The sequence below is a fragment of the Lytechinus pictus genome, chromosome 8 (assembly GCF_037042905.1).
Source record: "Lytechinus pictus isolate F3 Inbred chromosome 8, Lp3.0, whole genome shotgun sequence".
NCBI lineage: Eukaryota > Metazoa > Echinodermata > Echinoidea > Temnopleuroida > Toxopneustidae > Lytechinus > Lytechinus pictus.
Genome location: NC_087252.1, coordinates 12,132,555 through 12,254,387, shown reverse-complemented (window position 1 = coordinate 12,254,387; position 121,833 = coordinate 12,132,555). Strand labels below are relative to the sequence as shown.

Genomic DNA, 121,833 nt, shown 5'->3' with positions numbered 1-121,833 from the left:
CATCCCGAAGCGTATATGTCATGACAGTTCTCTGGACACCTTCCAATCCATTGTATGCTCGGTTAAGCAACCTCGACATCAAACCGGCTATGGGAAAGAGCACACTCTCTATCGTCCGAACAAAGGCAGCTATATATTTGATAAATGAAATATCGTACTTTCATTTTCGACCGCTGACACCCTAAGACATTAAGACGTACATGAGATGTGCTTATCGGCATAGGCTAGCGAAAGTAAACGAATAAATCTCACCGTCATCATTATTACATCAATGTGTTTGATACACATCGGAAATGTCTTAAAAAACAAATTGTCTCACCTACTGCAACTATCTTACATTTTGATATTGAATGTTTCTTTGTTGCCAGGATTATTGGATTGGATGTTATCACTCTGATCTCAAATGGCGTACCATATTTGGTGCATGTTTGCTCTTCTTGTTTTTGGCAAAGGTATGTCGAATTTGATTAAATTTGAATAAAATTGAATCTATACATATTGGCTTGTAGCCGTTTTTTCTTCTTCTCTTTGTAAAGGTAGGCTGCTAATAAAACAAGGAATATAGAAAGTATGACTTCCTCCGTTACTATATGATTATTTTCAGTGAGTTTAAGGCCAAAGCAGTCTGCTGGCCAAAAAACAACATGTTTTCCCATTCAAGCTTGCCATCAGCAGGATCAGAAAAATATTGTCTTTCACTTAATTGCGTTGTTCACGTCTGTCTCGGAATGCGATTCCTGGGCATATATGCATCCAAAGACCATGGACTGTGTTACGCATTTAAGGTGCACGAAGGGTGTTATCCTTCGCAAAGTGGTACAACCTGCAACAAAACTTGAACAAATGCGACTTTTAACCCTTTTGATATGTTTGGCATGTAAAAAAATCAACGCAAATCTTTGAATGATGCAACTTTTCACTTTTCAGTCTAAAATAGATGCCCACCCTGTAAAGTACTATGAAGAAGCAATACTTCTGCTATCACTAATAATTGACAATATTCCTACACAATCCATTTGCAGGCTCCCCCTCTACCATGTCTACAACCACGATATCTTTTCAACCAAGGCAGTTCATACCCGTCAAAGGAGAAGATTTTACGATGAAGTGCACCTATTTCCCTCCTTCGATTGTTCGCATTGTCAAGTGGAAACACGAAGAAACACGAATTGCGTCTGAGTGGTGCACAACTGCGAGTGAATGTACACCTAATATTTCTAATCCTTCAAAGTACAAGTTATTGGGAGATGACCGCAGCACATCCCTTACAATAATCAATTTGAACACTGGTGACGATGGGAGATACACATGCAATGTACATAACCTACATGGAGAACGTTCAGCGACTGAAATACTGGAAGTACTAAGTCAAGGTAAGAACAAATGAGAGGTTTGACAGCATGGGTGACATTTCATTCCACCTAGCTAAGATTATTTGTATTTTTTTAAGCGCGCGCGCTATTTTGGGGGCGCATTACATTATTTTATCCTTAGGAATTTCTAAATTACGACCATTTTCCTACAGAAAGATAGAAACCCACTCCCCACTAAGTATGTGCATTGACCATCTTATGTCATATTTATCATACTATGTTGTGAAACGGATATCAATAAATCAAATCAAATCAAATCAAACCACAGTGAACAGGATGACATACAAAAAAGTAAATATATTGACAAATGCATACCCATCCAAAATTGTCACATCATTCTCACCCACTGAAAAGAACATCGAAAGTCCTAACCCTTTTTAACATGTCAAAGATGATTTGTGAGTCGACATTTTAGCTATAGGCTATTCTCTGTCCCAACCTGCTTTCTGTATCATTTCATACAAGTGAATATTTTGCGATTTCATGATGTGTCAGTTGTAAGAGGAGGCGCAATAGCCCAGTCGGTAGAGTGGGTGACCCAGGTTCGATTCCCTTTTGGTGTCGTTTGGTAAGGCAGTTTAATCCTTATTTCGATGTGTCTTAGAGAGGACTTCGAACCGTCGGTCTTCTTGGGTGCTTGCTTACAGCCATTCATGCTTTCTTAGCAATCAGGCAAAAAATCACTACCATTTTATAAAAAAAGAAATATAAATTAATATTTGCCATTGATGAGGCATCAGCGTATTATCAAGATTATAGAAGAGCATTGTCAGATGAGCAACTATATCATGAGTGTTTTTAAACTTTTGAATTATTTGTTTATTGAAAAATTTGCACGAGTTCTTAATCGTCAAAAGATTGCCAGGAAATTATTCAGTGATTAAGGGTTGAAGCACTTGCAAATTTAAATTGTAACATATCGTTTAAGTTGAGGTTGACGGTTCGAATATACTGTGTTTTTTCTCCAGTTCCACCGTCGCGAGTATTCGTGACTGATGTCCAATCGGGCCGGCAATACTTGAACAACGCAAATATAAGTATAACTGGTGGAGAGTCGTTTAGCATCACCTGTGGAGCAAATAGAGCAAGGCCTCCCGCAGCACTGCAATGGCTAGTACCAGAAGATGTGACCGTTGTTCATCAGGATCAATCTGATGTCATTCAAGACGGATCTTACATCTCCCGGAAAACTTTGACAATCACACCCACCAGAGATGACCACGAAAAGATTCTCAGCTGCATCGCATCACACCCGGAAATACAAGGGAGTCTTAGATCCTCAGTTCTTCTGAATGTTCATGGTAGGTATCATTCAGGGAATCATTACGTGAACACGTATTGATATCAATCCTAGATTTTCAGTCAAAGCAAAAGTTTCTAAAACTCAATTCATCCACAATAGCTTAAACATTGGACAAAATATGCCAACACTTTACGTCGACTTAAGCTCCATTTCAGTATCATTGCATGCATATCTACATAATGACGAACCAGTTGTTTCCAAGCATCATTCCGCAGTGAACACGATTTTTCTTATTTCTTACTTTTTTAAATTGAGATCATCCCTTGTTTATTTCCACGCGGTATCATTAAGTTACAAAACTGCTTTTCATAAAGGGCCTGTCCGAATATAAAACAGTGCTTCCTTCTTGGTTCTACTACTTTCTTTTACGATTTTTTCTCTGGTTTGCCATACCTACAGTTCTACCAACCAGTGTGCTGCTCTTTCTAACTGGAGGTAACCAGTCACAATCAACAGTCCTATACGTTCAAGAAGATTCACCGACTTCAATCACTTGTAAAAGCATCGGGTCATTCCCAACAACTGAACTATCATTTTGGTTAGTTGGTGACTTTGGCAGGACTCCGATCCATGCAAATGTATCAAGTTATAGGAGTGTTTCAGACGAAACCTTGTTTGACACTGAAAGTACCATAACCATAAGACCAGATGCCGCGAACCATGGAATGCAAATTGTATGTTCATCGTATATGGACGACGCTTACTTTTTTAAAATACTAACAGCAAGACTAGTTGTTTGCGGTGAGTTTGTTTCCCTCAGTGATTTTAGAACCGAAAGTCAATATTATTAATGGTAGAACTGATAAAAGATTATCAATGAAAATTCTTCTAGAATAACCTTCCCAAACCTGAAAGAATTACAAGTTGGCTACTCCTGTACTTTTATAGAATTAAATCATTGTTGTTGTTGTAAGTGATGATTTCAAGTTATTTTGTTCGATTCCCAATATACTGCCAAGGCTATGTTAAAAATAAGTGCTTCTAAGGGCGAAGTTTGACAATGACCAATAGCTTTTTAATGTTTGTCTAAAGGTGTACCAAACAATGTCGTAATGATTGTCCCTGATGATGTGCTCGAAGGCACAGATACCAACATAACATGTACAGCTCTTAATGGATACCCTGCTGCTCTCATTCACTGGTATATCGGGTCAAGGAACGTCACAGGAAATTCAACCTTGAAGACATCCATCAGCAGCGCAGATCGATATGATGCCGAAAGCATTCTGACCTTCGTACCAAATAGGTTTGACCATGGCCAACATCTTCTCTGTCAGGCAGTTCAAACTACTTCATCCACTGTGTGGTCCGTGAATCACACAAGGGACAACGAAATTTCCACAGTTACAATCGACAATGCCTCATCTCGATGATTGAAGCAAGGTTTATCATGGCCGTACCCTTTTTTTCCAGGGAGGGGGGGGGGGTGAAATTTCTTAGGAATGCTTTTCAAAGTAATTGTTTTCTATTCGCACAGAAGCTGATCATGCCGTTCTAATCTTGAATATTGTTCCAATCAAACTTTATATTAGTACTGCAAGTACTCCAGTCACAAATTGTAAATGAGGATTAATAGTTCCATATCACCCTCTATGCACTATACTGACGAGTTAAACTATATATACGACAATGTATAATATTAAATGATCAGTATATTAGTGTTTAGTTGTGTAACTTTATTGTAAGAGTGGTCTATGCATATGTATATGTGATGTGGCGTCACACTTTTTTATCATATTGTTGGATTGATTTAGCAAAAATAAAAACCGAAAGGTATATTAAAATAAAAACCTGTTTCATATTTTTTGGTTTGTATAATGTCGTGGATGAGCAGGGGTAATAAGAATGACTCAAATACTATGAAGCGACTGCGTGAGAACGTGTTCATGGAAATAAGAAAACGTTTTAAAGTACCGTTTTCAAAATATTCATAGAAAAGAATAATGTGAACATTCTTGTTAACAACTTAAAAAAATATCTTGCTCCAGATAAAAAAAGTTAGTGAAAAATAGATTGGCGTATAATATGAGAGTTTTTGTTGATTGGGAGTAGACCCAATGTTTTATAGGACCTAATGTAGTACAAAAAGTAACATAGCATCAATGATTATACCTCGACTGTAATAATACACGTAAACAGAGTTGTCAGAGATGCGCCAGTTGCAGATTAAAAATGCATGTATGAAAATTTAAGGCATCAGCCTCCAAGACGTAGCCCCGATGACGCCAATGCACAAGGTCTTTATTAAGTTAAAAAACAGGTGGTGTGATAAGTCAATTCAAAGTTATGGGGAGATTCCGACGAAGACAGCCTTAATTCTTATAGTGTCAGGTTGGTTGCAAGTTGATAATTTGTTGTGTATTGTTGATTAGGATTAACATGAGTTGAGGAACAGTTTCACCAATTTACCTCTGATTGTGTTCGTTCTGGTACCCATCCCGAAGAGTATGTGTCGTGACGGTTCTCTGGACGCCATCCAACTCCATTGTTTGCTATTAGTCGGTTATGCAAACCTCAATCTCAAATCGGATAGGAGAAAGAGCACACTCTGTCGCCAGATCATTGAAATGCCGCAATACACTTAATATAATTAATATGCATAACGTCGTACTTTCATTTTCGACCGTTGACAACTTTATAAGACATTGGGTCGTACTTTCGTAATGTGCTTTAACGGCATGGACGATTGAAAGTAATTGAACACATTTCATTGTCATCATATTCCTTCAGTGTGTTTGGGACACATCGTGGATGTCTTCTAGAAACGAAATTTGTCTCACCTACTGCAACACTCTCATATTTTGATAATGAATGCTTCATTGATACCAGGATTATCGGATTGGATGCTATCACTCTGATCTCAAATGGCGTACCATATTTGGTGCATGTTTGCTCTTCTCTTTCTTGGCAATGGTAAGTCGAGTTTATAAGATATACTGTATATCCGTTCATGTTGGCTCGCAGCTTTTCTCTTTGTAGTAAATATAGGCTATGAATAAAATAAACAATATTACACGAGGACGTCGTCCGCTATTCTGTAAGATAATTTGAAGTGAGGTTATGGCCCACTACATTTAGACTGTCTGTAAATGGTTGCTTCCCCCCCAAAAAAAAAAAATAATAAAAATAAATAAATAAAATGCTTTCTTCCATTCTTACTTCTGATATTTGTCTCAAAATGCGCTTAATGAGCTTATGAATCTGGAGATGACGTTTAAACTGCATACAATACATAAACATTAGGTTCACAAAGGTACAATCCGAAAAAAGTGCAATGTACATGATAATAATATATATATCCTCTAACAGGGACCAATTTTAAGCCTGTTTTTTTAATTTGTGCTCATGATTCATAATCTAGAGCTGAATAAGTTTTTCTGTATAAGGATGTAAAATACCTGAATAAAGAAACTTGCAGCAAAAACTAAAACAAGTGAGAATTTGCACCACTTGAGTCAAAATATCCGTGCGAATCTTGAAGAGCGCAACTTTGCACCTATTGATATTCTAAAACAGATGCCATCTTGTAAAGTACTATGGATAATCAACGAATTCATCATTACAACGATTGTTAAAAAAAAAATCCTACCCAATCTATTTGCAGGCTCCCCCTCCTCCTTGTCTTCAGGAACGATTTCTTTCCAACCAATGTTGTACCTACCCGTCAAAGGAGAAGATTTTACGATGACGTGCATCTATTCGCCTCCTTTAAATGATCGTACAGTACATTGGAGACATGATGGCATCCAGGTAGCTTATGAATCGTGCAGTTCTACGAGTAGCTGTAAATCTACCGTTCCTAATCCTACAAAGTACAAGATATTGGGAGATGACCGCAGCACATCCCTTACAATAGTCAATTTGACCACTGGTGACAATGGGAGATACACATGCGATGTTTTTAACCTAGATGGGCAACGTTCAGCGAATGAACATTTGGAAGCACTAAATCCAGGTACTATGAAGGTTGAAAACCATATTTTTCATAACCAAATAAAAATAAGTTTCGAAATCAAATTCGACCACTCTTTCAGGATTGTTCTGATTATACGTTTCTCACCAATGTAGATTTTAGTGTATTTCTACGCTTATCCAGACAGTCTATTACTTCAGAAATCTGATCATCCTCATCTCGCCTGTGTAATTTCATACAATGGCCATCTTACTTATTAGCTCGTTATAATAAGGTTATACACACGTTTACATTCTTGGTAACGTTGGCTATACATCCCTGTTGAGAGGTTGGTTTATGTATGAGACTTCACAGATTACCAATACATGAAATGCTAAGACATATCACTCTATGTTGACATAGAAGTAAACTTCACTCTCTATAATATATATGAAAAATAAAATATGAACAAGACAGAAATCGAAAATTGCAGTGTTTACACAATGCAAATGACATTCTTTAATAGTACACGTAGTTTGTGATAAGAGCAATTTAGGAGGGTATTCTAGTAGCATTACTACTGCCCATGCCAAGGACAACGTCAGAGCAATGTAGTCGTAGGTATTTACTATCTACTGAAGATAGCTATTGGGATCTATTCATTGAGCTGTTAGATGTCCCTAGTATCAAATAAAACTCGGAAGTTATACTGCAAAGGACACGCAAAAGAAGCTAATTAAGATTGCAAGAAAACCAATCAATGATATTAATAACTGAAGCATAAGAATAGGAAAGTTAGAAAAACTGTTACACTTGGATTTTAATCCTGAATAAGAATGCTTTCTTTTCCTCCAGTTCCACCAGCAAGGGTCTTTGTATCTGATACTCAATCGGGCTGGCAATACTTGAACTACGCTAACATAAGTATAACTGCTGGAGATCCGTATAACATCACCTGTGGGGTAAATAGGGCAAGGCCTCCTGCTGTTCTGCAATGGTTAATACCAGAGGATGTGACCGTTGTTAATCAGGATCAGTCTGATGATATTCAAGACGGATATTACACATCCCGGAAATCTTTGACAATCACACCCACCAGAAATGATCACGGAAAGATCATCAGCTGCATCGTATCACACCAAGATCTACAAAGGACTATTAGATACTTAGTTACTCTAAATGTTCATGGTATGTATTTTTCATGGGAAAACTTTCATACATACACATGATGTTGTCATCCCTAGATTGGCAGTACTTGCTGTTTTTTGTAATACATTTTCAATCCAAAATAGTTTGAATAAGCATCATTTAGCAGATCTGTGATACTGAGTACATTCATTGACTATACATGCATATCATCTTCTGATTTTTTTTATTACCAGGGTATCATGAAGTTTCTAAACTGCTTTCCAAAAAAGGGCCTGTTGCATATCATACAAAACTTCTTTCTATATTTCTCCCTCTTTCCCTCACCATTCTTTTCTAATTTGCCATGCATACAGTTCTGCCAACCAGTGTGCTTCTCTTTCTAACTGGAGGTAACCAGTCACAATCAACAGTCCTATACGTTCAAGAAGATTCACCGACTTCAATCACTTGTAAAAGCATCGGGTCATTCCCAGCAACCGAACTATCATTTTGGTTAATTGGCGACCTTGACATGACTTCGATCCATGCAAATGTATCAAGTAATATGAGTGTTTTAGACGACACTTTGTTTGACACTGAAAGTACCATAACCATAAGGCTAGATGTCACAAACCATGGAATGCACATTCTGTGTTCCTCCGATAAAGACGATGCCTTATTTGTTAAAATGGTGGCAGTGAGACTGATTGTTAACGGTGAGTTGTTATCCCATAATGATTTTAGAAGCAAGTAGTAATATTGGAAAATAGAACTGATAAAATAGTAAGACTATTCAATAACAATTCTTGTAGTATAATTTGACAAAGCTGACGAGAATTGCAAGGTAGTTGTTTACTCCAATGCCTAAATGAAACGAATGATCATCATTGTTGTTATTGATGATTTAAACATACACTCTTAAAAACGTTGGGCAACATACGGTCCACACAACAATTGGTTAAAACTTTATCAAATTCTGAGTAGCTTTAAACCAATAATGTGTGCTTTTGGTGAAAACTACACAGTATTGGTTGAAAACTACCCAGAGTTGGATAATGTTTTAACCAATTGTTGTGTGGACCGTATGTTGCCCAACGTTTTTAAGAGTGTAGTTCATTCGATTCCCCAATAAACTGTCCGGGCTCTGTAAAAAAACATGGTTATTTCTTTAGCTGAAAGATTAATTTTCAAAAATGGTTTTATGCTTCTATGAAGGGCTACAAGACGAAGTCGTAATGACTGTCCCAGGTGATATGCTCGAAGGCAGAGAGACTAACGTAACCTGTAAAGCTCGTAACGGATACCCGGCTCCGCTACTACATTGGTACATCGGATCAAGAAATGTCACGAATAGCTCATCTCTTAAGATCTCAGTCAACAGCGCTGAACGATATGATGTTGTAAGCACTCTGATCTTCATACCAAATAAGTTAAATCATGGGAAACGTATCTTCTGTCAGAGAGTTCAACCTATGTTATCCACTGTGCCGTCCGTGAATAACCCATGCGAGCGTAGGAGGCCGTTGGCAGTAATGACACATTATTCATGGCAGATCATTCAGGAATTACAAAAACGGAGGAATGAAAAAAATATCGACAACGAAATTTAAATGGAATACAACAGTTCCAATCAACCATGCCTAATCACCATCCTTAAGGCACAGTTTATCATGGCAGTAAAGGATGATTTTTTTTCCGGGGAGGGAGGCAAGACTAATTTTTTTGGAAAAAAATCGAAAGAAGGGAGGAGGCAACTTATCTTGGGAAGGTTTTGACACGTTTAAAGTAAAAATGAAGGATTTCTTGCACAATTTTGGTGATGTTTATGAAAAATATCATTAAGAAAATTTAGGTTTTCTAAAGTTAATGGGGGGAGGGGGCAAATGCTTCCATTTCTGTGTACGGTTCTTAATATGGTAAACATAATTGCTAGTGTTACGCAGGGTGCCTTACTATCATATTGAAAGGTTGCTTTGGGAGAGTAGTTCGAAAATTCCAAAGTGCATGTTTGTACCGATTATTCATTACTGTTTTGTAGTTTTTAACATTAACGTTAATAACGACGTGAAAATATACCTTTAGGCTCTGCCCTCTAGGTCAGAAAATTTTACAGAAGAATGTCTGACACTCAAAACTAACATATATTCAAACGGTTTATTTATTTTTTAAAATTTTACTTGTGTAAACAAAATAACAAAATGTTGAACTTCCAACGTATCATTATTTCAATTATTTGATTTGTAAGTTTGTGTATCCAATTTCTCAACAATACTGATCAAAGTAATTATTCTCTATTTGCACATAATCTGATAATGCTGATAAAATCCGTAAATATTTGTCCAATCAAACATGAGATATTATTTTGTTTAATGAGTACCCCTACCAATTAATAGGAGGTATGATACTTCTGTGAACTATTCACCATCTATGCGGTGAACCCTATGCACCTATTAAAAATTATATATCTAATATTAAATGTAAGGTATGTACACATGCAGGTTCAGCATATCAGTGTTCATAATACAATTGTAGTCTCTTTATTTCAACAGTGGTCTATGTATATGCCTATGTGACAAAATATTACTCAGTTTGTTTCTCATATTGCTGGATTGATAATTAAAAAAATAAAAACAAGAGTATTAAAACCATGCACTAGCAGGGCTATAAGTGACTCAAGCACTATGATGAGAATGCAGGAGAATGTGAGAATGTGTTCATAGAAATAACGAAACGTTGTAAGTACCGTTATCAAAATATGAAAGGAAAATAATAAAGTGAACACTCTTGTTAACAATCTAAATGGTGATCTTGCTACAGTTAAGAAATTGTTAACGAAGAATAGACTGGCGTTTAATATAGAAAATCGTGAGTTTGGAGAAGGCATCCGATTGTTAAAACAGATAGAACTACCCAATTTTACTAGTCCTTATATAATCAAAAGAGTAACTCAAATGAAATACTAAAGAATTATGATCATATTCCTTGGTACTGGGGCAAGCATAGAGAAAAAGCTTAAACAAGACGTCACTTAAACAGTACCTTCTGAAAAGAATCCGACTACATTTATAAGTAAATCACAGCGCTGATATTTTATCACAGTTTGATTCAAAGCATGTTTGATTACTGTGATGCAATTTGGAAAAACTTAGGAAAAACCTTTAGTAATAATATTTCAAAACTTAAAAATAGATCCTTTGCTTGTATTTTACATAGATGTGGACTGAATTTATATATCAAGTTAAAGGAATAAACGTCGCTTTGAAATGTAGCAATGATGAACTTTGGACTTTGGAAGCGGATTGCTATGAATACTTTTGGCAAAAATACCTGGGGTCACAAAGAAAATTATTATTTCACACAATCCATCTTAGGAGTGTTGCATTCGTAGATAGGGATGTCGGGGAAAATGGGTGATCATGTCGCATCGTTAAAATAGACGTTATATAATTTACGTCACAATCTCATAGCTCCCTCCCTTAGAGGATATAAGCAATACACGTAAACAGAGTTGTCAGAGATGCGCCAGCTGCAGAGCAACAACGCATATAAAGCAAATTCATCAGCCTCTAAGAAGGCGGCGCGCCATGACGTCAATGCAAAAGGTCTTAAGTTAAAGGACACGTCTCAGATTGGTTGTAGATCTAACATATTTATTTATTTATTTATTTATTTATTTATTTATTTATTTATTTATTTATTTATTTATTTATTTATTTATTTATTTATTTATTTATTTATTTATTTATTTATTTATTTATTTATTTATTTATTTATTTATTTATTTATTTATTTATTTATTTATTTATTTTTTTTTTTTTTTTTTTTTTTTTTTTTTTTTTTTTTGGGGGGGGGTATTATTTTGTGCCGATTGGCTATAGTGGCATGTTAATAGTTAACGGTGTTGAATAGGATCAATATGAATTTTTAAAGCAATAAATGCTTTAGGAACGAACAGGTTCTCTGAAGTATCTCGGATTGATCGCGTATTGGAGCCCATCCTTAAGAGTATTTGTCGTGACAGTTATTTGCACGCCATCCTCAAAGCTCAACTTCCAATATGATAGGAAAAAGAGTACACTCTGTCGCCAGACCATGGAAATTTAGCTTTATACTTAATATAAATAACATCGTACTTTCATTTTCGACCATTGGCAACTTAAGACATGCTATCGTAATGTGCTTAACGGCATGGACGATTGAAAGTAATCGAACAAATCTCATCGTCATCATTATTCCTTCAATGTGTTTTGAACACATCGAGGATGTCTTCGGAATTTTATTTCTGTAAGGTCGATTTCTCGTTCGCTCGCTCGCGTCGCTCTTCCCTGACCTTCAAAGAATCTGTGCCCCGTACGCCATATTCATCATCTACTGCCGCTCATATGTTTTGACTTATTTTGTCCCACCCTCCGAATGTGAACTGCCCAGTAACATTCACTGACAATACGAATATTACGAATATAAAACAATGTAGAGGTTGCTTTAAGTTCACTATTTATGTCGAGAACATGATAGACGTTGATCATTAAAAGTATAACCATCTCCTATCCAAAAGTCCAAACATGGATACCTATCTGATCCCTTGTAGTTTAAACTGCAAATGATAATGATCAGGGACCGCTGAAGGGTTTTGGAAGTTGGGGGGGGGGGGGCAACCATGCAAAGAATCATAATCAGATGGTAATTTTTACGTTTTTGTACACGGTTTTGGAAAAAAATGCGGGGGCTGAAGTCCACACAGCCCCTCCCCCGTTTCCGCGGCTAGTGATGATGATGTTATTTCTAGTGTGTGCTTCATATCAGATTGTAACGTTGAAAAATTAGTTTATCACCAGCGCCAGCTGTGAACGTGTAACTCGAGCATTTTGAAATAGCAGTAATCTTTACTATCCTGCTGCGAAGGGAAATGGCGACCTCTAGGACCACGCATGCTCTAGATATTACTCATTAATGTTAAATAGCACATCGCGAAACCGAATCAGGAGTTGAGAAGGAAACCAGTAGCACTCGTTTGACACAATACCAGCGATTTTTTCCCGGAGTGTACAGCATCTGGGAGCCTCCTACAAGTTTGACTTTACAAGAGTTTATTTGCCATTGTTGGATTTCATGTCGTTCTGAAAGCAAGTCTTCGTACAGCCAGATTCGACATGATGACAAGTGCTTGTGGATATGCTGTGGTTGTTCTTGTTCTAACGATCTTCAGTCATGTCAGTTGTGGTAGGTTTACGTTGCTATATTTATATTTGACCCATTTTACGTTGACGATTACACGAGCACCGTAATCAATAAAAGGTTCACTGTGTGTACATTATAAGTACATTTATATGACAATATTATATTGCAACACATCTTCATGCGCTCACATTCCATATGCAAAGTGGCTTACTGACATATTTTGTAGAACAGAATCCTTCGATTCCGTAAGAGGATGACCAAAGGACAAAAACATTCCCGGTCATGAGCATCTGGTAATATTTACAACACTCCATCCTTCTGAATAGATACCCGTGGCCTCAATTAATAAATGTATAATGCATTATAACGTTTATGAAATGAATAACTAGTGAAATAAATAATGAACTAAAATATTAGAAAGATTGGAAATAAAAGAAAATGAAACATTGAATGAGCAGTTATATTAACAAATGAATAATTTATAATGATGCCCCTGCAAACTCACTGGAAGCAAATAATTTTCATTGCATTAATTTGGGAAAAATTACGCCAGCCGAAATATCTTCATTGGCAAAATATTGTCTATCAATCTCGCAGAAACAGAAGGATTTGATGTGTCAATCAAGAGAGGCAAGTATCTTCCAGTGATTGGCGAGGATTTTACATTGGTCTGCACGTACACACTACAGGCCAAAAATAGGGAGATCACGTGGCAGAAGGATGGTGAATCACTCGCAACATGTGATTGTATGGAAGATTGGACCTGTAGGTTTACTGTTCAAGACCAATGGAAATTCAGCTTGTTGGCAGACGACTCCAGTGCTAATCTTACGATAAAACAGCTGGTTGGTGACGACGGCGGTCATTACAGATGTGCTGTCCGCCAAACTGCCTTTCCCGACATTACAGTATCAAGGGGAATGCACGTAACACCATTATTATCAGGTTCAGTAATTGTTTCAAAAATAATAAATATTCAATTGAACCCCATTGGACATTGACAAAAATTGACTAGAAATAGTACACAGTACGATATTTATTCATGGGTATATTTAGAAAAGAATTAAACATAAAGTTTATTGAAGTATGTGAAACGTGATTACTCGCTGCTCAACCGAACGCTAAGAAAGGAAATAAACTAATAAACAAAGCTAAACAAATTCATCAGCACACAACCATAACAACCATTAAATACTTTTTATTATACAATATTAGGAATTCAAGCTTTATCGACATCCATAAATGTACTTTTATTCAACGTACATGTAACATAGATAACAGATAATAGAAAATGAATGATACATATGGCGTAGAAATAGAATCGCATATTCTAAAAGGAGCGTAGCTCTCAAAAATGAAAGAAAAAGTCAGACTTTTATCAGTGCCCATGATGTGACAAAAAATATAATTCATAAATTTGTTTCGGAAACAGTAGTTGAAAAGACGTTTTTTTTTAAAGCATCCGGATTGTGAAGCCTACCTTTCTAAGAAATCAATAAACACGCACACCTGCACACACATTGAACTTATAGTGAATAATTGTGTATAGCTGTAATAGTGCACTCCTCACTAATTTTCTATCTTTCACAGCTTCGCCTACAGTAATCATAGTTACCGATAGATCAATCCGTCTTTGCTCCGATAACACCCCTAGAACGGTAATTGCAGGAGAGCCAAATGTTTTAACATGTACAGCATCGCAAGCAAGGCCTGCTGCAGTCCTTAACTGGGTTGTACCAGATGATCTTATTTCCAACCAACAAGATCAGACTAACGTGGTTAAAGGCAACATCTACACGTCTCGGAAGGTTGTTACCATCACGCCCTCTGCGAATAATCAAGGAAAGGATATCAGCTGTTTTGCGTCACATCAAACACTCCAGAGTGATCGTCAGTGTATTGTTTACCTCAATGTTAACGGTATGTCAACGTCATTGAAGGAAAATAAAAGTCCAAAGTGTCTGTTCCAGTATCTAATAGGGCATCAAAGGGCAAGAAAGAAATTTTCATTACCTTTTAATCCTCAGTGTGGGGTAATACTGTTTATAGATGAGTCTGTGTTTTTCATGTTCCACTAAATGTTAATCCATAAAATCTAACCCATGTAGTTCGTTTGATATTGGTTGAATTATTCGATGTCAAAGTGAAGGTTTGATTCTCATCATTGCACAAGTCATAAAATGTTATTAGTTGACTGTTATAAACCAAGACAAATTCAAATTGACATACATTATACCCTCTTCCATCTTTATTTCACCTTTCCTATAAAGTTCTTCCATCAAGCACGACAATCTTTCAATCTGGAAATGACAAATACCACCAGACATCATCTACAGTTATTTACGTACAAGAAGGTTCTACAGCTTTGATCACCTGTCAAAGTATTGGATCACGACCGGCAGTTGAACTGACATGGATAATTGACGACCTTGGTATTCCTCCTGGAAGTATTAGTCTGTCGAAGACTCAAAATCCTGTAGACGACAGTCTGTTTGATACCTTTAGTACTTACAAGTTGCATCTGTATAGGAAGTATCAAGGGTTGATTCTCTGGTGCTATGTATATCTGGGTGAATATGTTATCGAACGACACTATGTTACAATATCAACGTATGGTAAGTGTATATTTCATCTCAATTATATATAAATTTGTGTATGTCTCTGTTGGCATTTTAAAGACGTGTCTGGGGCAGTTAGTTACTAATACGTTGCTAAGCTATATAACCAGGGAGGTGTGTGTGAGTGGTATCTATTGCTATAACAATTGGATGTCTTTTAGTTGTGGTTGATATATTTATGATCTTCTAGAATGGGCGTTTGGGAAAGCAACATATGTAATAGATTAAGCCAGCATGTTTATTTTTCTGAAAAAAAAAGCTTCATCAAGCAGACCACCCATGTCCGCTAATGATTTTGAAGTTGTAATAGAACGTGTCGCTTTTTGCATTTCTCTTAACCGTTTACAGCACCACCGGATGAGGTCGTTATGTCTTTCCCTGCTGAATTAAAAGAAGGGATAAAAGTCACCGTGATCTGCAAGGCTGCTAATGGGTATCCAGCTCCTCGCATTAACTGGTACATAGGATCAAGAAATATGACAGGTCATTCATCCCTGAATATTAGTGAAAATGATGCAGGTCGACATGATGCTGAAAGTACTTTGACTTTCATACCAAAGAGGTTAGACCATGGGAAACATCTTCTGTGCCTGGCAGTTCTACCTACATTATCCACCACATGGTCTGCGAATGATAGCATGGTTCTAAACATAACAGGTGCCTAGTTATTCTGTATCATATCAATATGATTTTCGACGTTTTCAAAATTATATTTTTGAAGCAAGGAACTCCATAGAATGATGCATAATTCTAGGATATGTTTGTAACTTTTGTGTAGTATCTTTTCGGGGAATTGGTAGATTTTGTTGATATCTATAGCTTATTTATGCAAAACAGAAATGTTTCTTGGCCAGCTCAGTTATCGTCTTTTGAATTAATTCTTAATTGAATTTTATAAATGAGATAAAGATAATCCACCTGTTGTGTCAATAGACTTACTTAGATAAGCTACTTTGCTAACTATCAATTATTTTCAAAATTAATTAACTTTACACTGCAGTTAGACCCGATCCACCTTCTTGGTTCATCGTCAATCAACACCAGATGACATCTACGTCTATCTTCGTTGCTTGAAAACCTAAATGCACCAGAGCTGGACATGCAGAAATAATGTCGGTAAGTCGAATCAGATTTCATTTTATTGTCATATTTCACAAAATAAATAACGGAATATCAACACAATACAAAACAATGCATTTAATGATAATAATACAGAATACAGTGTGTTAAAATAATGAATGACTGTATGTGCTCATAACAATAACTGAGTTGTGAACTGTGAAGGAACCTTCATAAAAAGCAGAGCTTGTAAAAACTGCAGATTCTTTGAAATATTATGAAATCGGCAATCATGGGACACACACACATAAACAAATGCAGACTACATTATTTTGGGAAAACCAAATATAAGAAGGCAATAGCATGAATCAGATTAACCAAAAAGGCATGATAGGATATGGGCTTTCTACGTCTAGTGGATTTAACAACGGATCACACCACGATATATTGACGGTATTTTTATTTACAAATATAACCGTGGATGTATTGCTATGTGGAATTATTTATTAAACATCATACCTGGCAATACATTTTACATTATGTATACATTCTAAAGAGTGAAACCCATTATTCCGAAGCAAATTGGATAACAAAGCAATTGAAAACATCCGATAGAATTGATAGGATTATCATCCAAGAGACTTTACCTCAGTTTAATATGGGCCTACGTGAAATTATCCTATTACATGCACATGAGTCATATTGGTGACATAAATTTTGTTGTAACCATGATGATAATCATAACAAATGAAAGTAACCTTACTGGGCATTGTAACCTGAAACTTGGCGATCGGTCTTGGGAATTATCTATTTACGTTTTACCATTCACTAAAAACAATGCAATCATTAAAATAAATCAGGCCAACGAGCAGTCAATAAGCTTTTCGCTCAGAGGCAATGATGAACTACACGATGAACATTTTCTTGGACAAAAGGAGCTTGTCGCCATCACAGCCTTTACAAACTAACCAGAAGAGGTACAAAGGCACGGATTGAGGTCATAATCACACTCTGATACCTCATACTTCACAATGATCCTTGCCTGATTGATATTATCCGAAGAAACCTGATCAACTACGCAATTATTACTCGCCCCATCCCTCTGGCTAATGCAGAGTATGTAGAGAGTCTCTGTGAGTTTTTCCATGTGACTACGTGCATACAATCAATCAGCGCAGTGCATGACATCTTTTTCCTTCCCTTATTGTGAAATGACAGTAAATTCATCCAAATCCGACTTCACAACGATATCACTTGTTGGCAAGACGTGTATATAAGATACTTTCTTACTCTGTATTGTGATGGTACTTGGTATTTTCGAATCGGTTAGGCTGATAATGCAGATATTGTATTATTTGGCTTGATTGGTGGGGATCATCCTAGTTATGTCAACATCAACGTACTGGCAATTATTACTAGCAAAACTGTCATACTTTGGAAAGGAAGACCTACCTTTACTTTTTAGAAGCATTATCCTATCGATTATGAAATTCAAACGAATTTCAATAGTTCCAATCGACAATGCTTCATCCAGGCTGTCCCCTGGTTTCCACTTTTCACAGACTACCACGTCACTGTTTATTGGAGGTAGCTGATGATTAATGAGTGATTCCTGTGATATCTGAAGCATACATGACGTTACTGTCCTCGTCCACGTGAACACCTTATCACTGATCGATCCACGAATCCCCTGTTTCTCGACGACCAGCGGAATATGGATTGGCTTGACAAGTCTCCATTTACCGATGTACCCTTCAATTCTACCACAGTATTATCCACAAAATTATCCTTTAACAAACTTTACCCTCTCAACTTCATGATGTATTCGGTTAAAGTTGTCGCCAGCTTCTTCACTCACATTCAAATAGGTTTCATCAGAGAATGTTAGTAGCTGAGGAGTTTGATTCACCAATGTTTTATCGCGTATGGTAATTTGTATGACAGTCGATTGAATATTCTTCAATGTATCAATTTTATGCATAGTTCGGTTAGTAATTTCCTTGATCCTTTTAGAAATGATTTCGCTAATTGCCATCACATCTGAAAGGAGAATTTCTTCTCGGTTTTGATGATTATCTCTCGCTTCGCTGTTTCAACCTTCCATATGTCGACACGTTCTTTCCTATTACCTCTTGTATTAGAGATTTCCAGCTCCTCTTTATCGTTGATCACGTTGATCATTCTATTCTCTTTGTTCCGTGGAAAATTAACTCCTCCTTGGAAGCAACCTCAAAGTCATCATTGACTGCCTGGAGATGCTTACTTATCGAGGCCTCTTCGGTCGCGATCGTGGATTCAACGGTTTATAGAATGTGATTCTGCTTCTTCGATCTTGTGCTGTTTCTTACTCAAATTGTTCCTGCAGTCGGAAGTTAAATTCTGGATATTCTTTACCTCTCATGTTTTTTTAGTGATTTGCTGTAGTGCATAGACGGCAAAAAGGAATTTCATGTTGTCTGCAGTAATATCTAATTGGTTTATAATCTCTATCGTATATCCAGATCTCATCATAATGTTCCCCACTTCTTTTCTTTTTTCTCTGCTGGTACTGGAAGCCATCGCAGCCAGCAAGTTGTAGAAATAAATAAATTAATTCGGTAGGAATAAAAAAAATTATGTTTCATATTAGACAGAATGACTGGTATGCATTTGCGCTTAGCTAACATTAAGGGGAGATGTGACTTCCCCTGATCGAACTTTCAGGGGTCACCAAAATGCAAAAAAAAAAAAAAAAAAAGTTTCGATAGAAAAATCGAAATAAAATGAATGAGATCCTATTTACAATTTATCAAAGTCATCTCATAAGAATCGCATGTGTCAAACATTCAAACAATTGTTGGTTTTATTGTTTGCGTCAGCTGAAGATCAACAAGGCATTTAAGGCTAAGCCCTCTAAGATGGCGGTGCGATGATGTCATTGCCTAAGGTCATCCCGAAGCGTATGTGTCGTGACAGTTCTCTGGACGCGTTCCCAATCCACTGTATGCTCGGTTAAGCAACCTCGACATTAAACCGGCTGTGGGAAAGAGCACACTCTATCGTCCGAACAAATGCAACTATATATTTGATACATGAAATATCGTACTTTCATTTTCGACCGCTGACAACCTAAGACATTAAGTCGCACATGTACTTTTGAAATGTGCTTAACGGCATAGGCTAGCGAAAGTAAGCGAATAAATCTCACCGTCACCATTATAACATCAATGTGTTTGAGACACGTCAGAAATGTCTTAAAAACAATTTGTCTCACTGACTGCAACTATCTTACATTTTGATACTGAATGTTTCTTTGTTACCAGGATTATTGGATTGGTTACTATCACTCTGATCTCAAATGGCGTACCATATTTGGTGCCTGTTTGCTCTTCTTGTTTTTGGCAAAGGTATGTCGAATTTGATTAAATTTGAATAAAATTGAATCTATACATATTGGCTTGTAGCCGTTTTTTCTTCTTCTCTTTGTAAAGGTAGGCTGCTAATAAAATAAAGAATATAGAAAGTATGACTTCCTCCGTTACTATATGATTATTTTCAGTGAGTTTAAGGCCAAAGCAGTCTGGTGGCCAAAAAACAACATGTTTTCCCATTCAAGCTTGCCATCAGCAGGATCAGAAAAATATTGTCTTTCACTTAATTGCGTTGTTCACGTCTGTCTCGGAATGCGATTCCTGGGCATATATGCATCCAAAGACCATGGACTGTGTTACGCATTTAAGGTGCACGAAGGGTGTTATCCTTCGCAAAGTGGTACAACCTGCAACAAAACTTGAACAAATGCGATTTTTAACCCTGTTGACATGTTTGGCATGTAAAAAAATCAACGCAAATCTTGAATGATGCAACTTTTCACTTTTCAGTCTAAAATAGAAGCCCACCCTGTAAAATACTATGAAGAAGCAATACTTCTGCTATCACTTATAATTGACAATATTCCTACACAATCCATTTGCAGGCTCCCCCTCTACCATGTCTACAACCACAATATCTTTTCAACCAAGGCAGTTCATACCCGTCAAAGGAGAAGATTTTACGATGAAGTGCACCTATTTCCCTCCTTCGATTGTTCGCACTGTCAAGTGGAAACACGAAGAAACACGAATTGCGTCTGAGTGGTGCACAACTGCAAGTGAATGTACACCTAATATTTCTAATCCTTTAAAGTACAAGTTATTGGGAGATGACTGCAGCACATCCCTTACAATAATTAATTTGAACGCTGGTGACAATGGGAGATACACATGCAATGTACATAACCTACATGGAGAACGTTCAGCGACTGAAATACTGGAAGTACTAAGTCAAGGTAAGAACAAATGGGAGGTTTGACAGCATGGGTGACATTTCATTCCACCTAGCTAAGATTATTTGTATTTTTTTAAGCGCGCGCGCTATTTTGGGGGCGCATTACATTATTTTATCCTTAGGAATTTCTAAATTACGACCATTTTCCTACAGAAAGATATAAACCCACTCCCCACCTAGTATGTGCATTGACCTTCTCATGTCATATTTATCATACTATGTTGTGAAACGGATATCAACAAATCAAATCAAATCAAACCACAGTGAACACGATGGCATACAAAAAAGTAAATATATTGACAAATGCATACCCATCCAAAATTGTCACATCATTCTCACCCACTGAAAAAAGACATCGAAAGTCCTAACCCTTTAAACGTGTTAAAGATGATTTGTGTGTCGACAGTTTTAGCTATAGGCCATTCTCTGTCCCAACCTTCTTTCTGTATCATTTCATACAATTGACTATTTTCCGATTTCATGGATGTGTTTGTTTTAAGATGAGGCGCAATAGCTAAGTCGGTAGAGTGGGTGACCCAGGTTCGATTCCCTTTTGATGCCGTTAGGTAAGGCAGTTTAATCCTAATTTCGAGGTGTCTCAGAGAGGACTTCAAACCGTCCGTCTTCTTGGATGCTTGCTTACAGTCATTCATGCTTTCTTAGCAATCAGGCGAAAATCACTACCATTTTATAAAAAAAAGAAAAAGAAAATATGAATATTTGCCATTGACATGATGAGGCATAAGCGTATGTATCAAGATTATAGAAGAGCATTGCCAGATGAGCAACTATATAATGAGTGTTTTAAAACTTTTGAATTGTTTATTGAAAAATTTGCATAAGTTCTTACTCGTCAAAAGATTGCCAGGAAATTATTAAGTGATTAAAAGTTGAAGCACTTGAAAATTGAAATGGTAGCATATCGTTTAAGTTGAGGTTGACGGTTCGAATATACTGTGTTTTTTCTCCAGTTCCACCGTCGCGAGTATTCGTGACTGATGTCCAATCGGGCCGGCAATACTTGAACAACACCAATATAAGTATAAGTGCTCGGGAGTCGTATAGCATCACCTGTGGAGCAAATAGGGCAAGGCCTCCTGCTGTTCTGCAATGGTTAATACCAGAGGACGTGACCGTTGTTCATCACGATCAGTCTGATGAAATTCAAGATAACTTTTACATCTCGCGGAAATCTTTGACAATCACACCCACCAGAGATGACCACGGAAAGATTCTCAGCTGCATCGCATCACACCCGGAAAAACAAACGAGTATTAGATCGTCAGTTTTTCTGAATTTTCATGGTATGTATCATTCAGGGAATCATTACGTATAAATGTATTGATATCAATCCTAGATTTTCAGTCCTTACACATTTTTGTAATAGTCAATTCATCCGAAATAGCTTTTACATTGGACAAAATATGCTGACACTTTACGTATATTTACGCTCCATTTCAATCTATTTACATGCATATCTACATAATGACGAACTAGTTGTTTCCAAGCATAATTCCGCAGTGAACACGATTTTTCTTTATTTCTTTCGTTCTTATCGAGATCATCTCCTGTTTATTTACACGCGGTATCAGAAAGTTATAAACTGCTTTCCACAAAGGGCCTGCCGCATATCATACAAAACTTCTTTCTATATTTTCCCTCTTTCCTTTACCTTTTTTTTCTAATTTGTCATGCTTACAGTTATACCAGCCAGTGTGCTCCTCTTTCTAACTGGAGGTAACCAGTCTCAATCAACAGTCGTATACGTTCAAGAAGGTTCACCGACTTCAATCACTTGTAAAAGCATCGGGTCATTCCCAGCAACTGAGCTATCATTTTGGTTAGTTGGTGACTTTGACAGGACTTCTATCCGTGCAAGTGTCTCAAGCAATAGGAGTGTTTTAGACGACACGTTGTTTGACACTGAAAGTACCATAACCATAAGACCGGATGCTATTAACCATGGAATGCGCATTGTATGTTCCTCGTACATGAAAGACCATTTCTTTGTTACATTCCTAACAGTTAGACTAATTGTTTACGGTGAGTTATTTCCCTCAGTGATTTAGAACCGGGAGTCAATATAGTGAACGGTAGAACTGATAAAAGAATAATTTTCGAAATCTGAAAAAGAAATGCAAGGTAGTTACTCCAATACCTTTCAAGAAACAAATTCATCATTGTTGATATTGATGATCAATCGTCATTCTGTTCGATTCCCCAATTTACTGTCCGTGATCTGTTCAAAAAAAGAGAGAAAAAAATTACTTCTTTACCTGAAAGCTTAACTATGAATAATGGCTTTATGTTTCTATGAAGGGCTACCAGACGAAGTCGCAGTGACTGTCCCAGGTGATATGCTCGAAGGCAGAGAGACCAACGTAACCTGTAGAGCTCGTAACGGATACCCGGCTCCTCTCATAAAGATTCATAAGAATTTTAGGATATGTTTGTTACGTTTGTGTAATCCATTTTCGGTGAATTGGTAGATTTTGTTAATATTTATAGCCTATTTATGCACAACATAAATGTTTCTGGGCCAACTGAGTTATCGTTTTTTGAATTAATTCGTAATTGAATTTCGTTAATGAGATGAATGTTATCCACCTGTTGTGTCTATATAGTTACTTAGATAAACTACTTAGCTAATTATCAATTATTTTTAAATTAATTAACTTTACACTGCAGTTAGACCCGATTCACCTTCTTGGTTCATCGTCAATCAACACCAGACGACATCTTCGACTATCCTCGCTGCCTGAGAACCTAGGTGCATCAGAGCTGGACATGCAGAAATAATGTCGGTAGGTCGAATCAGGTTTGATTTTTTTTATTGTCATATTCCACAAAATGGATAACAGAATATCAACACAATACACACCAATGCATTTGATAGTGATGCTAAAGAATACAATGGGATAAAATAATGAATGACTGTATATGTTTATGACAATCAATGAAAATCTGCAATGAAGGAGACGGGACACACATATACACAAATTCAGACCACATTGTTTTGAGAGAGCCAAAGATAAGAAGGCAATAGCATGAATCAGATTCACCAAAAAAGCATGATGGGAGCCAGCTTACCCTGTATGCCCTCTACTTCTAGTGGATTAAAGAACGGATCACACCACGAGATATTGACGATATTTGTATTTACAAATATACAGTGCATGTATTGCTATGTGGAAGTATTCATCAAACAACATACCTGGCAATACATTTTACATTACGTATACATTCCAACGAAAGAAATCCATTATTTTGAAGCAAATTGGATAAAAAAGCAGGTGAAAACATCCGATAGGAATGATGGGATCTAACGTATCATCAAAGAGACTTTACCCCCGTTTAATATGTGCCTACGTTGAAATCTTTTATTACATACACGTTAGTCATATTTGTGACATATATTTTGTTGTAACCATACGATGATGATCATAACAAACGACAGTAACCTTTCTGGGCACTCTAACCTGAAACTTGATAATTGATCGTAGGGCTGATTCTTGTGTACGATTCACGATACACTGAAATCAATGCAGGCATTAAAAGATTTTTTAGAAACAGTTCAAATACCTTTAAGCAAAATCTCAAGTGAGAAAAAACAATGTATTATCATGGGGGATTTTAATGTTAATTTGATGGACCTAGATTTAATGTCATGTAATCATGATTTTGTTAATATTTTTTCTACCTTTTCATATTTTCCATTAATTAATAAACCCACAAGGATAACAAGTAATTCGGCAACAATATTAGATAATATATTTTATAACCAACCTGAAAGTGTCGTAGAAGCTGGTATCATTACAACAGATGTCAGTGATCACCTAACCCCTTTCGTCATAATTGAAGGTCCTTTAATCTCTAATAATTCAAAGACCCATTACCCTATAAGAGACTTCTGTGAAAAAAATATGATTACATTTTGTAGAAAATTACAGTGTGTTGATTGGACATGTTTAAACAATACAGAAAACGTTGATGACGTTTATGATATATTTTTAGACATTTACAAAAAACTATATAATGAAAGTTTTCCAATAACAAATGTTAAAATAAAAAAGACATCTACAGAAAGGTCATGGTTTAATACGGATATCAAGAAAATGTGCAAACGAAAATACTTTTTATATAAGAAATTTTTAAAGAACCCAACTTCCTATAGAGAGAATGTATATAAAAGTTACAGAAACATGGTCCATAGCTTCATTCGTAAAAAGAAGCGTGAATTCTATCATCATAAATTTGAAAATGTAAAACACAATTCTAGAGCGACATGGAAAATAATAAATAACATTTTAACAAAAAATAAGAATAGAGATGTTGATTATAGTATTGAAAATAATGGAGAAGTGACCGATAATCAGCAAGAAATTGTAAGTGTATTTAATGATTTTTTTAGTAGTATTGGTTCTAAAATACATGAGAGTACTAGAAATCTATCTCAAGAAAATAACTTTAAAAGGTTTATGAAACACAGTATTTGTCATTCTATGTACTTTACGCCAGTAACAGAAAGAAATATATATGATGTCATTTTGAAATTGGATGCGAATAAAAGCGCGGGTTACGATGATATTAGTCCTAAGGTAGTTAAATATTAAATTCATGCAATAGTTTCCCCTTTATGTAAAATCATTAATATGTCTCTTGAAAATGGTGTGTTTCCGAACTCTTTAAAACTTGCTAAAGTAACTCCTGTCTTTAAGAATGGTAATAAAACACTAGTAACTAACTACCGACCCATATCAATTTTATCAGTTTTCAGCAAGGTTTTTGAAAAAATAGTATATGACAAATTGATAGCATTTATTTCAAAACACAACATATTATATAACAAGCAATTCGGTTTCAGAAAGGGATACAACACTGCTCATGCATTAATTGATTTAACTGAAAAAATAGCTAAGGAATATGAAAACAAAGCAATAACGATTGGTGTATTTTTAGACTTATCTAAAGCATTCGATTGTATAGACCATAATATTTTAATTGATAAGCTATCATCATACGGGTTTAGAGGGACAGTATTGAAGTGGTTAATCAGTTACTTAAGAAATCGAAAACAATGTGTATGCATCAACAAAATTCATTCAGACTTTCAGGACATAAGAGTAGGGGTACCCCAGGGGTCTAACCTAGGCCCTCTTCTTTTTATATTGTACATCAATGACCTGCAACATGTAAGTAATATTTTAACTACTACCTTATTTGCAGACGATACAAGTTTATTTTTATCTGGTAAGGATCCCATTCAATTAAATAATATTTTAAATTCTGAAATGGAAAAAGTTCACATGTGGTTCCAAGCCAACAGACTACAAATTAACACTAAGAAGACATCTTTTATGATTTTTAAGCCTAAAAATAAGAAAATTGAAGAAAACTCCATAAAATTATATATAAATGATTTTGAAATTCAGAAAGTGCAATATACGAAATTCCTAGGTGTCACAATTGACGATAGCATGAGTTGGAAAGAACATGTAAATAATATTTCTATGAAGATTTCTCAAACCATTGGTGTACTTAATAGAATCAAAGGTGACTTACCATTGCATATTCGTGTTCAATTGTACAATACAATGATACTCACGCATCTCAGCTATTGCAATATCGTATGGGGGGACTGTGCAAATTATTTAAAGCTACAATTATTTCGCTTACAAAAACGGGCAATAAGAATTATAACAAATTCCCCATATTTAGCTCACTCTCATCAATTATTCCGTAAATTAAAGATTCTAAAAATTTATGATATACATACCCTTCACACTGCAATTGTTATGTTTTCATACTACAAGAATCAGTTGCCTGACACATTTAACAGTTATTTTCAAACAAATCGCAGTGTAAACAAATATAATACGAGAAATTCTGATAATTTATACATTCCTTTTTTACCGCTTTTCTTTCTCAAGAACAGTCATAAGTTATAGTGGACCACTCATATGGAACAGTTTGCCCCCTGAAATAAAAGAAAGTCCTTCGCAAAATTCATTTAAAGTAAGATGTAAGTCTTACCTTCTAAATATGTATACTTCACCATGTTCTCAGTGAATAAGCTTGCTTGCTTTTATGTGTATGTTTTTTAAACATATTTTTTTGTAATGTAGTTGTTATTTTTTTTCTTCAAATTTTTCATTAGTTTGTTGATTTCGTTTATTTTGAAATGTGTGTTTCTTGCAATCTAATCAATTGATTGCAGGATGGTCTTTTTTCGGTAATAAATGTTAATCAGGGAATAGCCTAGATAGGTCTATTTGGCTTTTGCTATTCCCCCACATCGCATTCATTACCCTATGTATTTTGTTAATTTTGTTAATTTGTCATTTTACAATATTCGTTACTCCTTTACTCCTTTACTATGGAATCATTTTGATTGATCTCGATATATTGTATCTTGTATGTTTTTTACAGATGTGAAATAAATGAATTTGAATTTGAATTTGAATTTGAAATCAGACACATGTTCAATCAATAGGCTTTTCGTTCAGAGGCAATGGTGAACTACACGATGAATCTTTTATAGGAGCTTGTCTCCATCACAGCCTTTACAAGCCGACCAGAAGGGGGTATAAAGACACGGGTTGAGGTAATAATCACGATCTGATTCCTCATTGATCTTCGCCTGAATGATACCATCAAAGGAAACCTGATCAACTACGCAATTTTTACGCGCCCCATCCCTTCGGCTAATGCAGACTATGAGAGAGTATATGTGAGTTTGTCCACGTGACTATACGTGCATACAACCAATCATCGCAGTGCATGACAACTTTCTGTTCCCCTGTTCGTTAAACGACAGTGAAGTCATCCAAATCCGACTTCAAAACGATATCACTTGTTGACAAGACGTGTATTTCACCAAATACTTTCTTACTCTGTATTGCGATGGTACTTGTTATTTTCGAATCGGTTAGGCTGATGACATATATATTGCACTGCTTGGGTTGATTGGTAAGGATCATCCAATTTTTGTCAACATCATCGTACTGGCAATTATTACCAGCAACGCTGTCAAAGCTTTGGACAGGTAGACCTACGTTGACATTTTTAGTAACATTTGTCTTTCTGTAGTAGAGACTGACGCATTAAAAAAAACTGGTTAATGAAAAAAAAAATGCTATCGACAACGAAATTCAAATGAATTTAACAGTTCAAATCGACAATGCTTCATCCAGGCTGTCACCTGGTTTCCACTTTTCACAGACTACCACGTCCCTGTTTATTGAGGGTACTGATGTGATATACATGCTCCGATCTTCATGAACGATTAATGAGTGATTCCTGTGCTGATATTTGTAGCATACATGGAGTTTCTGTCCTCGTCCCACACGAAAGCTTCATCATCACTATTAATCCACGAATCCCCGGTTTCTTGATGACAGGCGGAATATAGATTGACTTGACAAGTTCCCGTTTACCGATGTACCCATCAATTCTACCATATTATTATCCACCAAATCCCCCCTCTACAAACTTCACTCTCTTAATTTCACAAAGGATGTGGCCAGCGTCTTAATACACATTTAAAGATGTTTCTTCAGAAAATGTTAGTACCTGAGGAGTTTGATTCACCAATGTTTTATCCCGTTTGGTTATTTATATAAATGTCGATTGAATATTATTCAATGTATCTATTTCATGCATAGTTCGGCTATTAAGATCCTTTAAATCATTTTAGAAATGATTTCGCTAATTGCCATCACATCTGAAAGAAGAATTTCTTCTCGGTTTTCGATGATTCTCTCTCGCTTCGCTGTTTCAACCTTCCATACGTCGACACATTCTTTCCTATTACCTCTTGTATTAGAGATTTCCAGCTCCTCTTCATCGTTAATCATTTTGATAATTCTGTTCTCTTTGTTCCGTGCTCTCTTTAACTTTTCTTCGGAAGCAACCTAAAAGTTATCGTTGACTGCCAGGAGATGCTTACTTATCGAGGCCTCGGCAGACGCGATCGTAGATTCAACGTTTTTTTTAAGACTGCGCTTCTGCTTCTGCTCTCTTGAAAAAAAATCATGTTGTCTGCAGTAACTTCTGATTGGTTTATAATCTATATCGTATATCCAAATCTCACCTTGATGTTCCCGAGTTCTTTTCTCTTTTCTCTGCTGGTACTGGAAGCCATTACAATCAGGAAGTTGTAGAAACTTATGAATTCGGTAGGAATGAACAAAAAAAAACCCACATATATTTTAGATTAGACAGACTGACTGGAATGCAGTTGCGCTTATCTAATATACAGATAGATGTGATCTCCCCTGGTCCGATTTTAAGGGGTTCACAAACTGCAAAAAAGGAATAGAAATAAAAAAAATGTTTCGGAAGAAAAATCGAATTAAAATGAATGAAATCCTTTTTTTAAGTCTATCAAATTAATATCATAAGAATGCATGTGTCACATATTCAAACAATGGTTGGTTTTATGGTTTGCGCCAGTTGAAGATCAACAAGGCATGTAAGGCAAAGCCCTCTAAGATGGCGGTGCGATGATGTCATTGCCTAAGGTCATCCCGAAGCGTAAGTGTAGTGACAGTTCTCTGGACGCCTTTCCAATCCATTGTATGCTCGGTTAAGCAACCTCGACATCTAACCGGCTATGGGAAAGAGCACACTCTGTCGTCCGAACAAATGCAGCTATATATTTGATATATGAAATATCGTACTTTCATTTTCGACCACTGACAACCTAAGACATTAAGTCGTACATGTACTTTTGAAATGTGCTTAACGGCATAGGCTAGCGAAAGTAAGCGAATAAATCTCACCGTCACCATTATTACATCAATATGTTTGAGACACGTCAGAAATGTCTTAAAAACAATTTGTCTCACCGACTGCAACTATCTTTAATTTTGATATTGAATGTTTCTTTGTTACCAGGATTATTGGATTGGATACTACCACTCTGATCTCAAATGGCGTACCATATTTGGTGCATGTTTGCTCTTCTTGTTTTTGGCAAAGGTATGTCGAATTTGATTAAATTTGAATAAAATTGAATTTATACATATTGGTTTGTAGCGATTTTTTTCCTTCTCTTTGTAAAGGTAGGCTGTTAATAAAACTAAGAAAATAGAAAGTATGACTTCTTCCGTTACTATTTGATTATTTTAAATGAGTTTAAGGTCAAAGCAGACTGCCGACAAAAAAACACGTTTTCCCATTCATGCTTGCCATCAGCAAGATCAGAAAAATATTTTCTTTCACTTAATTTCGTTGTTCACGTCTGTCTCGGAATGCACTTCCTGGGCATATATCCATCTAAAGACCATGGACTGAGTTACGCATTTAAGGTGCACGGAGGGTGTTATCCTTCGCGAAATGGTACAACCTGCAGCAAAACTCGAACAAGTGCAATTTTTAACCCTTTTGACATGTTTGGCATGTAAAAAAATCAGCGCACATCTTGAATGATGCAACTTTTCACCCCTTGAGAGTCTAAAATAGATGCCCACCCTTTATAGTACTATGAAGAAGCAATACTTTTGCTATTACTGATAATTTACAATATTCCTACACAATCCATTTGCAGGCTCCCCCTCTACCATGTCTACAGCCACGATATCTTTTCAAGCAAGGCAGTTCCTACCTGTCAAAGGAGAAGATTTTACGATGGAGTGCACCTATTTCCCTCCTTCGAATGTTCGCACTGTCAAGTGGAAACACGAAGAAACACGAATTGCGTCTGAGTGGTGCACAACTTCAAGTGAATGTACACCTAATATTTCCAATCCTACTAAGTACAGGTTATTGGGAGCTGACAGCAGCACATCCCTTACAATAATTAATTTGAACACTGGTGACAATGGGAGATACACATGTAATGTATTTTACCTACATGGGGAACGTTCAGCGACTGAAATACTGGAAGTACTAAATCAAGGTAAGAACAAATGGGAGGTTTGACAGCATAGGTGACATTTCAATCCACCTAGCTAAGATTTTTTTTTTTACACGCGCGCTATTTTGCGACGCACAACATCAGTTTAATCTTAGCAGTGTCTAAATCATGACCGTTTTTGTACAGAAAAATAATAAAAACCCCTCTCTACGAAGTATTTGGATTAACCACAATGAGCACGATGACAAAATTAAATGTTTACGAATACGTAGGCCTACTCATCCAATATTGTGCCACCTTCTTACCCAATGAAAAGACATCGTAAATAAAGCCCTAACCCATTTTACCTAGAGCTCGTGACTATTCGCAGTTTAAAACAGTTTAAAAAAAGTGAAATATAAGGGTAATGACGATTTTTTTAACACGTGTGAAACCAAACTAGAATCACGAAGGCTAATCACAATCACGAAGTTAAATTCTACTCCAGAGGGAAATTCCATTAAAATTTCATCCAAATTACAGTACGAATCTTTCTTGTAAAGTTCCGGTGATTCTAAAGACGAATCCAAGATTAACGCGTGAAAAGGCCCATGATCAAACTGCAATATTCTATCGACGATACTTTTTGCTCACCAAACATGTGAAAGGTGATTAGATTGTAGATATTTTTAGCTGTAGGTTACACCCGTCCCCTCCTGCTTTCTGTATCATTTCATATAACGGGTTCTTTCCCACGTGTTATTTGTAAGAAATTAATGAATACAAATAATTTTGTCATTGACGGTATACATGTATATGGCAAGATTATACATAATATAAATGATATTATGACTGTTTTATTAAATTTTACTATTTATTTGTTTATTTAGCCCATTGACAATTTGGCATGAGTTCATATTCGCCAACAAGAAAATCATTCAGTAATTAATCATTTTAAAAACTGAAATAGTAAGGAACTATTTGAGATGAGGGTGCTAATTTCTAATGTACTGTGTTTTTCTCCAATTCCACCCTCACGGGTTTTCATGTCTGACGCCTACTGGGGCCGGCAATACTTGAACAACGCCAATATAAGTATAACTGCTGGAGAGTCGTTTAGCATCACCTGTGGAGTAAATAGGGCAAGGCCTCCTGCATTCCTGCAATGGCTAATACCTGAGGACATGACCGTTGTTCATCAGGATCAATCTGATGTCATTCAAGACAGATCTTACATCTCCCGGAAAACTTTGACAATCACACCCACCAGAGTTGACCATGAAAAGAGTCTCAGCTGCATCGCATCACACCCGGAAATACAAGGGAGTCTTAGATCCTCGGTTCTTCTGAATGTTCATGGTATGTCTCATTCAGGGAATCATTACGTGTACACGTATTGATATCAATCCTAGATTTTCAGTCCTTGCAAAATTTTGTAACACTCAATTCATCCACAATAGCTTAAACATTGGACAGAATATGCTAACACTTTACGTCGATTAAAGCTCCATTTCAATATATTTACATGCATATCTACATAATGACGAACCAGTTGTTTCCAAGCATCATTCCGCAGTGAACACGATTTTTCTTTATTTCTTACTTTTTTATATTGACATCTCTTGTTTATTTACACGCGGTATCATTAAGTTTCAAAACTTCTTTTCACAAAGGGCCTGTCCGCATATCATACAATGCTTCCTTCTTTGTTCTACTACTTTCTCTTACGATACTTCTCTTGTTTGCCATACCTACAGTTCTTCCTTCCAGTGTGCTGCTCTTTCTAACTGGAGGTAACCAGTCTCAATCAACAGTCATAAACGTTCAAGAAGATTCACCGACGTCAATCACTTGTAAAAGCATCGGGTCATTTCCAGCAACTGAGCTATCATTTTGGTTAGTTGGTGCTTCTGACAGGACTCCGATCAACGCAAATGTATCAAGTTATGGGAGTGTTTTAGACGACACTTTGTTTGACACTGAAAGTACCATAACCATAAAACCAGATGCCATTAACCATGGAATGCACATTATATGCTCATCGTATATGGACGACGCTTTCTTTGTTAAAATACTGACAGTTAGACTAATTGTTTACGGTGAGTTGTTTCCCTCGATGATTTTAGAACCGAGAGTCAATATTGTTAATGGTAGAACGGACAACAGATCATCAATGAAAATTCATCTAGAATAACTTACCAAACCTGAAGAAAATTACAAGATAGCTACAACTGTGCCTTTTTTATAAATGAAATAAGTTTTGTTGTTAGTAATGATTTAAAATTATTTTGTTCGATTCCGACTATACTGCCGGGGCTAGGTAAAAAAAAAGGCTTCTACAGCTGAAGTTTGACTATGACCAATAGCTTTTTATGAAGGTCTACCAGACAATGTCGTAATGATTGTCCCTGGTGATATCATGGATATGCTCGAAGGCACAGAGACCAACATAACATGTACAGCTCTTAATGGATACCCTGCAACTCTCATCCACTAGTATATCGGGTAAAGGAACGTCACAGGTCATTCATCTGTGAGGACATCCATCAACAGCGCTGATCGATATGATGCTGAAAGCACTCTGATCCTCATACCAAATATGACTGACCACTTTATCCACGTCACAGTCCTTGAATAAGACAAGGGTATTAAATATATCATTTAAGTCTAGATCAGGACGATGGCAGTAATGAAAACAAACATCGGCAGATTATTTTTTTTTTCAAAAAACCCTGGTTAATGAAACAAATGTTGACAAGGAAATTTCAATGAATTTCTAAACTTCCAATCGACAATGCCTCATTTTGATGATTGAAGCAAGGTTTATCATGGTCCTACCCGTATTTTTTTCAGGGAGGGGGGGGGGGGGCAAAACGCATGAAAGTTCTTAGGAATGCTTTTCAAAGTAATTCTTTTCTTTTCTGACGGAATATAATCATGCTGTTATAATCTTGAATATTGTTCCAACCAAACATGTGACTTCATATTGTTTTCTGAGTACTTCAAGGACTCAAGTCAAAAGTTGTAATGAGGATTAATACTTCCATAAATAATGTACCCTCTATGCACTAGGCAGATGAGTTAAATTAGATGTTTATTAAAATGTATAACATTAAATGACCAGTATATCAATGTTAACAATACAGTTGTTGCATATTTATTTTAACAATAGTCTATGTATATGTCTATATGATGTAATATCACGCTATTTTTCTATTGTTGGATTGATTCAGCAAAAAATAAAAACAATACGGATATTTAAATAAAACCCGTCTCATAATTCTGGTTTGTCTGTTGTTGTGGATGAGGAGGGTTGACAAGAGTGACTCAAGTAGTAAGTACCATTTTTAAAATACACATAGAAAACATGTGAACACTCTTGTTAACAACCTCAGTGATGATCTTGCTACATTTAACTAAAGGTTAGTGAAGAATAGATTGGCGGTGAATATAGACAAATGCAATTTTGTATTGATTGGGAGTATACTCGATGTTTTTTATAGGACCTAATATAATCAAACGCATGTATTAAAAGGTAAAGGTATCGACCTCTGAGACGGAGCTGCGATGAAGTCAGTAAATAAGGTCTTAGTAAGTTAAATGGCAGATGATGTAATAAGTAATTCCAAAGTTGTGTGTGTGTGTGGGGGGGGGGGGTCTGACGAGGAGTTACCTAACTCGCAAATTGTCAGATTGGTTACAAGTTGATAATTTGTTGTGTATTTTTTAGTGCCGATTGGCGACAGTGGCATGTTAAGAGTTAGCGGTGTTGATTAGGATCAATATGAACTGTACACACAATAAATGTGTTATGGAACAGTTTCAATGAGGCACCTATGATTGTGTACGTTTTGGAGCCCATCCTGAAGAGTATTTGTCCTGACTGTTCTCTGGAAGCCATCAAACTCCATTGTTTGCTATTAGTAGGTCAAGCAAACCTCAACTTCAAATCGGATAAGAGAAAGAGCACACTCTGTCGCCAGATCATTAAAATGCAGCAATACACTTAATATAATTAATATACATAACATTGTACTTTCATTTTCGACCGTTGACAACTTAAGTCGTACTTTCGTAATGTGCTTTAACTGCATGGACAATTGAAAGTAGTCGAACAAATCTCATCGTCATCATTATTCCTTCAATGTGTTTTGGACACATCGAGGATGTCTTCGGAATTGTGTTTCTGTAAGGTCGATTTATCGTTCGCTCGTTCGCGTCGCTCTTCCCTGACCATCAAAAAATCTGTGCCTCGTACGCCATTTTCATCATCTACTACCGCTCATATGTTTTGACTTATTTTGTCACACCCTCCGAATGTGAACTGCCCAGTAACATTCATTGACAGTACGAATATAAAACAATGTAGAGGTTGCTTTAAGTTCACTATTTATGTCGAGAACATGATTGACGTTGATCATTAAAAGTCTAACCATCTCCTATCCAATATTGAAATCCAAACATGGATACCTATCTGATCATTTAAAGTTTAAACTGCTAATGGTAATGATCAGGGGCCGCGGAAGGGTTTTGAAAGTTGGGGGGGGGGGGGTGGCAACCATGCAAAGAACAATAATCAGATGGTCATTTTTACGTTTTTGTACACGGGTTTGGAAAAAGTGCGGGGGTTGAAGTCCACACAGCCCCTCCCCCGTTTCCGCGGCTCGTGATGATGATGTTATTTCTAGTGTGTGCTTCATATCAGATTGTAATGTAAAAAAATTAGTTTATCACCAGCGCCAGCTGTGAACGTGTAACTCGAGCATTTTGAACTAGCAGTAATCTTTACTATCCTGCTGCGAAGGGAAATGGCGACCTCTACGACCACGCATGCTCTAAATATTACTCATTAATGTTAAATAGCACATCACGAAACCGAATCAGGAGTTGAGAAGGAAACCAGTAGCACTCGTTTGACACAATACCAGCGATTTTCCCCAAAGTGTACAGCATCTGGGAGTCTCCTACAAGTTTGACTTTATAAGAGTTTATTTGTCATTGTTGGATTTCATGTCGTTCTGAAAGCAAGTCTTCGTAGAGCCAGATTTGATATCATGACAAGCGCTTTTGAACATGCTGTGGTTGTTTCTGTTCTAACGCTCCTCAGTTATGGTAGGTTTACGTTGCTATATCTACATTTGACCCATTTTCCGTTAACGATTAAACAAGCACCGTAATCTATAAAAGGTTTATCGTGTGTACATTATAAGTACCTTTAAATGACACTATTATATTACAACATATCTTCATGTGCTCATATTTCATATGCAAAGCGACTTACTGACATATTTTGGAGAACAGAATCCTTCGATTCCGTAAGAGGATGACCAAAGGACAACAATATTCCCAGTCATTATTAAACGGTGAGCATCTGGTGATATTTACACACCCCATCCTTCTGAATAGATACTCGTGGCCTTATTAATCAATAAATGATGCATTATAACATTTATAAAATGAATAAAAAGGGAAATAAATTGATAAGTGGATTAGAAATAAACTAAAATAAAATGAATAAATGAGCAAAGATATTGACAAATTAATAATTCATATCGAAACCCCTTACAAACCCACTTAAAGCAAATCATTTTCATTGCATTAATTCAGGAGAAATGACGCCAACTGAAATATCTTCGTTGGCAAAATTTTGTCTATCAATCTCGCAGAAACGAAAGGATTTGGTATTTCGATCAAGAGAGACAAGTATCTTCCAGTGATTGGCGAGGATTTTACATTGGTCTGCACGTTCACACTACAAGCCAGAAATAGGGAGATCACGTGGCAAAAGGATGGTGAATCACTCGCAACATGTGATTGTAGGGAAGATCGATCTTGTAGGTTTACTGTTCTTGACCAATGGAAATTCAGCTTGGTGGCAGACTACTCCAGTGCTAATCTTACGATAAAACAGCTGGTTGGTGATGACGGTGGCCATTACAGATGTTCTGTTCGCCAAACTGCCTTTGCCCACTTTACAGTATCAAGGAGCATGCTCGTAACACCATTACTACCAGGTGCAGTAATTGTTTAAGATATAATGATCAAAGCCAGGTCAACCCAATTTCAACAATGAAATTTTAAACTAGAAGAACAGTACGATATTTTATCACGGCTATATTTCGAAAAAAAAAATTAAACATGCAGATTATTGAAGTACGTGAAACGCAATCAAGAAACAAACTAATAAAGAAAGCTAAACAAATTCCTCAGCACACAACCGTAACAAACATGACAGAAAATGCAAAAAGAATAAAACATTTCGTTCATTATTCATTTTGTTTACATACACCGTCGATCTCACTAGTTAACTGGTAACCAATTACACTTGTTTTATGAAAGAAATACCTTTTTATTATACAATTCTAGGAATTTGTTCATTCATACATGTAATTCCGTTCATGCTTTATCGACATCCACAAATATGCATACTTTTATTCAATGTAACATACTCTAAAAATATATAATGAATAATGCATATGGCGTAGAAATAGAGCCTTAGATTTTAAAAGGAGCGTAGCTCTCAAAATGAAAGAAAAGGTCACACTCTTCGTTAGTGCTCATGATGTGACAAAGAAAGAAAAATAATGTCTGGGGCAGTTAGTGACTAAAAAGCTGCTAAGCTATATAACCAGGGAGGTGTGATATAACAATTGGATGTCTTCTCGTTGTGGTTGGTATATTTATGATCTTCTATAATGGGCGTTTGGTAAAGCAAGCTATGGTAATTGATTAGGCCGACATGTTTATTTTTCTGTAAAAATAAAACTTCATCAAGCAGATCACCCATGTTCGCTAATGATTTGATGCTTTAATAGAACGTGTCGCTTTTTCATTTTCCATAACATGCTACAGCACCACCGGATGAGGTCGTTTTGTCTTTCCCTGCTGAATTAAAAGAAGGGATTAAAGTCACCGTGATCTGCAAGGCTACTAATGTGTACCCAGCTCCTCGCATTTACTGGTACATAGAATCAAGAAATATGACTGGTCATTCATCCCTGAATATTAGTGAAAATGATACAGGTCGATATGATGTTGAAAGCACATTGACTTTCATACCAAAGAGGTTGGACCATGGGAAACATCTCCTATGCCTTGCAGTTCTACCTACATTATCCACCACCTGGTGTGTGAATGATAGCATGGTTTTAAACATAACAGGTGCCTATTTATTCAGTATCATATCAATATGATTTTCGATGTTTTCCAATCATATTTCTGAAGCAAGGAACCTCATAGAGTGATGCAAAATTTTAGGATCTGTTTGCAACTTTTGTGTACTAGTCTATTTTCGGTGAATTGGTAGATTTTGTTAATATCTATAGCTTATTTATGCACAACAGAAATGCTTCTGGGCCAGCTGAGTTATCTTCTTTTGAATTAATTCGTAATTGAACTTCGTTAATGAGATGAATATCACCCACCTGTTGTGTCTATAAGTTACTTAGATAATATACTATTTAGCTAACAATCAATTATTTTATAATTAATTAACTTTAAACTGCAGTTAGACCCGATTCACCTTCTTGGTTCATCGTCAATCAACACCGGACGACATCTTCGACTATCCTCGCTGCCTGAGAACCTAGGTGCATGAGAGCTGGACATGCAGAAATAATGTCGGTAGGTCGAATCAGCTATTAATTTATTTAATTAATATAAGTCCCCCTCTATAAACTTCACTCCCTTAATTTCACAAAGAATGTGGCCAGCGTCTTGATGCACGTTCAAAGATGTTTCGTCAGAAAATGTTAGTACCTGAAGAGTTCGAATCACCGATGTTTTCTCTCGTTTTGTTATTTGTATGATAGTCGATTGAATATTCTTCATTGTATCAATTTCATGAATAGTTCGGCTAGTAAGATCCGTAATCCTTTTTGAAATAATTTCGATAATTGCCATCACATCTGAAAGAAGAATTTTTCTCGGTTTCCGTTGATTTTTCTCGCTTTGCTGTTTCAACCTTCCATGCGTCGACACGTTCTTTCCTTTTACCTCTTGTAGTAGAGATATCCGGCTCAGCATCAACTTTGATCACGTTGATCATTCTATTCTCCCGTGGAAAATTAACTCCTCCTTGGAAGCAACCTCAAAGTCATCATTGTCTGCCTGGAGATGCTTACTTATCGAGACCTCGGTCGCGATCGTACATTCAACGGTTTATAGAATGTGCTTCTGCTTCTTCGATCTTGTGCTGTTTCTTACCCAAATTGTTCTTTCAGTCGGAGGTTAAATTCTGGATATTCTTTATCTCTCATGTTTTTTAGTGATTTGCTGTAGCGCATAGACGGCAAAAAGGAATTTCATGTTGTCTACAGTAATAACTGATTGGTTTATAATCTATATCGTATATCCAGATCTTATCATAATGTTCCCGAGTTCTTTTCTTTTTTCTCTGCTGGTGCTGGAAGCCATCATAGCCAGCAAGTTGTAGAAATTAATTAATTCGGTAGGAACAAAAAAATAATGTTTTATATTAGACAAAATGACTGGTAAGCAGCTGCGCTTAGCTAACATAAGGGGAGATGTGACTTCCCCTGAACAAACTTTCAGGGGTCACCAAAATACAAAAAAAATGTTTCGATAGAAAAATCGAAATAAAATGAATGAAAACCTATTTAGAATTTATTACATTAATCTCATAAGAATCGCATGTGTCAAACGTTCAAACAAGGGTTGGTTTTATGGTTTGCGCCAGTTGAAGATCAACAGGGCTTGTAAGGCATAGACCTCTAAGATTGCGGTGCGATGATGTGATCGCCTAAGGTCATCCCGAAGCGTATGTGTCGTGACAGTTCTCTGGACGCCTTCCCAATCCATTGTATGCTCGGTTAAGCAACCTCAAAACCAAACCGGCTATGGGAAAGAGCACACTCTGTCGTCCGAACAAATGCAGCTATATATTTGATATATGAAATATCGAACTTTCATTTTCGACCGCTGACAACCTAAGACATTATGTCGTACATGTACTTTTGAAATGTGCTTAACGGCATAGGCTAGCGAAAGTAAGCGAATAAATCTCACCGTCACCATTATTACATCAATGTGTTCGAGACACATCGGAAATGTCTTAAAAAACAATTTGTCTCACCTACTGCAACTATCTTACATTTTGAGACTGAATGTTTCTTTGTTACCAGGATTATTCGATTGGATATTATCACTCTGATCACAAATGGCGTACCATATTTGGTGCCTGTTTGCTCTTCTTGTTTTTGGCAAAGGTATGTCGAATTTGATTAAATTTGAATCTATACATATTGGCTTGTAGCCGTTTTTTCCTTCTCTTTTGTAAAGGTACGCTGTTAATAAGACTAAGAATATAGAAAGTATGACTTCTTCCGTCACTATATGATTATTTTAAGTGAGTTTAAGGCCAAAGCAGACTGCCGACAAAAAACATGTTTTCCCATTCATGCTTGCCTTCAGCAGGATCTGAAAAATATTTTTTTTTTCCACTTAATTGCTTTTTTCACGTCTGTCTCGGAATGCGCTTTCTGGGCATATATCCATCTAAAGACCATGGACTGTGTTACGCATTTAAGGTGCACGAAGGGTGTTATCCTTCGCAAAATGGTACAACCTGCATCAAAATTTGAACAAGTGCAATTTTGAACCCTCTTGACATGTTTGAGTAAGAAATTAACGCAAATCTTGAAGGATGCCCTTTTTCCCCCCGTTGAGAGTCTAAAATAGATGCCCACCCTGTATAGTACTATGAAGAAGCAATACTTCACTAATAATTAACAATATTTCTACACAATTCATTTGCAGGCTCCCCCGCTACCATGTCTACAGCCACGATATATTTTCAACCGAGGCAGTTCCTACCCGTCAAAGGAGAAGATTTTACGATGGAGTGCACCTATTTCCCTCCTTCGAATGTTCGCACTGTCAAGTGGAAACACGAAGAAACACGAATTGCGTCTGAGTGGTGCACAACTGCAAGTGAATGTACATCTAATATTTCTAATCCTTCAAAGTACAAGTTAATGGGAAATGATCGCAGCACATCTCTTACAATAATCAATTTAAACACTGGTGACAATGGGATATACACATGCGATGTATTTTACCAACATGGAGAACGTTCAGCGACTGAAATACTGGAAGTACTAAGTCAAAGTAAGAACAAATGGGAGGTTTGACAGCATAGGTAACATTTCAATCCACCTAGATAAGATATTTTTTTAAACAAGCACGCTATTTTGAGACGCATAACATCATTTTAATCTTAGCAATGTCTAAATCATGACCGTTTTCTTACAGAAAGATAATAAAAAACCCTCTCTACGAAGTATTTGGATTAACCACAATGAGCACGATGACATAAAATTAAATATGTACGAATGCGTAGGCCTACTCATCCAATATTGTGCCATCATTCTTACCCACTGAAAAGACATCGTAGTGAAAACCCTAACCCATTTTACCTAGAGCTCGTGACTATTCGCAGTTTAAAAACAGTACAAAAAACAATAAGGATTCCAGTGAAAAATAAGGGTAATGACGATTTTTTTTAGAACGTGTGAAGCCAAACTAGAATCACGAACGCTAATCACAATCACGAAGTCAAATTATACTCCGGAAGGAAATTCCAGTAAAATTTACGGTACGAATCTTACATGTGAAAGTTCCGGTGATTCTAAAGAGGAATTCAAGATTAACGTGTGAAAAGGCCCATGAACAAACTGCAAAGATTATATTGACGATACTATTTGTTAACCAAACATGTGAAAGGTGATTTGATTGTAGATATGTTTAGCTGTAGATAACCCCCGTCCCCTCCTGCTTTCTGTTTCATTCTATATAACGGGCTCTTTCCGACGTGTTATTTGTAAGAAGTAAATAAATATAGATACAAATAATTGTTTGTCATTCACGGGGCATACATGTATGTGGCAAGGTTATACATTATATAAATTATATTATGACTGTTTTATTTTTGTTATTTATTTGTTTATTTAGCCCATTGACAATTTGGCATGAGTTCATACTCGCCAACAAGAAAATCATTCAGTGATTAATTATTTTAAAAAATGAAATGGTAAGGAACTATTTGGGATGAGAGTGTTTATTTTTAATGTACTGTGTTTTTCTCCAGTTCCACCCTCACTGGTTTTCATGTCTGACACCCACTCGGGCCGGCAATACTTGAACAACGCCAATATAAGTATAACTGCTGGAGAGTCGTTTAGCATCACATGTGGAGCAAACAGGGCAAGGCCTCCCGCAGTACTGCAATGGCTAGTACCAGAGGACGTGACCGTTGTTTATCAGGATCAATCTGATGTCATTCAAGACGGATCTTACATCTCCCGTAAAACTTTGACAATCACACCCACCAGAGTTGACCACGAAAAGAGTCTCAGCTGCATCGCATCACACCTGGAAATACAAAGGAGTATTAGATCCTCAGTTCTTCTGAATGTTCATGGTATGTATCATTCAGGCAATCATTACGTGTACACGTATTGATATCAATCCTAGATTTTCAGTCCTAGCAAACGTTTGCAACACTCAATTCATCCACAATAGCTTTAACATTGGACAAAATATGCTAACACCATACGTCGATTTAAGCTCCATTTTAATCTATTTACATACATATCTACATAATGACGAATCAGTGTTTCCAAGCATCATTCCGCAGTGAACACGATTTTCTTTATTTCTTACTTTTTTATATTGAGATCATCTCTTGTTTATTTACACGCGGTATCATCAAGTAACAAAACTGCTTTTCACAAAGGGCCTGTCCGCATATCATACAATGCTTCCTTCTTGGTTCTACTACTTTCTCTTACGATTCTTCTCTTGTTTGCCATTCCTACAGTTCTTCCTTCCAGTGTGCTGCTCTTTCCGACTGGAGGTAACCAGTCTCAATCAACAGTCCTATACGTTCAAGAGGATTCACCGACTTCAATCACTTGTAAAAGCATCGGGTCATTCCCAGCAACTGAACTATCATTTTGCTAGTTGGTGACTTTGGCAGGACTCCGATCCATGCAAATGTATCAAGTAATATGAGTGTTTTAGACGACACTTTGTTTGACACTGAAAGTACCATAACCATTAGGCCAGATGCCACGAACCATGGAATGCACATTGTATGTTCCTCGAATATGGACGACGCTTATTTTTTTAAGATACTGGGAGTTAGACTAATTGTTAACGGTGAGTTGTTTCCCTCAGTGATTTTTTAACCGGGAGTCAATATTGTGAACGGTAGGACTGATAAAAGAATAATTTTTGAAATCTGAAAAAGAAATGCAAGATATTTACTCAAATTCCTTTCAAGAAACAAATTGATCATTGTTGATATTGATGATTAATCGTTATTCTGTTCGATTCCCCAATTTACTGTCCAAGATCTGTTACAGAGAGAGAGAGAAAACAAAATTACTTCTTTACCTGAAAGCTTAACTATAAATAATGGCTTTATGTTTCTATGAAGGGCTACCAGACGAAGTCGCAGTGACTGCCCAAGGTGATATGCTCGAAGGCAGAGAGACTAACGTAACCTGTAGAGCTCGTAACGGCTACCCGGCTCCTCTCATCCACTGGTATATCGGATCAAGAAATATTACAAATAGCTCATCACTTAAGATCTCGGTCAACAGCGCTGATCGATATGATGCTGAAAGCACTCTGATATTAACACCAAATAGGTTTGACCACGGCAAACGTCTTCTCTGTCAGGCAGTTTAACCTACTTCATCCACTTTGTGGTCCGTGAACAACACAAAGGTTTTGAAAATATAATTTTAGGCTTAGATAAGGACGATGGCTGTAATGAAAACCAAAAATCGGCAGATTATTCAGTTATTAAAAAAAGACAACGAAATTCAAATGAGTTTCCACAATTCCAATCGACAATGGCTAATGTCGATGATTGAAGCAAGGTTTATCATGGCCGTGCCCATATTTATTCGGGGGGAGGGGGGGGGGGGTGGGGGGGGGGGGCAAAACGCATGTAATTTCTTAGAAATGTTTTTAAAATTAATTATTTTATATTCGAACAGAAACTGATCATGCTGTTATAATCTTGATTTTTTTCCCAACCAAACACATGACTTTATACTGTTTACTGAGTACCCCAAGTACTCCAGTCACAAATTGTGAGTGAGGATTAATACTTTCATGAATAATTAACCCTCTATGCACTATAGAGACGAGTTAAACTACATATATCATAGTGTTAACAATACAGTTGTTGCATCTTTTTTTCAACAGTGGTCTATGTATGTCTGTGAATATGTCTGTGTGATGTGATATCACGCTATTTTCTCTTATATTTTACTGGATTTATATAACCAAGAAATAAAAGCAAAAAAGATAATGAAATAAATTCTGTTAAATACCTTTTGATCTGTCTGATGTTGTGGATGGGCAGGGTTGATAAGAATGACTCACGTACTATGAAACGATTGCGTGAGGACGTGTCAATGGTAATAAGAAAACGGTAAGTACTTTTTTTTTATTGAGGGAGAGTGAAAATACTCTCATTTCTTTCTTTAAAAATATATACATGTAAAAACATACAAATATCATACATCATTTTGAACATAAATACAGAAATAAAATCATGAAACATTAAGATGAGATAAAAAAATAATGAAAGAAAAAAGTATCCCAAAAAGCCTCAAAGGCTTGAAAAAAAGGGAAACCAAGAATAAAACATAAGAATGATCATAAAAAAATATTAACAAAATTATACACAACAAAATAATACATAGAAAATAATGTGAATACTCTGGTTAACAACATTAATGATGATCTTGCAAAAGTTATCAAAAGGTTAATGAAGAATGGATTGGCGTTGAATACGCGAGTTTTTATTGATTGGGAGTAGACCAAATACTTTTATAGGACCTAATGTAATAAAAAATAGAAACTCAAATGAAAAATACCTAGAAATTATGATTATACCTTTACTGGAATAATACACACTGAACCAGGGATATTCCTGCCTGAACGGAGATGTCAGAAATGCGTCAGCTGCAGATCACCAACGCATGTATTAAAAGGTAAAGGCATCAGCCTCTTTAAGACGGAGCCGCGATGATTTCAGTACATAAGGTCTTAAGTTAAACGACAGTTGGGTGTAATAGTAATTTCAAAGTTGTGTGTGTGTGTGTGGTTGTGGGGGGGGGGGGGTCTGAGTAAGAGTTCCTTAACTCTCAAAGTGTCAAAGCAAATTGGTTGCAAGAGTGATAAAAAAAAATTATGTGTTATTTAGTGCCGGTACTATTGGTAGGTTAAGCAAACATCAACCTCAAATCGGATAGGAGAAAGAGCACACTCTTTCGGCAGATCATAGAAATGCAGCAATACAGTTAATATAATAGACATAACATCGTACTTTCATTTTCGACCGTTGACGACTTAAGATTAAGTCGTACTTTCGTAGTGTGCTTAACGACATGGACGATTGAAAGTAATCGAACAAATCTCGTTGTCATCATATTCCTTCAATGTGTTTGGGACACATCGTGGATGTCTTCTAGAAACAACACTCTTATGTAACACTGCAACCGTCTTATATTTTGATAATGAATGTTTCATTGTTACCAGGATTATTGGATTGGATACTATCACTCTGATCTGAAATGGCGTACCATATTTGGTGCTTGTTTATTCTTTTCCTTGGCAATGGTAAGTCGAGTTTATAAGATATATATCCGTTCATGTTGGCTCGCAGCATTTATCTTTGTAGTAAATATAGGCTATGAATAAAATAAACAATATTACACGGGGACGTCATCCGCTATTCTGTAAGATAATCTGAAGTGAGGTTATGGCCCACTACATTTAGACTATCTGTAAATGGTTGTTTCCCCCCCCCCCAAAAAAAAAAAATAAATAAATAAAAAATAAAATGCTTTCTTCCATTCTTACTTCTGATATTTTTCTCAGAATGCGCTTAATGAGCTTATGAATCTGGAGATGACGTATTAACTGCATAAAATACATAAACATTAGGTTCACAAAGGTACAATCCGAAAAAAAGTGCAATGTACATGATAATAATTTATATAACCTCTAACAGGGACCAATTTAAGCCTGTTTTTTAATTTGTGCTCATGATTCATAATCTAGAGATGAATAAGTTTTTCTGTATAAAGATGTAAAATACCTGAATAAAGAAACTTGCAGCAAAAACTAAAACAAGTGAAAATTTGCACCACTTGAGTCAAAATATCCGTGCGAATCTTGAAGAGCGCAACTTTGCACCTATTGATATTCTAAAACAGATGCCATCTTGTAAAGTACTATGGATAATCAACGAATTCATCATTACAACGATTGTTAAAAAAAAAATCCTACCCAATCTATTTGCAGGCTCCCCCTCCTCCTTGTCTTCAGGAACGATTTCTTTCCAACCGAGGTTGTACCTACCCGTCAAAGGAGAAGATTTTACGATGACGTGCATCTATTCGCCTCCTTTAAATGATCGTACAGTACATTGGAGACATGAGGGCATCCAGGTAGCTTATGAATCGTGCACAACTACGAGTGAATGCACAACTACTATTCCTAATCCTACAAAGTACAAGTTAATGGGAGATGACCGCAGCACATCCCTTACAATAGTCAATTTGACCACTGGTGACAATGGGAGATACACATGCGATGTTTTTAACCTAGATGGGCAACGTTCAGCGAATGAACATTTGGAAGCACTAAATCCAGGTACTATGAAGGTTGAAAACCATATTTTTCATAACCAAATAAAAAAGAAGTTTCGAAATCAAATTCGACCACTCTTTCAGGATTGTTCTGATTATACGTTTCTCACCAATGTAGAATTTAGTGTATTTCTACGCTTATCCAGACAGTCATTACTTCAGGGATCCGATCATCCTCATCTCGCCTGTGTAATTTCATACAATGGCCATCTTACTTATTAGCTCGTTATAATAAGGTTATACACACGTTTAAATTCTTGGTAACGTTGGCTATACATCCCTGTTGAGAAGTTGGTTTATGTATGAGACTTCACAGATTACCAATACATGAAATGCTAAGACACACCACTCTATGTTGACATAGAAGTAAACTTTACTCTCTATAATATATATGAAAAATAAAATATGAACAAGACAGAAATCGAAAATTGCAGTGTTTACACAATGCAAATGACATTCTTTAATAGTACACGTAGTTTGTGATAAGAGCAATTTAGGAGGGCATTCTGGTAGCATTACTACTGCCCATGCCAAGGACAACGTCAGAGCAATGCAGTCGTAGGTATTTACTATCTACTGAAGATAGCTATAGGGATATATTCATTGAGCTGTTAGATGTCCATAGTATCAGATAAATTTCGTAAGCTATACTGTAAAAGACACGAAAAGGCAGCTAATTAAGATTGTAAGAAAACCAATCAATGATATTGATTGATAATAACTGAAGCATAAGACATGTAAAAATAGGAAAGTTAGAAGAACTGTTACATTTGGATTTTAATCCTGAATAAAAACGCTTTCTTTTCCTCCAGTTCCACCAGCAAGGGTCTTTGTATCTGATACCCAATCGGGCTGGCAGTACTTGAACTACGCTAACATAAGTATAACTGCTGGAGATCCGTATAACATCACCTGTGGGGTAAATAGAGCAAGACCTCCTGCTGTTCTGCAATGGCTAATACCAGAGGACGTGACCGTTGTTGATTACGATCAGTCTGATGACATTCAAGACGGATATTACACATCCCAGAAATCTTTGACAATCACACCAACCAGAAACGATCACGGAAATATCATCAGCTGCATCGTATCACATCAAGATCTACAAAGGAGAATTAGATACTTAGTTACTCTGAATGTTCGTGGTATGTATTTTTCATGAGTAAGCTTTCATTCATATACATGATGTTGCTATTACTAGTTTTTTAGTACTTGCTGTTTTTTTGTGTAATACACTGTTAATCCAAAATAGTCTGAATATGCTGACACTTTGCATCGAACCAGGTGCTGCTTCTAAGCACCATTTAGCAGACCTGTGATACTGAGTACATTAATTGACTAATCATATCATCTTCTGATTTTTTTTATTAGCATGGTATCATGAGGTTTCTGAACTTCTTTCCGAAAAGGGCCGGTCGCATAATATATAGTACTTCTTTCCAAATTTCTCCCTATTTCTCTCACCCTTCTTTTCTAATTTGTCATGCATCCAGTTCTACCAACCAGTGTGCTCCTCTTTCCAACTGGAGGTAACCAGTCACAATCAACAGTCCTATACGTTCAAGAAGATTCACCGACTTCAATCACTTGTAAAAGCATCGGGTCATTCCCAGCGACCGCACTATCATTTTGGTTAGTTGGCGACCTTGACAGGACGTCGATCCGTGCAAATGTATCAAGTAATATGAGTGTTTTAGACGACGCTTTATTTGACACTGTAAGTACCATAACCATAATGCCCAACGTCACAAATCATGGAATGCACATTCTGTGTTCCTCCGATATAGACGATGCCTTATTTGTTAAAATGGTGGCAGTGAGACTAATTGTTAACGGTGAGTTGTTATCCCATAATGATTTTAGAAGCAAGTAGTAATATTGGAAAATAGAACTGATAAAATAGTAAGACTATTCAATAAAAATTATTGTAGTATAATTTGACGAGCCTGACGAGAATTGCAAGGTAGTTGTTTACTCCAATGCCTAAATGAAACGAATGATCATCATTGTTGTTATTGATGATTTAACCATAGTTCATTCGATTCCCCAATAAACTGTCCGGGCTCTGTAAAAAAACATGGTTATTTCTTTAGCTGAAAGATTAATTTTCAAAAATGGTTTTATGTTTCTATGAAGGGCTACAAGACGAAGTCGTAATGACTGTCCCAGGTGATATGCTCGAAGGCAGAGAGACTAACGTAACCTGTAAAGCTCGTAACGGATACCCGGCTCCGCTACTACATTGGTACATCGGATCAAGAAATGTCACGAATAGCTCATCTCTTAAGATCTCAGTCAACAGCGCTGAACGATATGATGTTGTAAGCACTCTGATCTTCATACCAAATAAGTTAAATCATGGGAAACGTATCTTCTGTCAGAGAGTTCAACCTATGTTATCCACTGTGCCGTCCGTGAATAACCCATGCGAGCGTAGGAGGCCGTTGGCAGTAATGACACATTATTCATGGCAGATCATTCAGGAATTACAAAAACGGAGGAATGAAAAAAATATCGACAACGAAATTTAAATGGAATACAACAGTTCCAATCAACCATGCCTAATCACCATCCTTAAGGCACAGTTTATCATGGCAGTAAAGGATGATTTTTTTTTTCCGGGGAGGGAGGCAAGACTAATTTTTTTTGGAAAAAAATCGAAAGAAGGGAGGAGGCAACTTATCATGGGAAGGTTTTGACACGTTTAAAGTGAAAATGAAGGATTTCTTGCACAATTTTGGTGATGTTTATGAAAAATATCATTAAGAAAATTTAGGTTTTCTAAAGTTAATGGGGGGAGGGGGCAAATGCTTCCATTTCTGTGTACGGTTCTTAATATGGTAAACATAATTGCTAGTGTTACGCAGGGTGCCTTACTATCATATTGAAAGGTTGCTTTGGGAGAGTAGTTCGAAAATTCCAAAGTGCATGTTTTTACCGATTATTCATTACTGTTTTGTAGTTTTTAACATTAACGTTAATAACGACGTGAAAATATACCTTTAGGCTCTGCCCTCTAGGTCAGAACATTTTACAGAAGAATGTCTGACACTCAAAACTAACATATATTCAAACGGTTTATTTATTTTTTTAAATTTTACTTGTGTAAACAAAATAACAAAATGTTGAACTTCCAACGTATCATTATTTCAATTATTTGATTTGTGAGTTTGTGTATCCAATTTCTCAACAATACTGATCAAAGTAATTATTCTCTATTTGCACATAATCTGATAATGCTGATAAAATCCGTAAATATTTGTCCAATCAAACATGAGATATTATTTTGTTTAATGAGTACCCCTACCAATTAATAGGAGGTATGATACTTCTGTGAACTATTCACCATCTATGCGGTGAACCCTATGCACCTATTAAAAATTATATATCTAATATTAAATGTAAGGTATGTACACATGCAGGTTCAGCATATCAGTGTTCATAATACAATTGTAGTCTCTTTATTTCAACAGTGGTCTATGTATATGCCTATGTGACAAAATATTACTCAGTTTGTTTCTCATATTGCTGGATTGATAATTAAAAAAATAAAAACAAGAGTATTAAAACCATGCACTAGCAGGGTTATAGATGACTCAAGCACTATGATGAGAATGCAGGAGAATGTGAGAATGTGTTCATAGAAATAACGAAACGTTGTAAGTACCGTTATCAAAATATGAAAGGAAAATAATAAAGTGAACACTCTTGTTAACAATCTAATTGGTGATCTTGCTACAGTTAAGAAATTGTTAACGAAGAATAGACTGGCGTTTAATATAGAAAATCGTGAGTTTGGAGAAGGCATCCGATTGTTAAAACAGATAGAACTACCCAATTTTACTAGTCCTTATATAATCAAAAGAGTAACTCAAATGAAATACTAAAGAATTATGATCATATTCCTTGGTACTGGGGCAAGCATAGAGAAAAAGCTTAAACAAGACGTCACTTAAACAGTACCTTCTGAAAAGAATCCGACTACATTTATAAGTAAATCACAGCGCTGATATTTTATCACAGTTTGATTCAAAGCATGTTTGATTACTGTGATGCAATTTGGAAAAACTTAGGAAAAACCTTTAGTAATAATATTTCAAAACTTAAAAATAGATCCTTTGCTTGTATTTTGCATAGATGTGGACTGAATTTATATATCAAGTTAAAGGAATAAACGTCGCTTTGAAATGTAGCAATGATGAACTTTGGACTTTGGAAGCGGATTGCTATGAATACTTTTGGCAAAAATACCTGGGGTCACAAAGAAAATTATTATTTCACACAATCCATCTTAGGAGTGTTGCATTCGTAGATAGGGATGTCGGGGAAAATGGATGATCATGTCGCATCGTTAAAATAGACGTTATATAATTTACGTCACAATCTCATAGCTCCCTCCCTTAGAGGATATAAGCAATACACGTAAACAGAGTTGTCAGAGATGCGCCAGCTGCAGAGCAACAACGCATATAAAGCAAATTCATCAGCCTCTAAGAAGGCGGCGCGCCATGACGTCAATGCAAAAGGTCTTAAGTTAAAGGACACGTCTCAGATTGGTTGTAGATCTAACATATTTATTTATTTATTTATTTATTTATTTATTTATTTATTTATTTAATTTTTTTTTTTTTTTTTTTTTTTTTTTTTTTTTTTTTGGGGGGGGGGGGGGGTATTATTTTGTGCCGATTGGCTATAGTGGCATGTTAATAGTTAACGGTGTTGAATAGGATCAATATGAATTTTTAAAGCAATAAATGCTTTAGGAACGAACAGGTTCTCTGAAGTATCTCGGATTGATCGCGTATTGGAGCCCATCCTTAAGAGTATTTGTCGTGACAGTTATTTGCACGCCATCCTCAAAGCTCAACTTCCAATATGATAGGAAAAAGAGTACACTCTGTCGCCAGACCATGGAAATTTAGCTTTATACTTAATATAAATAACATCGTACTTTCATTTTCGACCGTTGGCAACTTAAGACATGCTATCGTAATGTGCTTAACGGCATGGACGATTGAAAGTAATCGAACAAATCTCATCGTCATCATTATTCCTTCAATGTGTTTTGAACACATCGAGGATGTCTTCGGAATTTTATTTCTGTAAGGTCGATTTCTCGTTCGCTCGCTCGCGTCGCTCTTCCCTGACCTTCAAAAAATCTGTGCCCCGTACGCCATATTCATCATCTACTGCCGCTCATATGTTTTGACTTATTTTGTCCCACCCTCCGAATGTGAACTGCCCAGTAACATTCACTGACAATACGAATATTACGAATATAAAACAATGTAGAGGTTGCTTTAAGTTCACTATTTATGTCGAGAACATGATAGACGTTGATCATTAAAAGTACCCATCTCCTATCCAAAAGTCCAAACATGGATACCTATCTGATCCCTTGTAGTTTAAACTGCAAATGATAATGATCAGGGACCGCTGAAGGGTTTTGGAAGTTGGGGGGGGGGGGCAACCATGCAAAGAATCATAATCAGATGGTCATTTTTACGTTTTTGTACACGGTTTTGGAAAAAAATGCGGGGGCTGAAGTCCACACAGCCCCTCCCCCGTTTCCGCGGCTAGTGATGATGATGTTATTTCTAGTGTGTGCTTCATATCAGATTGTAACGTTGAAAAATTAGTTTATCACCAGCGCCAGCTGTGAACGTGTTACTCGAGCATTTTGAACTAGTAGTAATCTTTACTATCCTGCTGCGAAGGGAAATGGCGACCTCTAGGACCACACATGCTCTAGATATTACTCATTAATGTTAAATAGCACATCACGAAACCGAATCAGGAGTTGAGAAGGAAACCAGTAGCACTCGTTTGACACAATACCAGCGATTTTTTCCCGGAGTGTACAGCATCTGGGAGCCTCCTACAAGTTTGACTTTACAAGAGTTTATTTGCCATTGTTGGATTTCATGTCGTTCTGAAAGCAAGTCTTCGTACAGCCAGATTCGACATGATGACAAGTGCTTGTGGATATGCTGTGGTTGTTCTTGTTCTAACGATCTTCAGTCATGTCAGTTGTGGTAGGTTTACGTTGCTATATTTATATTTGACCCATTTTACGTTGACGATTACACGAGCACCGTAATCAATAAAAGGTTCACTGTGTGTACATTATAAGTACATTTATATGACAATATTATATTGCAACACATCTTCATGTGCTCACATTCCATATGCAAAGTGGCTTACTGACATATTTTGTAGAACAGAATCCTTCGATTCCGTAAGAGGATGACCAAAGGACAAAAACATTCCCGGTCATGAGCATCTGGTAATATTTACAACACTCCATCCTTCTGAATAGATACCCGTGGCCTCAATTAATCAATGTATAATGCATTATAACGTTTATGAAATGAATAACTAGTGAAATAAATAATGAACTAAAATATTAGAAAGATTGGAAATAAAAGAAAATAAAACATTGAATGAGCAGTTATATTAACAAATGAATAATTTATAATGATGCCCCTGCAAACTCACTGGAAGCAAATCATTTTCATTGCATTAATTTGGGAAAAATTACGCCAGCCGAAATATCTTCATTGGCAAAATATTGTCTATCGATCTCGCAGAAACAGAAGGATTTGATGTGTCAATCAAGAGAGGCAAGTATCTTCCAGTGATTGGCGAGGATTTTACATTGGTCTGCACGTACACACTACAGGCCAAAAATAGGGAGATCACGTGGCAGAAGGATGGTGAATCACTCGCAACATGTGATTGTAGGGAAGATCGGACCTGTAGGTTTACTGTTCAAGACCAATGGAAAATCAGCTTGTTGGCAGACGACTCCAGTGCTAATCTTACGATAAAACAGCTGGTTGGTGACGACGGCGGTCATTACAGATGTGCTGTCCGCCAAACTGCCTTTCCCGACATTACAGTATCAAGGGGAATGCACGTAACACCATTATTATCAGGTTCAGTAATTGTTTCAAAAATAATAAATATTCAATTGAACCCCATTGGACATTGACAAAAATTGACTAGAAATAGTACACAGTACGATATTTATTCATGGCTATATTTAGAAAAGAATTAAACATAAAGTTTATTGAAGTATGTGAAACGTGATTACTCGCTGCTCAACCGAACGCTAAGAAAGGAAATAAACTAATAAACAAAGCTAAACAAATTCATCAGCACACAACCATAACAACCATTAAATACTTTTTATTATACAATATTAGGAATTCAAGCTTTATCGACATCCACAAATGTACTTTTATTCAACGTACATGTAACATAGATAACAGATAATAGAAAATGAATGATACATATGGCGTAGAAATAGAATCGCATATTCTAAAAGGAGCGTAGCTCTCAAAAATGAAAGAAAAAGTCAGACTTTTATCAGTGCCCATGATGTGACAAAAAATATAATTCATAAATTTGTTTCGGAAACAGTAGTTGAAAAGACGTTTTTTTTTAAAAGCATCCGGATTGTGAAGCCTACCTTTCTAAGAAATCAATAAACACGCACACCTGCACACACATTGAACTTATAGTGAAAAATTGTGTATAGCTGTAATAGTACACTCCTCACTAATTTTCTATCTTTCACAGCTTCGCCTACAGTAATCATAGTTACCGATAGATCAATCCGTCTTTGCTCCGATAACACCTCTAGAACGGTAATTGCAGGAGAGCCAAATGTTTTAACATGTACAGCATCGCAAGCAAGGCCTGCTGCAGTCCTTAACTGGGTTGTACCAGATGATCTTATTTCCAACCAACAAGATCAGACTAACGTGGTTAAAGGCAACATCTACACGTCTCGGAAGGTTGTTACCATCACGCCCTCTGCGAATGATCAAGGAAAGGATATCAGCTGTTTTGCGTCACATCAAACACTCCAGAGTGATCGTCAGTGTATTGTTTACCTCAATGTTAACGGTATGTCAACGTCATTGAAGGAAAATAAAAGTCCAAAGTGTCTGTTCCAGTATCTAATAGGGCATCAAAGGGCAATAAAGAAATTTTCATTACCTTTTAATCCTCAGTGTGGGGTAATACTGTTTATAGATGAGTCTGTGTTTTTCATGTTCCACTAAATGTTAATCCATAAAATCTAACCCATGTAGTTCGCTTGATATTGGTTGAATTATTCGATGTCAAAGTGAAGGTTTGATTCTCATCATTGCACAAATCATAAAATGTTATTAGTTGACTGTTATAAACCAAGACAAATTCAAATTGACATACATTATACCCTCTTCCATCTTTATTTCACCTTTCCTATAAAGTTCTTCCCTCTAGCACGACAATCTTTCAATCTGGAAATGACAAATACCACCAGACATCATCAACAGTTATTTACGTCCAAGAAGGTTCATCGGCTTCAATCACCTATCAAAGTATTGGATCACGACCGGCGGTTCAACTGACATGGATAATTGACGACCCTGGTATTCCTCCTGGAAGTATTAGTCTGTCGAAGACTCAAAATCCTGTAGACGACAGTCTGTTTGATACCTTTAGTACTTACAAGTTGCATCTATATAGGAAGTATCAAGGGTTGATTCTCTGGTGCTATGTATATCTGGGTGAATATGTTATCGAACGACACTATGTTACAATATCAACGTATGGTAAGTGTATATTTTATCTCAATTATATATAAATGTGTGTATGTCTCTGTTGGCATTTTAAAGACGTGTCTGGGGCAGTTAGTTACTAATACGTTGCTAAGCTATATAACCAGGGAGGTGTGTGTGAGTAGTATCTATTGCTATAACAATTGGATGTCTTTTAGTTGTGGTTGATATATTTATGATCTTCTAGAATGGGCGTTTGGGAAAGCAACATATGTAATAGATTAAGCCAGCATGTTTATTTTTCTGAAAAAAAAAGCTTCATCAAGCAGACCACCCATGTCCGCTAATGATTTTGAAGTTGTAATAGAACGTGTCGCTTTTTGCATTTCTCTTAACCGTTTACAGCACCACCGGATGAGGTCGTTATGTCTTTCCCTGCTGAAATAAAAGAAGGGATAAAAGTCACCGTGATCTGCAAGGCTGCTAATGGGTATCCAGCTCCTCGTATTAACTGGTACATAGGATCAAGAAATATGACAGGTCATTCATCCCTGAATATTAGTGAAAATGATGCAGGTCGACATGATGCTGAAAGTACTTTGACTTTCATACCAAAGAGGTTAGACCATGGGAAACATCTTCTGTGCCTGGCAGTTCTACCTACATTATCCACCACATGGTCTGCGAATGATAGCATGGTTCTAAACATAACAGGTGCCTAGTTATTCTGTATCATATCAATATGATTTTCGACGTTTTCAAAATTATATTTTTGAAGCAAGGAACTCCATAGAATGATGCATAATTCTAGGATATGTTTGTAACTTTTGTGTAGTATCTTTTCGGGGAATTGGTAGATTTTGTTGATATCTATAGCTTATTTATGCAAAACAGAAATGTTTCTTGGCCAGCTCAGTTATCGTCTTTTGAATTAATTCTTAATTGAATTTTATAAATGAGATAAATATAATCCACCTGTTGTGTCAATAGACTTACTTAGATAAACTACTTTGCTAACTATCAATTATTTTCAAAATTAATTAACTTTACACTGCAGTTAGACCCGATCTACCTTCTTGGTTCATCGTCAATCAACACCAGATGACATCTACGTCTATCTTCGTTGCTTGAAAACCTAAATGCACCAGAGCTGGACATGCAGAAATAATGTCGGTAAGTCGAATCAGATTTCATTTTATTGTCATATTTCACAAAATAAATAACGGAATATCAACACAATACAAAAAAATGCATTTAATGATAATAATACAGAATACAGTGTGTTAAAATAATGAATGACTGTATGTGCTCATAACAATAACTGAGTTGTGAACTGTGAAGGAACCTTCATAAAAAGCAGAGCTTGTAAAAACTGCAGATTCTTTGAAATATTATGAAATCGGCAATCATGTGACACACACACATAAACAAATGCAGACTACATTATTTTGGGAAAACCAAATATAAGAAGGCAATAGCATGAATCAGATTAACCAAAAAGGCATGATAGGATATGGGCTTTCTACGTCTAGTGGATTTAACAACGGATCACACCACGATATATTGACGGTATTTTTATTTACAAATATAACCGTGGATGTATTGCTATGTGGAATTATTTATTAAACATCATACCTGGCAATACATTTTACATTATGTATACATTCTAAAGAGTGAAACCCATTATTCCGAAGACAATTGGATAACAAAGCAATTGAAAACATCCGATAGAATTGATAGGATTATCATCCAAGAGACTTTACCTCAGTTTAATATGGGCCTACGTGAAATTATCCTATTACATGCACATGAGTCATATTGGTGACATAAATTTTGTTGTAACCATGATGATAATCATAACAAATGAAAGTAACCTTACTGGGCATTGTAACCTGAAACTTGGCGATCGGTCTTGGGAATTATCTATTTACGTTTTACCATTCACTAAAAACAATGCAATCATTAAAATAAATCAGGCCAACGAGCAGTCAATAAGCTTTTCGCTCAGAGGCAATGATGAACTACACGATGAACATTTTCTTGGACAAAAGGAGCTTGTCGCCATCACAGCCTTTACAAACTAACCAGAAGAGGTACAAAGGCACGGATTGAGGTCATAATCACACTCTGATACCTCATACTTCACAATGATCCTTGCCCGATTGATATTATCCGAAGAAACCTGATCAACTACGCAATTATTACTCGCCCCATCCCTCTGGCTAATGCAGAGTATGTAGAGAGTCTCTGTGAGTTTTTCCATGTGACTACGTGCATACAATCAATCAGCGCAGTGCATGACATCTTTTTCCTTCCCTTATTGTGAAATGACAGTAAATTCATCCAAATCCGACTTCACAACGATATCACTTGTTGGCAAGACGTGTATATAAGATACTTTCTTACTCTGTATTGTGATGGTACTTGGTATTTTCGAATCGGTTAGGCTGATAATGCAGATATTGTATTATTTGGCTTGATTGGTGGGGATCATCCTAGTTATGTCAACATCAACGTACTGGCAATTATTACTAGCAAAACTGTCATACTTTGGAAAGGTAGACCTACCTTTACTTTTTAGAAGCATTTGCCTTTCTGTCGTAGAGACTGACGCATAAACAAATTAGTTAATGAACAAAAAAATCCTATCGATTATGAAATTCAAACGAATTTCAATAGTTCCAATCGACAATGCTTCATCCAGGCTGTCCCCTGGTTTCCACTTTTCACAGACTACCACGTCACTGTTTATTGGAGGTAGCTGATGATTAATGAGTGATTCCTGTGATATCTGAAGCATACATGACGTTACTGTCCTCGTCCACGTGAACACCTTATCACTGATCGATCCACGAATCCCCTATTTCTCGACGACCAGCGGAATATGGATTGGCTTGACAAGTCTCCATTTACCGATGTACCCTTCAATTCTACCACAGTATTATCCACAAAATTATCCTTTAACAAACTTTACCCTCTCAACTTCATGATGTATTCGGTTAAAGTTGTCGCCAGCTTCTTCACACACATTCAAATAGGTTTCATCAGAGAATGTTAGTAGCTGAGGAGTTTGATTCACCAATGTTTTATCGCGTATGGTAATTTGTATGACAGTCGATTGAATATTCTTCAATGTATCAATTTTATGCATAGTTCGGTTAGTAATTTCCTTGATCCTTTTAGAAATGATTTCGCTAATTGCCATCACATCTGAAAGGAGAATTTCTTCTCGGTTTTGATGATTCTCTCTCGCTTCGCTGTTTCAACCTTCCATATGTCGACACGTTCTTTCCTATTACCTCTTGTATTAGAGATTTCCAGCTCCTCTTTATCGTTGATCACGTTGATCATTCTATTCTCTTTGTTCCGTGGACAATTAACTCCTCCTTGGAAGCAACCTCAAAGTCATCATTGACTGCCTGGAGATGCTTACTTATCGAGGCCTCTTCGGTCGCGATCGTGGATTCAACGGTTTATAGAATGTGATTCTGCTTCTTCGATCTTGTGCTGTTTCTTACTCAAATTGTTCCTGCAGTCGGAAGTTAAATTCTGGATATTCTTTACCTCTCATGTTTTTTTTGTGATTTGGTGTAGTTCATAGACGGCAAAAAGGAATTTCATGTTGTCTGCAGTAATATCTAATTGGTTTATAATCTCTATCGTATATCCAGATCTCATCATAATGTTCCCCACTTCTTTTCTTTTTTCTCTGCTGGTACTGGAAGCCATCGCAGCCAGCAAGTTGTAGAAATAAATAAATCAATTCGGTAGGAATAAAACAAATTATGTTTCATATTAGACAGAATGACTGGTATGCATTTGCGCTTAGCTAACATTAAGGGGAGATGTGACTTCCCCTGATCGAACTTTCAGGGGTCACCAAAATGCAAAAAAAAAAAAAAAAAAAGTTTCGATAGAAAAATCGAAATAAAATGAATGAGATCCTATTTACAATTTATCAAAGTCATCTCATAAGAATCGCATGTGTCAAACATTCAAACAATTGTTGGTTTTATTGTTTGCGTCAGCTGAAGATCAACAAGGCATTTAAGGCTAAGCCCTCTAAGATGGCGGTGCGATGATGTCATTGCCTAAGGTCATCCCGAAGCGTATGTGTCGTGACAGTTCTCTGGACGCGTTCCCAATCCACTGTATGCTCGGTTAAGCAACCTCGACATTAAACCGGCTGTGGGAAAGAGCACACTCTATCGTCCGAACAAATGCAACTATATATTTGATACATGAAATATCGTACTTTCATTTTCGACCGCTGACAACCTAAGACATTAAGTCGCACATGTACTTTTGAAATGTGCTTAACGGCATAGGCTAGCGAAAGTAAGCGAATAAATCTCACCGTCACCATTATAACATCAATGTGTTTGAGACACGTCAGAAATGTCTTAAAAACAATTTGTCTCACTGACTGCAACTATCTTACATTTTGATACTGAATGTTTCTTTGTTACCAGGATTATTGGATTGGTTACTATCACTCTGATCTCAAATGGCGTACCATATTTGGTGCCTGTTTGCTCTTCTTGTTTTTGGCAAAGGTATGTCGAATTTGATTAAACTTGAATAAAATTGAATCTATACATATTGGCTTGTAGCCGTTTTTTATTCTTCTCTTTGTAAAGGTAGGCTGCTAATAAAACAAAGAATATAGAAAGTATGACTTCCTCCGTTACTATATGATTATTTTCAGTGAGTTTAAGGCCAAAGCAGTCTGCTGGCCAAAAAACAACATGTTTTCCCATTCAAGCTTGCCATCAGCAGGATCAGAAAAATATTGTCTTTCACTTAATTGCGTTGTTCACGTCTGTCTCGGAATGCGATTCCTGGGCATATATGCATCCAAAGACCATGGACTGTGTTACGCATTTAAGGTGCACGAAGGGTGTTATCCTTCGCAAAGTGGTACAACCTGCAACAAAACTTGAACAAATGCGATTTTTAACCCTTTTGACATGTTTGGCATGTAAAAAAATCAACGCAAATCTTGAATGATGCAACTTTTCACTTTTCAGTCTAAAATAGAAGCCCACCCTGTAAAATACTATGAAGAAGCAATACTTCTGCTATCACTAATAATTGACAATATTCCTACACAATCCATTTGCAGGCTCCCCCTCTACCATGTCTACAACCACAATATCTTTTCAACCAAGGCAGTTCATACCCGTCAAAGGAGAAGATTTTACGATGAAGTGCACCTATTTCCCTCCTTCGATTGTTCGCACTGTCAAGTGGAAACACGAAGAAACACGAATTGCGTCTGAGTGGTGCACAACTGCAAGTGAATGTACACCTAATATTTCTAATCCTTCAAAGTACAAGTTATTGGGAGATGACTGCAGCACATCCCTTACAATAATTAATTTGAACGCTGGTGACAATGGGAGATACACATGCAATGTACATAACCTACATGGAGAACGTTCAGCGACTGAAATACTGGAAGTACTAAGTCAAGGTAAGAACAAATGGGAGGTTTGACAGCATGGGTGACATTTCATTCCACCTAGCTAAGATTATTTGTATTTTTTTAAGCGCGCGCGCTATTTTGGGGGCGCATTACATTATTTTATCCTTAGGAATTTCTAAATTACGACCATTTTCCTACAGAAAGATATAAACCCACTCCCCACTAAGTATGTGCATTGACCTTCTCATGTCATATTTATCATACTATGTTGTGAAACGGATATCAACAAATCAAATCAAATCAAACCACAGTGAACACGATGGCATACAAAAAAGTAAATATATTGACAAATGCATACCCATCCAAAATTGTCACATCATTCTCACCCACTGAAAAAAGACATCGAAAGTCCTAACCCTTTTAACGTGTTAAAGATGATTTGTGTGTCGACAGTTTTAGCTATAGGCCATTCTCTGTCCCAACCTTCTTTCTGTATCATTTCATACAATTGACTATTTTCCGATTTCATGGATGTGTTTGTTTTAAGATGAGGCGCAATAGCTAAGTCGGTAGAGTGGGTGACCCAGGTTCGATTCCCTTTTGATGCCGTTAGGTAAGGCAGTTTAATCCTAATTTCGAGGTGTCTCAGAGAGGACTTCAAACCGTCCGTCTTCTTGGATGCTTGCTTACAGTCATTCATGCTTTCTTAGCAATCAGGCGAAAATCACTACCATTTTATAAAAAAAGAAAAAGAAAATATGAATATTTGCCATTGGCATGATGAGGCATAAGCGTATGTATCAAGATTATAGAAGAGCATTGCCAGATGAGCAACTATATAATGAGTGTTTTAAAACTTTTGAATTGTTTATTGAAAAATTTGCATAAGTTCTTACTCGTCAAAAGATTGCCAGGAAATTATTAAGTGATTAAAAGTTGAAGCACTTGAAAATTGAAATGGTAGCATATCGTTTAAGTTGAGGTTGATGGTTCGAATATACTGTGTTTTTTCTCCAGTTCCACCGTCGCGAGTATTCGTGACTGATGTCCAATCGGGCCGGCAATACTTGAACAACACCAATATAAGTATAAGTGCTCGGGAGTCGTATAGCATCACCTGTGGAGCAAATAGGGCAAGGCCTCCTGCTGTTCTGCAATGGTTAATACCAGAGGACTTGACCGTTGTTCATCACGATCAGTCTGATGAAATTCAAGATAACTTTTACATCTCGCGGAAATCTTTGACAATCACACCCACCAGAGATGACAACGGAAAGATTCTCAGCTGCATCGCATCACACCCGGAAAAACAAACGAGTATTAGATCGTCAGTTTTTCTGAATTTTCATGGTATGTATCATTCAGGGAATCATTATATAATGATAAATGTATTGATATCAATCCTAGATTTTCAGTCCTTACACATTTTTGTAATAGTCAATTCATCCGAAATAGCTTTTACATTGGACAAAATATGCTGACACTTTACGTATATTTACGCTCCATTTCAATCTATTTACATGCATATCTACATAATGACGAACTAGTTGTTTCCAAGCATAATTCCGCAGTGAACACGATTTTTCTTTATTTCTTTCGTTCTTATCGAGATCATCTCCTGTTTATTTACACGCGGTATCAGAAAGTTATAAACTGCTTTCCACAAAGGGCCTGCCGCATATCATACAAAACTTCTTTCTATATTTTCCCTCTTTCCTTTACCTTTTTTTTCTAATTTGTCATGCTTACAGTTATACCAGCCAGTGTGCTCCTCTTTCTAACTGGAGGTAACCAGTCTCAATCAACAGTCGTATACGTTCAAGAAGGTTCACCGACTTCAATCACTTGTAAAAGCATCGGGTCATTCCCAGCAACTGAGCTATCATTTTGGTTAGTTGGTGACTTTGACAGGACTTCTATCCGTGCAAGTGTCTCAAGCAATAGGAGTGTTTTAGACGACACGTTGTTTGACACTGAAAGTACCATAACCATAAGACCGGATGCTATTAACCATGGAATGCGCATTGTATGTTCCTCGTACATGAAAGACCATTTCTTTGTTACATTCCTAACAGTTAGACTAATTGTTTACGGTGAGTTATTTCCCTCAGTGATTTAGAACCGGGAGTCAATATAGTGAACGGTAGAACTGATAAAAGAATAATTTTCGAAATCTGAAAAAGAAATGCAAGGTAGTTACTCCAATACCTTTCAAGAAACAAATTCATCATTGTTGATATTGATGATCAATCGTCATTCTGTTCGATTCCCCAATTTACTGTCCGTGATCTGTTCAAAAAAAGAGAGAAAAAAATTACTTCTTTACCTGAAAGCTTAACTATGAATAATGGCTTTATGTTTCTATGAAGGGCTACCAGACGAAGTCGCAGTGACTGTCCCAGGTGATATGCTCGAAGGCAGAGAGACCAACGTAACCTGTAGAGCTCGTAACGGATACCCGGCTCCTCTCATAAAGATTCATAAGAATTTTAGGATATGTTTGTTACGTTTGTGTAATCCATTTTCGGTGAATTGGTAGATTTTGTTAATATTTATAGCCTATTTATGCACAACATAAATGTTTCTGGGCCAACTGAGTTATCGTTTTTTGAATTAATTCGTAATTGAATTTCGTTAATGAGATGAATGTTATCCACCTGTTGTGTCTATATAGTTACTTAGATAAACTACTTAGCTAATTATCAATTATTTTTAAATTAATTAACTTTACACTGCAGTTAGACCCGATTCACCTTCTTGGTTCATCGTCAATCAACACCAGACGACATCTTCGACTATCCTCGCTGCCTGAGAACCTAGCTGCATCAGAGCTGGACATGCAGAAATAATGTCGGTAGGTCGAATCAGGTTTGATTTTTTTTATTGTCATATTCCACAAAATGGATAACATAATATCAACACAATACACACCAATGCATTTGATAGTGATGCTAAAGAATACAATGGGATAAAATAATGAATGACTGTATATGTTTATGACAATCAATGAAATTCTGCAATGAAGGAGACGGGACACACATATACACAAATTCAGACAACATTGTTTTGAGAGAGCCAAAGATAAGAAGGCAATAGCATGAATCAGATTCACCAAAAAAGCATGATGGGAGCCAGCTTACCCTGTATGCCCTCTACTTCTAGTGGATTAAAGAACGGATCACACCACGAGATATTGACGATATTTGTATTTACAAATATACAGTGCATGTATTGCTATGTGGAAGTATTCATCAAACAACATACCTGGCAATACATTTTACATTACGTATACATTCCAACGAAAGAAATCCATTATTTTGAGACAAATTGGATAAAAAAGCAGGTGAAAACATCCGATAGGAATGATGGGATCTAACGTATCATCAAAGAGACTTTACCCCCGTTTAATATGTGCCTACGTTGAAATCTTTTATTACATACACGTTAGTCATATTTGTGACATATATTTTGTTGTAACCATACGATGATGATCATAACAAACGACAGTAAACTTTCTGGGCACTCTAACCTGAAACTTGATAATTGATCGTAGGGCTGATTCTTGTGGACGATTCACGATACACTGAAATTAATGCAGGCATTAAAAGATTTTTTAGAAACAGTTCAAATCCCTTTAAGCAAAATCTCAAGTGAGAAAAAACAATGTATTATCATGGGGGATTTTAATGTTAATTTGATGGACCTAGATTTAATGTCATGTAATCATGATTTTGTTAATATTTTTTCTACCTTTTCATATTTTCCATTAATTAATAAACCCACAAGGATAACAAGTAATTCGGCAACAATATTAGATAATATATTTTATAACCAACCTGAAAGTGTCGTAGAAGCTGGTATCATTACAACAGATGTCAGTGATCACCTAACCCCTTTCGTCATAATTGAAGGTCCTTTAATCTCTAATAATTCAAAGACCCATTATCCTATAAGAGACTTCTGTGAAAAAAATATGATTACATTTTGTAGAAAATTACAGTGTGTTGATTGGACATGTTTAAACAATACAGAAAACGTTGATGACGTTTATGATATATTTTTAGACATTTACAAAAAACTATATAATGAAAGTTTTCCAATAACAAATGTTAAAATAAAAAAGACATCTACAGAAAGGTCATGGTTTAATACGGATATCAAGAAAATGTGCAAACGAAAATACTTTTTATATAAGAAATTTTTAAAGAACCCAACTTCCTATAGAGAGAATGTATATAAAAGTTACAGAAACATGGTCCATAGCTTCATTCGTAAAAAGAAGCGTGAATTCTATCATCATAAATTTGAAAATGTAAAACACAATTCTAGAGCGACATGGAAAATAATAAATAACATTTTAACAAAAAATAAGAATAGAGATGTTGATTATAGTATTGAAAATAATGGAGAAGTGAAGGATAATCAGCAAGAAATTGTAAGTGTATTTAATGATTTTTTTAGTAGTATTGGTTCTAAAATACATGAGAGTACTAGAAATCTATCTCAAGAAAATAACTTTAAAAGGTTTATGAAACACAGTATTTGTCATTCTATGTACTTTACGCCAGTAACAGAAAGAAATATATATGATGTCATTTTGAAATTGGATGCGAATAAAAGCGCGGGTTACGATGATATTAGTCGTAAGGTAGTTAAATATTCAATTCATGCAATAGTTTCCCCTTTATGTAAAATCATTAATATGTCTCTTGAAAATGGTGTGTTTCCGAACTCTTTAAAACTTGCTAAAGTAACTCCTGTCTTTAAGAATGGTAATAAAACACTAGTAACTAACTACCGACCCATATCAATTTTATCAGTTTTCAGCAAGGTTTTTGAAAAAATAGTATATGACAAATTGATAGCATTTATTTCAAAACACAACATATTATATAACAAGCAATTCGGTTTCAGAAAGGGATACAACACTGCTCATGCATTAATTGATTTAACTGAAAAAATAGCTAAGGAATATGAAAACAAAGCAATAACGATTGGTGTATTTTTAGACTTATCTAAAGCATTCGATTGTATAGACCATAATATTTTAATTGATAAGCTATCATCATACGGGTTTAGAGGGACAGTATTGAAGTGGTTAATCAGTTACTTAAGAAATCGAAAACAATGTGTATGCATCAACAAAATTCATTCAGACTTTCAGGACATTAGAGTAGGGGTACCCCAGGGGTCTAATCTAGGCCCTCTTCTTTTTATATTGTACATCAATGACCTGCAACATGTAAGTAATATTTTAACTACTACCTTATTTGCAGACGATACAAGTTTATTTTTATCTGGTAAGGATCCCATTCAATTAAATAATATTTTAAATTCTGAAATGGAAAAAGTTCACATGTGGTTCCAAGCCAACAGACTACAAATTAACACTAAGAAGACATCTTTTATGATTTTTAAGCCTAAAAATAAGAAAATTGAAGAAAACTCCATAAAATTATATATAAATGATTTTGAAATTCAGAAAGTGCAATATACGAAATTCCTAGGTGTCACAATTGACGATAGCATGAGTTGGAAACAACATGTAAATAATATTTCTATGAAGATTTCTCAAACCATTGGTGTACTTAATAGAATCAAAGGTGACTTACCATTGCATATTCGTGTTCAATTGTACAATACAATGATACTCACGCATCTCAGCTATTGCAATATCGTATGGGGGGACTGTGCAAATTATTTAAAGCTACAATTATTTCGCTTACAAAAACGGGCAATAAGAATTATAACAAATTCCCCATATTTAGCTCACTCTCATCAATTATTCCGTAAATTAAAGATTCTAAAAATTTATGATATACATACCCTTCACACTGCAATTTTTATGTTTTCATACTACAAGAATCAGTTGCCTGACACATTTAACAGTTATTTTAAAACAAATCGCAGTGTAAACAAATATAATACGAGAAATTCTGATAATTTATACATTCCTTTTTACCGCTTTTCTTTCTCAAGAACAGTCATAAGTTATAGTGGACCACTCATATGGAACAGTTTGCCCCCTGAAATAAAAGAAAGTCCTTCGCAAAATTCATTTAAAGTAAGATGTAAGTCTTACCTTCTAAATATGTATACTTCACCATGTTCTCAGTGAATAAGCTTGCTTGCTTTTATGTGTATGTTTTTTAAACATATTTTTTTGTAATGTAGTTGTTATTTTTTTTCTTCAAATTTTTCATTAGTTTGTTGATTTCGTTTATTTTGAAATGTGTGTTTCTTGCAATCTAATCAATTGATTGCAGGATGGTCTTTTTTCGGTAATAAATGTTAATCAGGGAATAGCCTAGATAGGTCTATTTGGCTTTTGCTATTCCCCCACATCGCATTCATTACCCTATGTATTTTGTTAATTTTGTTAATTTGTCATTTTACAATATTCGTTACTCCTTTACTCCTTTACTATGGAATCATTTTGATTGATCTCGATATATTGTATCTTGTATGTTTTTTACAGATGTGAAATAAATGAATTTGAATTTGAATTTGAATTTGAAATCAGACACATGTTCAATCAATAGGCTTTTCGTTCAGAGGCAATGGTGAACTACACGATGAATCTTTTATAGGAGCTTGTCTCCATCACAGCCTTTACAAGCCGACCAGAAGGGGGTATAAAGACACGGGTTGAGGTAATAATCACGATCTGATTCCTCATTGATCTTCGCCTGAATGATACCATCAAAGGAAACCTGATCAACTACGCAATTTTTACGCGCCCCATCCCTTCGGCTAATGCAGACTATGAGAGAGTATATGTGAGTTTGTCCACGTGACTATACGTGCATACAACCAATCATCGCAGTGCATGACAACTTTCTGTTCCCCTGTTCGTTAAACGACAGTGAAGTCATCCAAATCCGACTTCAAAACGATATCACTTGTTGACAAGACGTGTATTTCACCAAATACTTTCTTACTCTGTATTGCGATGGTACTTGTTATTTTCGAATCGGTTAGGCTGATGACATATATATTGCACTGCTTGGGTTGATTGGTAAGGATCATCCAATTTCTGTCAACATCATCGTACTGGCAATTATTACCAGCAACGCTGTCAAAGCTTTGGACAGGTAGACCTACGTTGACATTTTTAGTAACATTTGTCTTTCTGTAGTAGAGACTGACGCATTAAAAAAAACTGGTTAATGAAAAAAAAATGCTATCGACAACGAAATTCAAATGAATTTAACAGTTCAAATCGACAATGCTTCATCCAGGCTGTCACCTGGTTTCCACTTTTCACAGACTACCACGTCCCTGTTTATTGAGGGTACTGATGTGATATACATGCTCCGATCTTCATGAACGATTAATGAGTGATTCCTGTGCTGATATTTGTAGCATACATGGAGTTTCTGTCCTCGTCCCACACGAAAGCTTCATCATCACTGATTAATCCACGAATCCCCGGTTTCTTGATGACAGGCGGAATATAGATTGACTTGACAAGTTCCCGTTTACCGATGTACCCATCAATTCTACCATATTATTATCCACCAAATCCCCCCTCTACAAACTTCACTCTCTTAATTTCACAAAGGATGTGGCCAGCGTCTTAATACACATTTAAAGATGTTTCTTCAGAAAATGTTAGTACCTGAGGAGTTTGATTCACCAATGTTTTATCCCGTTTGGTTATTTATATAAATGTCGATTGAATATTATTCAATGTATCTATTTCATGCATAGTTCGGCTATTAAGATCCTTTAAATCATTTTAGAAATGATTTCGCTAATTGCCATCACATCTGAAAGAAGAATTTCTTCTCGGTTTTCGATGATTCTCTCTCGCTTCGCTGTTTCAACCTTCCATACGTCGACACATTCTTTCCTATTACCTCTTGTATTAGAGATTTCCAGCTCCTCTTCATCGTTAATCATTTTGATCATTCTGTTCTCTTTGTTCCGTGCTCTCTTTAACTTTTCTTCGGAAGCAACCTAAAAGTTATCGTTGACTGCCAGGAGATGCTTACTTATCGAGGCCTCGGCAGACGCGATCGTAGATTCAACGTTTTATTTAAGACTGCGCTTCTGCTTCTGCTCTCTTGTGCTGCTTCTCACCCAAATTGTTCCTGCAGTCGGAGGTTGCATCCTGGATATTCTTTACCCTACATGTTTTCTTCTGATTTCCTGTAGCGCATAGACTGAAAAAAAAAATCATGTTGTCTGCAGTAACTTCTGATTGGTTTATAATCTATATCGTATATCCAAATCTCACCTTGATGTTCCCGAGTTCTTTTCTCTTTTCTCTGCTGGTACTGGAAGCCATTACAATCAGGAAGTTGTAGAAACTTATGAATTCGGTAGGAATGAACAAAAAAAAACCCACATATATTTTAGATTAGACAGACTGACTGGAATGCAGTTGCGCTTATCTAATATACAGATAGATGTGATCTCCCCTGGTCCGATTTTAAGGGGTTCACAAACTGCAAAAAAGGAATAGAAATAAAAAAAATGTTTCGGAAGAAAAATCGAATTAAAATGAATGAAATCCTTTTTTTAAGTCTATCAAATTAATCTCATAAGAATGCATGTGTCACATATTCAAACAATGGTTGGTTTTATGGTTTGCGCCAGTTGAAGATCAACAAGGCATGTAAGGCAAAGCCCTCTAAGATGGCGGTGCGATGATGTCATTGCCTAAGGTCATCCCGAAGCGTAAGTGTAGTGACAGTTCTCTGGACGCCTTTCCAATCCATTGTATGCTCGGTTAAGCAACCTCGACATCTAACCGGCTATGGGAAAGAGCACACTCTGTCGTCCGAACAAATGCAGCTATATATTTGATATATGAAATATCGTACTTTCATTTTCGACCACTGACAACCTAAGACATTAAGTCGTACATGTACTTTTGAAATGTGCTTAACGGCATAGGCTAGCGAAAGTAAGCGAATAAATCTCACCGTCACCATTATTACATCAATATGTTTGAGACACGTCAGAAATGTCTTAAAAACAATTTGTCTCACCGACTGCAACTATCTTACATTTTGATATTGAATGTTTCTTTGTTACCAGGACTATTGGATTGGATAGTATCACTCTGATCTCGAATGGCGTACCATATTTGGTGCATGTTTGCTCTTCTTGTTTTTGGCAAAGGTATGTCGAATTTGATTAAATTTGAATAAAATTGAATCTATACATATTGGTTTGTAGCGATTTTTTTCCTTCTCTTTGTAAAGGTAGGCTGTTAATAAAACTAAGAAAATAGAAAGTATGACTTCTTCCGTTACTATTTGATTATTTTAAATGAGTTTAAGGTCAAAGCAGACTGCCGACAAAAAACACGTTTTCCCATTCATGCTTGCCATCAGCAAGATCAGAAAAATATTTTCTTTCACTTAATTTCGTTGTTCACGTCTGTCTCGGAATGCACTTCCTGGGCATATATCCATCTAAAGACCATGGACTGAGTTACGCATTTAAGGTGCACGAAGGGTGTTATCCTTCGCGAAATGGTACAACCTGCAGCAAAACTCGAACAAGTGCAATTTTTAACCCTTTTGACATGTTTGGCATGTAAAAAAATCAGCGCACATCTTGAATGATGCAACTTTTCACCCCTTGAGAGTCTAAAATAGATGCCCACCCTTTATAGTACTATGAAGAAGCAATACTTTTGCTATTACTGATAATTTACAATATTCCTACACAATCCATTTGCAGGCTCCCCCTCTACTATGTCTACAGCCACGATATCTTTTCAAGCAAGGCAGTTCCTACCTGTCAAAGGAGAAGATTTTACGATGGAGTGCACCTATTTCCCTACTTCGAATGTTCGCACTGTCAAGTGGAAACACGAAGAAACACGAATTGCGTCTGAGTGGTGCACAACTTCAAGTGAATGTACACCTAATATTTCCAATCCTACTAAGTACAGGTTATTGGGAGCTGACAGCAGCACATCCCTTACAATAATTAATTTGAACACTGGTGACAATGGGAGATACACATGTAATGTATTTTACCTACATGGGGAACGTTCAGCGACTGAAATACTGGAAGTACTAAATCAAGGTAAGAACAAATGGGAGGTTTGACAGCATAGGTGACATTTCAATCCACCTAGCTAAGATTTTTTTTTTACACGCGCGCTATTTTGCGACGCACAACATCAGTTTAATCTTAGCAGTGTCTAAATCATGACCGTTTTTGTACAGAAAAATAATAAAAACCCCTCTCTACGAAGTATTTGGATTAACCACAATGAGCACGATGACAAAATTAAATGTTTACGAATACGTAGGCCTACTCATCCAATATTGTGCCACCTTCTTACCCAATGAAAAGACATCGTAAATAAAGCCCTAACCCATTTTACCTAGAGCTCGTGACTATTCGCAGTTTAAAACAGTTTAAAAAAAGTGAAAAATAAGGGTAATGACGATTTTTTTAACACGTGTGAAACCAAACTAGAATCACGAAGGCTAATCACAATCACGAAGTTAAATTCTACTCCAGAGGGAAATTCCATTAAAATTTCATCCAAATTACAGTACGAATCTTTCTTGTAAAGTTCCGGTGATTCTAAAGACGAATCCAAGATTAACGCGTGAAAAGGCCCATGATCAAACTGCAATATTCTATCGACGATACTTTTTGCTCACCAAACATGTGAAAGGTGATTAGATTGTAGATATTTTTAGCTGTAGGTTACCCCCGTCCCCTCCTGCTTTCTGTATCATTTCATATAACGGGTTCTTTCCCACGTGTTATTTGTAAGAAATTAATGAATACAAATAATTTTGTCATTGACGGTATACATGTATATGGCAAGATTATACATAATATAAATAATATTATGACTGTTTTATTAAATTTTACTATTTATTTGTTTATTTAGCCCATTGACAATTTGGCATGAGTTCATATTCGCCAACAAGAAAATCATTCAGTAATTAATCATTTTAAAAACTGAAATAGTAAGGAGCTATTTGAGATGAGGGTGCTAATTTCTAATGTACTGTGTTTTTCTCCAGTTCCACCCTCACGGGTTTTCATGTCTGACGCCTACTGGGGCCGGCAATACTTGAACAACGCCAATATAAGTATAACTGCTGGAGAGTCGTTTAGCATCACCTGTGGAGCAAATAGGGCAAGGCCTCCTGCATTCCTGCAATGGCTAATACCAGAGGACATGACCGTTGTTCATCAGGATCAATCTGATGTCATTCAAGGCGGATCTTACATCTCCCGGAAAACTTTGACAATCACACCCACCAGAGTTGACCATGAAAAGAGTCTCAGCTGCATCGCATCACACCCGGAAATACAAGGGAGTCTTAGATCCTCGGTTCTTCTGAATGTTCATGGTATGTCTCATTCAGGGAATCATTACGTGTACACGTATTGATATCAATCCTAGATTTTCAGTCCTTGCAAAATTTTGTAACACTCAATTCATCCACAATAGCTTAAACATTGGACATAATATGCTAACACTTTACGTCGATTAAAGCTCCATTGCAATATATTTACATGCATATCTACATAATGACGAACCAGTTGTTTCCAAGCATCATTCCGCAGTGAACACGATTTTTCTTTATTTCTTACTTTTTTATATTGACACCTCTTGTTTATTTACACGCGGTATCATTAAGTTTCAAAACTTCTTTTCACAAAGGGCCTGTCCGCATATCATACAATGCTTCCTTCTTTGTTCTACTACTTTCTCTTACGATACTTCTCTTGTTTGCCATACCTACAGTTCTTCCTTCCAGTGTGCTGCTCTTTCTAACTGGAGGTAACCAGTCTCAATCAACAGTCATAAACGTTCAAGAAGATTCACCGACGTCAATCACTTGTAAAAGCATCGGGTCATTTCCAGCAACTGAGCTATCATTTTGGTTAGTTGGTGCTTCTGACAGGACTCCGATCAACGCAAATGTATCAAGTTATGGGAGTGTTTTAGACGACACTTTGTTTGACACTGAAAGTACCATAACCATAAAACCAGATGCCATTAACCATGGAATGCACATTATATGCTCATCGTATATGGACGACGCTTTCTTTGTTAAAATACTGACAGTTAGACTAATTGTTTACGGTGAGTTGTTTCCCTCGATGATTTTAGAACAGAGAGTCAATATTGTTAATGGTAGAACGGACAACAGATCATCAATGAAAATTCATCTAGAATAACTTACCAAACCTGAAGAAAATTACAAGATAGCTACAACTGTGCCTTTTTTATAAATGAAATAAGTTTTGTTGTTAGTAATGATTTAAAATTATTTTGTTCGATTCCGACTATACTGCCGGGGCTAGGTAAAAAAAAAGGGTTCTACAGCTGAAGTTTGACTATGACCAATAGCTTTTTTTAATGTTTGTATGAAGGTCAACCAGACAATGTCGTAATGATTGTCCCTGGTGATATCATGGATATGCTCGAAGGCTCAGAGACCAACGTGACATGTACAGCTTTTAATGGATACCCTGCTCCTCTCATCCACTGGTATATCGGATCAAGGAACGTCACAGGAAATTCAACCCTGAGGACATCAATCAACGGCACTGATCGATATGATGCCAAAAGCACTCTGACCATCATACCAAATAGGTTTGACCACGGCAAACGTCTTCTCTGTCAGGCAGTTCTACCATGGACCTATAGGTCTTTCTACCTACTTCATCCACTGTGCGGTCCGTAAATAACACAAGGGTTCTGCATATTTTATTTAAGCTTAGATCAGGACGATGGCAGTAATGAAAACCCCAAATCGGCAGATTATTCACCTACTCGAAAAACTGGTTAATGAAAAAAAAAACATATTGACAACGAAATTCAAATGAATTTCCACAGTTCCAATCGATAATGTTTGAAGCAAGGTTTGTCATGGCCGTACCCGTATGTTTTTTTCAGGGAGGGGGGGGGGACGCATGAAATTTCTAAGGAATGCTTTTAAAGTAATTACTTTATATTCGCACATAAGCTGATCATGCCGTAATAATCTTGAATATTGTTCCAACCAAACATGTGACTTTATATTGTTTACCGAGTACAGCGAGTACTCCAGTCACAAATTATTTATGAGGATTATTAGTTCCATATCCCCCTCTATGCACTATGCAGACGAGTTAAACTATATATACGACAATGTATAAAATTAAATGATCATTATATTGCAGTTGTTGCATTTTTATTGTAACAGTGGTCTATGTATATGTCTATGTGATGTGGTATCACGCTATTTTTTTCTCATATTGTTTGATTGATTTAGCAAAAAATAAAAACCAAAAAGTATATTACAATAAAATCCTGTTTCATAATTTTTTGGTCTGTCTAATGCCGTGGATGAGCTGGTTCAATAAGTATGACTCAAATGCTATAAAACGATTACGTAAGAACCGGTTCATGGAAATAAGATAACGTTTGAAAGTACCGTTTTCAAAATTTACAAAAAAAAAGAATAATGTGAACATTCTTGTTAACAACTTAAAATAATATCTTGTTACAGTTAACAAAAAGTTAATGAAAAATTGATTGGCGTAGGATTTGCGAGTTTTGGGTGATTGGGAGTAGACCCATTTTTTTTTTTATAGGACCTAATGTAATAAAAAGAGTAACCTAGCAATTATGATTAATCCTTGACTGGAATAATCAGAGATGCGCCAACTGCAGATTAAAAACGCATGTATTAAAAGGTAAAGGCATTAGCTTCTACATGTTCTAAGATGACGCCAGTGCATAAGGTCTTATTAAGATTAATAAAATACAGGTGATTTAATAAGCAATTTCGAAGTTGTGTGTATATGGCGGAGGGGGGTTCTGACTAGGAGTGCCTGAACTCTTCACGTTTCAGATCGCTTGCAAATCTAAAAGAAAAAATGTATTTTTTCCTGCCGATTGGAGACAGTGGCATATTAAGAGTTAACAGTGTTTTCACTATCAATACGAATTTTAAACATAATGCTTTAGGAACAAGTTTTAGTGAGTGACCTCTGATTTCTCCGTCTTGGTGCCCATCCTGAAGGGTATGTGTCGTGACGGTTCTCTGGACGCCATCCCACTTCACTGACTGTTCCCGTTGTGGATGCGAAACGTAAAAAAAAATCTCATGTCACACAACTTGCATTGCAGGACAGTGTTTTACGACGGGCCCAAAAGTATCTTCCAAAATCAATATACCGTCGTAAAGTCCATCCGCGTTGGACAGCGAAAAGTGGGAAATATGAATTTTAAACGCAATAAATGCGCTGACCAACAGATTCATTGATTTATCTCGGATTGATTTCGTCTTGGTGCCCATCACGAAGATTATGTGCCGTGACATTTCTCTGGACGCCATCCCGATCCACTGTTTGCTATTAGTAGGTGAAGCAAACATCAACCTCTAATCGAATAGGAGAAAGAGCACACTCTGTCGCCAGATCATTGAAATACAGAAATACACTTGATATAATTCATAGACATAACATCTTATTTTCAGTTTCGACCGTTGACAACTCAAGACATTAAGCCGTACTTTGAAATGTGGTAACGGCATGAACGATCGAGAGTAATCGAACAAATCTCATTGTCATCATTTCCTTCAATGTGTTTGGGGCACATTGAGGATGTCTTCTAGAAACAAAATTTGTCTCACCTACTGCAACTCTCTTACGTTCTGATATTGAAAGTCTCCATGTTACTAGGATTTTTGATTGATCAAAATCACTGCGATTTCAAATGGCGTATCATATTTGGTGCTGGTTTGCTCTAATTTTCCTCGGTAAAGGTAGGTCGATACTACTACTACTACTACTAATAATAATATGGATACAATAACAATGTTATACGTAGACTTATCCGTTACATTGTAAGATAATTTGAAGTGAGGTTAGAACATGCTACATTCAGATCATCTTTAAATTGTTGTTTTCCATATCAAAAATGCTTTCTTTCAATCTTGAGAGCGTTCTTAAAATTTGGATCAGAATGTGCTTTATCGGCCTATACATCTTAAGTTGACGCATCAACTGAAATAAATACATTAGATTAGGTTCACAAAGGGCGGAATTCGCAAAACGTACAATGTACACAATAGTTATTACAATTTTTTAATTATCATGGCCCTATTGTAAACCGCTTTTGTTAATTGTTTAGGTAGTCTAGAATAGATGCCCGTCTTGTAAGGTACTATGAATTAGCAATACGTCTATCATTACAAATAATTGACAATATTGCTACACAATCCATTTGCAGGCTCCACTTCTACCATGTCTTCAGCCACGATTTCTTTCCAACCAAGGCAGACCCTACCCGTCAAAGGAGAAGAATTTACGATGAGGTGTACCTATTCGCCTCCTCTAAATGATCGTACAGTACATTGGACACACGAGGGCATACAGGTTGCTTATGAATCGTGCACTTCTGCGAGTAGCTGTACACCTAATATTCCCAATCTTACAAAATACAAGTTAATGGGAGATGACCGCAGCACATCGCTTACAATAATCAATTTAACCTCTAGTGACAATGGGAGATTTACATGCAATGTCTTTTACCCAGATGGCAAACATTCAGCGAATGAAATACTGGAAGTACTAAATCCAGGTAAGAAAAAAGAGGAAAAAGCATATTGGCGACATTCAGTTCAATCTGACTTAGATTGTGTAAACAGAAAAAGAAAGAACATAAAGGTCAACGTCAATGCAAGATCCTACAATAAAATTTAATTTATTGTCAAAGGTTAGACACTCAATAAGTTTGTAATCGTGTGATGGAAAACGCAAGATAGTTCCGTTTATTTTCGTTTATTGGTAAATCACCTACCAGTCTGAAACATTGGAAAAAAAATCTATGACACTGCTCATCAACCAAAAGTCATAAGATGAAATAAAAATGTGATTTCTACCAACATCTCCGAATGTTCCCTTTTTTCCTTACCAATTAAGACAATATCAAAATCAAAGTCCTGCATACTTTCAAGATCCTTCTGACGAGAAATTTCATCAGCGTGGGCGATTTTAATGTATTTCTATGCGGACAGTGTATTGCAACAGTCAATTCACCTTTCCCATCTTACCACTGTCATTTCATACAATGGTCCTGTTTTCTCCCTGCTGGCTAAAGACGTTCTCAGATTAGCAATACCTTTTTGAAGTAACAATTCACAACTGTTTTGAAATAGAAATGAACTTCACTCTGTCTAATCAAATTATTCCTGTCTCCGGGAAATAAATATTATGTATGGTAAACAAAATATGAAAATGAAAGAAATCAAATATTCCAGTGTTTTCACAATGCCACTGACATTCTTGAATGGTGCACACATATTGAGATAAAGGCCAGTCAAGAGGGTTAGGGCGGATCCAGGATTTTCCAAAGGGGGGGGGGGCACATTCTCCCGACGAAAAATTTGACGAATAAAAAAAAGAAAAAAAAAGAAATAAATGTTTTCAACCTAAAATAATGACATTTCGTCCACAAAGTTTTTTGACAAGCAAGACAAAAAAATGTTTTTACTTTCATAGGGGGCCACATTTTTTAACGGCATTTTTGCATTACAAGTTTTGATTTTGCCTCTCGGGGGGGGGGGGCACGGTCCGGCTCTGCCTCCCCCCCCCCCTCTGGATCCGCCAGTGGTACCCCTCTACCTTTACTTCTGCCCATGCCTTGTACCACTTGCATAAATCCATGACGTCATGCAATTCCAGTGTGGGGGTTGATCAATAGATCATCTCCCTGAACAATAAGGTCACCGCGTTGATTTAAGCCAGTGCCTTGTACAATAGCAGTGCAGTTTCGTACATCGAGTAGTACTTCACAATCTACTGAAGATAGTTATTTGGATCTATGCGTTGAACTGTTAGATCTTCGTTGTCTAACAAATAAGTTATTTATACTTTGTACGATAGTGTAATATGCACAAAAGAACGTCATAAAGATTGCAAAAAAACAATCAGTTATAATCATCGAATAGCAAAGTGAGAAGATGGTTGGAAATGGGTTTTTATGCAAAATATACCTTCTTTTTGTCTTCAGTTCCACCATCACAGATATTTATGTCTGATACCCAATCAGGCCGACAATACTTGAACAACGCCAATCTAAGTGTAACTGCTGGGGATCCGTATAGCATCACCTGTGGAGCAAATAGAGCAAGGCCTCCTGCAGAATTACACTGGCAAATACCAGAGGACGTAACCGTTGATCATCAGGATCAATCTGATGTCATCCACTATGGATCTTACATCTCCAAGAAAACTTTGGCAATCACATCCACCAGTGACGACCACGGGAAGATTCTTAGCTGCATCGCATCACACCCAGAACTACAAAATAATATCAGATTCTCAGTTTTTGTGAATGTTCATGGTATGTATTACCTATACATGAATATGTTTTGTTGTCCTTCCTAGATTTAAGTTCTTGCGTACTTTTGTAATACTTTGTCAATCCAAAATAGATCACAGAAATTATTTTGATATAAGTTCCATTTCTATTTACATTATGCATATCTACATGTGGTGAACAAGTTATTTCTAAGCATCATTTAGCAGTTCCATTTTATTAAATACATTTCCCTTTTTCATTGATAATATATTTACGTCACCTGCTGTTTACTTGCCCAGAGTATCATGAGGTTACTAAACTACTTTCCACAAAAGTGCCTGTCTGCAAAACACATAATACGTTCTCTCTTGTATCCGCCTCTTTCTCTTACTCTTCTTTTCTATCTTGCCACATTTACAGTTCTGCCGGCTAGTGTGCTTCTCTTTCCGACTGGAGGTAACCAGTTACAATCAACAGTCCTATATGTTCAAGAAGATTCACCGACTTCAATCACGTGTAAAAGTATTGGATCATTCCCAGCTACTGAACTATCATTCTGGTTAGTTGGTGAGTCTGACAGGACTCGGATCCATGCAAATGTCTCAAGCAATAGGAGTGTTGTAGACGACACGTTGGTTGACACTGAAAGTACCATAATCATAAGACCGAATGCCATTAACCATGGAATGCACATCGCATGTTCCTCGTATATGGAAGGCGCCTTCTTTGTTAAAATAGTAGCAGTCAGACTAATTGTTTACGGTGAGTTATCCCATAATGATTTTAAAAACAAGTTAGAATATTGGTAACGGTGAAACTAGTAAAAGAGTAAGATCATTCAATGGAAATTCATCCAGTATAATTTTCCGAAAAGAAAATGCAAGGTAGTTACCACAACCAAGTACCATATCCATAAGGCCAGATGCCACTAACCCTGGAAAATGGAAGGCAGAATCTTTGTTAAAATCCTGGCAGTTTGACTTATTGTATAGGGTGATGTGTTATCCCATAATGATTTTAGAAACAAGTAACATATATAGATAATGTAGAACTGATTATATAATGTGATTAATGAAATTTCGTATAGTGTAAATTTGCCAAACCTGTAAAAAAATTGCAAGATTAGTCCTTTCCTTTTTTATGAAACGAATTAACTATTGTTGTTGTTCTTGATGATTTTATTAAGTTCGTTGGTTCAATTCCCTAATATATTGTCCGGACTATGAAAAAAAATAATTCATTAGCTGAAGTTTAACTTTGACCAATGGCCTTATGTTTCTATGAAGGACTACAAGACGAAGTCGTAATGACTGTCCCAGGTGATATGCTCGAAGGCAGAGAGACTAACGTAACCTGTAGAGCTCGTAACGGATACCCGGCTCCGCTGCTACGTTGGTACATCGGATCCAAAAGTGTCACAAATAGCTCATCTCTTAAGATCTCAGTCAACAGCGCTGAAAGATATGATGTTGTAAGCACTCTGATCTTCAAACCAAATAAGTGTAACCATGGGAAACGTATTTTCTGTCAGACAGTTCAACCTATGTTATCCACTGTGCCGTCCGTGAATAACTTATGCGAGCTTAGGAGACCATTGGCAGTAATGACAAATTATTTATGGCAGATGATTCAAGAATTACAGAAATGAATGAATGAAAAACTATCTACAACGAAATTGAAATGGAGTACAACAGTTCCAATCAGTTATGACTCATCGTCATTCTTAAGACACGGTTTATCATGGCTGTAGAGATAAGTTTTTCCGGGGAGGGGGGCAAGACGTATACAATTTTTCGGAAAAACTCGAAAGGAGGGAGGAGGCAACTTGTCTTGTGAAGGTTTTGACATGTTTAAAGTGAAAATGAAGGATTTCGTGCACAGTTTTGGTGATTTTTATCAAAAATATCATTAAGAAAATGTAGATTTTCTAAATTTCATGGGGGGGGGGGGCAAATGCTTCCACTTCTGTGTACGGTTCTAAATATAGTAAACATAATCGCTATTTTTACGCAGGGTGCCTTACTATCATATTGAAGGGGTGCTTTGGGAGAAAATTTACAGAATAACGTCTGACAATCAAAATTAACATATATTCAAAAGGTTTATTGTTTTCATTATTTTACTTGTGTAAAAAAATAACAAAATGTTGAACTTTCAAGGTATCATTATTTCAATTATTTGATTGGTAAGTTTGTGTATCCAATTTCTCAACAAGACTGATCAAAGTAATTATTTTGTATTTGCACATAAACTGATAATGCTGATAAGATCCATATATTTCTTTCTAATCAAACATGAGATTATATGCTGGTTAATGAGTACCCCTGCCAATTAATAGGAAGTATGACACTTCTATGAATTATTCACCATCTATGCAGTGAACCCTATGGACCTTATTAGAAATTCTACGTTACACATTAAATGTTGGGTCTGTACCCATGGAAGGTCAGCATATTAGTGTTCATAAAAAAGAATGAATGAATGAAGTAGTACATTTATTTCTAATGATGAAAGCATCAATACATTTTATAAACTTGAACAAAACAATGGAGGTAGCAACTCAGAAAGCAAAGCTTGGGATGAGTGCACCGTGACATAAACAATAAATATACATAGTACATGAAATAAACTTATCTACAATACAATACAATACAATATTAGTATTTATATAGCGCTCTTCACAATGATTGTATCACAGCGCTTTACAAAATGAGCAAAATCAAAATTGTGAAAGAAAAAAAAAAGTAAATTAACTTCTAAAAAGAAATTTCTTTAATAACCGCTGAGATGCTCCCAGAGAGGACGATTCACGGATGCAGCGGGGAGCTGGTTTCAGAGGCGTGGCGCGGCAGCAGCGAACGATCGGTCCCCTGAGAAGGTAGCAGTTTTTGGTCTTGCCAACAGAGTTGTCCACGCCTTTCACTCTGGTACAGAGAAATAAGGTCATGAAGATAGGGTGGAGCACAATTATGGATGCATTTGTCGGCAATGGTGTGGATTTGTATGTGACACACTTATGGACAGGAAGCCAGTGTAATTGATGTAGAAGGGGGAGGCATGATAACGCTTCTTGACAAGGAATACCAATTTGGCTGCACGATTCTTAGCTCGTTGAAGTTGCTCGATGTTAGCCGAAGATGAACCACATAGCGGGGTGTTTGCATAGTCAATTCTTGATGTGATCAATGCTCTCACAGAATGCTCTCACAGAGTACAATACAAAAACAAGGGGGGGGGGCAGGGCAACCTTATATAAACTACTAGTATGTCATTTGAAACAGAAAATAAATCGTCAAACCAATCATCCCACAACTAAATATATAAAGCAAATCACAAAATTTAGGGACCAGACGTAAGTTTTTTTCATAAGTTTTGTCTTGAAGTTATTTAAAGTTGATGCATTTCGGATGTCTGTAAGTAAATTGTTGCACTTGCTTGACCTATAAACATGATAAAACGAATATTATGTTGATAAGAACAGGTCATGTGTCTCAGCAAATGAATAAAGAAGAGGAGCGTGTATTGTATTTATATAAATTGTGATTTGTATCAAACTATTCAGAAACAATTAACAGGCATAAGCCGATTGATACACTGATAAATAAAAACACATTGCTGGTAGGTTGTAATTTCTTCTAAAGTAAGGAGTTTAAACTCAGAGTACAATGTGCTAACTTTAGATCTTAGGCATGCTCCAGCAATGATTCTTACTATTTTATTTTGTTTTGTTACAAGTTTCTTTAGGTTAGACGGAAAAGTACTACCCCAAACTAAATTACAATAAGACAAATATGGTAATATGAGTGTGGAATACAATATTCGCAATATATAAGCTGGTAAAGAGTAAATTAATCTGGATATAATACCAATATTCTTTGATATTTTCTTCTTTATATATTGTATGTGAAATTTCCAAGTTAATTTTGAATCAATGGTTACACCAATAATTTTGTTTTTCAACCTTAGGAATCTCAATGCTATTCAATTGTAATTTAACACCATTGTACTCTCTTTATTTCAACAGTGTTCTATGTATTTGTCTATGTGATGTAATATTACTCAGTTTCTTTCTCATATTGCTGGATTGATGATTAACACAAAATAAAAACAACAAGAATATTAAAAGCCTGTTCATAATTTTTAGTATGATGTAGTGCATTATCAGGGTGATGAATGACTTAAGCACTATGATGCGAATGCAGGAGAATGTGAGAATGCGTTCAGAGAAATAAGGAAACGTTGTAAGTACCGTTATCATAATATAAATATAAATTAATGAAGTGAACACTCTGTTAACAATCTAAATGATGACCTTGCTGCAGTTTAGAAATTGTTTGCGAAGAATAAATTGGCGTTGAATATAGATAAATGTGAGTTTGGAGTGCACCTATGAATTAATATCCCATTGCTAGGTTCTTCAGCAAGCATAAAGAAGACTTAAACAAGACATCGCTAAACAGTACATAAAAAAAAATCTGAATACATTCATAACTAAACCACAGCGCTGATATTTAATAAGAGTTTGATACAAAGCATATTTGATACCGTGATGCAATTTGAGGAAACTTAGAAAAGCGATCAGTGATACTATAAAATCAAAATTAATCCTTTTGGGTTTATTTTAGAATTCGACTGGATGTATATATCAATTTTAATCTATATTTAATGAATTAGAAGTTAAAGGAATACACATCGTTTTGATATGTAGCAATGATGAACTTTGGACTTTGGAAGCGGATTCTTGTGAATATTTTTTTACAAATAACTTTAGGTCACGAAAGCAAATTATGATTCTACACAAGTTAGCTTAAAATTGTTAATTTTGTAGAAAGGGTTGTCAGGGAAGATGGGTAATCATGTCGTATCATTAAAATAGGCGTAATATATTTATTTATTTATTTATTTATTTATTTTGTTTTATTTATTTTATACTGCAGGGTAGGCCTGTTCAGTTCTTAAAACTGCTTTACAAAGGCGCCCTGCAGTTTAAAATACATGTCAAGATAACTATGAACAACAACAACAACAATAAACAACATCAAAAATACAAAATACAAAATATCTAACATCAGAAACAAATAACACCAAAACATAGAGTGGGAAGTGACAATTTAAACATACATAGCATTGTAAATCAATGGAATATAATTTCGCTCTTTATCAATTCGTATGAAAGGCTTTGTATATTTTTTTTAAAAAATAACAAGGAGGTACAAACTTGTAAATTTGAAGAAAGTGCATTAAATAATTTGGGTCCGACATATGCGAAAGATTTTCTTTTATGTTTAATTCTAGCTTTGGGAAGCTGAAGGGGGCATCGTAAAGAAAACCGTGTCTTGTATTTCACGGGCCGTTTACATACTAAATGTTTTAAATAATTTGGAACTAAATCATTCATTATTTTATATACAAGAACACAATACTGATATTTTATACGCTGATCTACTGATTGCCACTTCAGTGACTGCAACAAAGAAATTTGTGATGTATTATAATCTTTTTTTCAAAAGCATTCTGGCATATTTATTTTGAAGTTTTTGTATCTTATCTAAATGTATTTTTGCACTGCTTCCCCAAGATGTAATACAGTAATCAATGTAAGGTAAAATCATAGAAAAGTACAGCTTCTTCATGATATCAAAGGACAGTAAGTGCTTAATCCGCCTTACACAACCTATTGCCCGAGATATTTTACAAACGATATTAGTAATATGTTCGCACCAAGTCAAGCCCGGATCGAGCATGACACCTAAGTATTTAATCTTGTTTACATTTTCTAATTGTATGTTCCTGAATTTCACTGACAAATGAGCACCCCTAAACTTTTTCTTTTGACCAAATACCATGGCTTTTGTTTTTTGCGGGTGTAAATGCATATTATTTAAGTCTAGCCATTTACTTATTGAATCAAAATCATCTTGCAAATACTTTTGTACCTCCTTAATTGATTCACCGTGATTAAAAATGGCGGTGTCATCAGCATAAAGAGACATTTTAGAATGTACATGCAATTTCAAATTACACATGTCATTAATAAAAATACAAAATATCAATGGACCCAGTATAAATCCTTGTGGGACACCTGATTTTTTCTTACGTCACAATCTCATAGCTTCCTCCGTCAGAGGATATTAGGAATACGCGTAAACAGAGTTGTCAGAGACGCGTCAGCTGCAGAGCAACAACGCATGCAAAGCAAACTCGTCAGCCTCTAATATGGCGGTGCGACATGACGTCAATGCAAAATGTTCAGAGTTAACGGTGTTCATTAGGATCAATATGAATTATAAAAAAAAAAAAAAAATGCGTTCGGAACATGTTCTCTGTAGTATCTCGTATTTATTACGTATATGAGCCCATCCCTAAGAGTAGGATGGGGGGTCGGGTGTCCGAATAGTTTATATTTTAGAAGCATTCTTTTTTTGTCTTTGGATTACACTAACAATTATAATTCAGTACTTGTAATCATCTTCTATTTTGTTCTTTATAATATTTCCTAACATTTTGTACTAAAAATAGATGAAACTTCTCTTGTATTTTTTTTCAAATTACTCTCTAAAATTGATCGTCCGACAACACAACCTGTCCGGACACACAACAACCGGGTATATGTGTCATGACATTTTTCTGTACGCAATCCTCAAAGCTCAACCCTAAATATGATAGGGAATATAGCACACTCTGTCGCCATATCATTGAAATTCAGCTTTATACTTAATATAAATAACATCGTACATTCATTTTCGACCATTAACAACTTAAGACATGCTTTCGTAATGTGCTTAACTTATTTCGTAATGTGCCTTACTCACGGGCATAGTTGCCACGACCGGGGATCGAACCCCGGACTTTTTTCATGTATAGCTAGGCTCCTTAGACCACTCGGCCACGGCTGCTCCACTTAGAAAAAGCGACATGGACTGCATGGACGATTGAAAGTAATTGAACAAATCTCAACCTCATCAGTATTCCTTCAATGTGTTTTGGACACATCGAAGATGTCTTCGGAATTTTATTTATGTAAGGTCGATTTATCGTTCGCTCGCTCGCGTCGCTCCTCCCTGACCATCCACAAATCTGTGCCCCCTACGCCATGTTCATCATCTACTGCCGCTCATATGTTTTGACTTATTTTGTCCCACCCTCCGAATGTGAACTGCCCAGTAACATTCATTGACAGTACGAATATAAAATAATGTAGAGGTTGCTTTAAGTTCACTATTTATGTCGAGAACATGATTGACGTTGATCATTAAAAGTCTAACCATCTCCTATCCAAAAGTCCAAACATGGATACCTATCTGGTCCCGTGAAGTTTAAACTGCTAATGATAATGATCAGGGGCCGCGGAAGGGTTTTGAAAGTTGGGGGGGGGGGCAACCATGCAAAGAATAATAATCAGATGGTCATTTTTACGACTTTGTACACGGATTTGGAAAAGTGCGGGGGCTGAAGTCCACACAGCCCCTCCCTTGTTTCCGCGGCTCCTGATGATAATATTATTTCTAGTGTGTGCTTCATATCAGATTGTAATGTTGAAAAATTAGTTTATCACCAGCGCCAGCTGTGAACGTGTAACTCGAGCATTTTGAACTAGCAGTAATCTTTACTATCCTGCTGCGAAAGGAAATGGCGACCTCTAGGACCACACTTGCTCTAGATATTACTCATTAATGTTAAATAGCACATCACGAAACCGAATCAGGAGTTGAGAAGGAAACCAGTAGCACTCGTTTGACACAATACCAGCGATTTTTTCCCGGAGTGTACAGCATCTGGGAGTCTCCTACAAGTTTGACTTTATAAGAGTTTATTTGCCATTGTTGGATTTCATGTCGTTCTGAAAGCAAGTCTTCGTACAGCCAGATTCGATATCATGACAAGCGCTTTTGAACATGCTGTGGTTGTTTTTGTTCTAACGCTCCTCAGTTGTGGTAGGTTTACGTTGCTATATCTATATTTGACCCATTTTCCGTTAACGATTAAACGAGCACCGTAATCTATAAAAGGTTCACTGCGTGTACATTATAAGTACCTTTATATGACAATACTATATTACAGCACATCTTCATGTGCTCACATTCCATATGTAAAGCGGCTTACTCACATATTTTGAAGAACAAAATCCTTTGATTCCGTAAGAGGATGACCAAATGACAACTATATTCCCGGTCATTATTAAATGGTGAGCATCTGGTGATATTAGCAACACCCCCACCTTCTCAATAGATACTCGTGGCCTCAATTAATTAATGATGCACTACAGGTATGAAATGAATAAATAGTGTAATAAATTGATAAGAGGATTAGAAATGAAAGAAGATAAAACGATTGAATGATCAGTGATATTAACAAATGAATAATTCATAATGATGCCCCTTACAAACTCACTTAAAGCAAATTATTTTGATTGCATTAATTCGGGAGAAATGACGCCAACTGAAAAATATTCATTTCCAAAATTGTCTTTCAATCTCGCAGAAATAGAAGGATTTGGTGTGTCGATCAACAGAGGCAAGTATCTTCCAGTGATTGGCGAGGATTTTACATTGGTCTGCACGTACAAACTACAAGCCAGAAATAGGGATATCACGTGGCAGAAGGATGGTGAATCACTCGCAACATGTGATTGTAGGGAAGATCGGTCCTGTAGGTTTACTGTTCTAGACCAAAGGAAATTCAGCTTGTTGGCAGACGACTCCAGCGCTAATCTTACGATAAAACAGCTGGTTGGTGACGACGGCGGCCATTACAAATGTTCTGTTCGCCTAACTGCCTTACCCTACAATACAGTATCAAGGAGCATGCACGTAACGCCATTACTACCAGGTGCAGTGATTGTTTAAAACTAATAATCAAATTCAAGTCAACCAAATTAGACAATGTAATCATTGGACTAGAAATAGTGCACAGTACGATATTTCATCATGGTTATATTTAGAAAATAATTAAACATGCAGATTACTGAAGTATGTGAAACGCGATTACTCTCTGCTCAACCGAAGGCTCAGAAAGGAAACAAACTAACAAAGAAAGCTAAACAAATTCATCAACACACAACCATAACAGCCATGAAATATTTTTTTTTTGCAATATTAGGAATGTGTTCATTCATTTATTCGATTCAAGTTTTATCGACATTCACAAATATACGTACTTTTATTTAATTAGCATACTCCAAGAATAGATAATGAATATTACATATGACGTAGAAATAAAATCGTAGATTTTAAAAGGAGCGTAGCTCTCAAAAAATGAAAGAAAAAGTCACACTCTTCGTCAGTGCCCATGATGTGACAAAAAATATAATTCATAAATTTGTTTCTGAACAAGTCGTTGAAAACTCGTCTGTTCATGGCCATCTGGATTGGGAAGCTCATCTTTCTAAGAAATCAATAAAGCCACACACACCTACACACATTGAACCTATCTAAATTGTAAATAATTGTGTATAGCTGTTAATGTACACTCCTCATGATTTTTTTATCTTCTTTCACCAGCTTCGCCTACAGTAATCATAGTTACCGATAGATCAAGCCGTCTTTGCTCCGATAAAACCACTAGAACGGTAATAGCCCGGGAGCCAAATGTGCTAACATGTACAGCATCGCAAGCAAGGCCTCCTGCAATCCTTAACTGGATTGTACCATATGATCTAATTTCCAACCAACAAGATCAGACTGATGTCGTTAAAGGCAACAGCTACACATCTCGGAAGGTTGTTACCATCACGCCCTCCGCGAGTGATCAAGGAAGGTATATCAGCTGCTTTGTGTCACATCAAACACTCCAGAGTGATCGTCAGTGCATTGTTTACCTAAATGTTCACGGTATGTTAACGAAATTGATGAAAAAGAAAACTAAAAACAAAAGTAATTTTCATGACATTTTCCTCAGTTTAGCGAATGATATTCTCCTGTTTGAATAAGTCAGTATTTTTTTGAAATCCAATAAATGTTCTCCTATAAAATCTAACCCATATCATGTATCCGTCATTACACAAGACATAAAAGGGTATTTGTTTTAAGCACAAACTGTTTAAATTGACATATAATATATCGCAAATTCTTCCATCTTTATTTCACCTTTCCTATAAAGTTCTTCCATCTAACACGACAATCTTTCAATCTGGAAATGGAAAAGACTACCAGACATCACCAACAGTTATTTACGTTCAAGAAGGTTCCTCGGCTTCGATCAGCTGTCAAAGTTTTGGATCACGACCGGCAGTTGAACTGACGTGGAGAATTGACGACCCTGATATTCCTCCTGGAAGTATTAGTCTGTCGAAGATTCAAAATCCTGTAGACGACAGTCTGTTTGATACCTTTGGTACTTACAAGTTGCATCTGTATAGGAAGTATCAAGGTTTGATTCTCTGGTGCTTTGTATATCTAGGTGAAGATTTTGTCGAACGACAGTTTGTTACAATATCAACCTATGGTAAGTGCATATTTAATTTCTTTATGCATGATATGCATGTCTCTGTTAGAATTTTATAGACGTGTCAGGGGCTGTTAGTTACTAAAACGTTGGTAAGCTGTATAACCAGGGAGGTGTGTGTGTGGTATTCGTTGATATCACAATTGGATGTCTTTTCATTGTGGTTGATCTTCTAGAATGATTATGATCTTCTAAAATTGGCGTTTGGGAAAGTAAGATATGGTAATTGATAAGGCCGACATGATTATTTTCTTGTAACAATAAAGCTTCATCAAGCAGATCACTCATGTCCGCTATTGATTTTGATGCTTTAATAGTACGTTTCGCTTTTGGCATTTCTCGTAACATGCTACAGCACCCCCGGATGAGGTCGTTATGACTTTCCTTGCTGAATTAAAAGAAGGGATAAAAGTCACCGTGATCTGCAAGGCTGCCAATGGGTACCCATCTCCTCGCATTTACTGGTACATATGATCAAGAAATATGACAGGTCTTTCATCTCTGAATATTACTGAAAATGATGCAGGTCGATATGATGTTGAAAGCACATTGACTTTCATACCAAAGAGGTTGGACCATGGGAAACATCTCCTATGCCTTGCAGTTCTACCTACATTATCCACCAACTGGTCTGTGAATGATAGCATGGTTTTAAACATAACAGGTGCCTATTTATTCAGTATCATATCAATATGATTTTCGATGTTTTCCAATTATAGTTCTCAAGCAAGGAACTCCATAGAGTGATGCAGAATTTTAGGATATGTTTGCAACCTTTGTGTACTAGTCTCTTTTCGGTGAATTGGTAGATTTTGTTAATATCTATAGCTTATTTATGCACAACAGAAATGTTTCTGGGCCAGCTGAGATATCGTCTTTTGAATTGATTTGTAATTGAACTTCGTTAATGAGATGAATATCACCTACCTGTTGTGTCTATAAAGTTACTTAGATAATTTACTACTTAGCTAACAATCAATTATTTTTAAATTAATTAACTTTACACTGCAGTTAGACCCGATTCACCTTCTTGGTTCATCGTCAATCAACACCGGACGACATATTCGACTATCCTCGCTGCCTGAGAACCTAAGTGCATGAGAGCTGGACATGCAGAAATAAGGTCGGTAGGTCGAATCAGCTATTAATTTATTTAATTAATTTAAGTCACCCTCTACATACTTCACTCCCTTAATTCCACAAAGAATGTGGCCAGCGTCTTAATGCACGTTCAAAGATGTTTCGTCAGAAAATGTTAGTACCTGAAGAGTTCGAATCACCGATGTTTTCTCTCGTTTTGTTATTTGTATGATAGTCGATTGAATATTCTTCATTGTATCAATTTCATGAATAGTTCGGCTAGTAAGATCCGTAATCCTTTTTGAAATGATTTCTATAATTGTCATCACATCTTAAAGAAGAATTTTTCTCGGTTTTCGTTGATTTTTCTTGCTTTGCTGTTTCAACCTTCCATACGTCGACACGTTCTTTCCTTTTACCTCTTGTAGTAGAGATTTCCGGCTCAGCTTCATCGTTGATCACTTTGATCATTCTATTCTCTTTGTCCCGTGGACAATTAACTCCTCCTTGGAAGCAACCTCAAAGTCATCATTGACTGCCTGGCGATGCTTACTTATCGAGGCCTCGGTCGCGATCGTACATTCAACGGTTTATAGAATGTGCTTCTGAATCTTCGATCTTGTGTTGTTTCTTAACCAAATTGTTCCTGCAGTCGGAGGTTAAATTCTGGATATTCTTTATCTCTCATGTTTTTTTAGTGATTTATTGTAGCGCATGGACGGCAAAAAGGATTTTCAAGTTGTCTGCAGTAACTTCTGCTTGGTTTTTAATCTATATCGTATATCCAGATCTCATCATAATGTCCCCCTATTCTTCTTTTTTTTTCTTTGCTGGTACTGGAAGCCATCACAGCCAGCAAGTTGTAGAAATTAGTTAATTCGGTAGGAATAAAAAAAAAATATATATATATTAGACGTTTAGCTAACACATGGGTAGATGTGACTTCCCCTGATCTAACTTTCAGGGGTCACCAAAATGCATAAAAATGTTTTGATAGAAAAATTGAAGTAAATTGAATGAGATCCTTTCTAAAATTTATCAAAGTCATCTCATAAGAATCGCATGTGTCAAACATTCAAACAATGGTTGGTTTTACGGTTTGCGTCAGTTGAAGATCAACAAGGCATGTAAGGCAAAGCCCTCTAAGATGGCGGTGCGATGATGTCCTTGCCTAAGGTCTCCCCGAAGCGTATGTGTCATGACAGTTCTCTGGACACCTTCCAATCCATTGTATGCTCGGTTAAGCAACCTCGACATCAAACCGGCTATGGGAAAGAGCACACTCTATCGTCCGAACAAATGCAGCTATATATTTGATATATGAAATATCGTACTTTCATTTTCGACCACTGACAACCTAAGACATTAAGTCGTACATGTACTTTTGAAATGTGCTTAACGGCATAGGCTAGCGAAAGTAAGCGAATAAATCTCACCGTCACCATTATTACATCAATGTGTTTGAGACACGTCAGAAATGTCTTAAAAACAATTTGTCTCACCGACTGCAACTATCTTAAATTTTGATATTGAATGTTTCTTTGTTACCAGGATTATTGGATTGGATACTACCACTCTGATCTCAAATGGCGTACCATATTTGGTGCATGTTTGCTCTTCTTGTTTTTGGCAAAGGTATGTCGAATTTGATTAAATTTGAATAAAATTGAATCTATACATATTGGTTTGTAGCGTTTTTTTTCCTTCTCTTTGTAAAGGTAGGCTGTTAATAAAACTAAGAAAATAGAAAGTATGACTTCTTCCGTTACTATTTGATTATTTTTAATGAGCTTAAGGTCAAAGCAGACTGCCGACAAAAAACACGTTTTCCCATTCATGCTTGCCATCAGCAAGATCAGAAAAATATTTTCTTTCACTTAATTGCGTTGTTCACGTCTGTCTCGGAATGCACTTCCTGTGCATATATCCATCTAAAGACCATGTACTGTGTTACGCATTTAAGGTGCACGAAGGGTGTTATCCTTCCCAAAATGATACAACCTGCAGAAAAACTTGAACAAGTGCAATTTTGAACCCTTTTGACATGTTTGAGTAAAAAATCAAGGCAACTTTTCACCTCTTGAGAGTCTCAAATAGATGCCCACCCTGTATAGTACTATGAAGAAGCAATACTTCTGCTATCACTAATAATTGACAATATTCCTACACAATCCATTTGCAGGCTCCCCCTCTACCATGTCTACAGCCACGATTTCTTTTCAACCAAGGCAGTTCCTACCTGTCAAAGGAGAAGATTTTACGATGGAGTGCACCTATTTCCCTCCTTCGAATGTTCGCACTGTCAAGTGGAAACACGCAGAAACACGAATTGCGTCTGAGTGGTGCACAACTGCGAGTGAATGTACACCTAATATTTCTAATCCTTCAAAGTACAAGTTATTGGGAGATGACCGCAGCACATCCCTTACAATAATTGATTTGAACACTGGTGACAATGGGAGATACACATGCAATGTGCATAACCTACATGGAGAACGTTCAGCGACTGAAATACTGGAAGTACTAAGTCAAAGTAAGAACAAATGGGAGGTTTGACAGCATAGGTGACATTTCAATCCACCTAGATAAGATATTCTTTTTTAGCACGCACGCTATTTTGCGACGCATAACATCATTTTAAATTTAGCAATTTCTAAATCATGAACATGTTCTTACAGACAGATAAACTCCCCATCTCTATGAAGTATTTGCTTTAACCACAATGAGCACGATAACATAAAATTAAATCTACGAATACGTAGGCCTACTCATCCAATATTGTGCCATCATTCTTATCCACTGAAAAGACATCGTAAAGAAAGCCCTAGCCCATTTTACCTAGAGCTCGCGACTATTCGCAGTTACAAACAGTTTAAATAAAAAAATAAAAAACAAGGGTAATGACGATTTTTTAACACGTGTGAAACCAAACTAGAATCACGAACGCTAATCACAATCACGAAGTTAAATTCTACTGCAGAGGTAACTTCCATTAAAATTTCATCCAAATTACGGTACGAATTTTCCTTGTAAAAGTTCCGGTGATTATAAAGACGAATCCAAGATTAACGCGTAAAAAGGCCCATGATCAAACTGCAATATTCTATCGACGATACTTTTTGTTCGCCAAACATGTGAAAGGTGATTAGATTGTAGATATTTTTAGCTGTAGGTAACCCCCGTCCCCTCCTGCTTTCTGTATCATTTCATATGACGGGTTCCTTCCCACGTGTTATTTGTAAGAAGTTAATAAATATGAATACAAATAATTTTGTAATTGACGGGGCATACATGTATGTGGCAAGGTTATACATAATATAAAAGATATTATGACTGTTTTATTACATTTTATTATTTATTTGTTTATGTAGCCCATTGACAATTTGGCATGAGTTCATACTCGCCAACAAGAAAATCATTCAGTGATTAATCATTAAAAAAACTGAAATGGTAAGGAACTATTGGGATGAGGGTTTTTATTTCTAATGTACTGTGTTTTTCTCCAGTTCCGCCTTCACGGGTTTTCATGTCTGACGTCCACTCGGGCCGGCAATACTTGAACAACGCCAATATAAGCATAAATGCTGGAGAGTCGTTTAGCATCACATGTGGAGCAAATAGGGCAAGGCCTCCCGCAGTACTGCAATGGCTAATACCAGAGGACGTGACCGTTGTTCATCAGGATCAATCTGATGTCATTCAAGACGGATCTTACATCTCCCGGAAAACTTTGACAATCACACCCACCAGAGTTGACCACGAAAAGAGTCTCAGCTGCATCTTATCACACCCGGAAATACAAGGGAGTCTTAGATCCTCAGTTCTTCTGAATGTTCATGGTATGTATCATTCAGGGAATCATTACGTGTACACGTATTGATATCAATCCTAGATTTTCAGTCCTTGCAAAATGTTGTATCACTCAATTCATCCACAATAGCTTAAACATTGGAAAAAGTATGCTGACACTTTACGTCGATTTCAGCTCCATCTCAATCTATTTACATGCATATCTACGTAATGACGAACCAGTTGTTTTCAAGCATCATTCCGCAGTGAACACGATTTTCGTAATTTCTTACTTTTTTATTGAGATCATTTCTTGTTTATTTACAGGCGGTATTAAGTTACAAAACTGCTTTCCATAAAGGGTCTGTCCTCATAATCATACTATGCTTCCTTCTTTATTCTACTACTTTCTCTTACGATTCTTCTCTGGTTTGCCATACCTACAGTCCTTCCTTCCAGTGTGTTGCTCTTTCTAACTGAAGGTAACCAGTCACCATCAACAGTCCTATACGTTCAAGAAGATTCACCGACTTCAATCACATGTAAAAGTATTGGGTCATTTCCAGCAACTGAGCTATCATTTTGGTTCGTTGGTGACTTTGACAGGCCTTGGATCCATGCAAATGTCTCAAGCAATAGGAGTGTTTTAGACGACACTTTGTTTGACACTGAAAGTACCATAACCATAAGACCGGATGCCATTAACCATGGAATGCACATTTTATGTTCATTGTATATGGACGATGCTTTCTTTGTTAAAGTACTGCCAGTTAGACTATTTGTTTACGGTGAGTTGTTTCCCTCAATAACTTTAGAACCTAGAGTCAATATTTTTAACGGTAGAACTGGTAAAAGATCATCAATGAAAATTCATCTAGAATAACCTAACAAAACCTGAAAAGAATTAAAAGATAGCTACTCATGTGTTTTTTAATAAATAAAATCATTGTTGTTGTTAGTGATGATTTAAAATTATTTTGTTCGATTTCCAGTATATTGTCCGGGCTATGTAAAAAAAAAATGCTTAATTCCACAGCTGAAGATTGACTATTACCAATATTTTTTTTTTTTTTAATGTTTGTCTGAAAGTCTACCAGACAATGTTGTAATGATTGTCCGTGATGATATGCTCGAAAGCTGTGAGACCAACGTAACATGTACAGCTCTTAATGGATACCCTGTTCCTCTCATCCACTAGTATATCGGGTAAAGGAACGTCACAGGTCATTCATCTGTGAGGACATCCATCAACAGCGCTGATCGATATGATGCTGAAAGCACTCTGATCCTCATACCAAATAGGACTGACCACTTAACCACGTCACAGTCCTTGAATAAGACAAGGGTATTAAATATATCATTTAAGTCTAGATCAGGACGATGGCAGTAATGAAAACAAACATCGGCAGATTTTTTTTTTTCAAAAAACCCTGGTTAATGAAACAAATGTTGACAAGGAAATTTCAATGAATTTCTAAACTTCCAATCGACAATGCCTTATTTTAATGATTGAAGCAAGGTTTATCATGGTCCTACCCGTATTTTTTTCAGGGAGGGGGGGGGGGGGGGGGGGGCAAAACGCATGAAAGTTCTTAGGAATGCTTTTCAAAGTAATTCTTTTCTTTTCTGACGGAAAATAATCATGCTGTTATAATCTTGAATATTGTTCCAACCAAACATGTGACTTCATATTGTTTTCTGAGTACTTCAAGGACTCAAGTCAAAAGTTGTAATGAGGATTAATACTTCCATAAATAATTTACCCTCTATGCACTAGGCAGATGAGTTAAATTAGATGTTTATTAAAATGTATAACATTAAATGACCAGTATATCAATGTTAACAATACAGTTGTTGCATATTTATTTTAACAATAGTCTATGTATATGTCTATATGATGTAATATAACGCTATTTTTCTATTGTTGGATTGATTCAGCAAAAAATAAAAACAATACGGATATTTAAATAAAACCCGTCTCATAATTCTGGTTTGTCTGTTGTTGTGGATGAGGAGGGTTGACAAGAGTGACTCAAGTAGTAAGTACCATTTTTAAAATACACATAGAAAACATGTGAACACTCTTGTTAACAACCTCAGTGATGATCTTGCTACATTTAACTAAAGGTTAGTGAAGAATAGATTGGCGGTGAATATAGACAAATGCAATTTTGTATTGATTGGGAGTATACTCGATGTTTTTTATAGGACCTAATATAATCAAACGCATGTATTAAAAGGTAAAGGTATCGACCTCTGAGACGGAGCTGCGATGAAGTCAGTAAATAAGGTCTTAGTAAGTTAAATGGCAGATGATGTAATAAGTAATTCCAAAGTTGTGTGTGTGTGTGTGTGGGGGGGGGGGTCTGACGAGGAGTTACCTAACTCGCAAATTGTCAGATTGGTTACAAGTTGATAATTTGTTGTGTATTTTTTAGTGCCGATTGGCGACAGTGGCATGTTAAAGGAGAATGAAACTCTTGGAGCAAGTTAGCGATAGTGAAAGCAGAAAAATCAAAAAATAAGATCAACAAAAGTTTGAGTAAAATAGGACTAGCAATAAAAGAGTTATGAGCATTTGAATGTCGAGATCACTAATGCTATGGAGATCCTCCCATTGGCAATGCGACCAAGATCTGTGATGTCACACACGTACAACTCTCCCATTTGGACACTGAAAATATACCCCAAAACATTTCTTTTTGCTCATTCTAATCATATGACAAACGATTCATCAATGATATAATGTTGTGAAACCTCTGTACTTGTCATCTCATAAAGAGAACACCTCACCTTGTGATAGACTCTATAAAAGTGAGAATATAAGTGAAATAAGTACTAAAGTAATGAGGGAGTTGTACGTGTGTGATATCACAGATCTTGGTCGCATTGCCGATGGGAGGATCTACATGGCACTAGTGATCTCAATATTCAAATGCTCATAACTTTCTTATTATTCATTCAATCTTCCTCAAACTTTCAACAATGTGTTCCTTTGATTTTTCTCTTTGATATGGATTCAGCTGGTTTCAAGGGTTTCATTCTCCTTTAAGAGTTAGCGGTGTTGATTAGGATCAATGTGAACTGTACACACAATAAATGTGTTATGGAACAGTTTCAATGAGGCACCTATGATTGTGTACGTTTTGGAGCCCATCCTGAAGAGTATTTGTCCTGACTGTTCTCTGGAAGCCATCAAACTCCATTGTTTGCTATTAGTAGGTCAAGCAAACCTCAACTTCAAATCGGATAAGAGAAAGAGCACACTCTGTCGCCAGATCATTAAAATGCAGCAATACACTTAATATAATTAATATACATAACATCGTACTTTCATTTTCGACCGTTGACAACTTAAGTCGTACTTTCGTAATGTGCTTTAACTGCATGGACAATTGAAAGTAGTCGAACAAATCTCATCGTCATCATTATTCCTTCAATGTGTTTTGGAAACATCGAGGATGTCTTCGGAATTGTGTTTCTGTAAGGTCGATTTATCGTTCGCTCGTTCGCGTCGCTCTTCCCTGACCATCAAAAAATCTGTGCCTCGTACGCCATTTTCATCATCTACTACCGCTCATATGTTTTGACTTATTTTGTCACACCCTCCGAATGTGAACTGCCCAGTAACATTCATTGACAGTACGAATATAAAACAATGTAGAGGTTGCTTTAAGTTCACTATTTATGTCGAGAACACGATTGACGTTGATCATTAAAAGTCTAACCATCTCCTTTCCAATATTGAAATTCAAACATGGATACCTATCTGATTCCTTGAAGTTTAAACTGCTAATGATAATGATCAGGGGCCGCGGAAGGGTTTTGAAAGTTGGGGGGGGGGGGGGGGCAACCATGCAAAGAATAATAATCAGATGGTTATTTTTACGTTTTTGTACACGGTTTTGGAAAAAGCGCGGGGGCTGAAGTCCACACAGCCCCTCCCCCGTTTCCGCGGCTCCTGATGATAATATTATTTCTAGTGTGTGCTTCATATCAGATTGTAATGTTGAAAAATTAGTTTATCACCAGCGCCAGCTGTCAACGTGTAACGTGAGCATTTTGAACTAGCAGTAATCTGTACTATCCTGCTGCGAAAGGAAATGGCTACCTCTAGGACCACGCATGCTCTAGATATTATTCATTAATGTTAAATAGCACATCGCGAAACTGAATCAGGAGTTGAGAAGGAAACCAGTAGCACTCGTTTGACACAATACCAGCGATTTTTCCCCAAAGTGTATAGCATCTGGGAGTCCCCTACAAGTTTGACTTTATAGAGTTTATTTGCCATTGTTGGATTTCATGTCGTTCTGAAAGCAAGTCTTCGTACAGCCAGATTCGATATCATGACAAGTGCTTTTGAACATGCTGTGGTTGTTTTTGTTCTAACGCTCCTCAGTTATGGTAGGTTTACGTTGCTATATCTATATTTGACCCATTTTCCGTTAACGATTAAACGAGCACCGTAATCTATAAAAGGTTCATCGTGTGTACATTATAAGTACCTTTATATGACAATACTATATTACAGCACATCTTCATGTGCTCATATTTCATATGCAAAGGGGCTTACTGACATATTTTGGAGAACATAATCCTTCGATTCCGTAAGAGGACAAGGGACAAAAATATTCCTGGTCATTAAACGGTGAGCTTCTGGTGATATTAGCAACACCCCCTTCTTTTGAATAGATACTCGTGGCCTGAATTAATCAATAAATGATGCATTATTACAGTTACGTAATGAATAACTAGTGAAATGAATTATGAAATAAAAAATTAGAAAGATTGGAAATAAAAGTAAATAAAATGATTGAATGAGCAGTTATATTAACAATTGAATAATTCATAATGCTGCCCCTTGCAAACTCACTGAAAGCAAATTATTTTCAATGCATTAATTCTGGAGAAATGACGCCAACTGAAATATCTTCATTTCCAAAATATTGTCTTTCAATCTCGCAGAAACAGAAGGGTTTGGTGTGTCTATCAACAGAGGCAAGTATCTTCCAGTCATTGGCAAAGATTTTACATTGGTCTGCACGTACACACTACAGGCCAGAAATAGGGAGATTAAGTGGCAGAAGGATGGGGAATCGCTCGCAACATGCGATTGTCAGGAAAATCGGTCCTGTAGGTTTACTGTTCTAGACCAATGGAAGTTCAGCTTGGTGGCAGACTACTCCAGCGCTAATCTTACGATAAAACAACTGGTTGGTGACGACGGTGGCCATTACAGATGTTCTGTTCGCCCAACTGCCTTTCCGTACATTACAGTATCAAGGAGCATACTCGTAACACCATTACTACCAGGTGCAGTAATTGTTTAAAACTATTAATTTATTTATTTATTTATTTATTTATTAGAAAATATTTATTCAGGAAAAAAAGATCAGCTAAATTGCTGTTTTACATCAATGTCCTGATTTAACAGGGATAAAAAACATATAAAGTTACAATAATATCATGATGCAAAATACATATAAATATTTAAACTTAGCTACTAAAATATGATAAAAAAAATACTGTAAATAATTATGTTAAGACATTGAAAAACTGAGATTACATAGCTACTGAAATATGATAACAAAATACTGTAAATAATTATATTATGACATTAAAAAATGGAATTCAGTTCGAACTAGTTAAGTAATCACGGCAAGATAATCTGATAACACCACCCAACCTTTCACAATGATGCTTCATATGATAAGTATTAGAGGAGAATGAAACCCTTAGAACAAAAATAGCCCGTGTGAAATCAGAAAAATCAAAGAAACAGACCAACGAAAGCCCGGGAAAAATCGGACAAACAATGAGAAGGCCACGAGCACCCGAACAATGCGATCACCAACGCTACGGAGACCCCCACACCGGCGACGCAACAAAGATGTGCGATGCCACCTGCGAACAACTCTCCCCTGGGCCGGCATCTCACAGTCCATTAAAGGGAAAGCTGTTAACATGCGACACCACACACCCCCGTCGCACCGCCAATGGGAGGATCCCCACAGCATCAGTGATCGCAACATTCAAACGCCCACAACCCTCCCACCGCCCGTCCGACCCCTCTCAAACCCTCGCCGATCTGCCTCCTCGACCCCTCCGCCTCGACACCAGCCTACCTATTCCAAAGATTTCACTCCCCTTTAACATTGGAAGAGCTTTTTATACATTCTCTTAAAGGAGTTAATTGAAGGTAGATTTTGAAGAAAATGTGGTAAATTATTCCAGATTTTTGATTAATTTTTGATTAATCAAATTAAAGTCAACCCAATTTCAACAATAACATTTTAAACTAGAAATACAGTACGATATCTTAAGTACGTGAAACGCGATCACTCTCTGCTCAACTGAACGCTAAGAAAGGAAACAAACTAATAAACAAAGCTTAACAAATTCATCAGCACTCAACCATAACAATCATGACAGAAAATGCGAAAAGAATTAAAAAAAATCATTCAATACTTATTTTGTTTATATACACCGTCGATCTCACTTGTTTACTGGTAACCAATTACACTTGTTTTATGAGGAAAATACTTTTTATTTACAATATTAGGAATGTGTTCATTCATAATTCGATTCAAGCTTTATCGACATCCACAAATATACGTACTGTTATTAAATGTAACATACTCCAAGAATAGATAATGAATAATGCATATGGCGTAGAAATAAAATCATAGATTTTAAAAGGAGCGTAGCTCTAAAAAATGAAAGAAAAGGTCATACTCTTCGTCAGTGCCTATAATGTGACCCAAAAATACAATTCAAAATTTGTTTCTGAAACGGTCGTTGAAATAACGTCTGTTAATTGGCTTTCGAATTATGAAGGTCATCTTTCTAAGAAATCAATAAACCCACACACCCCACACACATTGAACCTATTTAAATTGTGAATAATTGTGTATAGATATTATATTACACTCCTCATGAGTTTTCTATCTTCTTTCACAGCTTCGCCTACAGTAATCATAGTTACCGATAGATCAAGCCGTCTCTGCTCTGATAACAATACTCGAACGGTAATGGCCGGGGAGCCAAATGTGTATACATGTACAGCTTCGCAAGCAGGGCCTCCTGCGGTCCTTAACTGGATTGTACCTGATGATCTTATTTCCAACCAACAAGACCAGACTAATGTCGTTACGGGCAACAGCTACACGTCTCGGAAGGTTGTTACCATTACGCCCTCTGCGAATGATCAAGGAAAGCATATCAGCTGCTTTGCGTCACATCAAACACTCCAGAGTGATCGTCAGTGTTTTGTATTCCTAAATGTTCACGGTATGTTAACAAACTTGATGTAACAGAAAACCAAAAACAAAAGTGATTTTACTGACATTTTCCTCAGTTTAGTAAATTATATTCTGTTGTTTAGATAAGTCTGTTTTTTTTTGTAAACCACTAAATGTGCTCCCACAACATGCCTAAAATCTAACCCATAGTATGTCTCCGTCATTACACAAGACATAAAAGGGTATTTGTCTTAAGCACAAACTATTTCAAATTGACATACAGGATATCGCAGATTCTTCCATCTTTATTTCATCTTTCCTATAAAGTTCTTCCCTCTAGCACGACAATCTTTCAATCTGGAAATGACAAAGACTACCAGACATCATCAACAGTTATTTACCTTCAAGAAGGTTCCTCGGCTTCGATCAGCTGTCAAAGTATTGGATCACGACCGGCAGTTCAACTGATATGGAGAATTGACGACCCTGATATTCCTCCTGGAAGTATTATTCTGTCGAATACTCAAAATCATGTAGACGAAAGTCTCTTTGATACCGTTAGTACTTACAAATTGCATCTGTATAGGAAGTATCAAGGGTTGATTCTCTGGTGCTTTATATATCTGGGTGAAGATTATGTCGATTGACAGTTTGTTACAATATCAACCTATGGTAAGTGTATATTTCATTTCTTTATGCATATATGTATGTCTCTGTTGGCATTTAACAGATGTGTCAGGGGCAGTTAGTTACTAAAAAGTTGCTAAGCTGTATAACCAGGGAGGTGTGTGTGTGTGGCATTCGTTGATATACCAATTGGATGTCTTTTGGCTGATCTTGGCTGATCTTCTAGAATGATTATAATCTTCTAGAATGGGCGTTTGGGAAAGTAATATATGGTAATTGATTAGGCCGAAATGTTTATTTAAATGTAAAAATAAAGCTTCATCTAGCAGATCACTCATGTCCGCTATTGAGTTTGATGCTTTAATAGAACGTGTCGCTTTTTGCATTTCTCTTAACATGCTACAGCACCACCGGATGAGGTCGTTATGACTTTCCCTGCTGAATTAAAAGAAGGCATACAAGTCACCGTGATGTGCAAGGCTGCTAGTGGGTACCCAGCTCCTCGCATTTACTGGTATATAGGTTCAAGAAATATGACAGGTCATTCATCCCTGAATATTAGTGAAAATGATGCAGGTCGATGCGATGCTGAAAGTACTTTGACTTTCGTGCCAAAGAGGTCGGACCATGGGAAACATCTCCTGTGCCAGGCAGTTCTACCTACATTATCCACCACTTGGTCTGTGAATGATAGCATGGTTTTAAACATAACAGGTGCCTAGTTATTCAGTATAATATCAATATGATTTTCGATGTTTTCCAATTATATTTCTAAAGCAAGGAACTCGGTTGAGTAATGCAGAATTTTAGGATCTGTTTGTTACGTTTGTGTAATCCCTTTTCGGTGAATTGGTAGATTTTGTTAATATCTATAGCGTATTTATGCACAACAGAAACGTTTCTTGGCCAACTAAGTTATCGTCTTTAGAATTAATTCGTAATTGAATTTCGTTAATGAGATGAATGTTATCCACCTGTTGTGTCTATAGAGTTACTTAGATAAACTACTTAGCTAACTATCAATTATTTTCAAATTAATTAACTTTACACAGCAGTTAGACCCGATTTACCTTCTTGGTTCATCGTCAATCAACACCAGACGACATCTTCGACTATCCTCGCTGCCTGAGAACCTAGGTGCATCAGAGCTGGACATGCAGAAATAATGTCGGTAGGTCGAATCAGGTTTGATTTTTTTTATTGTCATATTCCACAAAATGGATAACAGAATATCAACACAATACACACCAATGCATTTGATAGTGATGCTAAAGAATACAGTGGGTTAAAATAATGAATGAATGTATATGTTTATGACAATCAATGAAAATCTTCAATGAAGGAGACGGGACACACATATACACAAATTCAGACCACATTGTTTTGAGAGAGCCAAAGATAAGAAGGTAATAGCATGAATCAGATTCACCAAAAAAAGCATGATGGGAGCCAGCTTACCCTGTATGCCCTCTACTTCTAGTGGATTAAAGAACGGATCACACCACGAGATATTGACGATATTTGTATTTACAAATATACAGTGCATGTATTGCTATGTGGAAGTATTCATCAAACAACATACCTGGCAATACATTTTACATTACGTATACATTCCAACGAAAGAAATCCATTATTTTGAAGCAAATTGGATAAAAAAGCAGGTGAAAACATCCGATAGGAATGATGGGATCTAACGTATCATCAAAGAGACTTTACCCCCGTTTAATATGTGCCTACGTTGAAATCTTTTATTACATACACGTTAGTCATATTTGTGACATATATTTTGTTGTAACCATACGATGATGATCATAACAAACGACAGTAACCTTTCTGGGCACTCTAACCTGAAACTTGATAATTGATCGTAGGGCTGATTCTTGTGTACGATTCACTATACACTGAAATCAATGCAGGCATTAAAATATTTTTTAGAAACAGTTCAAATACCTTTAAGCAAAATCTCAAGTGAGAAAAAACAATGTATTATCATGGGGGATTTTAATGTTAATTTGATGGACCTAGATTTAATGTCATGTAATCATGATTTTGTTAATATTTTTTCTACCTTTTCATATTTTCCATTAATTAATAAACCCACAAGGATAACAAGTAATTCGGCAACAATATTATATAATATATTTTATAACCAACCTGAAAATGTCGTAGAAGCTGGTATCATTACAACATATGTCAGTGATCACCTAACCCCTTTCGTCATAATTGAAGGTCCTTTAATCTCTAATAATTCAAAGACCCATTACCCTATAAGAGACTTCTGTGAAAAAAATATGATTACATTTTGTAGAAAATTACAGTGTGTTGATTGGACATGTTTAAACAATACAGAAAACGTTGATGAAGTTTATGATATATTTTTAGACATTTACAAAAAACTATATAATGAAAGTTTTCCAATAACAAATGTTAAAATAAAAAAGACATCTACAGAAAGGTCATGGTTTAATACGGATATCAAGAAAATGTGCAAACGAAAATACTTTTTATATAAGAAATTTTTAAAGAACCCAACTTCCTATAGAGAGAATGTATATAAAAGTTACAGAAACATGGTCCATAGCTTCATTCGTAAAAAGAAGCGTGAATTCTATCATCATAAATTTGAAAATGTAAAACACAATTCTAGAGCGACATGGAAAATAATAAATAACATTTTAACAAAAAATAAGAATAGAGATGTTGATTATAGTATTGAAAATAATGGAGAAGTGACCGATAATCAGCAAGAAATTGTAAGTGTATTTAATGATTTTTTTAGTAGTATTGGTTCTAAAATACATGAGAGTACTAGAAATCTATCTCAAGAAAATAACTTTAAAAGGTTTATGAAACACAGTATTTGTCATTCTATGTACTTTACGCCAGTAACAGAACGAAATATATATGATGTCATTTTGAAATTGGATGCGAATAAAAGCGCGGGTTACGATGATATTAGTCCTAAGGTAGTTAAATATTCAATTCATGCAAAAGTTTCCCCTTTATGTAAAATCATTAATATGTCTCTTGAAAATGGTGTGTTTCCGAACTCTTTAAAACTTGCTAAAGTAACTCCTATCTTTAAGAATGGTAATAAAACACTAGTAACTAACTACCGACCCATATCAATTTTATCAGTTTTCAGCAAGGTTTTTGAAAAAATAGTATATGACAAATTGATAGCATTTATTTCAAAACACAACATATTATATAACAAGCAATTCGGTTTCAGAAAGGGATACAACACTGCTCATGCATTAATTGATTTAACTGAAAAAATAGCTAAGGAATATGAAACAAAGCAATAACGATTGGTGTATTTTTAGACTTATCTAAAGCATTCGATTGTATAGACCATAATATTTTAATTGATAAGCTATCATCATACGGGTTTAGAGGGACAGTATTGAAGTGGTTAATCAGTTACTTAAGAAATCGAAAACAATGTGTGTGCATCAACAAAATTCATTCAGACTTTCAGGACATTAGAGTAGGGGTACCCCAGGGGTCTAACCTAGGCCCTCTTCTTTTTATATTGTACATCAATGACCTGTAACATGTAAGTGATATTTTAACTACTACCTTATTTGCAGACGATACAAGTTTATTTTTATCTGGTAAGGATCCCATTCAATTAAATAATATTTTAAATTCTGAAATAGAAAAAGTTCACATGTGGTTCCAAGCCAACAGACTACAAATTAACACTAAGAAGACATCTTTTATGATTTTTAAGCCTAAAAATAAGAAAATTGAAGAAAACTCCATAAAATTATATATAAATGATTTTGAAATTCAGAAAGTTCAATATACGAAATTCCTAGGTGTCACAATTGACGATAGCATGAGTTGGAAACAACATGTAAATAATATTTCTATGAAGATTTCTCAAACCATAGAATCAAAGGTGACTTACCATTGCATATTCGTGTTCAATTATACAATACAATGATACTCACGCATCTCAGCTATTGCAATATCGTATGGGGGGACTGTGCAAATTATTTAAAGCTACAATTATTTCGCTTACAAAAACGGGCAATAAGAATAATAACAAATTCCCCATATTTAGCTCACTCTCATCAATTATTCCGTAAATTAAAGATTCTAAAAATTTATGATATACATACCCTTCACACTGCAATTTTTATGTTTTCATACTACAATAATCAGTTGCCTGACACAATTAACAGTTATTTTAAAACAAATCGCAGTGTAAAAAAATATAATACGAGAAATTCTCATAATTTATACATTCCTTTTTACCGCTTTTCTTTCTCAAGAACAGTCATAAGTTATAGTGGACCACTCATATGGAACAGTTTGCCCCCTGAAATAAAAGAAAGTCCTTCGCTAAATTCATTTAAAGTAAGATGTAAGTCTTACCCTCTAAATATGTATACTTCACCATGTTCTCAGTGAATAAGCTTGCTTGCTTTTATGTGTATGTTTTTTAAACATATTTTTTTGTAATGTAGTTGTTATTTTTTTTCTTCAAATTTTTCATTAGTTTGTTGATTTCGTTTATTTTGAAATGTGTGTTTCTTGCAATTTAATCAATTGATTGCAGGATGGTCTTTTTTTGGTAATAAATGTTAATCATATATTGTATCTTGTATGTTTTTTACAGATGTGAAATAAATGAATTTGAATTTGAATTTGAATTTGAATTTGAAATCAGACACATGTTCAATCAATAGGCTTTTCGTTCAGAGGCAATGGTGAACTACACGATGAATCTTTTATAGGAGCTTGTCTCCATCACAGCCTTTACAAGCCGACCAGAAGGGGGTATAAAGACACGGGTTGAGGTAATAATCACGATCTGATTCCTCATTGATCTTCGCCTGAATGATACCATCAAAGGAAACCTGATCAACTACGCAATTTTTACGCGCCCCATCCCTTCGGCTAATGCAGACTATGAGAGAGTATATGTGAGTTTGTCCACGTGACTATACGTGCATACAACCAATCATCGCAGTGCATGACAACTTTCTGTTCCCCTGTTCGTTAAACGACAGTGAAGTCATCCAAATCCGACTTCAAAACGATATCACTTGTTGACAAGACGTGTATTTCACCAAATACTTTCTTACTCTGTATTGCGATGGTACTTGTTATTTTCGAATCGGTTAGGCTGATGACATATATATTGCACTGCTTGGGTTGATTGGTAAGGATCATCCAATTTCTGTCAACATCATCGTACTGGCAATTATTACCAGCAACGCTGTCAAAGCTTTGGACAGGTAGACCTACGTTGACATTTTTAGTAACATTTGTCTTTCTGTAGTAGAGACTGACGCATTAAAAAAAACTGGTTAATGAAAAAAAAAATGCTATCGACAACGAAATTCAAATGAATTTAACAGTTCAAAGCGACAATGCTTCATCCAGGCTGTCACCTGGTTTCCACTTTTCACAGACTACCACGTCCCTGTTTATTGAGGGTAACTGATGTGATATACATGCTCCGATCTTCATGAACGATTAATGAGTGATTCCTGTGCTGATATTTGTAGCATACATGGAGTTTCTGTCCTCGTCCCACACGAAAGCTTCATCATCACTGATTAATCCACGAATCCCCGGTTTCTTGATGACAGGCGGAATATAGATTGACTTGACAAGTTCCCGTTTACCGATGTACCCATCAATTCTACCATATTATTATCCACCAAATCCCCCCTCTACAAACTTCACTCTCTTAATTTCACAAAGGATGTGGCCAGCGTCTTAATACACATTTATAGATGTTTCTTCAGAAAATGTTAGTACCTGAGGAGTTTGATTCACCAATGTTTTATCCCGTTTGGTTATTTATATAAATGTCGATTGAATATTATTCAATGTATCTATTTCATGCATAGTTCGGCTATTAAGATCCTTTAAATCATTTTAGAAATGATTTCGCTAATTGCCATCACATCTGAAAGAAGAATTTCTTCTCGGTTTTCGATGATTCTCTCTCGCTTCGCTGTTTCAACCTTCCATACGTCGACACATTTTTTCCTATTACCTCTTGTAGTAGAGATTTCCAGCTCCTCTTCATCGTTGATCATTTTGATAGTTCTGTTCTCTTTGTTCCGTGCTCTCTTTAACTTTTCTTCGGAAGCAACCTAAAAGTTATCGTTGACTGCCAGGAAATGCTTACTTACGGACGCGATCGTAGTTTTTTAAGACTGCGCTTCTGCTTCTGCTCTCTTGTGCTGCTTCTCACCCAAATTGTTCCTGCAGTCGGAGGTTGCATCCTGGATATTCTTTACCCTACATGTTTTCTCCTGATTTCCTGTAGCGCATAGACTGAAAAAAAAATCCATGTTGTCTGCAGTAACTTCTGATTGGTTTATAATCTATATCGTATATCCAAATCTCACCGTGATGTTCCCGAGTTCTTTTCTCTTTTCTCTGCTGGTACTGGAAGCCATTGCAATCAGGAGGTTGTAGAAACTTATGAATTCGGTAGGAATGAACAAAAAAAAAACATATATTTTAGATTAGACAGACTTGACTGGAATGCAGTTGCGCTTATCTAATATACAGATAGATGTGATCTCCCCTGGTCCGATTTTAAGGGGTTCACAAACTGCAAAAAAGGAATTAAAAAAAAAAGGTTTCGAAAGAAAAATCGAATTAAAATGAATGAAATCCTTTTTTAAAGTCTATCAAATTAATCTCATAAGAATGCATGTGTCAAACATTCAAACTATGGTTGGTTTTACGGTTTGCGTCAGCTAAAGATCAACAAGGCATGTAAGGCAAAGCCCTCTAAGATGGCGGTGCGATGATGTCCTTGCCTAAGGTCATCCCGAAGCGTATGTGTCATGACAGTTCTCTGGATACCTTCCAATCCATTGTATGCTCGGTTAAGCAACCTCGACATCAAACCGGCTATGGGAAAGAGCACACTCTATCGTCCGAACAAATGCAGCTATATATTTGATAAATGAAATATCGTACTTTCATTTTCGACCGCTGACACCCTAAGACATTAAGTCGTACATGAGATGTGCTTATCGGCATAGGCTAGCGAAAGTAAACGAATAAATCTCACCGTCATCATTATTACATCAATGTATTTGAGACACATGGAAATGTCTTAAAAAACAATTTGTCTCACCTACTGCAACTATCTTACATTTTGATATTGAATGTTTCTTTGTTACCAGGATTATTGGATTGGATACTATCACTCTGATCTCAAATGGAGTACCATATTTGGTGCTTGTTTGCTCTTCTTGTTTTTGGCCAAGGTATGTCGAATTTGATATATTAAATTTGAATAAATTTGAATCTATACCTATTGGCTTATAGTAGCTTTTTTTTCATTTTCTCTTTGTAAAGGGAGGGTATTAATCAAACAAAGAATATAGAAAATAGGACTTCTTCCGTTACTTTATGATTACTTTAATGTTTAAGGTCAAAGCAGACTGCAGACAAATAAAAAATGTTTCCCATTCATGCCTGCAATCAGCAGGATCAGAAAATATTTTCTTTCAATCAATTCCGTTGTTCAAGTCTGTCAGAATGCGCTTCCTGGACTGTTACGCATTTAAGGTGCACGAAGGGTGTTACCCTTCGCAAAATAGTGCAACCTGCAGCAAAACACGAACAAATGCAATTTTGAACCCTTTTGTCACGTTTGAGTAAAATATCAAGGCGAATCTTTAAAGATGTCATTTTGCAGCTCTGGATAGTCTAAAATAGATGCCCGTTTTGTAAAGTACTATGTATTAGCAATACGTCTATCATTACCAATAATTGACAATATTCCCACCCAATCAATTTGCAGGCTCTCCCTTTACCGTGTCTACAGCCACGATTTATTTTCAACCAACGCAGACCCTACCAGTCAAAGGAGAAGATTTTACGATGGAGTGCATCTATTGGCCTCCTTCGAATCTTCGCACTGTCAAGTGGAAACACGAAGAAACACCAATTGCGTCTGAGTGGTGCACAACTGCAAGTGAATGTACACCTAATATTTCTAATCCTACTAAGTACAGGTTATTGGGAGATGACAGCAGCACATCCCTTACAATAATTAATTTGAACGCTGGTGACAATGGGAGATACACATGCAATGTGTTTTACCTACATGGAGAACGTTCAGCGACTGAAATACTGGAAGTACTAAATCCAGGTAAGAAAAAAGGGGGAGGGGGTTGGACAGCATGTCATTCCACCTAGCTAAGATTTTCGTTTTTTTAAGCACGCACGCTATTTTGCGACGCATTACATCATTTTAATCTTAGCAATTTCTAAATCATGACCATGTTCTTACAGAAAGATAAAAAACCTCCCTACGAAGTATTTGTATTAACCATAATGAGCACGATGACATAAAATCAAATATCTACGAATGCGTAGGCCTACTCATCCAATATTGTCCCATCATTCTTACCCACTGAAAAGACATTGTAATGAAAGCCCTTACCCATTTTACCTAGAGCTCGTGACTATTCGCAGTTTAAAACAGTAAAAAATAGTAATTTGAATAAGGATTCCAGTGAAAAAAAGGGTAATGACGATTTTTAGCACGTGTGAAACCATACAAGAATCACGAACGCTAATCACAATCACGAAGTCAAATTCTACTCCGGAGGGAAATTCCAGTAAAATTTCATCCAAATTACGGTACGAATCTTCCGTGTGAAAGTTCCGTTGATTCTAAAGACGAATTCAAGATTAACGTGTGAAAAGGCCCATGAATAAACTGCAAAGATTTTATCGACGATGCTTTTTGTTCACCAAACATGTGAAAGGTGATTTAATTGTATATATTTTTAGCTGTAGATAACCCCCGTCCCCCCTGCTTTCTGTATCATTTCATATAACGGGCTCTTTCCGACGTGTTAGTTGTAAGAAGTTAATAAATATGAATACAAATAATTGTTTGTCATTAAGGTGATACATAATGTAAATAATATTAAACTGTTTTATTGCTTTTTATTATTTATTTGTTTATTTATCCCATTGACAATTTTGCATGAGTTCATACTCGCCAACAAGAAAATCATTCAGTGATTAATAATTCAAAAAAATGAAATGGTAAGGAACTATTTGGGATGAGGGTGTTTATTTCTAATGTACTGTGTTTTTCTCCAGTTCCACCCTCACGGGTTTTCATGTCTGACGCCCACTGGGGCCGGCAATACTTGAACAACGCCAATATAAGTATAACTGCTGGAGAGTCGTTTAGCATCACATGTGGAGCAAATAGGGCAAGGCCTCCCGCAGTACTGCAATGGCTAATACCAGAGGACGTGACCGTTGTTCATCAGGATCAATCTGATGTCATTCAAGACGGATCTTACATCTCCCGGAAAACTTTGACAATCATACCCACCAGAGTTGACCACGAAAAGAGTCTCGGCTGCATCGCATCACACCCGGAAATACAAGGGAGTCTTAGATCCTCGGTTCTTCTGAATGTTCATGGTATGTCTCATTCAGGGAATCATTACGTGTACACGTATTGATATCAATCCTAGATTTTCAGTCCTTGCAAAATTTTTTAACACTCAATTCATCCACAATAGCTTAAACATTGAACAAAATATGCTAACACTTTACGTCGATTAAAGCTCCTTTTCAATCTATTTATATGCATATCTACATAATGACGAACCAGTTTCTAAGCATCATTCCGCAGTGAACACAATTTTTCTTTCTGTCTTACTTTTTTATATTGACATCATCTCTTGTTTATTTACACGCGGTATCATTAAGTAACAAAACTGCTTTTCACAAAGGGCCTGTCCGCATATCATACAATGCTTCCTTCTTTGTTCTACTACTTTCTCTTACGATTCTTCTCTTGTTTGCCATACCTACAGTTCTTCCTTCCAGTGTGCTGCTCTTTCTAAATAGAGGTAACCAGTCTCAATCAACAGTTATAAACGTTCAAGAAGATTCACCGACGTCAATCACTTGTAAAAGCATCGGGTCATTTCCAGCAACTGAGCTATCATTTTGGTTAGTTGGTGCTTCTGACAGGACTCCGATCAACGCAAATGTATCAAGTTATGGGAGTGTTTTAGACGACACTTTGTTTGACACTGAAAGTACCATAACCATAAGACCAGATGCAATTAACCATGGAATGCACATTACATGTTCCTCGTATATGGACGACGCCTTCTTTGTTAAAATACTGACAGTTAGACTAATTGTTTACGGTGAGTTGTTTCCCTCGATGATTTTAGAACCGAGAGTCAATATTGTTAATGGTATAACGGACAACAGATCATCAATGAAAATTCATCTAGAATAACTTACCAAACCTGAAAAGAATTACAAGATAGCTACAACTGTGCCTTTTTTTTATAAATGAAATCAGTTTTGTTGTTAGTAATGATTTAAAATTATTTTGTTCGATTCCGACTATACTGCCGGGGCTAGGTAAAAAAAAAGGCTTCTACAGCTGAAGTTTGACTATGACCAATAGCTTTTTTTTAATGTTTGTATGAAGGTCAACCAGACAATGTCGTAATGATTGTCCCTGGTGATATCATGGATATGCTCGAAGGCACAGAGACCAACATGACATGTACAGCTCTTGATGGATACCCTGCTCCTCTCATCCACTGGTATATCGGATCAAGGAACGTCACAGAAAATTCAACCCTGAGGACATCAATCAACGGCACTGATCGATATGATGCCAAAAGCACTCTGACCATCATACCAAATAGGTTTGACCACGGCAAACGTCTCCTCTGTCAGGCAGTTCTACCTGCTTCATCCACTGTGCGGTCCGTAAATAACACAAGGGTTCTGCATATTTTATTTAAGCTTAGATCAGGACGATGACAGTAATGAAAACCCCAAATCGGCAGATTATTCACCTACTCGAAAAACTGGTTAATGAAAAAAAACATATAGACAACGAAATTCAAATGAATTTCCACAGTTCCAATCGATAATGATTGAAGCAAGGTTTGTCATGGCCGTACCCGTATGTTTTTTTCAGGGAGGGGGGGGGGGGACGCATGAAATTTCTTAGGAATGCTTTTAAAGTAATTACTTTATATTCGCACATAAGCTGATCATGCCGTAATAATCTTGAATATTGTTCCAACCAAACATGTGACTTTATATTGTTTACCGAGTACAGCGAGTACTCCAGTCACAAATTGTTTATGAGGATTATTAGTTCCATATCCCCCTCTATGCACTATGCAGACGAGTTAAACTATATATACGACAATGTATAAAATTAAATGATCATTATATTGCAGTTGTTGCATTTTTATTGTAACAGTGGTCTATGTATATGTCTATGTGATGTGGTATCACGCTATTTTTTCTCATATTGTTTGATTGATTTAGCAAAAAATAAAAACTAAAAAGTATATTACAATAAAATCCTGTTTCATAATTTTTTGGTCTGTCTAATGCCGTGGATGAGCTGGTTTAATAGGTATGACTCAAATGCTATAAAACGATTGCGTAAGAACGGGTTCATGGAAATAAGATAACGTTTGAAAGTACCGTTTTCATAATTTACCAAAAAAATAGAATAATGTGAACATTCTTGTTAACAACTTAAAAGAATATCTTGTAACAGTTAACAAAAAGTTAATGAAAAATTGATTGGCGTAGGATTTGCGAGTTTTGGGTGATTGGGAGTAGACCCAATTTTTTTTTATAGGACCTAATGTAATAAAAAGAGTAACCTAGCAATTATGATTAATCCTTGACTGGAATAATCAGAGATGCGCCAATTGCAGATTAAAAACGCATGTATTAAAAGGTAAAGGCATGAGCTTCTACATGTTCTAAGATGACGCCAGTGCATAAGGTCTTATTAAGTTTAATAAAAGACAGGTGATTTAATAAGTAATTTCGAAGTTGTGTGTATATGGCGGAGGGGGGTTCTGACTAGGAGTGCCTGAACTCTTCACGTTTCAGATCGCTTGCAAATCTAAAAGAAAAAATGTATTTTTTCCTGCCGATTGGAGACAGTGGCATATTTAGAGTTAACAGTGTTTTCACTATCAATACGAATTTTAAACATAATGCTTTAGGAACAAGTTTTAGTGAGTGACCTCTGATTTATCCGTCTTGGTGCCCATGCTGAAGGGTATGTGTCGTGACGGTTCTCTGGACGCCATCCCACTTCACTGACTGTTCCCGTTGTGGATGCGAAACGTAACAAAAATCTCATGTCACACAACTTGCATTGCAGGACAGTGTTTTACGACGGGCCCAAAAGTATCTTCCAAAATCAATATACCGTCGTAAAGTCCATCCGCGTTGGACAGCGAAAAGTGGGAAATATGAATCTTAAACGCAATAAATGCGCTGACCAACAGATTCATTGATTTATCTCGGATTGATTTCGTCTTGGTGCCCATCACGAAGATTATGTGCCGTGACATTTCTCTGGACGCCATCCCGATCCACTGTTTGCTATTAGTAGGTGAAGCAAACATCAACCTCTAATCGAATAGGAGAAAGAGCACACTCTGTCGCCAGATCATTGAAATACAGAAATACACTTGATATAATTTATAGACATAACATCTTATTTTCAGTTTCGACCGTTGACAACTCAAGACATTAAGCCGTACTTTGAAATGTGGTAACGGCATGAACGATCGAGAGTAATCGAACAAATCTCATTGTCATCATTTCCTTCAATGTGTTTGGGGCACATTGAGGATGTATTCTAGAAACAAAATTTGTCTCACCTACTGCAACTCTCTTACGTTCTGATATTGAAAGTCTCCATGTTACTAGGATTTTTGATTGATCAAAATCACTGCGATTTCAAATGGCGTATCATATTTGGTGCTGGTTTGCTCTAATTTTCATCGGTAAAGGTAGGTTGATACTACTACTACTACTACTAATAATAATATGGATACAATAACAATGTTATACGTAGACTTATCCGTTACATTGTAAGATAATTTGAAGTGAGGTTAGAACATGCTACATTCAGATCATCTTTAAATTGTTGTTTTCCATATCAAAAATGCTTTCTTTCAATCTTGAGAGCGTTCTTAAAATTTGGATCAGAATGTGCTTTATCGGCCTATACATCTTAAGTTGACGCATCAACTGAAATAAATACATTAAATTAGGTTCACAAAGGGCGGAATCCGCAAAACGTACAATGTACACAATAGTTAATACATTTTTTTAATTATCATGGCCCTATTGTAAACCGCTTTTGTATTTGTTCCATTGTTAATTGTTTAGGTAGTCTAAAATAGATGCCCGTCTTGTAAGGTACTATGAATTAGCAATACGTCTATCATTACCAATAATTGACAATATTGCTACATAATCTATTTGCAGGCTCCACTTCTACCATGTCTTCAGCCACGATTTCTTTCCAACCAAGACAGACCCTACCCGTCAAAGGAGAAGAATTTACGATGAGGTGTACCTATTCGCCTCCTCTAAATGATCGTACAGTACATTGGACACACGAGGGCATACGGGTTGCTTATGAATCGTGCACTTCTGCGAGTAGCTGTACATCTAATATTCTCAATCTTACAAAATACAAGTTAATGGGAGATGACCGCAGCACATCGCTTACAATAATCAATTTAACCTCTAGTGACAATGGGATATTTACATGCAATGTATTTTACCCAGATGGCAAACATTCAGCGAATGAAATACTGGAAGTACTAAATCCAGGTAAGAAAAAAGAGGAAAAGGCATATTGGCGACATTCAATTCAATCTGACTTAGATTGTGTAAACAGAAAAAGAAAGAACATAAAGGTCAACGTCAATGCAAGATCCTACAATAAAATTTCATTTATTGTCAAAGGTTAGACACTCAATAAGTTTGTAATCGTGTGATGGAAAACGCAAGATCGTTCCGTTTATTTTCGTTTATTGGTAAATCACCTACCAGTCTGAAACATAGGAAAAAAATCTATGACACTGCTCATCAACCAAAAGTCATAAGATGAAATAAAAATGTGATTTCTACCAACATCTCCGAATGTTCCTTTTTTCTTTACTAATTAAGACAATATCAAAATCAAAGTCCCGCATACTTTCAAGATCCTTCTGACGAGAAATTTCATCAGCGTGGGCGATTTTAATGTATTTCTATGCGGACACTGTATTGCAACAGTCAATTCACCTTCCCCATCTTACCACTGTCATTTCATACAATGGTCCTGTTTTCTCTCTGCTGGCTAAAGACGTTCTCAGATTAGCCATACCTTTGTGAAGTAACAAGTCACAACTGTTTTGAAATAGAAATGAACTTCACTCTGTCTAATCAAATTATTCCTGTCTCCGGGAAATAAATATTATGTATGGTAAACAAAATATGAAAATGAAAGAAATCAAATATTCCAGTGTTTTCACAATGCCACTGACATTCTTGAATGGTGCACATGTTGAGATGAAGGCCAGTCAAGAGGGTACCCGTTAGGGCGGATCCAGGATTTTCCAAAGGGGGGGGGGGGCACATTCTCCCGACGAAAAATTTGACGAATAAAAAAAAAGAAAAAAAAAAAAAAAGGTTTTCAACCTAAAATAATGACATTTCGTCCACAAAGTTTTTTGACAAGCAAGTCAAAAAAATGTTTTTACTTTCATAGGGGTACACATTTTTAACGACATTTTTGCATTACAAGTTTTGATTTTGCCTCTCAGGGGGGGGGGGGCACGGTCAGGCTCTGCCCCCCCCCCCCCTGGATCCGCCAGTGGTACCCTTCTACCTTTACTTCTTCCCATGCCTTGTACCACTTGCATAAATCCATGACGTCATGCAATTCCAGTGTGGGGGTTGAACAATAGATCATCTCCCTGAACAATAAGGTCACCGCGTTGATTTAAGCCAGTGCCTTGTACAATAGCAGTGCAGTTTCGTACATCGAGTAGTACTTCACAATCTACTGAAGATACCTATTGGGATCTATGCGTTGAACTGTTAGATCTTCGTTGTCTAACAAATAAGTTATTTATACTTTGTACGATAGTGTAATATGCACAAAAGAACGTCATAAAGATTGCAAAAAAAAAACAATCAGTTATAATCATCGAATAGCAAAGTGAGAAGAATGGTTGGAAATGGGTTTTTATGCAAAATATACCTTCTTTTTGTCTTCAGTTCCACCATCACAGATATTTATGTCTGATACCCAATCAGGCCGACAATACTTGAACAACGCCAATATAAGTGTAATTGCTGGGGATTCGTATAGCATCACATGTGGAGCAAATAGAGCAAGGCCTCCTGCAGAATTACACTGGCAAATACTAGAGGACGTAACTGTTGATCATCAGGATCAATCTGATGTCATCCACTATGGATCTTACATCTCCCAGAAAACTTTGGCAATCACATCCACCAGAGACGATCACGGGAAGATTCTTAGCTGCACCGCATCACACCCAGAACTACAAAATAATATCAGATTCTCAGTTTTTGTGAATGTTCATGGTATGTATTACCTATACATGAATATGTTTTGTTCTTCCTAGATTTAAGTTCTTGCGTACTTTTGTAATACTTTGTTAATCCAAAATAGCTTAAAGATTACAGAAATACAGTATGCTGACGCCTTATATTGATATAAGTTCCATTTCTATTTACATCATGCATATCTTCATGTGGTGAACCAGTTATTTCTAAGCATCATTTAGCAGTTCCATTTTATTAAATACATTTCCCTTTTTCATTGATAATATATTTACGTCACCTGCTGTTTACTTACCCAGAGTATCATGAGGTTACTAAACTACTTTCCACAAAAGGGCCTGTCTGCAAAACACATAATACTTTCTCCCTTGTATCCGCCTCTTTATCTTACTCTTCTTTTCTATCTTGCCATATTTACAGTTCTGCCGGCTAGTGTGCTTCTCTTTCCGACCGGAGGTAACCAGTCACAATCAACAGTCCTATTTGTTCAAGAAGATTCACCGACTTCAATCACGTGTAAAAGTATTGGATCATTCCCAGCTACTGAACTATCATTCTGGTTAGTTGGTGAGTCTGACAGGACTCGGATCCATGCAAATGTCTCAAGCAATAGGAGTGTTGTAGACGACACTTTGTTTGACACTGAAAGTACCATAACCATACGGCCAGATGCCATTAACCATGGAATGCACATCGCATGTTCCTCGTATATGGAAGGCGCCTTCTTTGTTAAAATAGTAGCAGTCAGACTAATTGTTTACGGTGAGTTATCCCATAATGATTTCAAAAACAAGTTAGAATATTGGTAACGGTAAAACTAGTAAAAGAGTAAGATCATTCAATGGAAATTCATCCAGTATAATTTTCCGAAAAGAAAATGCAAGGTAGTTACCACAACCAAGTACCATATCCATAAGGCCAGATGCCACTAACACTGGAATATGGAAGGCAGAATCTTTGTTAAAATCCTGGCAGTTTGACTTATGGTATAGGGTGATGTGTTATCCCATAATGATTTTAGAAACAAGTAAACATATAAAGATAATGTAGAACTGATTATATAGTGTGATTGATGAAAATTCGTATAGTGTACATTTGCCAAACCTGTAAAAAAATTGCAAGATTAGTCCTTTACTTTTTTATGAAACGAATTAACTATTGTTGTTGTTCTTGATGATTTTATTAAGTTCGTTGGTTCAATTCCCTAATATATTGTCCGGACTATGAAAAAAAAATTAATTAGCTGGAATTTAACTTTGACCAATGGCCTTATGTTTCTATGAAGGACTACAAGACGAAGTCGTAATGACTGTCCCAGGTGATATGCTAGAAGGCAGAGAGACTAACGTAACCTGTAAAGCTCGTAACGGATACCCGGCTCCGCTACTACATTGGTACATCGGATCAAGAAATGTCACGATTAGCTCATCTCTTAAGATCTCAGTCAAAAGCGCTGATCGATATGATGTTGTAAGCACTCTGATCTTCACACCAAATAAGTTAAATTATGGGAAATGTATTTTCTGTCAGAAAGTTCAACCTATGTTATCCACTGTGCGGTCCGTGAATAACTTATGCGAGCTTAAGAGGCCATTGGCAGTAATGACATATTATTATATAGCAGATTATTCATGAATTACAGAAATGAATGAATGAAAAACCATCTACAACGAAATTAAAATGGAATACAACAGTTCAAATCAGCTATGCCTCATCGCCATTCATAAGGCATGGTTTATCATGACTGTAAAGGATTTTTTTCCGGGGAGGGGGGCAAGACGTATAATTTTTTTTTTCGGAAAAAAACTCGAAAGAGGGGAGGAGGCAACCTGTCTTGGGAAGGTTTTGACATTTTTGAAGTGAAAATTAAGGATTTCGTGCACAGCTTTGGTGAAGTTTGTGAAAAATATTATTAAGAAAATGCAGGTTAACTTTATAAATGTCATGAGGGGAGGGCAACTGGTTCCACGTATTCGTACGGTTGAAGAGGTGCTTAGGGAAAATTCGAAAAGTCCAAAGTGTTCGTTTTTTACCGATTATTAATTTACTGTTTCGTACTTTTTAACATTAACGTTAATAACGACGTGAAGAGATACCTTTAGGCTTTGCCCTCTAAGTCAGAAAATCTGACAGAAAAATGTCTGACACGCAAAGATAACATTTATTCAAACGGTTTATCATTTTATTATTTTACATGAGTAGACAAAATTAAACAAAATCTTGAACTTTGAACGTATCATTATTTCAATTACTTGATTTTAAGGCTGTTTCATCCAATTTCTCAACAATGTTGATCAAAGCAATTTCTTTCTTTTCGCACAGAAACTGATCGTGCTGATTAAATCTTTAAATTTCTTTTCAATCAAACATGAAATGTTATCCTATTTAGTGAGTATCCCTCCCAATTAATAGGAAGTATAATACTTCTATGAATAATTCACCATCTATGCGGTGAACCTTATGCACCTTACTAGAAATTCTATGTAAAACATACATACCAAGAGTCTGTACACGGGGTCAGCATATCAGTGTTCATAATGTAATTGTAGACTCTTTAGTTCAACAGTGGTCTATGTATATGTCTATGTGACCAAATATTTCTCAGTTTGTTACTCATATTGCTGGATTGATAATAAAAAAAAACAAAAAAAAAAACAAGAATATTAAAAGCCTGTTTATCATTTTTGGTATGATGTCGTGCATTAGCAGGGTTATAATTGACTCAGGCACTATCATGCGAATGCAGGAGAATGTGAGAATGTGTTCATTGAAATAACGAAATGTTGTTAGTACTGTTTTCAAAATATAAATAGGAAACAATAAAGTGAACACTCTTGCTAACAATCTAAATGATGATCTTGCTACAGTTTCTAAATTGCAAGCGAAGAATAGACCGGCGTTGAATATAGAAAATGCGAGTTTGGAGTAGGCATCAGATTGTTAACAAAGATAGAAGTACCAATTTTACTGGTCCTTATATAATCAAAAGAGTAACTCAAATGGAATACTAAGGAATTGGGATCATATTCCTAGGTACTGGAGCAAGCAAAGATAAAAAGCTTAAACAAGACGTCACTAAAATAGTACCTACTCAAAAGAATCCGACTACATTCATAAATACACCACAGCGCTGATACGTTATAAGAATTAGATACAAATCAATTTTTTTTTACTGGAATGCAATTTGGGGAATCCGAGGAAAAACACTTAGTGATAATATTAAGATGAAAATTGAAAATGGATCCTTTGCTTGTATTTTAGATGTGGACTGGATGTATATATCAATTTGAACTTATATATAATGAATTAGAAGTTAAATGAATAAACGTCGTTTTGATATGTAGCAATGATGAACTTTGGACTTTGGAAGCGGATTCCAATGAATATTTTGGCAAATAACCTTGGGTCACAAACGTAAAAAAATAATTTCACACAAGTTTTATAGGAGTGTTGCTTTTGTAGATAGGGTTGTCGGGGAAAATGGGTGATCACGTCGCATCGTTGAAATAGACATGTATTTCACGTCACAATCTCATAGCTCCCTCCCTCAGAGGATATTAGGAAAGCACGTAAACGGAGTTGTCAGAGATGCGCCAGCTGCAGATCAACATTGCATGTAAAGCAAACTCATCAGCCTCTAAGATGGCGATGCGACATGACGTGAATGCAAAAAGTCTTAAGTTCAAAGACAAGTGGTGTAATACTAGTAATTCATTTCGAAGTTTGGTTGATTAGCAGTACTGAGAAGCCTGAGAAGTCCAAACGTCTCAGATTGGTTGTAGCTCTATTAGATTTGCGTGTATTTTTTATGCCGATTTGCTACAGTGGCATGTTCAGAGTTAACGGTGTTGATTAGGATCAATATGAATTTTAAACGCAATAAATACTTTAGGAACGAACAGGTTCTCTGAAGTATCTCGGATCGATTGCGTATTAGAGACCATCCCTAATAGTATTTGTCGTGACAGTTATTTGCACGCCATCCTCAAAGCTCAACTTCAAATATGATGAAAATATGAAAAAGAGCACACTCTGTCGCCAGATCATGGAAATTCAGATTTATACTTATATACTTTATTTATACTTATAATATAAATATCATCGTACTTTCATTTTCGACCGTTGGCAACTTAAGACATGCTTTCGTAATGTGCTTAACGGCATGGACGATTGAAAGTAATCGAACAAATCTCATCGTCATCATTATTCCTTCAATGTGTTTTGGACACATCGAGGATGTCTTCGGAATTTTATTTCTGTAAGGTCGATTTATCGTTCGCTCGCTCGCGTCGCTCTTCCCTGACCATCAAAAAATATGTGCCCTGTACGGCCATGTTCATCATCTACTGCCGCTCATATGTTTAAACTTATTTTGTCCTACCCTTCGAATGTGAACTGCCCAGTAACATTCACTGACACTACGAATATTACAAATATAAAATAATGTCGAGGTTGCTTTAAGTTCTCTATTTATGTCGAGAACACGATTGACGTTGATCATTAAACGTCTAACCATCTCCTATCCAATATTGAAATTCAAACATGAATACCTATCTGATCCCTTAAAGTTTAAACTGCTAATGATAAAGATCAGGGGCCGCGGAACGGTTTTGGAAGTTAGGGGGGTTGGGGCTAACCATGCAAGGAATCATAATCAGATGGTAATTTTTACGTTTTTGTACACGGGTTTGGAAAAAGTGCGGGGGTTGAAGTCCACACAGCCCCTCCCCCGTTTCCTCGGCTCCTGATGATGATGTTATTTCTAGTGTGTGCTTCATTTCAGATTGTAATGTTGAAAAATTAGTTTATCACCAGCGCCAGCTGTCAACGTGTAACGTGAGCATTTTGAAATAGCAGTAATCTGTACTATCCTGCTGCGAAGGGAAATGGCGACCTCTAGGACCACACATGCTCTAGATATTACTCATTAATGTTAAATAGCACATCGCGAAACCGAATCAGAAGTTGATCTTGAGAAGGAAACCAGTAGCACTCGTTTGACACAATACCAGCGATTTTTTCCCAAAGTGTATAGCATCTTGGAGTCCCCTACAAGTTTGACTTTATAATAGTTTATTTGCCATTGTTGGATTTCATGTCGTTCTGAAAGCAAGTCTTCGTACAGCCAGATTCGACATGATGACAAGTGCTTGTGGATATGCTGTGGTTGTTCTTGTTCTAACGATCTTCAGTCATGTCAGTTGTGGTAGGTTTACGTTGCCATATTCATATTTGACCCATTTTACGTTGACAATTAAACGAGCACCGTAATCAATACAAGGTTCACTGTGTGTACATTATAAGTACCTTTATATGACAATACTATATTACAGCACATCTTCATGTGCTCACATTTCATATGCAAAGGGGCTTACTGACATATTTTGGAGAACAGAATCCTTTGATTCCGTAAGAGGACAAAGGACACAAATATTCCCGAAAACGGTGAGCTTCTGGTAATATTAGCAACACCCCCTCCTTCTGAATAGATACTCGTGGCCTCAATTAATCAATAAATGATGCATTATTACAGTTATGTAATGAATAACTAGTGAAATGAATTATGAAATA

At 36.3% G+C, this 121,833-nt stretch overlaps 2 protein-coding genes and 2 long non-coding RNA genes across 4 annotated transcripts; all 4 read left to right on the top strand.

Annotated features, from left to right (window-relative positions):
* The first annotated feature begins 367 nt into the window (after positions 1-367).
* On the top strand, positions 368-5,782 carry LOC129267177 (uncharacterized). The gene is made up of 4 exons (XM_064103092.1): positions 368-452; positions 1,023-1,373; positions 2,342-2,674; positions 3,076-5,782. Exons 1-4 carry the CDS (start codon positions 404-406, stop codon positions 3,465-3,467), a joined length of 1,125 nt encoding a protein of 374 aa, XP_063959162.1. The 5' UTR covers positions 368-403; the 3' UTR covers positions 3,468-5,782.
* A 6,881-nt stretch (positions 5,783-12,663) lies between these two features.
* On the top strand, positions 12,664-23,101 carry LOC135154917 (uncharacterized). Its single transcript, XM_064103159.1, has 10 exons — positions 12,664-12,916; positions 13,472-13,819; positions 14,465-14,794; positions 15,145-15,489; positions 15,841-16,149; positions 16,493-16,608; positions 19,854-19,937; positions 20,507-20,857; positions 21,828-22,160; positions 22,558-23,101. Exons 1-6 carry the CDS (start codon positions 12,847-12,849, stop codon positions 16,564-16,566), a joined length of 1,476 nt encoding a protein of 491 aa, XP_063959229.1. The 5' UTR covers positions 12,664-12,846; the 3' UTR covers positions 16,567-16,608; positions 19,854-19,937; positions 20,507-20,857; positions 21,828-22,160; positions 22,558-23,101.
* A 22,974-nt stretch (positions 23,102-46,075) lies between these two features.
* LOC129267174 (uncharacterized) lies at positions 46,076-48,098 on the top strand. The gene is made up of 3 exons (XR_010294283.1): positions 46,076-46,393; positions 47,202-47,534; positions 47,883-48,098. It is a non-coding gene; the product is annotated as an uncharacterized LOC129267174 (long non-coding RNA).
* A 66,186-nt stretch (positions 48,099-114,284) lies between these two features.
* LOC135154958 (uncharacterized) lies at positions 114,285-117,024 on the top strand. The gene is made up of 3 exons (XR_010294340.1): positions 114,285-114,516; positions 115,951-116,283; positions 116,683-117,024. It is a non-coding gene; the product is annotated as an uncharacterized LOC135154958 (long non-coding RNA).
* Positions 117,025-121,833: the final 4,809 nt, after the last annotated feature.

What these genes read in the sequence shown, in the direction of transcription:
- LOC129267177 (XM_064103092.1), top strand. Translation starts at nt 404, where the DNA reads ATGGCGTACCATATTTGGTGCATGTTTGCTCTTCTTGTTTTTGGCAAA. An exon ending in ACTGGAAGTACTAAGTCAAG is followed by an intron (nt 1,374 to 2,341) that starts GTAAGAACAAAT and finishes TTTTTTCTCCAG; the next exon opens with TTCCACCGTCGCGAGTATTC. An exon ending in AGTTCTTCTGAATGTTCATG is followed by an intron (nt 2,675 to 3,075) that starts GTAGGTATCATT and finishes CCATACCTACAG; the next exon opens with TTCTACCAACCAGTGTGCTG.
- LOC135154917 (XM_064103159.1), top strand. Translation starts at nt 12,847, where the DNA reads ATGATGACAAGTGCTTGTGGATATGCTGTGGTTGTTCTTGTTCTAACG. An exon ending in CGTAACACCATTATTATCAG is followed by an intron (nt 13,820 to 14,464) that starts GTTCAGTAATTG and finishes TATCTTTCACAG; the next exon opens with CTTCGCCTACAGTAATCATA. An exon ending in CATGGTTCTAAACATAACAG is followed by an intron (nt 16,150 to 16,492) that starts GTGCCTAGTTAT and finishes TTTACACTGCAG; the next exon opens with TTAGACCCGATCCACCTTCT.